This window comes from Grampus griseus, assembly GCF_964374135.1.
Source record: "Grampus griseus genome assembly, chromosome: 7".
NCBI lineage: Eukaryota > Metazoa > Chordata > Mammalia > Artiodactyla > Delphinidae > Grampus > Grampus griseus.
Window position 1 is genome coordinate 89,713,742 of NC_139001.1, and position 144,179 is coordinate 89,857,920.

The window sequence follows — 144,179 nt, forward strand, 5'->3', positions numbered from 1 at the left end:
AAAAGCTTTTAAGTTTCATTAGGTCCCATTTGTTTATTTTTTACTTTATTTCCATTACTCTAGGAGGTGGATCAAAAAAGATCTTCCTGTTATTTATGTCAAAGAGTATTCTTCCTATGTTTTCCTCTAAGAGTTTTATAGTTTCTGGTCTTACATTTAAGTATCTAATCCATTTTGAGTTTATTTTTGTGTATGGTGTTAGGGAGTGTTCTAATTTCATTCTTTTACATGTAGCTGTCCAGTTTTCCCAACACCACTTATTGCATAGACTGTCTTTTCTCCATTGTATATCCTTGCCTCCTTTGTCATAGACTAGTTGACCATAGGTGTGTGGGTTTATCTCTGGGCTTTCTATCTTGTTCCATTGATCTATATTTCTCTTCTTCTGCCAGTACCATATTGTCTTGATGACTGTAGCTTTGTAATGTAGTCTGAAGTCAGGGAGTCTGATTCCTCCAGCTCCGCTTTTTTCCCCTCAAGGCTGCTTTGGCTATTTGGGGTCTTTTGTGTCTCCATACAAATTTTAAGATTTTTTGTTCTAGTTTTGTAAAAAATGCCATCAGTAATTTGATAGGGATTGTATTGAATCTGTAGATTGCTTTCGGTAGTGTAGTCATTTTCACAATATTGATTCTTCCAATCCAAGAACTTGATATATTTCTTCATCTGTTGGTGTGATCTTTAATTTCTTTCATCAGTGTCTTACAGTTTTCTGCATACAGGTCTTTTGTCTCCCTAGGTAGGTTTATTCCTAGGTATTTTATTCTTTTCATTGCAATGGTAAATGGGAGTGTTTCTTTCATTTCTCTTTCAGATTTTTCATCATTAGTGTATAGGAATGCAAGAGATATCTGTACATTAATTTTGTATCCTGCAACTTCACCAAATTCATTGATTAGCTCTAGTAGTTTTGTGGTGGCATCTTTAGGATTCTCTGTAGTATCATGTCATCTGCAAACAGTGACAGTTTTACTTCTTCTTTTCCAATGTGTATTCCTTTTATTTCTTTTTCTTCTCTAATTGCCGTGGCTAGGACATCCAAAACTATGTTGAATAATAGTGGCGAGAATGGACATTCTTGTCTTTTTCCTGATCTTAGAGGAAATGCTTTCAGTTTTTCACCATTGAGAATGATGTTTGCTGTGGGTTTGTCATATATGGCCTTTATTATGTTGAGGTAGGTTCCCTCTATGTCCACTTTCTGGAGAGTTTTTATCATAAATGTGTGTTGAATTTTGTCAGAAGGTTTTTCTGCATCTATTGAGATGATCATATGGTTTTTATTCTTCAATTTGTTAATATGGTGTATCACATTGATTGATTTGCGTATATGGAAGAATCGTTGCATTGCTGGGTTAAATTCCACTTGATCATGGTGTATGTTTCTTTTAATATGTGGTTAGATTCTGTTTGCTAGTATTTTGTTGAGGATTTTTGCATCTCTGTTCATCAGTGATATTGGTCTGTAATTTTCTTTTTTTGTAATATCTTTGTCTGGTCTTGTTATCAGGGTGATGGTGACCTCATAGAATGAGTTTGGGAGTGTTCCTTCCTCTGCAATTTTTTGGAAGACTTTTAGAAGGATGGGTGTTAGCTCTTCTCTAAATGTTTGATAGAATTCACCTGTGAAGCCATCTGGTCCTGGACTTTTGTTTGTTGGAAGATTTTTAATCACAGTTTCAATTTCATTACTTGTGAATGGTCTATTCATGTTTTCTATTTCTTCCTGGTTCAGTCTTGGAAGGTTATACCTTTCTAAGAATTTGTCCATTTCTTCCAGGTTGTCCATTTTGTTGGCAAAGAGGTGCTTGTACTAGTCTCTTAGGATGCTTTGTATTTCTGCGGTGTCTGTTGTAACTTCTCCTTTTTCGTTTTTAATTTTATTGATTTGAGTCCTCTCCCTCTTTTTCTTGATGCGTCTGGCTAATGGTTTATCAATTTTGTTTACCTTCTCAAAGAACCGGCTTTTAGTTTTATTGATATTTGCTATTGTTTTCTTTGTTTCTATTTCATTTATTTCTGCTCTGATCTTTTTTATTTCTTTCCTTCTGCTAACTTTGGGGTTTTTTTGTTCTTCTTCCTCTAGTTCCTTTAGGTGTAAGGTTAGATTGTTTATTTGAGATTTTTCTGTTTCTTGAGGTAGGCTTGTATAGCTATAAACTTCCCTCTGAGAACTGCTTTTGCTGCATCTCATAGGTTTTGGATCATCATGTTTTCATTGTCATTTGTCTCCAGGTATGTTTTGATTTCCTCTTTGATTTCTTCAGTGATTTCTTGGTTATTTAGTAACATATTGTTCAGCCTCCATGTGTTTGGAGTTTTTACACTTTTTTCCCTGTAACTCATTTCTAACCTCATAGCGTTGTGGTCAGAAAAGATGCTTGATATGATTTCAGTTTTCTTAAATTTACTGAGGCTTGATTTGTGACCCAAGATATGATCTATCCTGGAGAATGTTCCATGCGCACTTGAGAAGAAAGTGTAATCTGCTGTTTTTGCATGGAATGTCCTATAAATATCAATTAAATTTATCTGGTCTATTGTGTCATTTAAAGCTACTGTTTCCTTATTAATTTTCTGTTTGGATGATCTGTCGATTGGTGTAAGTGAGGTGTTAACGTCCCCCACTATTATTGTGTTACTGTTGATTTCCTCTTTTACAGCTGTTAGCAGTCACCTTATATATTGAGGTACTCCTATGTTGGGTGCATATATATTTATAATTGTTATATCTTCTTCTTTGATTGATCCCTTGATCGCTATGTAGTATCCTTCCTTGTCTCTTGTAACATTCTTAATTTTAAAGTCTATTTTATCTAATATGAGTATTGCTATTCCTGCTTTCTTTTGATTTCCATTTGCATGGAATATCTATTTCCATACCCTCACTTTTAGTCTGTATGTGTCCCTAGGTCTGAAGTGGGTCTCTTGTAGACAGCATATATACGGGTCTCGTTTTTATATCCATTCAGCAAGCCTGTGTCTTTTGCTTGGAGCATTTAATCCATTCATGTTTAAGGTAATTATTGATACATATGTTCGTATTACCATTTCCTTAATTGTTCTTGGTTTGTTTTTGTAGGTCCTTTTCTTCTCTTGTGTTTTGCACTTAGAGAAGTTCCTTTAGCATTTGTTGTAGAGCTGGTTTGATGGTGCTGAATTCTCTAAGCTTTTGCTTGTCTGTAAAGCTTTTGATTTCTCCATCGAATCTGAATAAGATCCTTGCCAGGTAGATTAATCTTGGTTGTAGGTTCTTCCCTTTCATCGCTTTAAGTATATCATTCCACTCCCTTCTGGCTTGTAGAGTTTCTGCTGAAAAATCAGCTGTTAACCTTATGGGAGTTCCCTTATATACTATTTGTCATTTTTCCCTTGCTGCTTTCAGTAATTTTTCTTTGTCTTTAATTTTTGCCAATTTGATTACTATGTGTCTTCACATGTTTCTCCTTGGGTTTATCCTGTTTGGGACTCTCTGCACTTTCTGGACTTGGGTGGCTATTTCCATTCCCATGTTAGGGAAGTTTTCGACTGTAATCTCTTCAAGTATTTTCTCGGGTCCTTTCTCTCTCTCTTCTCCTTCTGGGACCCCTGTAATGCGAATATTGTTGAGTTTAATGTTGTCCCAGAGGTCTCTTAGGCTGTCTTCATTTCTTTTCATTTTTTTTTTTTTATTCTGTTCCGCAGCAGTGAATTCCACCATTCTGTTTTCCAGGCCACTTATCCGTTCTTCTGCCTCAGTTATTCTGCTATTGATTCCTTCTAGTGTATTTTTCATTTCAGTTATTGTATTGTTCATCTCCGTTTGTTTGTTCTTTAATTCTTCTAGGTGTTTGTTCTTTAATTCTTCTAGGTCTTTATTAAACATGTCTTGCATCTTCTCGATCTTTGCCTCCATTCTTTTTCTGAGGTCCTGGATCAACTTCACTATCATTATTCTGAATTCTTTTTCTGGAAGGTTGCCTATCTCCACTTCATTTAGTTGTTTTTCCTGGGTTTTATTTAGTTCCTTCATCTGGTACATAGCCCTCTGCCGTTTCATTTTGTCTGTCTTTCTGTGAATGTGGTTTTTGTTCCACAGGCTGCAGGATTTTAGTTCTTCTTGCTTCTGCGTTTTGCCCTCTGGTGGATGAGGCTATTTAGGAAGTTTGTGCAAGTTTCCTGATGGGAGGGACTGGTGGTGGGTAGAGCTGGCTTTTGCTCTGTTGGGCGGAGCTCAGTAAAACTTTAATCCACTTGACTGCTGATGGGTGAGGCTTGGTACCCTGAGGCGACCCAATACTGGAGCCCACCCAGGCTCTTTGATGGGGCTAATGGGTGACTCTGGGAGGGCTTACGCCAAGGAGTACTTCCCAGAACTTCTGCTGCCAGTGTCCTTGTCCTCATGGTGAGACAGAGCCACCTCCCTCCTCTGCAGGAGACCCTCCCACACTAGCAGGTAGGTCTGGTTCAGTCTCCTGTGGGGTCACTGCTCCTTCCCCTGTCCCTATGAGCACACTACTTTGTGTGTGCCCTCCAAGAGTGGAGTCTCTGTTTCCCCCAGTCCTGTAGAAGTCCTGCTAGCCTTCAAAGTCTGATTCTCTTGGAATTCCTCCTTCCGTTGCCGGACCCCCAGGTTGGGAAGCCTGACGTGGGGCTCAGAACCTTCACTCCAGTGGGTGGACTTCTGTGGTAAAAGTGTTCTCCAGTTTGAGTCACCCACCCAGCAGTTATGGGATTTGATTTTACTGTGATTGCACCCCTCCTACTGTCTCATTGTGGCTTCTCCTTTGTCTTTGGATGTGGTGTATCTTTATTGGTGAGTTCCAGTGTCTTCCTGTCGATGATTGTTCAGCAGTTAGTTGTGTTTCCGGTATTCTCGCAGGAGGGAGTGAGAGCAAGTCCTTCTACTCCTCTGTCTTGAACCAATCTGCCTATAACATTTCATATAATCTTATTTAATCCTGGTAGCAATCATATGATATGTATTATCATCCTCATTTTTACAGTTGAGAAACTAAGCCTTGAAGAGGCTTAAGAACTTTCACAGAGGAGAATGGTAAAGTGAAAATTTCCTCCATAACACAGAAGGAAAATGACTTTCTGTCTTTTTCTCTTTCTGCCTTCTACAGTAATGACTGGGAATCTTCCTATCTAAAAGTATCTTTGTCAAACTAGATACATTGTATGAACTTATTATTCATACAGGTAGTATGTAGCATTCCAGGCAGCGTATGTAAAGGCATGTAGGTGTGTGATGGTTGGGTATTTTGAGAAAACTACATAACATTCTATTTCTAGAGTGGAGGGTTCAAAATGAGGAGTAATTACTGATGACACCAGAGAGGTAAGGAAGGACTTAGTTCTTGAAGTTCCTTTTATGGGATTCTAATGTTCCTAGAGTTTCCTGTAGGTGAGTGATAAAATTGACTCAAGAATTTAAACAAAGGAGTAGAGAAATCACCATTAAAAGAATGAGTGTGTTGTTTCTGAGCCACAAAAACCACATAAAACATGATTATACACACATGTGGAGAGAGAAACAGACAAACAAACCGTGCCTTGGAATTTTGAGACAAGACAAAAGGAAGGTAAAATGATGCAAAACTGTCTCTACCCAGTGTACTTTATTTTGATACACACAGACTTTGGGGTATAAGCCTACACCTGTGTGATAACACTGCAGTCTTCACAAGTGAATCCAGGCCTTTTTCTCTGGATACATGTTTTCTATAATTCCAGTACATTTCTTAGCACGTTTACAAAATGAAGCTGCTTATAGAACAAGGGTCCACTTGATGAGCACGTATGAAAATGTCTTGCTCCCAAGAGCAAGTAAGCTTGCAGGTAACCTGTGCATTCAATTGGCATTTAGTCTGCAAGCTGATTCCTTGGAGTCTGCATCTGTAGACGCTTGCTGGTATGTAGATGGATGGTTTTAATTTCAGATGGGGAAATCTAGTAATGCTGCTCTGAACCCTATAAACAAGGTCAGACATTTGTAAGAGCTGTAGTCCTCCAGAAAAACGTGTGCCTGTTTATTCTGTCTGGTGTGTTCTTTTGTATTCTTTCCAGAGATTTCTTTTAAAAAATGTGTATGTATCAAGGAATATGACAAATATTCCCATGTCTAAATTTTCTATGATTCCCAACAACTGAAATAACAGAAGGATTCCTTGGTTTGATTAGAGAGTAGGCTGTCATCAGGCTAGAAAGCATCAGCTGTCTGGAGTAGAGCTGAAATCAATATACTTTCAGGACCATTGGTCAGAGTGGAGTTTTAGGCTCTTTGAGAAGATCCCATTCCAATAAAAATTGTGAAATGGATGACACATCTTTGAACACCTCCTAATTCTTTACCCTCCTCCTTGCCTTGTGTTGATTCTCTCCCTCATGCGTTTATCCTCTTGTGTAACTGAAAGTTTGACCTCGGCACTATCATCATCTAATCAAAATCAAACGATATTTCTTAAGCAGCAATTACGCACAAAATGGTTCTAGTTATTGTGGGCATATAAGGTCACTGCCCTTAAAGTGCTTTTAATTTAGATGAGGAGGCAAGACATTTACAAAAAGAAAAAAAAAGGCATAATAATAACAGAAGGTAAAAAGCTACTATTGTGTAGCTGTTTTGTACTTTGTTTCCTACTCGCGGTTTGTAAGACATCCAATGGGAGATGCCAATGTAGAGCAATCAAAATTTATAACCAGCATTGTCTGCCCTAATCCACTGTCACCAACATGGAAACTGACAGAAGATTCAGAAATGACTCCAAGGTATTGAGCTTGGATGACAGAGTCAGTTATTGCATTCTTCACAAAGATGGGAAGTAAGCAGAACTATTCTTGATGGAAAATGAATCTCTAAAAGAACTGCTCAGATGATGTTTCTCACTCACCTATCCAAAAAAGGCCTGTGGCGTCCTGCTGCCAACTTGTTGAGTTTGGTAGAGTAAAACTGTCACCTGTACCAGCCAGCATGCTAGGGAGCAGAGACACAAGATTTCATAAATCATACTCTCTACTCTGGATCTTGGCATAAGTGTAGAAGAAAGTCGTGAGTGGATGGATTCCTGGAGGAAAAGAATGTTATGGATCAAGCAAAGGTGAATTATCAGGAAGCAAACACACCAGCCTTCTGGATCAGCATCAATGGAGAACATTCATCAAAATGAGAGCAGTGGCAGGTCTGCAGGCTTCCATGGCTCTTTGCATTCTGTGACAGCACACAAAAGTCTGGACATTAGACTCCTGGAGAGCATCCCTGGTTGTAGGTCTGGAGGGCTTCTAAGCTCCTTGACTGGGGAAGTGCCAGCCTTCCCATGGCATAATCAGGGACTGAGGCCCAATGATAGCATGATATGGAAGAACCTTAGCTCCAAGCTTAATCCAGAATTGAAACACTCACTGATTGAGAGAACACCGTCCCCTGGGGTGATCAGGAAACGGAGGTCCAAGCTTTGAAAATACAGCTGCAAAACTAGTAGAAGTCTGTTCCAGCACTCCACTATTCATGGCTGTGGGAGTCTTAGTTCCTTCACTGGTATGATCAGGGACTGGGGTTCAAGCCACTGAGCATGTAATGTGGTTACAGCTCTTCACTTTGGCAGAACCATTGCTCTGACCTGATGTTGCAGCCCTCTGCCAGGATTGCTTGCCTTTAAGCATTCAGCGGAGCCAGTTTCTTTGAAGCTTTGTAGCAGCCAGTCTAAAGAGAGTAAGTCTGTAAAAGTTAACCCTAACCTTCAAATGTTAAAGGAACAGAAATCTGGTTTGGAAGATGCTAAATTTAGGAGGTAGGAGAATGCAGAACTACCCAAAGAGACAGAAAGATTATCCAGAGAAGTATAAGGTGAATGAGAGGATTCAGGGCCAGAGAGGCAAAGAGAGAGATGAATTTCAAGTAAAAAGGGATATTTAAAATGCTAAATACTACTGAACCTATAGGAAGAATGAAATATAAGCAAAAGATGTAAGAGTTAAAAAGAGGGGGATATTAGTGTCTATATTTCAATAGAGTTATGCAGTCAGAAATCAGATTAAAAGTTGTTGAGAAATAAAGAAGTGGTAAGAAGAAGTAGAGTAGAAAAAAGCAGAGGTGTGATAGGGCAATAGCTTGAGATAAGAAGAGACTGCAGCAAAGATTTTTCATTTCTAATGCAGATACCTGAGCACATGTGAAAGGAGCTTCTGAGGATGGAGGAAGATGGTTAGAAAGAATTTTTGTTCTCTGCCAGATGATTTCTAGTTCTACTGATGAGTTACAGTATGTTGAAATTAAAGGGCATCATGACTTACGTCAGATAAGTGCTATCATTTGATTAAGGCTAATTTTATGACTGTACTCTAACTCTTGGGAATATCTCTAATGGTGGCCTATCAGTCATCAAGCCAAGCTAAGAAAATCATATTTTTCTATCACCCTTCACATTTCAGACAGTTTTATCTGTATAAAACAGCATCCACATACATCTTTTCTTTCTCCCCCAAGCTTCAGTCGGAACAATTGTGGCCAAAATCAGTGGTAGGCAAACTGAGTGGGGATTTTCCTCTCTTCCTAGGAAACCATGTATCTAATTTCGATTAGCTACAAAGGAAAGAACCAGGAAAAAGTGAATTGACACTTTTTTTTTTACTTTCCAGAGGCTCAGCACATTACAAATGTAATTTTACATTTGTAACACTCTTTGAAGTGTAATACTCAGGTACTGAATGAGGAAACAGGTACAGAAAGTTTAAGAACATCTCAAAATCAGAAGAAATGTGAATGACTATACCAACATTGAACAATCAGATGTTTCTCATCCTTTTTTAGTGCTCTCAGCTTCTCTGTTGATATCATGCAGTTGAAAGTGGCTCCTTTCCAGGTTGCAAAACCATCACATCCCAGAATTTGTACATTCTATCTTTGGTGGATGTTTTTCCATTCTGGATATTTCTGTTTTGAGACTTGATGGCCTTCTTAAAGATATGCGTAGGCAATGGGAAAACAATAGCCCAGGTAGTTGAGTGCCAATGTCAGTTAAAATAATAGCCTGGTATCATGTAGGGACTTTAACCAGCTGAATGACTGTTTTTTTTTCCCCCTTCACTTTTCAACTCGTCATTCAAAAAAACCACACATCCCAGCAGATCATTTCACATATGAAATATTTATTAAGCTGCATCATATTAAGCAGAAAGAATTAAGGTTGTTTCCTGTTTCCTGATTCAGGTCCTTGGTTACACCATTAGAAAGGTTCTCAGCACATAACAAGGCTATCGATCTTCATTAGTTTGTATCTGGGACTCAGGAACGTTAACTAGAGCCAGTGATAATTGTATTCAGAGAACAAGTCTAATTCACACCATCTTTTTTTTTTCTCAAGATTGAAAGATGCTGGGTTTTTTAAATACATGACCATTCATCCTATGGTAACCTGCCTTCCAATTTGAAGGTCACAGGCTTAAGAGTTGAGTGACAGATATTCTTTACCACTTTTCTTTCATCCCCTTCCTTCTTTCTGCTGGTTGCAGTACAAATCTGATGTCTCTCTTTTTTTTGCTTCTGTCACAAAATTTATTCTTCTTTCAAAATGCAGATCTGATATCTTGAACTGAAACAGCTATTGAGGACCATGAGGTAAAACTCATTTGTAAGGGTGGTGAAGCAATTAAGTTGAAGGAGACCAGATTCCTGGTCTACAAAGAAACAAACCATGTCTCATTATGAGAGAAAAATAAACTTGTACCTTGTTCAGACCACTGTTATTTTGGGGTTTCAGTTACAACTGAATTAGTCTTTATGGATGGAAATGTCACATAAAACATAGCTTATTTGGAGTGACATGTCATATCAAATTTGCGAAGATTTTTTCCCCCTGGGATTTTTTGATACTCTCTCATAGTCACATTTAATTTCATAGCTGAAGCTGCAAACAAGAGGTTCAACAATACATAAGTTCAGCAATAGGTTCAGCAGTAGCATAGAGATATATTTTTGGCTAATAAAATTTTAAATAGAAGATTTATTTTGCCAACATTAAAATTTAAGAATTTTACATAAACTCTGGCAATTTGGAGTCCAAATTCATGGTAATAAATGATAGTTAGAACTGAGTGTAGGTGGGGCTAATGTTCCACAATTTGTCAGAAGCTTCCCTTCCCATCCCTATCAATCATGATACCTGGCCTATTTTCAGTTATATTATTTGCCTGACCTCTGTAGGCATTTGAATTTGTAACGGCCAGTTTAGGACAAAAATGTATTGGATGTATTACAGAAAACTCCACACACAGGATGCTCCATTTGTTCTTTCTTATAGTCTGCTAATATTTTTGAGCTACTACCCTTCTAAATACAGTAAGTCCCCTACATACAAACCTTCAAGTTGCGAACTTTCAGAGATGCGAATGTGTGTTCGCATGCCCAATCACGTAAGTTAGTTCACGTGTCTGGCATACATTGTCACGTGTGTGCATCCTCTACAAGTGGTTGTGCTTTTGTATTCTTTACTGTGGAGTACTATATAGAGCTCAGCAGTAGAGTATCTTTATTTCAAGCCCAGGAAGCAAGCATAAAAGCAGTGGTGATGTAGCTGTTACTTTTCAAGGTACTGGATTAAAAATGTTTTCTTTATTTTTGTGCTTGTTTGTTTTTTATATATTATTTGTGTGAAAAGTATTATAAACCTATTACAGTACAGTACTATATAGCTGATTGTGTTAGTTGGGTACCCAGGCTAACTTTGTTGGACTCATGAACAAATTGGATTTACGAACACACTCTCAGAACAGAACTCATTCGTATGTAGGGGACTTACTCTAATGGGAATGTGATGGTGACAGGGACCACCAAAGTCCTTACATTTTCAAGGAGAAGACAGACAATCAGCAACTAGATACATTCTGATACATCTAAGTGTTACGACCAGAATAAAGGAAGTTTGAAGAGACAGAGAAAGAGAGTGATTGGTATTAGGGAGCCCAGTGCTGTAGATTAGATTATCAGCATAACCTATCTGAGGAAAGGCCATTTGAACTGGGACCTGAATGGCAACCAGGAGTCAGCTATTTAAGATCCGTGGAAGATTATTTCAGGTAGAGGGAATGGCAAGGATAAATAACCTGCAGTAAAAATGAGTGAGAACTGCTTGAGGAACAGAAACATGATTGGCATGGCAGGAACATAGCCAGGAGAAGAGTGATATCAGAACAGGTTAGAGAAGTAGTTAGGGTTCTTGTTGTCCAAGACTCTGGGGGCCTTAGCTACCTAAGAATTCCCCCAACCTTCCTGGAATTATAAAAATGTCAAAAAGAAATCTTCCTTTTTCTCTATTTTCATGAAATTTCAATTTCTAAAAAAAAACTGTTGGCTTGTGAAAATAGATCTTCAATAATTTCATAGACTGATCAGTTATCTTAGGTTAACTAATGGAGGGAAACAGTAACCATCAAATGTTAACTGTATGGACATAGCAGACTGTTAGGTATACATACGCTTCCATTCCCAGTCTTCCAGGTTGTTTTCTTCAAGCTATTGTTTCTGAATCTCAGGAAATAGATAGGAGAGTGTTCATCTCTTAATCATGCACCCCAAGCAAACATGTAAAGCATATATTCCCTTTAAGTGTCAGAGTGAAACCTGAAAGACAAAATAAATTCAATGATGCAGTGACAGCTCTGAGAGAAGAACTGAGCAGTTTATCATTGTCACACAACCACAAACACATTCAGAAACACACATGATATACATTTTCTTAAAAAACTAAAGTCAGCTTATATTGGTGGAAGAGCTTCTTTCTTAAATAGCAGCTTAAAATTAAGTACTAGCATTTTTTCCAACACATCAGCAAGTTGATCTTGATTTTTGCTGTTGAAAAAAAGGTGAGCTAAAAAAATTAAATCTTGGCATGTACGTTGTGTGGGAAGGAGACATGCAGAACAGCCATTCTTAATTAAGGAGACACCATGTCACAAACAATCAGAACTGAGCCCTTTGAAATGTTCCCTCACATGCCAGCAGAATATAAAACCACCATCAAATTTCCTGCATTCTGCATAATGTTCTGGTAATTAAACTTATAAACTTATTTTCTGAGCAACTCTCATAGTTGATAAATGCAGTTAAGGGCAAAATCCAACAAGGTTATTGAATAACAATCAGTGCATCCAGAATGAAAAATAACCCACCTTCTTCTGAAGTAAGATATGAATAGACTTTACTCTTGTAATTAATGTTGCTGCATTTTGCATGAAGATGGGATATTTTTCATTTAAAGCCCATGTGTTAATTTTCCTTCATAGGTAAGCCAAAAACCTTGACTCTTGTCATCAGACCTTCGGCACCTCCTTCTGTTTCAGTCTTGGGTCTCTGGCAATGCACAGCTATTCTGTATTTGGACTTCCATGCTGGCGTTAGGGCACAAATATTCACCAGAAACATTCATTTTGTTTTCAATCATACTGAGATTAAAAGAAGCCACGTGAAAACCAAATGCTACTTCTACTAACAGCGCATATGACAACGATGAATCTTAAAGGCAAGGAACCTTAAAAACCTGAATTAATGAAAGCTAAAGACGAGCTATTGTAGGCAAATGATGGTTGGGATCAAGCAGTACCAAGCATCAATATTTTGCAACAATCTTGCCAAGTCACAATGATTTTGAATCTTCAAATAATTCTGGACAGTTAATTAGAAGACCTGTGTTCTAGTCCAGCTCTGCATCTGGTCCTTGGTAAGAGTTTAAGAACCTCATTTAGCTTCTTAGAAACATAAATTCTTTATCTGCACAAAATGGAGATCGGCCTTAAAACCTCCTATGGTCCTTTCCAAAACTAAAATTGGTAAAACTTTGAGAAGATTCAGTTGTTTTTCTCTTTTAGAAATATGAAGTAAATAACTTATCTGCTAAGGTGAAAAGTAGTGTGTGGGAGGGGTGTGTGTGTGTTTGAGTGTTTTTACCTCAATTTCTAGACTTTATCTGTGTCTCAGTGGCTTGCCATTATCCACATCACAAGATCTTAGCTTGGGTTGCAAGATCCTGTAGAATCTGACCATATCTGCATTCCAGACTCATCTCCTACCTCCTGCTGTGAATCTGCATCTTGCATACTAGGATACTGAATGACATATAGTTTCTTGAATGTGCTATTCTATTTTCCTCTGTGGTCAATAACCTTTTTCACCACCTTCATTTACCTGAAAAAATTTCTATTTGTCATCAAAAGCCTAGTTCAAGCAAGAACTCTTCTGAAAGACTGTCTTGTATCAAGAACCGTCAATCACTCTCTCCTCCATACCAGCCCTTTGCCTCATATCTCTATTCTGTATTTATCACAGTTACCATATTTGATTCTCCATGAAACAAGCCTTATATTATTTACATTACTCAACACTACGCCTTTTACGTAAATAAGGAAATACTCACGAAGTATGAGTGAAATTTAAATCCTTAAACTTTGTGATTTTTGAATGAGCATACTTGAAATGTGCTAATTTTTGTTCTAACTTAATAAACAAGTTTGAGAATGTACATAGGATTTGTGATGTCAGTTTAGTAAAATAATCTAAAATAATCTATACTCTTTGTTAAGTGTCAGCCATTAGAATCAAAATTACAACACTAGTAACTTTTTGTACTGTATTAGGAAGTGAAGACATCATATATTTCCTCAGTAATCTTAAAATATAAATAAATATCTAAAATTCTTAATCCATAGCCAAATATTTGCAAAAACAATCAAACTTTGTAATGGAACAATTAAAACAAATTTTGTAAGCTACCCTTCTAAATGTCAGATCAGTGGTTTTAGATCCCATAATTCATGGAAATCCAGTATTGGCTCATGACCAGTGTGTCCAGTTAAATTTCTAAGTTCTTTTCTTATCTCTTAATCATTGAGCACAAAATTTAGTCTCTCAAAAAAACAAACATTGTTCCTTCATATTTTAAAAAATAAGTTCTCTTTTTATGGACAGATAAAGTTATATATATATATATATGTCTATGGCATTTATATGTTTCAAAGGTTAAAACTCAATTGTTAAACATAGATGTTTCATTTATTGGTGAAAGCACTATTAAACATTTTTAAGCTCTTCTTGATCTGTGTAATAATACATATACTGTAGTTGTTTCAAAATTGACGTAATAAGAGTATGAACCTAAAAAGCTGTAGATTTGTAATGATGGTTTCTTCCAGTAGTTTAAAATTTAACATGAAAAATTCAGTCTAATAAATAATAATCTAGAACATATTCTAAAAATAGAAAGGGCCACGTTCAAAGCTATTGATGCATAATTTTTAGTCACAAAATTCAGTGATTAAATTATGTCTTATATCAATACATGTTCGTGTTCAACATATACTTTTTAAATGAGGAAATATTTCCAAAATTACAGCTATTGTAGTGTGACTTTTAAAATTTTGCCTACTTTTATTCATTTCATTTTTACTCATTTGCATGTTTTCCCATAGTCAAAATATACTCAGGATCAATTCATATCCTCTCATAACTAAAGGCATAATTTCAGAGAAAGTGAAAGAAATTGATGATATTGGGAGAGTTACAAATACTTGTTTCCTCTTTTTTGTTCTACAGGGTAAACTAAGTAGAATCGCTCACTCTTTCCTTTGTGACCCTACTGAATACCACACATTTTTCTATTTTTATGCTTGTAATACATGATTGTGTTTATATGTTTCACGTATCTGCCTCCCTTCTAAAGAAAGGTTGTAGGAAATAATTGTCTCTTTATTACTGCCAGCTAGCGCAAAGCTAGATATACAGAGATATTTAATAAGTACTGGTTCAGTGAATGGATAAATGGATGGATGGGTGGATGGATAAATCTATTATTGGATGAATAATGACAGAAATGAATGACTGCTTACATGACTAAGGCACAGGAGTCATTTAAGGGGTAGCTGACTAGCTGGTAATGTATATAGCATCCCAGAGTCTCTGTGTTCACAATATTTCAGGTTTCATTTTTTGTTTTTCAGTCTTTCCCAGATGGTCTCAGGCCAGCCAAGCTCACACAAGCTAATGCAAAACTGAATGCTAATTTAGTAACATGCAAAAAGAAATATAGCTGCTAAGCAGACAAGATTTATAGTTTCCTTGACCGACTTATATTCTTTGTAGGAAATCACATGGGAAGCCAAAATGTAAAGACAAGTTTGCTTACTACATATAAAGAATTAGTATAAAGAATGTAAAGTGAACGATTATAATGTCAAATCATGTCATAGCCAATGAATAGTTCAGAGTTAGCACTGCCAAATTTGCTTTCTGTTAAAAACTCACTTTCCAGGCTAACCAGTGTGATTCTGATCAACTCACTTTCCAGTTCTGCTAGTGTCAAATATCATTTAAGCATTCATTTTCTTTAATATGTTGCTCAGAAATTTATTACTTGTTATCTTTTTGTCTAACAATAGCAGGCCATCACAAGAAATATTGAAAAATATGATAACTTATTTGAATGTTAAGAAAACAACAAAATATCTGCATACCCAAGATAGGATTTATCTTCAAAATGTCCAAAGAAATACTCAGTTTAATTGGTAGAGGAGAATATCAATAAAATTAACTGTTTGATATACAGTGATTTCATCAGTGCTTTGAGAAGAAGAATCTATAACAATAAGTATGATAAGTTCTTGCTAATTTTTATTTTCCAGACTCATGAAAAAATAGTGAAAATTATATTCAAGGAAAACAGTTGAAGATGTTATCTTTAAAACTGTTATGTAGAATTGTTCTGGCAACATGGCTGCTTTGATGTCATGAAAAACTATGCACTATTAAACTTCTAGAAATGCTGAATACATTTTTACAAACATATCTTTAAATGCCTAAGAGATTTCTCAATAGGTTAAGGTAAAAATCCAAATAAAGCAAAAATGAAAATAAGTTGAAACTAAAGTGATAAACAAGAAAGGAAGCCACAGCTGTCTTAGAGGCATGTGCTGATACCAGGACCCAAAAACTGTGGGTATTGATCATCACTTGTTAAAAGGAGAAAAGGTCTTGCAACATCAGAATTGAGATCCTCACATGCATTAATAATCCTTAAGCCACTATATCTTCAGTGAAAAAGCATACTAGAAAAATATCTGCCAGTAAGACAAACAAACAGCAAAGTAAGATTATAAGGATTTTTTTCTCTGCTTTAAATAAGACCGTTGGGGGAAAGTATATGCAATTATTTGTCTAAGTTAGGAGGAGTTGTGATTTTAATTAAAAACACTTACATAATCTAGCAAACCACAAATTTAGAAATACCATATCTATCTATCTATATATATATATAGATAGATATATGTATATGTACACACACACACATATACACATACAGAGAGAGAGAGGAGCCAATGTGGTGAAATATTAATATTTTAATACTTAGAAAATTTTGGTGAAAAGCAAATAAAATTCTCTGTGCTATCTTTGCAAGTTTTCTCTAAGTCTCAAACAATTTGGAAAAAGAAAAAGGTCAATGCAAGGAACCTTGCAGAAGGAAAAGGAAATCAGCTCTAGAGTTATATACCCCCAGCTCAGACTTCTCAGAATTTTTTAATATCATAAAATCAGGGGCTAAAAAATGTAAAAAGTACAAAATAATTTGGGTCTCAGCTGGATTAGACCCTTTAAAGTCTTCAGATATGTGAATTATCAGATATGCTGCAAAATAAATATTTCTATTTTTTTCTTGATTTAAACATGTGATTTTTGTTTCTGTTTTTATTTTAAATTAAACTTAAAATCCATTAGACTAGGCTTGGGTTCTCTGGTTGTTTCACAAGTGCTATTGTCTAGTTCAAAGATTTAAGTTATCTGCTTGGCCTCTTCTAGGCATTTAAATTCCCTTTAAATGTTTCTCATTTGTTATAACAATTAAATAATTCATGATTTATTCATAAGTAAGATAAAACATTGTTACAAGTGATATTGAAGGACACTTTTATAATGTAGAAGCATGTTCTTCATATATAATTTAGTGAAAAAATATCATATGCTGCCTGATCTTATAAAAATATTTAATTAATAACATGTGACGAAAAAATTCTGGGAGAAACTTTACCAAAGGTTAGTAGTAGTTATCTCTAGGAGAAGAATATAAATATACCAATTATTTTTTTGGCTTATGTGAATTTTCTTATTTTTTATAATGAAAATATATTACTAACATAATTAACTATTGGAAAAGTTAGAGGAAGAAGGAGATAGCCATCTTTTCTTTCTCAAGTGAACTCTGAAACATATTCATTTTTATTTAATTACTTTCTATTTTTTTGTTAAGAATGACATACTGATAATTAAAACAGCCAATTTAAAAAGAACTTCAAATTAAAATACAATACCATTTTTATTGTGGATGACTAATACATTGAATGACTCAAGTTTTCTTTTCCAACTGATATCAAATGAAGAATATTTGAGTGTCATAAGACCTAATCTATCTAGCTTCTGTTTCTCTAGATTTAAAAAAAAAAAAAAATTATAATTCTGTGTGATAGATGAAAGCAGTTTTAAAAGGATTTCAATGATATAGATATATATTGCATTTTTAATTTAGTTTTTAAAATATATTTTCACATTTCCAAAGGTTGGAGACCACATTTCTATATTTCTGCTCTCCTACACATTTTGTACATATTAACATATGGGTAATTTTTACCCGTACAATATACATTATATTGATATAGCATGTGGGTAGCTGTCCGGAGTAAGACCTAAATTTCCTTACCCTTTCATTATTTGTATACATAAAATATGCATATTCAATAAAGCAGAACAATTTTAACCATATGAACATTTACTTACCACCTCCCTAGCTCTATCCTCCTGGCTTTTTCTTTCCTTCTTCAGTTTAAAAACCTCATACTCCTTGCAAGTCATCAGTATTTTGAGTCACACTCTTGGAAACAGCCATATTCATTATTTGTACAACCTGATTATTGGAATTCACGTATATCCAGTCATTAATGATTAAACTGAATCGCTTCTGTGGCATAATAAGAAATATGTATAGTATTTAGTCTCTATCTCTGGTTCCTGGCACTGAACTCCTAAAACCCTTGGAATTTCCTGAGTGATAGGGGTGAGAGGAACGTCTTTTGTTATTTATAGTAAGCCCCTTTTGACCAAACCTGAGTTTGTGCTAATGAGGTTATCTTGGAGGATGGGGGCTGGTTGCCAGGGGAAACAACATAGTGATTAGAGGGTTAGAACTTTCAGCCCCACTCCCTGACCACTGGGGAGGGGAGAAGAACTGGGGTGAGTTAATCAGCAATGGTCAGTAATCTACTCAGTCACGCCTATTTAATGGAACCTCTATAAAAACCTTAAGCAAGGGGATTCAGAGAACTTCAGGTTTGGTGAGCATGTCTCGGTGCTAGGAGAATGGCATCCCTGGAGAGGGCATGGAAGCACCACATTCCTTCCCACATATCTTGTCCTATCTTGCCTCTCTTCCACATGAATGTTTCTGAGTTATATCCTTTAAAATAAATTAGTAATAGTAAGTAAAGTGCTTTCCTGAGTTCTGTGAGCCATTCTAGCCAATTATTGAATCTTAGGAGGGGGTTGTGATCACCCCTGATATATAACCGGCTGGCCAGAAGTGTAGGAGGTCCAGACTTCGAGATTAGCATCTGAAGTGGGGAGGGTCCTCTGGGACTGAGCCCTTAACCTGTGGGGTCTGTGCTAACTCTAGGTAGTTAGTGTCAGGCGTGTGAGTACAGAGAAAGAGTTTTTCCCTTTCACCTCTCATAGCTGGAGAGAAAGAACAGTCCTAATATACAGTTCTTAAAATTTCACCTGTCCTTTTGCACTAATTTGATTCATGCTGGGTTTGACCTTCTTTGATTTGTTCATAGCTTGAGCATTTCATTGTCCAAAAAGCTAAACTGTAAGTTCCTGTTATATGCTTGACAAATTGTTTGTTTGATTAAAGGAAAGATGCCTTAAACAAAAACCTTGAAATAACTGATATCCTACAAAGTCTTCTATTCTTCATCTACCGCACTACGTTAGAACTAGAACCAAGAAAAGATGAACTATCAACATGTTTTCCCAAATAAATAAAACTACATAATAGTTTTAATGGTAGTAATTACAAAGAGGAATTGGAATTTAGTAGCATATTATGGTTTGAACTTTTATGGACTTTCTCCCAACATGAAGCAGCAGAGATTTTTCTTCGTAATGTTCAAATGTGCTTTTTTAAAAAAAATATTGTTTTACTCTGAACGCTGATTGTGGTATTACAGACAACATGTTGGTAGTGTTTATGTGATTTGAACTATTTTAGCTTTAATAAATAAATCTGTAATCTGTCACTCTTCCTATATAAAACCTGAAAGAATTTCACTCTGATTTGAAAAACCTAGAAGCCTTATGTCTTATTTATACAGTATTGACAAAGGTCATTCCCTTCCTGGAACCATGGGCATCTATAAATTATCGTAAGCACAGGGTGTGTAATGAGTTATGTTGAGAATGGGAAGGTTTAATAGCAAACTGAGAAGATTTCACTGAGAAAGCCAGGTTGAGCATTTATATTAAAAGAAGCAATAAACACTTCTTTAAAGCTATATATATAATTAATATATTTTCTTTTGACTTCTCACTTTCTCTGCTTTATTTATTGCATTTTGTGTTTTGTAATCAAATGACAAAATTTTCAGCACCTTCTCTTTTCCTTTTGCTTTAAAAACTCTGTTATAAATGTAAGCAGTCAAGAAAGACCAGAATTTTACAATCTCATTTTTAATCCCTGCTAAGCCATATACTTGCAGTGTTGTTTTGGTAGAATTTCTTAATATTTCTTAAACTTAAGATTCCTCATCGGCAAAATAGAGTTTACAGTCACTCCAAGAAGGGTTAAAAAGATAGTGTTGAGAAAATATCAGGCGTAGTGTAAATGCTCGCTATGATTCAAATACTTAATTGACTTCCTCTAGATGGATTTATTTCAGGTTAATTAAGTTTTTTTGAGGACATTGGAAAGATGGATTTCTGCATTATCAATCATACAAATCAGTTGTCCATTCATCAGCACTGGGGAGTCTTATTCCCTGAAGCCCACCACTCCCTGCCTGACTTACTTGAACCAATTTTTTAGTTCAACCAGAGAGTAAGCTTTGCCCTTCAAATGTTGAAGTCTGCAAGGCTAGCAACTGTGTCTTTCTTGTTCGCTACTGCTACTCTGAGGTCCATCAGTAGAGTCTGACAAAGCTGATACTCTAAACAATCTTTATTGAATGAAATCACTAAATGGTTTATGGTTATTTCCCAAAGCCATTCTCCATCTCTCTGTCTCTCTCTCTCTCTCTGTCTCTTTCTCATTCACTGTCTCCTCCCTGCCTCCCTCCCACCTTCCCCATTCAAATTAGGTGTTCATCATAAGTACTTTGGTAGTGGCACATACCACGTCTCTATCAGTTTACAATCTCAGAGCAGCAATTGAACTTTTTAGGTTATGCTGTGTTGAGACCATTTGCAGTGTTGAGCACATACATGGTAGACTTTCAAAACATAGCTGTGGAGTGAATGAGAAAGTAAATTAAAGAATGACCCACTTGTTACTAGAATTTTGGAATTCAAGGAAGCTTAGACACTAAAGAACCATGTAACAAATTTGGCAATAACTTGGAGATAGAGGGAATGATTTTTCCTGCTATCCATCCATCATCCATCCATCCATCCACCAGCAAGCAGTTATTATGAATCTGTTTATGACGTTAGCACTGGGCTTTGGAAGATAGAAATGAAATGTATGAACTACGTGAGAAGTAGTTCCTTACCTCAAATTTTTCACAGTACAAACAGATATAAATAATATTGCATCACTTATCTAGAATTTTGAGGATTGAAGGCCATTCTTAAGTAAGTAATAAGGTGTCACATCTGATTTGTACTTCACACCATGCGTTTCACTGTAATGAAATGCTCCTGATTGTAGCTATTTGAAATGATAACAGAACCGTCTGTGAACTAAGATTAGATTTAGCACCAGTGAGAATTCCAGTAGTCATTGCTTATAAAAAGTTAAGATATTTAGGAATGAGTAATATAACTAAGTAAATGTGATTTGAGATAAATAATTTACCAAATGTACTGTATTAATAAATAACTACTACCCATTTGCTTCAGAGATGTCATCCTTCAGAAATGTGCCAGGTCAGTTCTGACTCCTATCCCAGCTGTCACTCTGCTGTCAGAATATGACAGTCACCAGTGTTAGATGTTCCTTCCAAGAACAAATTAGTTCCGGCAATAAAAGCCCATCTGTTTATCTAATTTGTGGATGTGCTCTGCCTACATTATCATTTGCCCAACTAGCCTTGAAATAATCTCTCTCATATGACAAAACATTAGAGACACTGCGTGACTCCATTTCTCTACATAGCCATTGGAAGAGACCAATATCTCCAGCTCGGTCAGTGAACTAGCTTTCTAAACTGACAAACAAGTCATGCTACAAATTAGGTGCCAACTCCTTCTAAAATACTATGTTAGGTAACCAGGGGGATTTTATGGTGCAAGAAACAGCCTGAACCTTATGAAGAGTGCAGCTTCCTGGGAATTAACATCATCTACTGTAGTACATTTATTCAGTCAATTGATTTTTTTTTTAAAGACACTATCTTTGAAAGAAAATAAATGAAATTGAAGGCTTGAGGTAACAAAATAGCAAATAGTAAATCTCTCCAGTAATATATACCTAAGAAGTAAGTCCCATGGGGATTAAAAAGTTCTAAATTCAACAAAGGTTTATGTTCATTATACATAATAATAAAAAACTAAAAATACATCAAATGATTAATAAGTGGTAAGTCCATATAGTGGAACCTTTTGAACTCATGTCTATAAAGGCTGTGGTATCACAGAAAAATGTGATGTTTGTAGATTAATAAAAGTAAATATATATATATATATAAAATCTCAAAAAAACTTCAAAATATAACCAATGAAATGGAGATTGAAAAAATAATACCCACTCTTTAAGTGATAGGTCTATGGATCTATGAATTATTTCTGTGTTCTCTGAACTTTCTAAAGTGTTTTGTATGATGGCAAATCAAAATACCATGCCTCACATGAATTTAGGCTTGATCTGTCTATACTGAATTTTCTATTACCAAGAACCAAATGTCTCCACACTAGTAGAAATGTATGGAAACAAAATGATTAAAATGATCAGAGATGGAAATTTTGTCTCAGGGATATCTCAAACAAAAACAGTATTATAGAGCACTTTATATTTTGCCACACACCTTCAGAAGTATTATGTCATTATTTTATTTTCACACAAGCTTCCTGGACAATAGGCCTTATTCTCGTTTTACAAGTAGGAAATTCTGACTTGGAGAGTTTAAATGACTTGCCCCAAACCAAAGATTTAGTAAATGTCAGAACTAAGCCTCAAATCCCTACTTTATATCTCTGGGTCCAGGATGTTTTTTCTTCACATACTGTCTTTCCCAATAAGAATAGCCTCTGACTTCACTTGTATGTTGGGATAAGTCATTTGGAAAAAGAAAATATTTTTAAAATTAGTTTGCAAGCAAGCTTTTCACCCCTAGTTATATGCAAACAATTTGCTTTGCCTTTAAATAAAAAATGTTTAGCTGCTTTCCTTAAAGTAATGCATCTAATCCTCAACATAAACTAAAATATATCTGGGTGGATATTTCCAGGTTACAAATGTCTCCTGTCTTCCCTTCCAAGTTTATAACTCTTAATGCTTTTCTCTGTCACCCTACCAAAAACAACACAGATATGAGAAAGAGGCTAAAAGACAAACATAAGGGTGAGTGAGTGTTTTCATGACTAAGTCCAGTCTTTTTTTTTCTCACAATACAAACTTTTTTTTAATGACTTATTTTAAACATTTTATCAAGAAGGCACTTTTTTTTTTTATACAGCAGGTTCTTATTAGTCATCCATTTTATACATATCAGTGTATACATGTCAATCCCAGTCGCCCAATTCATCACATCACCACCCCCACCGCCTGCCGCTTTCCCCCCTTGGTGTCCATACGTTTGTTCTCTACATCTGTGTCTCAACTTCTGCCCCGCAAACCGGTTCATCTGTACCATTTTTCTAGGTTCCACATATATGCGTTAATATACGATACTTGTTTTTCTCTTTCTGACTTACTTCACTCCGTATGACAGTCTCTAGATCCATCCACGTCTCTACAAATGACCCAATTTCGTTCCTTTTTATGGCTGAGTAATATTCCATTGTACATATGTGCCACATCTTCTTTATCCATTCATCCAAAAATGGACACTTAGGTTGTTTCCATCTCCAGGCTATTATAAATAGAGCTGCAATGAACATTTTGGTACATGACTCTTTTTGAATTATGGTTTTCTCAGGGTATATGCCCAGTAGTGGGATTGCTGGGTCACATGGTAGTTCTATTTGTAGTTTTTTAAGGAACCTCCATACTGTTCTCCATAGTGGCTGTACCAATTCACATTCCCACCAGCAGTGCAAGGGTGTTTCCTTTTCTCCACACCCTCTCCAGCATTTATTGTTTCTAGATTTTTTGATGATGTCCATTCTGACTGGTGTGAGGTGATACCACATTGTAGTTTTTGATTTGCATTTCTCTAATGATTAGTGATGTTGAGCATTCTTTCATGTGTTTGTTGGCAATCTGTATATCTTCTTTGGAGAAATGTCTATTTAGGTCTTCTGCCCATTTTTGGATTGGGTTGTTTGTTTTCTTCATGTTGAGCTGCATGAGCTGCTTATATAAGGTATATATAACAACCACATCTACTCACTTATGACTCAAAAGAGAAATGGTCTTCCAATAAATTCATTTAAGGCATTCACTTTAGAAGCTGCCAATTACTTCTGTATCTATATCACCTTATGATTGTTTTATACCACAGAGAATAAAAACAACCAATCAATTCTGCATTATCTAAATAGGATAACTTTGAACAAGGGTAGTTGCTCATGGACCAATATGTAGCTAATTTTCTAACTGATTTCTTCTTTAGACCAATGGTTAGCAAACTCTTTTCCAGAATAAAGATTTGAAAGTCATATATAGCTATAGAAATAAGAAATTACAGTATTAATAAGATCACTTGTTCAAGTTTTTATAAAAATGTTAATGATAGTACTGAGGGAAGAAATTGCACAACAGCTGACAGGCACCACTGCATGTTTGTGATCTCCATCCAGTGTGTGTCTTTCTAGGCCACAGTCAAGCCCTTTTGTTGTCTTTGGCCACACACTCTCCAATATCTCTTCCTCCCTATTCTTATCCTCTATTTTCCTACCCTCCTTATACTCAGCAGAGAGAAAATCAAAGCAGTCAGGAATCATCTTTCTCACACAAGCACACATTGGCTTACATCTTTTCTCTTCATAATACTTTTCTCTATTCTCAGGAGACACAGTCCCCCTCCTATTCAAAGGCAATCCACCTTTTTCTTCCCAGTGCACCTGACTCTACTTCCTACATCTTGCTTTGGAGGTCCCTCCCTCCCTCCCTCCCTCCCTCCCTCTCTCTCTCTCTCTCTCTCTCTCTCTCTCTCTCTCTCTCTCTCATTTGTAAACATCCTACAAAATTGTCCCTCTCTGAGCCTAAGTGCTCCTCCAGTAACCAAATCTCTCTCCTCTGCTCTTCATCTACACTTGTCAAAAAACTGGTCGGTTATTGTCCCCACTTTCTCACTTCACATTCTCTCTTTAATCCACTGAACTCCAGCTTCTGCCCCATGACTCTACTAAAGTTATCTCTCATTAAAATCAAAGAACCATCACATTTTCAAATCCAGTGGGCATTTCTGAGTCTTTATCATACTCAATCCTGCTATTAAATTTGACTTTATTAAGTATTTTTTCCATTTAATATGTCATATCTCCTTACTTCTGTGACATCATACCCTCCTTGCTTTCTTCGCACTCCTCTGGGTATTATTTCTCTGTCAGAGTGTGAATAACATTATAATTTTGAAAAACTAGTTTACTAGGAGCATCTAATCAGTATCACTAAATCAAGATATCTATGTAACCAGACAGTCTACAAGTCTTCTAGGAGTTTAAAATGGAAACATGATACAAACCAGTTGATGGAAAACTGCAATAGTTATTTTACAACAAATTTTAGTTTTTGACTTTGTGTTTATGTAAGAGCAGACAAATAATATGATAGGTTGTATTTTGATTGTTTTCTTTTTCAGCTAATTTAAAAAATTAATTGGTTGACTATATTTCTTTTTCTACTTTGAGTTTTGCAACCTTGGTTTTAATTCCAATATTTCCTCTAGCCTTGGGGCAATTATATAAATGTCCTATACCATTCTATAGATTCATAAGTAAAATAAAATACTATCCATGCTGATGTAGATAATCAGTAAAGAAATGAATTACCAAGGAGCAAGGACACTAGTATTGGTAAAGTAGAGGCTGGAAATTGGGCTGATTTCCAGTTCTAATCGTTTTGAAGGACTTGAGTATGCTCTGCCCTCTTCCTGGGAAGTTTTTCTTCTTTTTTTCTAGCTTGCTTACTGTTTGTGCAACCCATTTGTCATTTATTACCTTGGAGTGTTAGTAAGCTTTAAATCTATATAGGTTCTTTTTTATTTTTTTCCTAACTATTAGATTGTAACCTCCTTGGGAACAGAACAATATTCTATTCTTATTTGTGTTTCTCAGGTTGCTTTTCAAAAAAAATCTAAAACCTCAAAATTGTTTTCTGACTACTTTATTACATAATTGATTTATTAAAATGCAGTGTTTTAGATCTCTACTCCTGAAGTGTAAATTTTTTCTCATTTGGCATCTACTGTGAAGAAAATTACTGCCTAACCATTCTTTCTAAGATATGGAGGTAGGGAGGAAATAGCTATAAGAAGGCATTTGTAAATGAGAAGGTATGTCTTCAACCACAGAAAATAATGTATCTTTAAATGCCCTGGAGAAAGACCCTTACAAATAAAAATCTTTGGGAAATGAAAGTTTGCGGTGGGTGTGTTTGCATTAGTTTTCTGTTGCTGCATAACAAACTACTTTCAAACTTAGTGGCTTAACCAAAAAGTTAGTAACATTTTTTATCTCACAGGTTTTTTTTGTTGTTTTGCTTTTTGGTTTTTTCGTTTCATTCGGGAATCTGTTTCAGTATCTATGAACCAGCAGCTCTCACAAGATAGAATCAAGGTGTTGGCAGAAGCTGCAGTCATCTTAAGGCTCAACTTGGGTTGAGTGCACTCCAAGCTCCATCAAGGATTGTTGCCATACATATATCTGGAGAAAACCATAATTCAAAAAGATACATGGACCCCAATGTTCATTGCAGCACTATTTACAAGAGCCAGGACATGGAAGCAACCTAAATGTCCATCAGCAGAGGAATGGACAAAGAGGATGTGGTACATATATACAATGGAATATTACTCAGCCATAAAAAAGAACAAAATAATGCCATTTGCAGCAACATGGATAGACCTAGAGATTGTCACACTGAGTGAAGTAAGTCAGACAGAAAGACAGATAACACATGATATCGCTTATATGTGGAATCTAAAAAAAAAGGGTAGAAATGAACTTATCTACAAAACAGAAATAGAGTTACAGATGTAGAAAACAAACTTATGGTTACCAGGGGTTAAGGGTGGAGAGGGATAAATTGGGAGATTGGGACTGACATATACACACTACTATATATAAAATAGATAACTAATAAGGACCTACCGTATAGCACGGGAACTCTACTGAATACTCTGTAATGGCCTATATGGGAAAACAATCTAAAAAAGAGTGGATATATGTATATGTATAACTGATTCACTTTGCTGTACACCTGAAACTAACACAACATTGTAAATCAACTATACTCAAAAACAAACAAACAAAAAAAAGGATTGTTGCCATGAGCAAGCCAGGAGGAAGGGAAAAGTAGGGAAAAATGAGTTCAAGTCTTTTGTGGCCTAATCTAGAAAGTGACAACTCATAGCTTTTACATATTCAATGAATTAGAAACCAGTCACTAGGTCCTGTTCCATTCAAAATGAGAGGATTATACTGGAGACTAAATACTGAGAGGCAAGAATCATTGCGAGCCATCTTAAAAGTGTTCCTACCACAGAATTATTTTATTATCCCCTTCCAATACATTATATGAGAGAGACACCATTTGGGAAGGATGACACAGGGAGGGCATGAATTAGAAGACACTCTTTCCTTATGCAGAAAATTGAAATGGGGGGATAAAGAAGAAGAAAAACAGTTACTTAAATAAAACATAATAGGAATAATAACTATCATCTACAAATTTACAGTTATATCTAGATTTTGTGCTAAACTTTGTATATGTTGCTTCTAACCCTTTAAAATTCTTTGAAAGTGAGATGGTATTATTCATGTTTTATAGGTGAAAAAATCATAGCTTATGAAAGAAAAATGGCTTCTTAAATCCTCATAGCTACTAAGTGGCAGTGGCACTACCAATATTAGAATAATCTTGAGCAATTTTTCTGGTCTTCAAAAATCACAAATTAAAAATGAATAGAATGTTCAAGAAAACTAATTTAAACTTAGAGTATTCCATTTTTATTGTAATGTGAAAAGTCCCTGTTACCCAAAGATCAACTGAATCTTCTTTCCTTTCTTTCCTATTTGTTAAATTATAATTCAGATTCTTTAAAAAGTGTAATTTTTCTAGAAAACACATTAATCGGCCATTTGGTTCTTGCCACTTTACTTTAAATGAGTTTTCAATTCCATATTAAAAGCCAAGTTTGTTTAAGAAAGAGACCACTGAGATGCTGCTTACGTATCTGTCTGGGTTGTGTGTGTGTGTGTGTGTGTGTCGGTTACCAGATCCTGATTCCTAAAATGGGAAGAAATAGTACAAAAATAGAATTCATGGTTCTAAATCACTCACTTCACTATAATTCTGGCACTGTTGATCTCCCTCTGCAGGGAAGATATATCTCTATCTCTATTTATATCTCTATCTTTATATATCATATATCTATCTGTCTAACCAGCCTCATCTCACGCTTAACTGTTACCTAATAACCTGTTATTTCATTAATCTTAACTGTCATAAAATGTTGACCCTAAGCGCAAAAGAATGCATTCTATTCTAGGCTCAATTTTATTTCCAGGAAGGGAATAATTTGCGTACTATACTATTACTTGTGAATATAATTAGACATGTCTGGAAAAGTGTACTGTGCAAGCTACTGCATTCATAATTGCCTAATTGTGCTTGCATGTATCCAATTATCAGCCTGGTTGGCCACTTACTCCATCAACAGCCAAAGTGGTTACCTGCATGTGCAATTACCTGTATGCTTCATTCATAATTCTCAGGTGTCCCTTCATTCATGTTTCTTGAAACTGTGGCTTCAAATGAGGAAACAGAACAAACTGCTAGAAACAGGTCAATAGAAAGCATATAAAAAGAAATCTGGAATTTAGTTGCTTAATTGGCTCTGGTCATAATATGATTAGCTAAAATTGCTCTAATAATTTGTATTATACTAATAATATTCTTTGTATGATAGATTCTTTAGATCAATCTTCCTCATATAAGCTCAAGAAGGATTAGTAAGGAAAATTTACAAATACAAAAATAGATTTTTATTGGCAACTAATGATAAGAAATTAAGTTACTGTATTATTTACCATGTAAATTGTGGTATGGTTTCAGAAACCTTCATGGACCAGGGTAGAAAATAGCCTAGTAAATACAATAAACTAAAGAAAGTTGAAGATACAAATAGCTAAAATTAGACTTAATCCTGTGTTGGGATAGACATGAGTAGGAAAGATACAATAGTGGGAAGAATTTTATATCTGTAGTGTAAACAGGCATGGGATTAATGAAGAATAGTTGAAGTGTTTTTTTAAATTGAGGTTAATTACACATAACATAAAATTTACCATTTTAACCATTTTTAAGTAATGTTGTATCAAGTACATTCACATTGTTGTGCAACCATTATGATCATACATCTCCAGAACTTTTTCATCTTCCTGAACCGATACCTGTTAAACACTCATTTCTCATACCCTCTTTCCTAGCCCCTGGTAACCACTAATTTACTTTGTCTCTATGAATTTGACTACTTCAGGTACCTCATGTAAGTGGAAGCTATTAGTATCTGTCCTTTTGTGACTGATTTATTTTATTTAATATGATATCTTCAAGGTTAAATCATGTTGTAGAATGTGTCAGACATTTCTTTTTAAGGCCAAATAATATTCCATTGTATGTATATACAACATTTTGTTTATCCATTATCTGACAATGGATGCTTGGATTGCTTCTATCTTTTGACTGTTGTGAATAATGTTACTATGAACATGGGTGTACAAACATCTGTTTGAGTCTCTACTTTCTGTCCTTTTGGGTATATACCCAGAAGTGGAATTGCTAGATCTCATGATAATTTTATGTTTAATATTTTGAAGAACTGCCACACCATTTTCACAGCAACTGCATCATTTTACGTTCTCACCAGCAATACACAAGGGTTCCAATTTCTCCACACCCTTGCAACACTCATTTTCTATGTGTGTGGTTATTTTTTTATCATTATAATAGACATACTAACGAGTATGAATTGTAGGTCATTGTGGTTTTACTTTACATTTTACTCATGATGAGTGATGATGAAAATCTTGCATGTGCTTATTGGCCATCGTGTGTCTTCTTTGGAGAAATTTTTATTCAAATACTTTTTGCTCATTTTTTCATTTGTATTTTTTAATTTGTTTCTGATATCTAATTGCAGATAGGTTTTACTCAATCCAGACCAATCAAACTAGTCTCTATATAGGGTTAAACAGATCAAGCTTCCCATCAGGAATAGTTAGAAGAACCAGATTAAAAAATGTTTGATGGCTTAAGCGAGCTGCCACGGCAACCAGAACTGGAAAACCAAAGCCAAGGAGAGAAGCAGCACAGAGAAGTGAGCCAATATTTTGTCAGCCACTTTCTCTCTAGGGGCATTTGATGTTTCTTGGCCATGGTGCTAAAGATAAGAGCCCTGGTGGGGGCAAGAAAGGCAGCACTTTTGCCAATTGCATGGCATTTCTTTGTAGTCAAAAAATAAAGATTATGTCTGCCATGGGAGCCAAGAAATGAGCAGCAAAGCCATTGATGAGAAGAGAGAAGCAGAGAGTGAGCAACATTTGGTGGTTTTTCCCTGTGACATCTACTGGCAGATAAATGAGCTAGGAAGTTCAATGAAAAACTGCTGAAACAATAGCTTTTTCTTTATCACGTTGTCAAGGAGACAAAATATAGGGTTCAGGATCTACAAAAGAAAAAATACCTTAAGCTCTCTGTTGAGACCCTTGAAGGAACATTTTAAGAGCAGGGCAAACCAGAGGTAAGTTGGAGACTTGCAAAAATGACAACTTAATTTGAGATATTTTAGATTCGTTTTATAATAGAAAATTAAGCAGTATGATTTATCATATTAACGTAAAGTAGAAAATCACATGATTATCTTAATAGGCAAAGAATACTTTTTTTTTTAAATTTATTTTATTTATTTATTTTTGGCTGTGTTGGGTTTTTGTTGCTGCGCTCGGGCTTTCTCTAGTTGCGGTGAGCGGGGGCTACTCTTCGTTGCATTGTACGGGCTTCTCATTGCGGTGGCTTCTCTTGTTGCGGAGCACGGGCTCTAGGCGCGTGGGCTCAGTAGTTGTGGCACACAGACTCAGTAGTTGTGGCACGTGGGCTCTAGAGTGCAGGCTCAATAGCTGTGGCGCATGGGCTTAGCTGTTCCACGGCATGTGGGATCTTTCCGGACCAGGGCTCAAACTCATGTCCCCTGCATTGGCAGGCTGATTCTTAGCCACTGTGCCACCAGGGAAGCCCAAAGAATACTTTTTGACACATTTAAATACCCAGTCATAATAACTCTTATCAAATTAAATTTAAAAGGAAATTATTTAATCTGTTTAACATTACCTACAAAAAATCAACAGCAAACTTCAAACTTAAAGGTTGAGATATCAAAAACTTTTCCCTGAAATGTGGAAAAAGTCAAGGACACCTGCTATCAACATTTTTATTCACCTGAATTTGAGAGCCTACACCAGTAAAATAAGGGAAGATAAAAAATAGAATATAAGACAAGTAATAATTGGAATGTGAAATATAAAACTATAATTATTTTATAAATAAATGATAGGGCATATAGAAAACCCAAAGAAATTAGTATGAGAATAGCGCAAGGTTATTAGACACATTATTAAAATAGAGTTGTTGTAGTGCTGTGTATCAGTCATAAACAGAAAATTTCATTTAAAATATACAGTATCACTTATAATATCATAAAAACCACTGATTTTCCAGTGAAAAGTCTGAGGCATCTACCCTGAAACTAACCACAAAACAACAAAAATATAACTAAAAATGTTACTGAGAAAAAAAAAACTTAAATACATGAAGGGAATGCCATGTTCACAGGTCAGAAGTCTCAATATTATACAGTTGCTAATGACCCACAGTTATATCTGTAAATGTGCAAAGCATGAACAAGGGTATTTTAAAACATACATGGTGATATAAAGAGCTAAGAACATCCAAGACAAACTTGTAGAGAAACAAGGCTGGAGCACTTAAGGCTCCCAGAAATCAAGATATATCATAAAGCTGTATGGTAATTAAGACAGTATGATATTGCTATATAAAAAACTAGTAGATCAAGAAACAGGAACCCAGAAACAACCCAAATCCATACAGATATAGTTATTTGCTTTATAACAAAGTGGCTTGCTTTATAACACTGATTATATATAGACAAGGATGGCCTTTCAGTGAATGATGCTTGGGCATCAGAATTTCCATATGAAAAAAAAGTGAATTCTTACCCCTACCGCACACCATAGATAAAAATCTATTCCAGATAGACTGTAGATCTAAATGTAACTGGTAAAGCAGTTAGCTATTTAGACAGAAACAGGATAATATCATGTTTTTGGAGAGAGCAAATATTTCTTAAATGGCACTCAAAAAGAATTAACTATGTTGGGTAACATTGATCAAGTGAACTTTACTAAAACTAAGAACTTAGATTCATAAAAGAAAACATTAAGAATATGGAAATGCAAGCCACAGAGTGGGAGTGGTTGTTTTCAATACGTATATGCCACAATAGACTCATATCAAGTATATTTAAAGAACTTTTACAAATCTATAAACTTGTACAGGCTGTTAAAATTACAGATTGTTAAAAGAGAAACTGGCAAAAACTTTAACAGGTACTTTTCAAAAGAAGATATTCTTTTGAATAGAAGACTATTAAATACATGAAAATGTGTTCAACCTTAGATATGAGAAAAATATAAATTAAAACCAGAGTGCGATACCTATCAGAATTGCTAAACATTAAAGAGACAGATATTATTAAGTGTTACTGAGGCTGTAGAGCAACTGAGATTGCTGTGTGCTGATGAAGTGATGTAATTTGTAAAGCATCTTTTAAACTGTTTAGTAATATCTCCTAAAGCTGATCAGAGACACAAGTTATAAACTGACCTTCCCACTCATAAGAATATCTAACAGAAATACACACATACATTCACAAAAAAACACCTGAAAGAATGTTTATAACTAGCACTAATTGTAATAACCACCCATTGTTAGTCAACAGTAGAACTGACGGATAGTTGTGGTGAATTCTCACGATATAATGCTATAGATTAACCAGAAAACAAAAACTTCGGAAGCAACGATGAATACATCTCTCAAACATAATACTGAGAAAAACAAAGTAGACACAGAGGAACATACTCTATGATTGCATTTATATAAGTTTCAAAAGCAGGCAAAATTCATCTATGGTGTTAAAATGCAGAATAATGGTTATCTTGAGGGGGAATAATGATGGAAAGGAACAAGAGGGGGACTTCTAGAGTGCTGACAACGTCCAGATTATCTGCATGATGGTTACAAGGTTATCTTTGCTTTGTGTGAATTTGTTAACCTGGATGTTATGATTTGAACTTGTTTATCTATTATGCAATATTTCAATAAACTGTAAATTAAAAAGGGAGAAGGTACATTTTTCTTCTCCCTCTTTCTCCTCTCTGCTACTTGCAATGTGAAGGTGGTTGGAAGCAGCTGTTTTAAGCTAGCAGCCTTGAGAGGACATTCTCAGGAGGGCAGAGGGAGTGAAGGAGGAGCCTGGGTCCCAGGTGACATGGGACTGCTACACCAGCCCTAAACTGACAACAACTGGGCCTCTCTTAACTGAGCAATGTCTTTTACCTTCTTGCCAAGTAAGAAATGGTTATTTCCTGAGCCCTGAACAATATGATGAAATCACTGTCCATCCTGCCAGAGAGTTTAGACTGGATACTTCAATTTCATGACAGAAACAAATAACAGGAATTTAAGAGTTAACCATTCTGCAGAATCACTCTTGAATTTCTCCACCATTTCCACTGGAGATAAAATCTCACAAACAGATTAATGGAAAAGATATAGATTTAATTATTTTCTCATGCACGTTAACAAAAGCAGTAAAATGTGCTTTATTTCTTGGGGCTGTTCTATACCATCACAATTCTTTGGAGGACTTTTCCTCATCAGCATTCTTTGCCTGAGAAGAGTGATGACTTTTCTACTGAAGTTAAGGTAATTCCACAGCTCAGCTTTAGTGAACACCTCTTAGCACATTAATGAATAATATTTGTGCATTAGCAAACACGCTCCAGAGACAAAATCAAATCAAATGGGCTTGGATGTTCATAAATTCCAACACTTCTAAGCTCTCAGTGAGAAACTGCTTTATAATGAATTGGATGGGTTACATGAATTCCACCAGGAGACTTAAGGCTTTACTGGGCTTGAATAAAGTGAAATTTAGTTAAGGATAAACAGCCACAATAATGAAGAATTTTCACAAATCTGTAAGGATTTTAATTAAAATATGACTCTCTAATCATCAACTGTGTACATTCAGTGCTTATTCAAGCCACCTAAACTTTGGCAGTGTTCTGCTAATGTACTGTGGTATAGACATTGACCATGTAGTTTTTTAAAAGTCTCAGAGCCACTTCCTAGCATTATTTGAGTGCTGGGATAATGATAGAAGAGTCTCCACAAGGGTAGCTTTGAGATTAAGTGAATCTCACAATGAGTAGATTGCAATGGTTACTGCTTCTTAAGAGGAGCAGATGAAAATTTTTAAAAATTAAAAAAAAAAAAAAGAAACCCACCAATAACTGAATACAGGTCTTGGTACATCTGCTGTCTTGATTTCTTTGTGTAAATGGCCCCTCCCATTAACGTTGATCTCATCTTTTCAAAGCCTTCTGTTAATACCCTGTCCTGCTCGTGTCTTAACGTCTTCCCTTTCCATCCAAACTTCTTGCATGAGATGTTTATACTTCTTGCATGAGATGTTTATACTTGCCATCTACTTTTTCACACCTGCCATTCACATCCGAATTACAATCTGGCCTTCTTCCCTGCCAGTGGCTAAGAACTAAACTTCCTAGAGTCTTTCCTAACCTCCTAAGCGTAATAAACACTTTGCAGTCTGTTATACTGGTACCCTTAAACATTTGACAATATGAATATTCTTAGTAGAAACCATAGTTTCTTGGCCTCCTTATGGTCTTGACTTGCTACGGTTTCAGTGGACTGTCTTTCATTGGCTCTGTGTCAGTTCATCTTCACCAGATCTCTCTTTAACTTTTTTGTTAGTTAAAAGATTCCCTACTGTGCTCTTTTGTGACTGCGTTTTGTTAAAGTCCCTGGGAGGGGCTCATCCGCTTTCATGGCTTCAGCTATTTTCATGCCAGTAAATCCAAATTTAAGTTCTTCACTATTACTATGATCTTTGAAAATATATCTGCTTACCTTAATAAACCGTAAGTTTCTTGAATTTCTTATATTTCCAGAGCCTAGCATAATGCCAGAGGGACAGTGGGTGCTCAATAAGGGTTTTTCACTAAATAATATATAAATGGATCATTTCACAACAATTTTTTTTGCTAAAATCTTATTATCCCAAGCCCTATCTACTGGTCACTTCCTCAAGCTAAAAACTTGTAATCCCTGGAGTTTTAGAAGAAGTGTTAGAAATGGTCCTCGCAGAATCAATTTATAATGGATTTATCACAACCACAGCACTCCTGGTAGGAACCCTGAGTGTGAGGATGAATACCACCCAATTAAATAACACCGACGCCTTTAAAAACTGAGTCCAACTTAATTGGACTCAGTGCTAGAAAGAAAATCTTAGACTCTTTCCTGAGAGCCGTTAGCTGATGGAGAAGTCATATGTATATCATTTGCATTGTTGAAATGGTGTCTCTTATAGCATTGAATGGACACAACTTTATAACTTCCAGACACTTTTTTATTGTTTTCCCCACAGGAAACATTATACATATCAAAATAAATACCCTGCCTTCTACATCTGAAAAGTGTAGATTTACAATAATTGTCTAATTAATTGTTTCTTAATTAGTTACCTGCTTTGTGTGATTTAGTTTGAGCTTACGTTTACTTGAGAAATAACGTTCTATGCAATTTCTCTTTGGCTTTCTGAAAACAACAAACAAAACAGGAGGCTAGGTAAATTGAAAAATGTTTTGTAGGTGATGGGTTCCACATGACTGGTAAACATTTACTGGTGCTTCTTAGGTCTGCAAGACACAGGATTCAGTTTGTACAATAAAAAAATAAGTACAATTCTTTTTCCTAATATATATCTGGAATCTACTTGCTTTTCTCTGTCTCTGCCGCCACCTACTCTGCCCAGGCCAATTTAATTTCTTGCTTGTACATCTGCCGTAACTTGCTAACTGGTCTCACCAATTCCTGCTCTCCTGCAATTCATTATCTAATAATCACAGTGTCCTCCTTCAGACACTCTAATGCTTCTTAAGATAAAGGGCACCGTTCTCCTCCTGAACTCTGAGACCTTGTAGTATCTGGCGCCTGCCTTGCGCTCTAGTCTCATTTGCTAGTGCCGCCTTGCTTCCTCTGCCAGGATTTCTGCCACATTGGCCTTTTTTTCAGATCAACGTCTTTTCCAAGTCCTTTCCGACTTCAGGGCTTATACCTTTGATCTTCTCTTTGCTTAGAACCTTCTCCTCGGTCCACTCCTACTAGCTTGGCCAATTCCTGGTTATTTTTCAAGTTTCAGCTTAACTACAGTTGTTCAGTGAGCCCTTTCCTACCTCCACACAAAAGGCAAGTCCACCCTGGTGTTTGCTTTAATAACAGGTCCTGTAACAATCCAGATAACTAGAGAGAAGTTAGTTAAGAAAACAACATGGATTTAAACATTAATATGAGGCTCACTCAATACAAAGCCCTTTTAAAAATCTCCAACCTCTGGAAATTAGTCGAAACAACACATAAGCAAAAATTTTTAAGCACCTGAAACTCACTCATTGACATAATACCACTTTTATTCTCATAATTTGAGATGGAGTGTTTTCTAAACTAAATTATACTTCCGCGTCTTTTGAAATAAATCATATTGAACAAAATGAGTTGCCTCAGTAGCTTGGTGCTACACTATGAACTGCTATATGAAATCATAAAATTTGGTAGGATTTCTTAGGGAGCCTCCAAAAACCATACCCTTCTTCCCTGACAAGGTCCTAAAAAACTGAGTAAGAAAGCAGAAACATGACAGATGTCAACAACAAAATATCAACCTTATGACTGATCATTGCTAAAGTGTTTGATATCACATTGTGTGAGAGCCAGTTGGACCTGCTACCTGAACCCCAGGGCCAGGCACACATATTAGCTCTCCTGACTCGTGTTTTCTCTAGAGCTTCAATGCTCCCAGGGAAAAAGCCACTGACTGAGGAAAATGGCAGAGCTGAGCCCAACATGAGAAATTATTCATCCCCAATTTACCAAGAGCTAACTGTTTTTTAGACAGTTCTCCATGGATTTTTCATGCCCCTGCATGGTCAGGGCCTTCTCAGCAAAGGACGTGTCTGAACAGTAAACAGCCTTGGAAGTTAGGGATAATGTATTCCTCCAGAGGGCTTTGAAGACATACTTTTACAGGAACATTCCAGGGTAATAATTACAATGCCCTCTCTTCTCCTTCCCAGAGATGTTGCTTCTGTTCCAGGATGATGAGTACTCTCTCTCCAGAGCCAAGCAGGGTAGATGTGTTGGCAGTCCATATAAGTTCAGAGTCTCCTAATGTTAGGATTCTTCTCCTGGGATACACAGGTCTCGCTGCCCTTTGGGAACTGGGCTGTGCGGAGCTAAGGCCAGATGCTGCTCTGGCTGTCCTTCTTCTGTAATGAGTGATCTGTCTCTCTGATCCAGGGAGCTTGTATCAGTTTATCACAGTTTCCGGCTTAAGAATAAGTTATTACAATTTCCCAAAGGTGGAGAGTTAAAAAGAGAGACATACAGTGTACTCTGGGACAACTTCTCTTTCTGGAAATTAGGAACAGGGAAAAGGTGTTTCTTCTCGAACAATGAGGATGATGGTGATACAGTTAATAATAAGGACATCAGCAAGAGCACAGAACTCACCCTTTATTAAATGCTTGCTATGATCTCCGTACAAAGAACTTTACTGTTGTTACCTCTTTAACCCTTTAGCAATTTCATAGCAGAAGAACTTTCATTATCCCCATCATATAGAGGAGGAAATTAAAATTTGGAAAGCTTAAGAAACTTGCCCCAAGTCATGATAATATGTAGAAAACAGAATGAAGGTCCAGGTCTGCCTGACAGATAATCCTTGTCCTTTTCTACTCAATAACAATGAAAGCTCCATGAGGAGTGAGACTGTGTCAGTCTTGCTTACCACTAAATTACCATAGTCCCAGAGCCTCAGAGTGTACTGGGGAGAAATATGTAACTATATACCTATATATAAATATATATTCCACTGTTAAGCTGTCACATCTCTATGATTTCAAAGTCATAATATTTTTATTTTTTTATTTGATGGCAATTGACCCACAGAAAAGCTACATATATTGTTATTGAGTGTGTGAGTGTGTACATATATATATAAAATAAACTTGTGATAGTGATCTAAATGAAATTAAACCATAAATTTTTCCTAGTTGAAGATCTTAACTTGGTCTTACACTGTAACATGGAAGTTGCAGTGTGATTTTATTTCAAACACTTCGTTTTTTATAGTGCATATTTTATAATGAATGCTGGCATATATTTAGGAACAGTTTATTATTTGTTTTGATCTTTATTTTTATTTTTTGTACTCAGTTGTGAAGCTGTCCTTTATCCAACAGAAATAACAAAAGTGAAATAAAACAAATACATAAAAAGTACTCTTAGTGGGAGAACTGTATTTTAGTTTAGTTGTTCAAGTTTACTTTTTCATTTGCTTGCTTGCTTGCTTTTAAATGAGAGCACATACCTTATGCAATCTGAAAACAGATATTTGGGAATCCATCTGTTCTGAATTTGAATAAATTACCAAAAGCTAGAGGTGTACCCTAAAAAACCTGAAATTTTTGGGAAAAGTTCTAAATTGACATGGACCTCCAGTCTATGTGCAATAAAGGAAAAAAATCTATCAATCAGCTTGAGTCTCTAATCATGAGACTAGAGCAAAATTCATCACGAGGCAAGAGGCTTGGAGATGGTCTTTGGAGTCAGGTTGGTTCCACAGTAGCTAACGTCTCTTTGCAAAGGAAAACAAGATAAAATTCAGAATTGTTCAGTAAGTTTGGGGCACCTAAATGGCTATGTAACCAATTATTTCTCTTTTATTTTTCAATGATTTCTGGGCTGTTCTGTAGACAGAGAATACTTCTAAAATATTTAAAATTTAATTAGTCAATCAACTGTCTTTCCTTTGAGTGTCAACAACTTTAATAGGAAGTGAGGTTTCATGTCCATCTTAATTGCCTTTATTATCAGAGGGCTAACCCGATAATTCAGATAAAATGCTGACAACATTATATTAAAGAAGGATAAGAATTTTTCAATATACTTATTCTATATAAACCAACCACGTATTCTATACAATTTATTATGCTTGGCATTGGGAAAAGAAAGATAAATATCCACTCTTAAGAATCTCACAATCCAACTGGGGAAAGAAGTATACACATATAACTCTACTACAAGCAAACCTTTATTTTTCTGGAAAAAGCCACGCAGAAAGATTTTACTTCCACCGATTTCAAATTCAGACACATAAAAAATATGAGTTAGAAATACTTTTGGTCTTGAGCAATTTTTCATTAAAATTATGTGATTCATATTTGGTGATTTTAACTGATTTTATCTGTTTTACATATTGGATTTAAACATACAAGTAGAGGAAATATATGAGAGAAGACAAGAAACTATATTTGCTTCCATAATCAAGGGGAGTTGTAGCAATTGTCTTGAGGTAGAAAGCTCTTATTTCAGAAGATGTCTTAATAATCTGCTTTGTTTGATAGAGTAAGGGTCTTTCAGCCTGATCTAAATGAGAGAACTTTATACCAAATATGCAAATTGCACCACATCAAAATACAAGAAACATGCTCAGTTCCTCCTGCTATGCCTGAGAAACAGAATGTGGGCAATATGGTGGTGGAGTGACTCTGGATTGCATGGAATAGAAAAGAGGATTACAGGAGGGGAATTTACACTGCAACATGGTACCAAGGGGAATCTAAAAAGATGGCCAATAAGAATTTCTTTGTGGTGAAGATGCTCAGTGAATTTTAGAAATCATTTAAATTATAAATTGTTTCTTAATCATTTTTTGCTAACATTATCCAACATCACCTCCATAATCTGCAAAACTTCAATAATAGCTTGATATTAATAGCCATGTTTATGTTAGAGGGAAAGTAAAAAAAAAAGCCGACCCAACTGGCATCAGTATGAGGGAATAGATAGCATGTTTCAGAGATGCTGACACAAACACTTATGTGCCAGGCAGTCACAGAAAAGCGGACTGCAGACCCTCAGGAGGCAGACTTCAGCAAAGCCCATTTTCCCCTGGAATAGAGAGAAGGAAAATAATCGATAGGTGTTAAGGTGGGGAATAATCCTACTATTATGGAGGCAAGGTTTAAGCCTTTCTTTCTTTTGACTTTTCTTTCCCTGTTTCTACTTTTTAGGCAACAGAATTTGGATTATAAATGTGAGGGACTGAATATACAAATGGAAAATGGCCAGATTATATATAAAAATAGAACTCTGACCCACAACCTGCATCAACCTGGAGAAAACCAACCTCCTTATCTATAATAAACAACTCAGGAAGGTAGCCTGCTATAACTTAGAATTATAGGAAGCCCGATTACTATCTCTAGTGACAATCCAGGAAGCTAAACAATAACTTCTGTAACAACTGGCTCAAAATGGCAAAGATTTGATTACTAACTGACAGCTCCTCTAATTTTTTTCTCAGCTCCCAACTTAGGATCGACCAGAAAAAGCCAAATATGCATACCTAACCCACCACATAGGATTTCCCACTTATAGTTATCCCACCTACATCTTCCTCAGGACAACAGTCTCTAATCAGAGCATGCTTGAAGCCTTCCCTTTTTCCACTATAGCGCTTTCCCACTCCTCTGCCTACCTTTGAGTCTCTGCCAAAACACAGGTGAGATGGCTGCCTCCCTTGCTATATAGCAAGCTCTGAATAGCCTTTGCTTTTCTCATTTGGTTGGTCTTCATTTATTTCCACAAGTGTAAGATTTTGTTTAAAGAATGAATTGAGATTTGAGCCCTCTCCCCACCAAAAATATCGGAAACCATGATGTCATCTAGTAGTTTTGTTACGTAGATGGGAAACTTGATCTTGAAAAATATAATTAACTTGCCTTAGATCAGTTATTCTCAACCTCTTATACATTAGAGAATCAACTGGGAATTTTGGAAACGTCTTATCCCTAGGCCCTACACTTAGAGAAATTGAGGTGAAGCCAGGCAAAAAGATGTATTTTGAAAACGTCCTGGAAAATTCTAATGGGCCATAAGAGTCTGGAATCTCTGTCTTAGAAAGTGGTAAAATTCAGATCCAAATGCAGGACACCGAACTCTTTCCCTTTTTCCACTATCTTGTGGCATTTAAACCCTTTCATCTCAACGTGAAATAAGAAGGGCAATCCAAAGAAAGATAGTAACATCCCTCCTGGCTAGAATTCAAACACCAAGTAGCTTCACTTGTCTAACAAAGATGACAAAGGAAAGCAAAAATGACCTGTGGGTAGTCAAGATAGTGTCGCTGGGTCAAAGAGGATTCCCTCAAGCCTTCACTCAGAAAGTAGGTATTCTTATTTTACACACACTTCTGACAGGTTTGGAAATCTGGTTTTCAGATTTACAACCTCGATGAAAGAGGCGATGCTTCATGCAGGTTGTTTGATTGCCCTGAGAAATGGCACCCAAGAGCAATGGAGGATTTGGAAACCTACGAAAGTCACAAATCCCAGGACCTGCAAAATTGCTATGCTACACATCACAGTTGGTCCTGGGATCACAAAACAACCAGAGAGCCTATATTTGGAAAAATGAAAAAATCCCAACTTAAGTAATTGCAGTACATATCTGTTATAGTTTGGCTAAAGACATCAATTCCCAATTATTCTGACAATTGGATATCTCAAATGGCACATTCCTTAAGATTTTTGCCCAGCAGAGATCTTTCAAAATTTACCAATACTGTGTTCAGTTTAGACTAAAAGAAATGAGAAAGACAGTTTCAGCTTTTGCTCCAAAAAAATGCTTGCCCACTGAGGTATATTTTGCAAAGACCAATATATCAGTTAAAGCTATGAACTTTGCTCTCTCTGAATATATCTTAGCAAAAGTCTTTTTTTTTTTTTTTTTTTTTTTTGCGGTACGAAGGCCTCTCACTGTTGTGGCCTCTCCCATTGCGGAGCACAGGCTCCAGACGCGCAGGCTCAGCGGCCATGGCTCACGGGCCCAACTGCTCCGCGGCATGTGGGATCCTCCCAGACCGGGGCACGAACCCGTGTCCCCTGCATCGGCAGGTGGACTCTCAACCACTGCGCCACCAGGGAAGCCCAGCAAAAGCCATTTTTCACAATGTTATTCCCTTAGAATTTTTTTAAGATGCGTTCTGGTGATCCACAGCAAGTGAAGGAGTCCTTGGTTACAATATTCTCAGGAAATCCTCAGAGATAAACCACAACTGAAGTCACTACTTTATATGGACAAAGTGTCCTCTACAGAGCCTTGGCTTTCTGTCAGTTCTAATCTTTACAATTTGTAGCCTAAACTAATAAACCATTGCCCCTGACTATCTGCTTGAAGGCTGCTTCATCTGAATAACACAAAGGCAAATGGCAAACAATATATTCACTTAATATTTAATATTCCTTTCTTGCATTCACTTTAGTGAACACCTAGCATATTGCCTATAATGGTGCTTGAAGTGAGGTGGCATCTTCGGTAAAAAATAAATGTAATAAAAATATTCATTATAATGGAGATCACAGTAAATTTGAAACATTTTAAACAATGCTTACAAGATTCCTCAAATCCACATACAGAAAACAGTTGTATGTTAGATGTCACTTTTCATTCAAATATTTGTCACCATAAGATACCTCTGCAAAGACTGCAATTTATAGCTCCCCAAAGATAAGCATCAAATGCCACCCTTCGAAGTCCATAGACTATTCCCCGTCTAAGCCAGTTGGAATAAAATTAAAAGGTATTAGTTATTTACATTAGTTACTTTAAGTGATTGTCAAAGGGATAATTTAAAGTAGCACCTACTATCTGAGGAGTCTGGTTCCTGATTAAAAACCTGTATGTGAGTTTTTAAGCCTGACATAGGCGATTACAAAGGTTGAACCTGGAAGGCCTCACTGGGAAAGCTTCACTTTCCACACAGACACGGTGCTCCGCCAGTGCCTCACAGCCTCTGATGGGAGGTGCAGTCAAGGACACAGGCCCACCGGCCCAGTCAGGCTGTTACACATGTTCGCACTGCCAACCCAGGCACCTTCATTCCTAGGTCTTTTTTTTTGAGGTCTTGGGCAGAGGTCTTGGTCAGGTGTCTCTGCTGAGACCTCCTTAAGGAAAACTTGAAGACAGTTTTCCCCACTCTGACTCAGTACCCAGTACTCTTCCACTCCTGGCCCTCGCCCCCCCCCCCCCCCCCCCCCCCGCCTTTCTCCAAATCCAGAGTCCATAACACTGCTTGATGAGTCTTTGTTAGGGATCCTTCAACAGGGAGAGAACCTCCACCAGTGTGCCATTCCCTGGGGGAAAATGGAAAAGGAGGGGTCGGCATTTTCTCTGATTTTACACTCCTACTTACACCATCTCAGTAAGTAATGAAAGTGATGAACTCTTTCATCTTTGGCTTGTTGCTTTAATCAGCTGAGTTCCTGATACTATACACATTGGTTTCAATCCATATTTTCATTCAGTCCCCAAAGAAGGCTCATAACAAAACATTTCTGCACTATTGATAAGCTTTGAGAAGTTCGCATGAGTGTACTTCATTTCTGCAATTTTAGGGGAGTATGTTGTATTAAAACCCATCATGCTGCACGTGTGACTAACTGAATTTGACCTTTCTCCATCCTCCACTGGATGACCTTATCTTTCTGTTCTATTAATTCCTCTACCACATACTGAGTATTCCAGTGTCATCCCTTAGCAAACCAAGGCCCTCCACTCTCATACTCCACCATCCTTGGCATCACCCAAGCCCAATCTCTTCTTTACATGTTTCAATTCTGACCAAAACATTCCTCTTTGATCTGTGGTCTTCTCTCACTACACACCTGTTGTTACTACAGCTTAATCGTAATGAGCCACACAGTCTAGACTGGTGGAGGGTTTTATTTCAGGAGCCATTCAGCAACGCTTATAACCTGTTTTTGTAGGCAAATACACTTCATCTTCCTATAAGTTCTCTAATTGAATCCATACCTTCCTGGGAAAGCCTCCAGCATGATTTATACATAATGCCTCTTCCAGATTGACAAGAAGCTGTTGGATGCCAGGCAGCTCATTCCCAGGGCTCTCAGTCCATACTAGGGACTCTAATCCGCACAATTAGGAATCGGAAATTGATTATATGGAAAAGCAAATATGAAATACTGAGATGCTGTTGATGATGTGATGGGTGTTGGCAGTCGGGAGTGTTCGTGGTATTGGAGGTTGAGACCTGACTTTAAGAGTTCTTTGCATCAACAATTTCTTCTGATACGTTTATTTAAAAAGCACGAAAACAGATTCACCAAGGCTCTATAATAAAAGAAAACATCTTCGTGCTATAAAAAAGCAGCATACTTGCTTAAGTTGAGATTTTCCCAGAACAAAAGATGACTGAGCAAAGGCTCTGAAGCTTCTTGGCTCTGATTGCTTTCCTCCAGCCCTGAGAAAACATAGAAGGGGCATTGCCAGACCAGGATTGAGCCCTTTTTCCTGGGTCAGTGAGCCAAGTAATGGATGTGGTATAGCAGGATCTTTTGAGAAAGTAACGAAGGTTTTGTTTCTTGTTGTTCTCAACACTCCACCCCCTGGCATTTATTGCCTCAAGGAGGATTGTAGATCCGCCTAAAACAAAGAGGACATTGTAATTTCTAAACAGATAGTTTTGGACGCATAGAGAAGGAAAAAATAAAAGTCACAAAGCAGTTTTTATTAGCAAGAGCCCAGTTTGAATAGAGTAACAGATTTTGGGAATTCTCAAAATGTGGCTTTGCATATTATGAGGAAATCCTAAAGGAGTTCGAAGTTTGAACTGACGCCATAAACCAGAGTGAGGAATAAATTGTGATGAGCAGTTTTCCCACCTCAAGGAAGACAATGAGAGTTTAAGAACCTCTTCGGAATTCTGAAAGGAGAGGATTGGGAGGGAAGAGCTAGAGAATTTAGAAACTAATTGGGGGGTTATATCAATACCCCATATGTATTCTCTGTGGTTGAAACTCTGTTGGAAGTTTAATAAAAAATGAAAAATGAGAATGTGAAGACAAAATTAAGTTATCTGTCCTTGGTATAAATGCTGCCTCATAGGTTAGTTTGAATTCAATTATAGCAACACAAACTAAGTTCCCAAAATACACCTGACTCCGTGACTATACATTTATTTATACTTAACATATAATTAATTACATGTTTGTATAACATTGTATCAATTTATGAAGTACAGAATACTAAGTATAAATATATAAAATAGACATAAGTATAAATATATAAAATAGGATATAAATATAAAATAATGTATAAACTATAATTAGTTATGTATTATTATATAATATATATTGATATGTATTTAACCCTCTATTAGATATTATACTTTCATTCTGGGTGACAGAAACAAAGGAGCGATTCAGCAAAACTTCTGTCTAATGCCCAGATGATAAATTTTGCAAAAGCTTTCCAAGGATAGCTCCATGTATTGGTTTTCTACTGCTGCTGTAACAAATTACCACAAACTGAGTGCTTTAAAGCAACACAGACTTCTTATCTTACAGGTCTGGAGGTCAGAAGCCCTAAAGTTAAGGTGCCAGCAGGGCCTCACTCCTTCTGGAGGCTCCAGGAGATAATCTGTCTCCTTACTTTTTCCACTGGTAGAGGCTGCCTGCAATCCGTGGCTCAGGATCCTTTCTTTCGTCTTCAAAGCCACTAGCTTAGCAGCTTCAAATCCTCTGTCACTCTCTGAGCTCTGCTTCCATTGTCACATCTCCTTTGAATCTGATTTTCCTCCCTCCCTCTTATAAGGAACTTCGTGATTATATTGGGCTCACCCACATAATCCATGATTATCTCCCTATCTCAAAATTATCAAAGTCTGAAAAACCCCTTGTGCCCTGTGAAGCAGCATTCCTATTCTGGGGATTACAGCATACACAGTTTTCGGGGTGCCATTATTTTGTCTACCACAGAACACTTCAGAGCCTGACATATAACCCTCATTAAATCAGAATCAAAGGTCTAGATTTAACGTTTTACAACAAAGGTTAATGTCCTCTTGGAGAACGTGAGCTTTCTTGGAAGTCCAATTAATCATTTCTAAGCCACTTCTTATACCGATTTCTGGTTTTATTTTTCTCAAACAGGAATGCAAGAAAAATTAGCTAATTGGCTAACATCGGCAGTCATTGGAAAACTATGTTCTGTCATAACAAACATATTGTCCTCAGTAGATTTAATTAATGTAAAAGAAACTTCGAAGTACAGAGCAATTTTATGACAGCATCACGCCACTGATAACACTAGTCATTCATCACTCACCCCATGTGAAAGAAAAAAAGGCAAAGTGATCTCCAAATTTCATTACGTATTTTTCACTAAAATTAAATCATACTTAATACATCTTCATGCTTTTCTGACATAAATTGTTACTTTAAAAAACATATATTACAGACAAGTCATTAGATAGAATGATTTATGCTTTTTATTGAGGTATAGTTGATTCACAATATTATATTAGTTTCAGGTGTACAACAGAGTGATTCAAAAATTTTTATATATTATATTCCATTTAAAGTTAATATAGGACTTCCCTGGTGGTGCAGTGGTTGAGAGTCCGCCTGCCGATGCAGGGGATGCGGGTTCGTGCCCCGGTCTGGGAGGATCCCACATGCCGCGGAGCGGCTGGGCCCGTGAGCCGTGGCTGCTGGGCCTGCGGGTCCAGAGCCTGTGCTCCGCAACGGGAGAGGCTACAGCAGTGAGAGTCCCACGTACTGCAAAAAATAAATAAAATAAAATAAAGTTAATATAAAATAGTGGCTATATTCCCAGACCTGTACAATATATTATTGTAGCTTATTTATTTTACACATAGTAGTTTGTACCTTTTAATCCCCTACCCTTCTTTGCCCCTTCCCCTTTTCTCTCTCTGCTGGTAACCACTAGTTTGTTTTCTATATCTGTGAGTCTGTTTCTGTTTTGTTTTTGTCATTCATTTGTTTTATTTTTTAGATTCCACATATAAGTGATAACATACATTATTTGTCTTTCTCTGTCTGACATATTCACTTAGCACGATACCCTCCAGGTCCATCCATGTTGTTTGAAATGGCAAAATTTCATTCTTTTGTATGTCTGAGTAGTATTCCATTGTGTATATATCTATATCTATATATCTACCTATATCTACCTGTCTATCTGTATCACAAATTCTTCATTCATTCATCTGTTGATGGACACTTAGGTTGTTTCTATGTCTTGCCCATTATGAATAATGCTGCTGAACACTGGAGTACAGACATATCTTTGAGATAGTGATATCATTTTCTTCAAATATATACCCAGGAGTAGAATTGCTGTATCATATGATAGTTCTATTTTTAGTTTTCTGAGAAACCTCAAAATGTTTTCCACAGGGGCTGAACCAATTTACATTCCCACCAACAGTGTACAAGAGTTCTCTTTTCTCCACATCCTAGCCAACACTTGTCTGTGGTCTTTTTGATGGTAGCCATTCTGACAGGCATGAGGTGATATCTCAGTGTGGTTTTGATTTGCATTTTCTCATGATTAGCGATGTTGAACATATTTTCATGTGCCTGTAGCCACCTGTACATCTTCTTCGGAAAAATGTCTATTCAGGTCTTCTGCCCATTTTTTAATCAGGTTACTTGTTTTTTTTATATTGAGTTGTACGAGCTGTTTATATATTTTGGGTATTAACCGCTGGTCCTGGTGGTTGCCAGGCCCTGACTCTTGCAGGGGCTGCCGGCCACTGGTCGGTGGGGCGAGGTCACGAGGCAGCTGGCTGTGGGAAACTTGGGGATCCCAGGGCTAGTGCTGGTTCACTGGTGGGAAGAGCTGGGCTCTGGGGTTTCCAGATCTAATGCTGGCCCGCTGCTGGCTGGGGCCACTTCCTAACACAGCTGGTTGTGGGTCCCAAGGTGTCCCAAAGCTGGTGTTGGCCTACTGGTGACTGGGGCTGGATCTTGGGGTGGCTGGCTGATGAATCGGAAGTATTGCAGAGCTGGTGTTGGCCTGCCAATGGGTAGGGCCCAGGCCCAGTGTGTCCTGGAACTAGTACCTACCCACTGGTGGGTAAGGCTGGTCCCAAGGCTGGAGCCAGCTGGCTTGTGGGTGAGGCCAGGGCCTAGGGTGTTCTGGAGCTGGTGCCTGCCTCCTAGTGAATGGATGTGGGTCTCAGGGTTTCTGGCTGCAAGGCTCTGGGGGTCCTGGGTCTACTGCTTGCACACTGGTGTGTGGGGCTGTGTTCTGGATACTCTGGTGGGCTGGGCCATGTCCAGTGGTGACTGTGGGCTCAGAGGGTCTTAAGGCAGCCTGCATGCTGGTCCCACCCAGTTGGTTGCTTGGCCTGAAGTGTCCCAGTACTGGTGCATACAGGATCTTGGGCTGGGGTAGGGCTAGGTCCGAAGGTTAGTAAGCTAGAGGGAGGATTCCAAAATGGTGCTTGCCAGCAAGTGTCCATGTGGTAGAAGGAGCTCCCCAAAATGGCTGCCACCAGTGTCTGTGTCCCCAGGTTGAGCTCCAGTTGCCTCCTGCCTCTCTGGGAGGCTGTCCAAGTTCAGCAGGTGGGTCTAACCCAGGCTCCTTTCAAATTACTGCTTCTGCCCTTGGACCTGGCGCCTGTGAGATTTTGTGTGCACCCTTTAAGAGTGGAATCTTTATTTCTCACAGCCTTCTGAGTCTCCTGAAAGTAAGCCCTACTGGCCTTCAAAGCCAAAGTTCTGGGGGCTTGTCTCCCCAGTGCAGGACTCCCAGGCTGGGGAGACTGATGTGGGGCTCAGATCCCTCATTCCTTGGGAAGAACCACTACAATTGTAACTATTCTCCTATTTGTGGGTCACCCAACCCGGCTACGTGTCTTGACTGTATTGTGTGACTCCACCCCTTATACCCATCTCGTTGTGGTTTCTTCTTTATATCTTTCATTGCAGATGATATTTTCTGGTAGATTTGGCCTTTCTCATCAATAGTAGTTCTGTAACAGTTGTATAATTTTGGTGTGCCCATGATAGGAGGTGAGCTCAGGGTCTTCCTACTCTGCCATCTTGCCCTTTTCCTAGAATGATTTATGTTATTTATAGACTTATTAAAACTTTTGATAGCCAGTATTTTTCTAAGAGGGATTAAAGTAGACCATATGTTCAAGTTAGGACACAATCGTCCTAACCATTAACAGTGTCACCTTTAACTCTCAGAGTGGTTTGATGATAAATCACGTGATCACCCCACCATGAATTTCTCCTGTATTAACACACAAATGGAAGATGGTTCAATGGGTTATTTCCCTTCTCCCAATCAATATATGTAGAGGGAAATTGTTCAGATTCCTGGAGGTAAAAAGGAGATGTCTTGGAGCAATAGAGGTTAAGGACACATAAGAGACTGCAGGCAGTGAGATTTATAGAGGAATAGAATGGTAACCTGGGACTCTTGCTGAAAACTGGGAGCAGACTTGAAGATATAAACAGCAGCCCACAGTACTGTAGGATTTCTTAACTGTAAACATTAATAAAGAAAAGAACTATTAGACATCCAAGAAACACCAGGGCCCAAAGAAATTACAAACAAAAGAAGACTTTATATTCGAGGAAACAGATGACAGAGCAGCCAGAGCAGGAGTCAAACTAAATAAAACTAATGATTTCAGAAAGATGAGAGGAGGTATTTGATAGTTGGAACATCAGCAGGAGGTGTTAGCAGTAAATTAAAAAAATCAACAAACTTCCTGGAGACCTTGAGCATAAAAAATATACTTTAATTAAAAAAGTAGTCAATATTTGTGCTGAATAGTAGACAAAGCCAAATTTGGATTAAGGTAATTTTTTCTCAGTGTATCAGAAAGAAATTGTGAAATGAAAAGTATAATATAGAACTTGGAACAAAGAAGAGAAAGTAGAATTTGAAGGTATAAAGGAAAACTTTAATAGTAATTATTGATAAAAGCATTAATACTTTTTATATATTGATCTTGTATTCAGATACGCTGGTAAACTTTTTAAAAAATAACCCTTATTTATTTAAATTTACTAATTTATTATTTTGGATTTTCTACGTAGATAATAATAACACCTGCAAATAACAAAAATATCTTCACTTCTTATTCTTTTACTTTGACTTTCACATAAATATATGAAGATATTCATAATAGTTCGTAATAGCAAAAAAAATGGAAAAAGCCTCATTCCATCAGTGAAGGAATAAATTAATAAAAGGTATGATGAAATGCTATATAACACTTAGAAACAGTAAACTGACTTGTAAATAGCAGCATAGATGGATTTAAAAAAAATAATATTGAGGAAAAACTGTTGCCAAAGAAGACCTGTGGTGGGATACACTTTAATATAATATCTTAGAGCAAGCATTCAATATTATTCATGGTGTGTGGATTTTACACATACTAGTAACAGCAAGGAAATAGATTAGAAACATTCACCTTACATATGTTATAACGAATATTTGTTGGAAAAGGAAACAGAACTGGGAATGGAGGATAAAGTGTATAAAAATAAAAAATAAAAAGTGGGTTATTACTTGGACCAGTGAAGAAATTATGCTACCAACTAAGGAATATTGATTCAAACAATGCAATTCTTCACACCTAAAGTTTGGGGCAACAATGAAAAACTAAAAAGAAAAGAAAAAGAAAAACCAGTATTATCACATTGACTCTGCCCTTTCTGGAAGACACTGCTGAGAAAGTGAGATGTGTGCTTTTACTTACTTTTATTATTTAAAAAATAGTGACAGTGGGCCCTCCTCAGGTTAAACTCTAAGAAATGTCCTTGCGTGCTTTGTGGGGTCATACTGTGGGTATAAATGGACAATTTCTCATTAACAACTTCAACACTTAAAGAAGTGGAATTCATAGTGCTGATTCTCACAGTGCTGTCTGATAATAAAGTCTTGACCATGAAGCACAATTCGGTGATGGCCATTATGTGAGCAACAGCGTGAAAGGTGCCAAGTTTCCTTGCTGTGGCTTGCTGAATATTACCTGTTTGTACCAACTCGAAAAGAATGATATGCAAGAAATATATATAAATTCAGAAGAAAAAGGCACCATCTCATGGAATTGTCTAAAACTAACAAAAGTAGTAGAGCAGCCAAAACTTACGTCTAAGTAAAGTAAGACTTATCTCCATGAATTGGAAGGAGGGGTTTCTAAACTGAAGTCTTGCATAGAATAAGCTTTATTTCAGACCTGCGGTACATGACTTTTAGAACAGGAATTTCATTGTATTTGTGGATTTTGTCTTGTTAACTTTCTGACTCTAAGGGAAAAATATAGTCATGACAAGGAAGGTCTGGGCACACCACTTGTGTTCAGTATCAGGGGTACCAATGTTCTACCGCCTACGGAGTTGTTTGCAACCAGTTTAACTTCTGTCTGTCAAATAGTGTTTGTAGTCATTGGCTGGTATGATATATTCTGGGGATTTTGGATGCCAGGATTAAGTTACTGCCAAAGCTCTACTCATAAACAATCTGGCCTGGGACTGTTGTTTCCCCAAGGGCTGCTCCTTGTGAATCCAGGAGGAAAACAACAGGTCTTGTTGATCAGTAGATGGAATCAAATACAGCTGAAGGGCAGCCTCTGGGACACATGGACATTTTGCTTAGATAACTCTAACTAGCTGCCTCTTCTGTACAAACTCCACTTGTCAAAATCTCTGACCTGGATAAAATCTCCTTTATGCTCAAAATTAGGGAAGGAAGATTGAAAGACCAGTGTTATGGACTGTGATCCTTAAAGTTCAGTCTGCAGACTACCTACTTTAGATTCACAGAGACATGCTGATTAAATATTCAAATTCTTGGGCCTTACTTAAGACCAACTAAATTCTCTGAAGTAGGTACCCAAAACACATTTTAACAAGTTCTTCACAAGCTCGAGTTCTAACCTAGAGGATTTTAACAATAATTCAGTTTTCTTAATAATTCTTTATTATTTCTCATTAGGAGGAGTTCTAGTAGAGGATTCAAAAGTCATTGATTTTTAAAATTATAAATACAATATGGGCCTTCATGTTATAAGGATCCTTCCTGAATGGAAATCAGCCTTTGAATCCTTGTCCCATTGTGCAGTGATCTGTTTCCATGTGTTAAAGAATAATGAGTAAATTCCATAGGGTAGAAACTATGGATTTCAAATACCATGTGTAAAATGAGTAAATGTTTTTAATATGTGAGAATTCAGAAACTTTTTAAACAAATGTCATAGGGTGATATTTTGATTGAGCCTACTGTTGGTTCAGAAAGAATTCTGGCCAGGGTATGCTGTTGCATTTCCAAACTTAGTTATTCAGGAGTTAGTGGCTTAGCTTTGGAGGACCACTCCATGAAACTAGGAGGATCCTAAAAAGATCATTAGAGGAAGATAAAATAGACCAGTCTTCTAATGTAAGGCATGTCTTACCTCTTAGAGCTAAACTGAGCATGCCCAGGTGTTCTACTTCCCTTATTATTTAACAAAAATAAAGCAATACTAATAAGAAAAATTAAATCAAAATAGACAGTGTATTCAATAAAAAGAAAATGAATTAAAATGAAATTTTATAGATGTAAAAAGTTACTTAGCTAAGAGAATTTCATAATGCTAGGAGAAAGATAATACAGTGTGAAAAAATCTAAAATGGAGAAGAATAAAATAGAGCAATAAGATAAAAAAGAAAACTACCTGTGAAAACCAAAAATAAACTCAAATAGAGTTTTTAAGAAAGACTAGAAATTTAAATAATAACATAACAAGATAAAAATATAGGAACAGGAATCACTTATAAGGATATAGGCTAAAAGAAAAATCTGAAGAAAATCTTCTTGGTCTTCTTCTTCTTCATGAGCCCTCCCATGGTTTAGGGCTCCCCAGGAATATTCCCCTGAGCTCCAGACTTGAATGGCAGAGAAAGAACCTTAAAAATTTTATCTCAGGTGGGGGACAGAGCAGGTTGATATTGTGTCCCACACCCTCTAAACACACCAACGTAAGTCTTTTTCATCTGCTCTGCCCCCAGGACTCTTACGTTCCTGCAAAAAATTATCTCCAACAATAGACCCACAATGAAAACTTTTGAAGAATCTTTTGCAGATATTATTGGTATAGTAGCTATTTTTTTTAGAATTGTCTGAAATAGTCTTTGATTTTATTACTTATTGAACTACAACTACATATGGAGCAGCTATAAAACCAAGATTTTCTAGCATAGCCACCATTTCAAAGGTTATACCATTTGGCAGATAGAGTCAGACCATGTGCTCCAAATTGGGGTTATAAGATATGAACACCTTAACCCCATACTGAAAAATAAAAAACAAAAAAGGTCAGCAATTTGACCTGAATAGCAAAATTTATTTGCTATTTACTTTATTTAAATACATTAAGACTAAACCTCAAAACAAATCTACAAGGTACATATTATTAGTTCCCATATATATTAGAAAATGAAGATATAAAGAAGTTAACTAAAATGTCTATGATAACATACCTAGAACACGCTGGCAATCACATTTGGTTTTAGGTCTCCACGACCCCAAACCAATGTTCTTTTCTCAAAGATACACACTTCTGCATGCTTTCTGGTTTTCTAATGAAGGCAGCCCCTGCTACCAAGCATTTACAATTTCATTCTCCACAGAACATTTCTTAAATCCCCTTCTCTCAGGCTACATAAGGAATGTGATCTAATAAAATTGAGAATAGTGAATATAGGAATACAGATTAAATGTGACATATCAAAAACTGCACTTATATTAGGGTATTTTAAATTTTCCTACTAGACAAAAGTAAAGTTGCTTTATAGGTGAATTTAAATGTCATGCTTTATTCAAACTGGATTTTAGAATGTGTACATAATAATGTTGGGTTTTAAATTAAAGTAAACTTTGTTTTACTGAAACTGTATGAACATAGACAGATACTTGTTAAATAATAAGGAAATCTCCACAGTCCATTTTTTACTAAGCCTTACACATATGTGGGAGTTGTTTTCTGTTCTGCAGTATTACATGGTTTGTTTATTAAAACACATTGCTAAAATACCACATTTATTACCGTAATTCTAGCTAATTTTAAATTAATGTGTCTACTTTTGATAGACTTAATTTACATCAGACAAATGAAATTATTGCCATGTTTTCATATAAATTCTCAGGCATTATTTCAGTTTGTTTATTGGTGCCTGATACCTGAACTGGTAATTTTTTTTTTTTTTTTGCTTCTAAGAAATATTCATATTGCTCTGCCTCTTTCTGCACTTGCACTTTTTATTGTATATTTTAAAAACACTAGTTGTAAACTACATGGCAAGTTAATTAATCAAGCTTTGTACAGTAAAATATAAAGTCACAGTTTTGGATGTTTACTAGTTACAAAAACATGCTAATGGTACATAATTGCATTTCACATCTTATAGCACACTTCAGGCTCTTAAATGAGGAAGTATCACCCTCCATACTCCAGAGGGGCCATTTCTTCTTAAAAGGAAGTTTGATGTACAAGTTTTCTTCCAAAAAGATTTCAGCAGAAAATATAGTATACTGAAAGGGGCAAAATACAGCTTTTTGCTCTCTCTAAATATACATCATTAATGTCAGCTGTTTAAAAATGGATGTCTCTGAGCCAGTTTGCAGCATGTTTTATGGCTGCAAAAGTGTTTAGTGTGGATATGTCAGAATATGATTTGTCTTTGACACCAGATGCTGCCTGTGACGTTTTGTGGCGAGAGAATAATGAAGGGAAGCTGCTGCATAGATTCTGTTCATTAGGCTTTTCATTTTAATCAGGTCACAGTTGCAGACGTTCTGACAAGGCTAGTGCCACTCCTGTACTGATCCAAGGATTATCATGTTTGATGGACAGTAAGCATTCCACCTCAACATCATTTGGGCTGATGACTTCAGTTTATGGTTTGCTCATGCAGCATTTGTTTTTTGGTTGTTTGTTTTTTTTTAACATCTTTATTGGAGTATAATTGCTTTACAGTGGTGTGTTAGTTTCTGCTGTATAACAAAGTGAATCAGCTATATGTATACATATATCCCCATATCTCTTCCCTCTTGCATCTCTCTCCCACCCTCCCTATCCCACCCCTCTAGGTGGTCACAAAGCACCGAGCTGATCTCCCTGTGCTATATGGCTGCTTCCCACTAGCTATCGATTTTACATTTGGTAGCATATATATGTCTCTCACTTCGTCCCAGCTTACCCTTCCCCATCCCCGTGTCCTCAAGTCCATTCTCTACGTCTGCATCTTTATTCCTGTCCTGCCCCTAGGTTTTTCAGAACCTTTTTTTTTTTTAGATTCCGTATATATTCCATATATATGTGTTAGCATATGGTATTTGTTTTTCTCTCTCTGTCTGTCATACAGAGTGAAGTAAGGCATCATTTGTTTTTATATTAGAATATGAGAGGGGTGGAAGAGTTCACTGAGTAATTTGCTTTTGGAGATTAATTCAATACAAGGAGAACACTCACATTTTCCCGTCACTTGTCAACTCGTCTGTTAACAAGAGGGGAGAACTGATACATTTGAAAGTAAATACGTTCAACTTCTTAAGTTTGAAGATGGTTATTTAAATAGCTTCTAAAAGACCAGGACATTTCTAATTTGAAAGCTGGTGTAATATGATGAAAAGGGAAGAGTTGAGATCAACTGCTAAAACTAGTAGGGATTAAGGATAGCAATACCTCATAGCTAGAAATTTGCATACAGCTAAGAAATAATTACTTCTTCTTAACACATTGCAGTCAAATCTGAACATTCTACTCAACACCTTTTGACTTATCTGCGTTATGAGGTAGCTTAATCTTCATTACCTGGAAACACTGATCTTTCCCCTCTACTTCACTCTTCCTAAGTAGGAAAATCCAACTATTCTAATGGTTTGAGACTCATTTTCTCCACTCAGTTATAAGCTTTGCACTGTCACCTTTCATTACTAGCTTACCAAAATGTATTTATTATGTATGTATGCCTACGCTTTCTCTATTTTTTCTTTATTTCTGTTATTATTTTCTGTTAGATTATTTAATGTTGTCACAAACTTATTCTCTACTTCTCTCTTAGTGAACTTGATTCAAAAAGGTACTGGCCACAAAAATTACAACAAATTAATTGTAGGTATAAATATCAGAGCTACAACTATATAATGCTTAGGAGAAAATATAGGAGTAAATCTTTGTCACTTTGTGTTAGGTGATCCTTTCTTAGGTATGACACCAAAAGCACAAATGACAGAAGAAAAACATAGATGGCATTTTATCAAAATGAAAAACTTTTGTGCTACAATTAATACCATTAAAAAGTGAAAAGGCAGCCCACGGATGGGAGAAAATATTTGCAAATTATCTATCTGATGAGGGACTTTTATTCAGAATATGTAAACAATTCATAACTCGGTAATAAAAAGACAAATGACCCACTTACAAATGGGCTACACATCTGAATAACTATTTCTCCAGGGATGTACAAATGGCCAATAAGCACATGAAAATATGTGAAAACACGTTTAGCATAATTAGTCATTAAGAAAATGCAAATCAAAATCACAGTGATATACAATTTTGCACCCACTGCACCCACTATAATAAAAGAGACCAACAATAATACATGTTGGCAAAAATGTGGAAAAACTGAAACCCTCATACATTGCTGATGAGACTGTAAAAGGTGCAGCCACTTTGGAAAACAGTCTGGCAGTTTCTCAACATGTTAAACAGATAGTTACTATATGAGTCAGTGATTCCACTCTTAGGTATATACCCAAGAGAAATAACATGTGAATGCATGTGCGCACACACTCATGCACACACACACACAATGTACATGATTGTTGAAGCATTATTCATAGTAACCCCAAATTGAAAATCACCCAATTGTCCATCAACTGATGAATGCGTAAATAAAATGTGATATATCTATACAAATGGGATATAACTTAGAAAATGAAACTCATGAAACACAGATACTTGTTAAAATTTGAAAATGTTACTCTACATTTTAAAAAGAGCCAGTTATAAAAATATTGTTTAATACCATTTATATGTAATGTCCAGGAGAGACCAATTATAGAGACAGAAACTAAATTAGTGGTTATCCAGGCTTGGCACGAGGAAAGATGGTTGGACGGGGAGTGACTCTTAATGGGTACAGGATTTCCTTTGGGGATGATAAAATGTTACAAAATTAAATTGTGGTGATGGGTGCACAACTCAGAGAATATGCTAAAAACTATTGAATTGTGCATTTTAAATGAGTAAGTTTTGTGGTATCAATCATACTATTTAAAAAGGGGTGCTAGCAACAAAAGAGGATATTGACTTTTAACTGCTGCTTAAAAATAACTGGAAGTGTATGAGCCACTCTACATTGCTTGGTTGTAAGTCATTGTTGGGTCACAACATCATGGTAGTTAAGTCCACTAGCATCTTTTTAAGCATGAAAAATAGAATAAATTGAAATGGAATGGAATAGAATAGAATAGGAATAGGAATAGAGTGGAACAGACTAGAACAGGAAAGGGAAGGGAAAGGAAGGGAAGGACAAGAAAGGGAAGGAAAGGAGTGAAATAGAAAGGAAACAAACTGAATAGATTATATTAGTGGGTTTATGTACAATAAGTTATATTTTACTGTGGCTGGTAATCAAAAATGTATGAAAAATGCTGATCTCTATATTTAGTACTAATCTTGTGCCACTTCCCCTCCCAGATTAGGCAAGTAGATGAAACTATTTCATTTTCAGGGAAAATACAGGCTGAGCTTAAATGACCATTTACCCACTCCATTTGCTCTTTGACATCAGTGAACAGGAGTCCAACTTTCTAAAAACTGGAGGACTTTGGGGGAGAGAGTACTACACAGGACTGTTCCCAGAGAAAATAACCTGGATTTTAGCCAATATGTGTATTAATGACAACCGTGGCTTAAATTTTACCTTTTGCAGAAAACTTAATTGTTCTTATTTTTGTTTGTCTGCTGGTTTCCTTGGCTTTGGTGTTCCTAACTTTTTTAACCAAAATGGTACAGGTTCATATTTGGCTGTGTCATTATTGCCTACTGCACGCACATGTGAAATTGTTAAACAGCTGTCTGCTATATCCAAGGTTTGTTTTATTCTAATACGGAAGTATCTTCTGTCAAAAGAGAGAGAATAAAATGATCATCTTTGCCCCAGTGTTCCAGGGAGCACACAGCCAGCAAAGGACACAAAATATAATTCAAAGAGATTACTCAAGTTAGAGACAGAGGTAACCAGAATTGCAGCCCTACACAGCTATGTTTATTAATTCATATAACCGGCAGCGTTTTATAGAGTATACTTGAAGGGGGAAATATTCCCCATAAATCTGTTAATGATAAGGTCTTACATAAGATTAGACTTTGCACAAGGGCATAAGCAAAGCTTAAAATCTCTCTGGGACTGATTGTAAAGCTCTCGAATACAGCCTGCACACTTCATTAGCTACAGGTGGTGTGAAGGAGGAGTTCGCCTGGGGACACATACTATATAAGGAACCTGAGATCCATTAGGTGAAACTAAGACAAGCAAGACACACACAGACTGTGTCTCACCTTTATCACTCCAAACCACCACTGTTTCATAAGAAGAAAAAGTAGACTCATATCACAGTCCAAAGCAGATCTATGGTTCCTTTTGCGTTCATTTCATCTTATTTACTTTATTTTTTAAATAATTTACTTTATTTTTAAAATTTAGACTAACAAATTTCAGCTACTCTCAAGACATTTCTTTCTGTATTAGAAAGCCCTAAACTGAAAAACAAAAATTCCCCTCTGGTAATGTTATATAAGGATCCCTCGGTCACATGACTCTTCAGAGCATCACTCTGAATGTAAAAATCAAAAGTCAAGTAATTTGCCCCTCTTTCAAAACGCTGTCTTCATAAGGTTTATTTCTTCTTAGATGTCCTACAAAAAATGGCAGTCTCTTGAGGTAAAGAACATTTTCTGGGCTTTCCAGGAAGGCAGTTCATATAACCCCATTCCTCCCACGATCAGAACAGAACAACCCCAATTAAATCTTAGTTGTGACACAGTAAAATGAAATCGTTTTACTCAACAGCCTGATGCTTTCCATTAGCCTGTCTCTGTTGTTTCATGTACCTGTGAAGTGGTAGATGAAAGCATGGGAGTCAGACAGATCTGAGTTCAAATTCTATCTTTTCTATTCATCACTCATATAACCTCAGGCAAATCACTTAAATTCCCTTTTCCCTCATCTCATGGGGGAATAATACCAACTCATAGGCTCTGCAGAATCAACATAAAATCACAATATTTAATAAATCTGAATTGAATTTATTACTTGGGGGTAATCATCTATGTCTCTGCATCTTATTGATCTTTTTCTCCTTTTCCCTTTCAGATCTTATTGTGATTTTTACCCAAACCACTGGCAGAAAAGTACACTTGCTTTTCTTTCTGATATGCCAGAAAAAGTGCAGAAACTTAATTGAAACCAAACACAAAATCAGCTTTTGTAACTAAGATATACAGAAAGAGAAAAAATGTGAATATATTCTTCTCTAAAACTCTAAAACTCTGGTTATTGTATAAGACTAAGCTAGAGTTTCTGAACTTTGGCATGCTATTGACATTTTGGGTTGGATGATTTATTCTTGTGGGGGACTGTTCTGTGTATTACAGAATGTTTAGCAGCATTCCTGGCTCCTATCCATTAGATGCAAGTACACTTACCCTCTCCCCTGATATGACAACCAGCTTACTTACTGCCCCAGTTTACAGCCTTGAAAGTCTCCAGTCTGCAGGGCAAGGAGGGGACCAAAGGCAGAACTCACCGGATTTCATGAGTTGGGAAGATGGAGCTGAGATTTGGGGGAGACCAAGGCATTTAGAGTTTGCTGAACAGAACACCTGAGAAGACAGACCAGCACAGAGCAGGAGAATACATGGAACCCAAGACTTAATCAATCAGTGAGCTCAACAGATTAGAGTTCTGAGGAAAATCCATGGAGTAACCAAGCAGATAGAGGAAGAGTGAACAGAATGGACCACAAGTTACTTGAAAGCAAATCAAAGATGTAGGTCAAAAACCCATCAAAGAAAGGGCTAGAAATTTACAGAATGGGAACGTAGAGTAAGTCAAGGAAGCCAGCATTTAGGCAAGTAGCTGTAGCAGGAGCCTTGAGACGCAAACTGCAGGGTACTATGATCACTAGATTGCCATTTGAAACTCAGAAATAGTCAGATGTTCTTCCCATTATTCGACAAGTGATGTGAGAGCCTGTAGTAGGACTAAATGAAAAAGTTGACGGGACAGTAAGCATCTGAAGCATGTGGTAGACCTTTACACTTCACCAATCACTGAGATGTAGAATTAGTGGATGATCGATCCGGATACATGCTATTTCTATATGGCACATAGTGGAGTGACATATATTAAAGGGGTCAAGCCAGCTCTTAGATCCTTCTCTCATTAGCATGCATGAAACTCAATCTTTTTTGTGAATCCCCGGAATTCTTTCTTTCTTGTAGACCTGGCACTTTACTTTGCTGCCCTGTTTGGTTATGTAAGTGTTCCTGTCAATAGGTCTTGCCTCCTTAGCTAAATTCTATGTCCCTTAAGGTCAGGAATTTTATCTTCTTTGCATTTCCCATGCTGTCTTGAAAATGCTAAGTATTTAGAAGATGCTCTGCTAACCTGCCTAGAATGAATAATAAATACCACTGCTCCCCAAGTGTGACCAACTGTTTTAAGAAATGACATGAGAGAATAGAGGGGCTTGGGAACACATTTTATGTCATTGTGGGTATGGGGGGGGGTCACTGTTATGGCACTAGAAATGATATTAAGTTGGTCGCCCGGGTCTAATTTATTATGTAAAACTTAATGAATATAAAATGATATTAAATTAAACAAGGAATTTAAATGAGATTTAATGAGAAATTTCCATCTGCATATTTCATCTGGGCCACTGTTTCCGAAACTCTGTATTAGGATACTAAAGTGTGCTGATAAGATAGGTGAACTATAACATACTGGACTTTCCCAAGCAACTTAGTATTTTTAAGATGACAGAAAAGAATGAGTGAGAGTCAGTCACACAAAAAAAGAAAGGTGGAAGATGTGTGTGAGGGGAGGGAGAGCAAGGGGTATGTGGCTGCACATGTGTGTGCAAAAATGTGAAGACCTTGATGATTTCACATATATTTAGGAAATATACCTATTTCTCTAGTAATTCACCAAGAAGTGCCCGAGAATAATACATACATGTTCCCTTAGGACACAAAACATGTACTCAAGTCTACCTTATATAAGTTGTAATTGGGTAGGACCTATGTTGAAAGTGGGTGGGAAAAATGACTTTGGACTAAGATTTTAAAACTTTCATGGGAAGAGAGTGCAAGTGATATGAAGGCCAAACAGCGTTATTCTCACTAGTCAGTCATTGTTCTCTGCCAAACCAGGCAAAACCAATTATAACCATAAAATAGAGCCAACAATTAGATTAAAGGTGTTTCACTGAGTAAAACTTTTTTTTCTTAACATCTTTATTGGAGTATAATTGCTTTACAATGGTGTGTTAGTTTCAGCTTTATAACAAAGTGAATCAGTTATACATATACATATGTTTCCATATCTCTTCCCTCTTGCGTCTCCCTCCCTCCCACACTCCCTGTCCCACCCTCCCTATCCCACCCCTCCAGGCGGTCACAAAGCACCAAGCTGATCTCCCTGTGCTATGCGGCTGCTTCCCACTAGCAATCTACCTTACATTTGGTAGTGTATATATGTCCATGCCTCTCTCTCGCTTTGTCACAGCTTACCGTTCCCCCTCCCCATATCCTCAAATCCATTCTCTAGTAGGTCTGTGTCTTTACTCCTGTCTTACCCCTAGGTTCTTCATGACATTTTTTTTTTCTTAAATTCCATATATATGTGTTAGCATATGATATTTGTCTTCCTCTTTCTGACTTACTTCACTCTGTATGACACACTCTAGGTCTATCCACCTCATTACAAATAGCTCACTTTCGTTTCTTTTTATGGCTCAGTAATATTCCTTTGTATATATGTGCTACATCTTCTTTATCCATTCATCCGATGATGGGCACTTAGGTTGTCTCCATCTCCGGGCTATTGTAAATAGAGCTGCAATGAACATTTTGGTACATGACTCTTTTTGAATTATGGTTTTCTCAGGGTATATGCCCAGTAGTGGGATTGCTGGGTCATATGGTAGTTCTATTTGTAGTTTTGTAAGGAACCCCCATACTGTTCTCCATAGTGGCTGTACCAATTTACATTCCCACCAGCACTGCAAGCGTGTTCCCATTTCTCCACACCCTCTCCAACATTTATTGTTTCTACATTCTTTGATGATGGCCATTCTGACTGGTGTGAGATGATACCTCATTGTAATTTTGACTTGCATTTCACTAATGATTAATGAAGTTGAGCATTCTTTCATGTGTTTGTTGGCAGTCTGTATAACTTCTTTGGAGAAATGTCTATTTAGGTCTTCTGCCCATTTTTGGATTGGGTTGTTTGTTTTTTTGTTATTGAGCTGCATGAGGTGCTTGTAAATTTTGGAGATTAATCCTTTGTCAGTTGCTTCATTTGCAAATATTTTCTCTCATTCTGAGGGTTGTCTTTTGGTCTTGTTTATGGTTTCCTTTGCTGTGCAAAAGCTTTGAAGTTTCATTAGGTCCCATTTGTTTATTTTTGCTTTTATTTCCATTTCTCTAGGAGGTAGGTCAAAAAGCATCCTTCTGTGATTTATGTCATAGAGGGTGCTGCCTATGTTTTCCTCTAAGAGTTTGATAGTTTCTGGCCTTATATTTAGGTCTTTAATCCATTTTGAGCTTATTTTTGTGTATGGTGTTAGGGAGTGATCTAATCTCATACTTTTACGTGTACCTGTCCAGTTTTCCCAGCACCACTTATTGAAGAGGCTGTCCTTTCTCCACTGTACATTCCTGCCTCCTTTATCAAAGACAACGTGACCATATGTGCGTGGTTTTATCTCTGGGCTTTCTATCCTGTTCCATTGATCTGTTTCTGTTTATGTGCCAGTGCCATACTGTCTTGATTACTGTAGCTTTGTAGTATAGTCTGAAGTCAGGGAGCCTGATTCCTCCAGCTCCGTTTTTCATTCTCAAGATTGCTTTGGCTATTCGGGGTCTTTTGTGTTTCCATACAAATTGTGAAATTTTTTGTTCTATTTCTGTGAAAAATGCCAGTGGTAGTTTGATAGGGATTGTATTGAATCTGTAGATTGCTTTGGGTAGTTGAGTCATTTTCACAATGTTGATTCTTCCAATCCAAGAACGTGGTATAGCTCTCCATCTATTTGTATCATCTTTAATTTCTTTCATCAGTGTCTTATAATTTTCTGCATACAGGTCTTTTGTCTCCTTAGGTAGGTTTATTCCTAGATATTCTATTCTTTTTCTTGCAATGGTAAATGGGAGTGCTCTCCTGATTTCACTTTCAGATTTTTCAACATTAGTGTATAGGAATGCCAGAGATTTCTGTGCATTAATTTTGTATCCTGCTACTTTACCAAATTCATTGATTAGCTCTAGTAGTTTTCTGGTAGCATCCTTAGGATTTTCTATGTATAGTATCATGTCATCTGCAAACAGTGACAGCTTTACTTCTTCCTTTCCGATTTGGATTCCTTTTATTTCCTTTTCATCTCTGATTCCTGTGGCAAAAACTTCAAAAACTATGTTGAATAAGAGTGGTGAGAGTCGGCAACCTTATCTTGTTCCTGATCTTAGTGGAAATGCTATCAGTTTTTCACCATTGAGGATGATGTTGGCAGTGGGTTTCTCATATATGGCATTTATTATATTGAGGAAAGTTCCCTCTTTGCCTACTTTCTGCAGAGTTTTTATCATAAATGGGTGTTGAATTTTTCTTTTAACATATTTATTGTGATATAATTGCTTTACAATGGTGTGTTAGTTTCTGCTTTATAACAAAGTAAATCAGTTATACATATATTCCATATTCCCATATCTCTTCCCTCTTGCGTCTCCCTCCCTCCCACACTCCCTGTCCCACCCCTCCAGGTGGTCACAAAGCACCAAGCTGATCTCCCTGTGCTATGTGGCTGCTTCCCACTAGCTGTCTACCTTACGTTTGGTAGTGTATATATGTCCATGCCTCTCTCGCTTTGTCACAGCTCACCCTTCACCCTTCCCATATCCTCAAGTCCATTCTCTAGTAGGTCTGTGTCTTTATTACTGTCTTACCCCTAGGTTCTTCATGACATTATTTTTTCTTAAATTCCATATATATGTGTTAGCATACGGTATTTGTCTTTCTCTTTCTGACTTACTTCACTCTGTATGACAGACTCTAGGTCTATCCACCTCATTACAAATAGCTCACTTTCGTTTCTTTTTATGGCTCAGTAATATTCCTTTGTATATATATGCCACATCTTCTTTATTCATTCATCCGAAGATGGGCACTTAGGTTGTTTCCATCTCCGGGCTATTGTAAATAGAGCTGCAATGAACATTTTGGTACATGACTCTTTTTGAATTATGGTTTTCTCAGGGTATATGCCCAGTACTGGGATTGCTGGGTCATATGGTAGTTCTATTTGTAGTTTTTTAAGGAACCTCCATACTGTTCTCCATGGTGCCTGTACCAATTCACATTCCCACCTGAAGTGCAAGAGTGTTCCCTCTTCTCCACACCCTCTCCAGCATTTATTGTTTCTAGATTCTTTGATGATGGCCATTCTGACTGGTGTGAGGTGATATCTCATTATAGTTTTGATTTGCATTTCTCTAATGATTAATGAAGTTGAGCATTCTTTCATGTGTTTGTTGGCAGTCTGTATATCTTCTTTCGAGAAATGTCTCTTTAGGTCTTCTTTTTTTTTTTTGCATTTTAACATCTTTATTGGAGTATAATTGCCTTACAATGGTATGTTAGTTTCAGCTTCACAACAAAATAAATCAGTTATATATATATACATATGTTCCCATATCTCTTCCCGCTTGCGGTCTCCCTCCCTCCCACCCTCCCTGTCCCACGCCTCCAGGCCGTCACAAAGCACCGAGCTGATCTCCCTGTGCTATGCGGCTGCTTCCCACTAGCTATATACCTTACGTTTGGTAGTGTATATATGTCCATGCCTCTCTCTCGCTTTGTAAAAGTTTACCCTTCCCCGTCCCCATAGCCTCAAGTCCATTCTCTAGTAAGTCTGTGTCTTTATTCCTGTTTCACGCCTACGTTTTTCATGACATTTTTTTTCTTAAATTCCATATATATGTGTTAGCATACGGTATTTGTCTCTCTCTTTCTGACTTACTTCACTCTGTATGACAGACTCTAGGTCTATCCACCTCATTGCAAATAGCTCAATTTCATTTCTTTTTATGGTTGAGTAATATTCCATTATATATATGTGCCACATCTTCTTTATCCATTCATCCGATGATGGACACTTAGGTTGTTTCCATCTCTGGGCTACTGTAAATGGAGCTGCAGTGAATATTTTGGTACATGACTCTTTTTGAATTATGGTTTTCTCAGGGTATATGCCCAGTACTGGGATTGCTGGGTCATATGGTAGTTCTATTTGTAGTTTTTTAAGGAACCCCCATACTTTTCTCCACAGTGGCTGCATCAATTTACATTCCCACCAACAGTGTAAGAGGGTTCCCTTTTCTCCACACCCTCTCCAGCATGTATTGTTTCTAGATTTTTTGATGATGGCCATTCTGACTGGTGTGAGATGATATCTCATTGTAGTTTTGATTTACATTTCTCTAATGATTAGTGATGTTGAGCATTCTTTCATGTGTTTGTTGGCACTCTGTATAACTTCTTTGGAGAAATGTCTATTTAGGTCTTCTGCCCATTTTTGGATTGGGTTGTTTGTTTTTTTGTTATTAAGCTGCATGAGCTGCTTATAAATTTTGGAGATTAATCCTTCGTCAGTTGCTTCATTTGCAAATATTTTCTCCCATTCTGAGGGTTGTCTTTTGGTCTTCTTTATGGTTTCCTTTGCTGCGCAAAAGCTTTTAAATTTCATTAGGTCCCATTTGTTTACTTTCGTTTTTATTTCCATTTCTCTAGGAGGTGGGTCAAAAAGGACCTTGCTGTGATTTATGTCATAGAGTGTTCTGCCTATGTTTTCCTCTAAGAGTTTGATAGTTTCTGGCCTTACATTTAGGTCTTTAATCCATTTTGAGCTTATTTTTGTGTATGGTGTTAGGAAGTGATCTAATCTCATACTTTTATGAGTACCTGTCCAGTTTTCCCAGCACCACTTATTGAAGAGGCTGTCCTTTCTCCACTGTACATTCCTGCCTCCTTTACCAAATATAAGGTGACCATATGTGCGTGGGTTTATCTCTGGGCTTTCTATCCTGTTCCATTGATCTATATTTCTGTTTTTGTGCCAGTACCATACTGGCTTAATTACTGTAGCTTTTTAGTATAGTCTGAAGTCAGGGAGCCTGATTCCTCCAGCTCCGTTTTTCGTTCTCAAGATTGCTTTGGCTATTCGGGGTCTTTTGTGTTTCCATACAAATTGTGAAATTTTTTGTTCTAGTTCTGTGAAAAATGCCTGTGGTAGTTTGATACGGATTGCACTGAATCTATAGATTGCTTTGGGTAGTTGAGTCATTTTCACAATGTTGATTCTTCCAATCCAAGAACGTGGTATATCTCTCCATCTATTTGTATCATCTTTAATTTCTTTCATCAGTGTCTTATAATTTTCTGCATACAGGTCTTTTGTCTCCTTAGGTAGGTTTATTCCTAGATATTCTATTCTTTTTCCTGCAGTGGTAAATGGGAGTGTTGATTTCACTTTCAGATGTTTCATCATTAGTGTATAGGAATGCCAGAGATTTCTGTGCATTAATTTTGTATCCTGCTACTTTAACAAATTCATTGATTAGCTCTAGTAGTTTTCTGGTAGTATCTTTAGGATTCTCTATGAATAGTATCAGGTCATCTGCAAATAGTGACAGCTTTACTTCTTCTTTTCTGATTTGGATTCCTTTTATTTCCTTTTCTTCTCTGATTGCTGTGGCTAAAACTTCCAAAACTATGTTGAATAAGAGCGGTGAGAGTGGGCAACCTTGTCTTGTTCCTCATCTTAGTGGAAATGCTTTCAGTTTTTCACCATTGAGGATGATGTTGGCTGTGGACTTGTCATATATGGCCTCTATTATGTTGAGGAGACTTACCTCTATGCCTACTTTCTGCAGGGTTTTTATCATAAATGGGTGTTGAATTTTGTCAAAAGCTTTCTCTGCATTTATTGATATGATCATATGGTTTTTCTCCTTCAATTTGTTAATATGGTTTATCACATTGATTGATTTGCATATATTGAAGAATCCTTGCATTCCTGGAATAAACCCCACTTGATCATGGTGTATGATCCTTTCAATTTACTGTTGGATTCTGTTTGCTAGCATTTTGTTGAGGATTTTTGCATCTATGTTCATCAGTGATATTGGCCTGTAGTTTTCTTTCTTTGTGACATCCTTGTCTGGTTTTGGTATTAGGGTGATGGTGGCCTCGTAGAATGAGTTGGGGAGTGTTCCTCCCTCTGCTATATTTTGGAAGAGTTTGAGAAGGACAGGTGATAGCTCTTCTCTAAATGTTTGATAGAATTCGCCTGTGAAGCCATCTGGTCCTGGGCTTTTGCTTGTTGGAAGATTTTTAATCACAGTTTCAATTTCAGTGCTTGTGATTGGTCTGTTCATATTTTCTATTTCTTCCTGATTCAGTCTTGGCAGGTTGTGCCTTTTTAAGAATTTGTCCATTTCTTATAGGTTGTCCATTTTATTGGCATAGAGTTGCTTGTAGTAATCTCTCATGATCTTTTGTATTTCTGCAGTGTCAGTTGTTACTTCTCCTTTTTCATTTCTAATTCTATTGACTTCAGTCTTCTCCCTTTTTTTCTTGATGAGTCTGGCTAATGGTTTATCCATTTTGTTTATCCTTTCAAAGAACCAGCTTTTAGTTTTATTGATCTTTGCTATTGTTTCCTTCATTTCTTTTTCATTTATTTCTGATCTGATTTTTATGATTTCTTTCCTTCTGCTAACTTTGGGGTTTTTTTGTTCTTCTTTCTCTACTTGCTTTAAGTGCAAGGTTAGGTTGTTTATTCGAGATGTTTCCTGTTTCTTAAGGTGGGCTTCTATTGCTATAAACTTCCCTCTTAGAACTGCTTTTACTGCATCCCATAGGTTTTGGGTCGTCGTGTCTCCACTGTCATTTGTTTCTAGGTATTTTTTGATTTCCTGTTTGATTTCCTCAGTGATCACTTCGTTATTAAGTAGTGTATTGTTTAGCCTCCATGTGTTTGTATTTTTTACAGATCTTTTCCTGTAATTGATATCTAGTCTCATAGCGTTGTGGTCAGAAAAGATACTTGATACAATTTCAATTTTCTTAAATTTACCAAGGCTTGATTGGTGACCCAAGATATGATCTATCATGGAGATCGTTCCATGAGCACTTGTGAAAAATGTGTATTCTGTTGTTTATGGATGGAATGTCCTATAACTATCAATTAAGTCCATCTTGTTTAATATATCATTTAAAGCTTGTTTTTCCTTATTTATTTTCATTTTGGATGATCTGTCCATTGGTGAAAGTGGGGTGTTAAAGTCCCCTACTATGAATGTGTTACTGTTGATTTCCCCATTTATGGCTGTTAGTATTTGCCTTATGTATTGAGGTGCTCCTATGTTGGTTGCATAAATATTTACAATTGTTATATCTTCTTCTTGGATCGATCCCTTGATCATTAGTGTTCTTCTTTGTCTCTTCTAATAGTCTTTATTTTAAAGTCTATTTTGTCTGATATGAGAATTGCTACTCCAGCTTTCTTTTGGTTTCCATTTGCATGAAATACCTTTTTCCATCCCCTTACTTTCAGTCTGTATGTGTCTCTAGGTCTGAAGTGGGTCTCTTGTAGACAGCAAATATATGCATCTTGTTTTTGTATCCATTCAGCCAATCTGTGTCTTTTGGTGGGAGCATTTAATCCATTTACATTTAAGGTAATTATCGATATGTATGTTCCCATTCCCATTTTCTTAATTGTTTTGGGTTCAATATTATAGGTCTTTTCCTTCTTTTGTGTTTCTTGCCTAGAGAAGTTCCTTTAGCAGTTGTTGTAGAGCTGGTTTGGTGGTGCTGAACCTCTCTCAGCTTTTGCTTGTCTGTAAAGTTTTTAATTTCTCCAACAAATCTGAATGAGATCCCTGCTGGGTAGAGTAATCTTGGTTACAGGTTTTTCTCCTTCATCACTTTAAATATGTCCTGCCACCTCCTTCTGGGTTGCAGAGTTTCTGCTGAAAGATCAGCTGTTAACCTTATGGGGATTCCCTTGTGTGTTATTTGTTGTTTTTCCCTTGCTGCTTTTAATATGCTTTCTTTGTATTTAATTGTTGACAGTTTGATTAATACGTGTCTTGCCGTAATTGGATTTATCCTGTATGGGAGTCTCTTTAGTTCCTGGACTTGATTTACTATTTCCTTTCCCATATTAGGGAAGTTTTCAACTATAATCTCTTCAAATATTTTCTCAGTCCCTTTCTTTTTCTCTTCTTCTTCTGGAACCCCTATAATTCGAATGTTGGTGCGTTTGATGTTGTCCCAGAGGTCTCTGAGACTGTCCTCAGTTCTTTTCATTCTTTTTGCTTTATTCTGCTCTGCATTAGTTATTTCCACTATTTTATCTTCCAGGTCACTTATCCGTTCTTCTGCCTCAGTTATTCTGCTATTGATCCCATCTAGAGTATTCTTCATTTCATTCATTGTGTTGTTCATCATTGTTTGTTTCATCTTTACTTCTTCTAGGTCCTTGTTAACTGTTTCTTGCATTTTGTCTATTCTATTTCCAAGATTTTGGATCATGGCTTTACTATCATTATTCTGAATTCTTTTTCAGGTAGACTGCCTGTTTCCTCTTCATTTGTTAGGTCTGGTAGGTTTTTATCTTGCTCCTTCATCTGCTGTGTGTTTTCCTGTCTTCTCATTTTGCTTATCTTACTGTGTTTGGGGTCTCCTTTTTGCAGGCTGCAGGTTTGTAGTTCCCGTTGTTTTTGGTGTCTGTCCCCAGTGGCTAAGGTTGGTTCAGTGGGTTGTGTAGGCTTCCTGGTGGAGGGGACTAGTGCTTGTGTTCTGGTGGATGAGGCTGGATCTTGTCTTTCTGCTGGGCAAGTCCACGTCTGGTGGTGTGTTTTGGGGTGTCTGTAGTCTTATTATGATTTTGGGCCGCGTCTCTGCTAATGGGTGGGGTTGTGTTCCTGTCTTGCTAGTTGTTTGGCATAGGATGTCCAGCACTGTAGCTTGCTGGTTGTTGAGTGAAGCTGGGTGCTGCTGTTGAGATGGAGATCTCTGGGAGATTTTCGCCGTTTGATATTATGTGCAGCTGGGAGGCTTCTTGTGGACCAGTGTCCTGAAGTTGGCTCTCCCACCTCACAGGCACAGCACTAACTCCTGGCTGCAGCACCAAGAGCCTTTCATCCACACGGCTCCTTAATTTGGGATGATTCGTTGTCTGTTCATGTATTCCACAGATGCAGGGTACATCAAGTTGATTGTGGAGCTTTAATCCGCTGCTTCTGAGGCTGCTGGGAGAGATTTCCCTTTTTCTTCTTTGTTCTCACAACTCCCAGGGTCTCAGCTTTGGATTTGGCCCCGCCTCTGCGTGTAGGTCGCTGGAGGGCGTCTGTTCTTTGCTCAGATGGCACGGGGTTAAAGGAGCCGCTGGCTCGGAGGCTCTGGCTCACTCAGGCCACGGGGGTAGGGAGGGTCACGGAGTGCGAGGCGGGCCTGTGGTGGCAGAGGCCGCCATGACGTTGCCAGCCTGAGGCACGCCGTGCGTTCTCCCGGGGGAGTTGTCCCTGGATCCCGGGACCCTGGCAGTGATGGGCTGCACAGGCTCCCCGAAAGCAGGGTGTGGATAGTGACCTGTGCTTGTACACAGGCTTCTTGGTGGCGGTAGCACCGGCCTTAGCACCTCATGTCTGTCTCTGGGGTCCTCACTTTTAGCTGCGGCTCGTGCCCCTCTCTGGAGCTCCTTTAAGCAGCGTTCTTAATCCCCTCTTCTCACGCACCAGGAAACAAAGAGGGAAGAAAAAGTCTCTTGCCTCTTTGGCAGCCCCAGACCTTTTCCCAGAGTCCGTCCCGGCTAGCTGTGGTGCACTAACTCCTGCAGGCTCTGTTCACGCCGCCAACCCCAGTCCTCTTCCGGCGCTCCGACTGAAGCCGGAGCCTCAGCTCCCAGCCCCGCCCGCCGTGGCGGGTGAGCAGACAAGCCTCTCAGCCGGTGAGTGCCGGTCGGCCCTTATCCTCTGCGCTGGAATCTCTCTGCTTTGCCCTCCGCACTCCTGTTGCTGTGCTCTCCTCCGCGGCTGTGAAGCTCCCCCACTCCGCCACCCGCAGTCTCCGCCCGCGAAGGGGCTTCCTAGTGTGTGGACACTTTTCCTCCTTCACAGCTCCCTCCCACTGGTGCAGGACCCGTCCCTATCCTTTTGTCTCTGTTTATTTTTTTCTTTTGCCCTAACCAGGTACATGGGGGGCTTCTTGCCTTTTGGGAGGTCTGAGGTCTTCTGCCAGCATTCAGTAGATATTCTGTAGGAGTTGTTCCACGTGTAGATGTATTTCTGGTGTATCTGTGGGGAGGAAGGTGATCTCCGCATCTTACTCTTCCACCATCTAGGTCTTCTGCCCATTTTTGGATTGGGTTGTTTGTTTTTTTGTTATTGAGCTGCATGAGCTGCTTCTTAATTTTAAAGACTAACCCTTTGTTAGTTGCTTCATTTGCAAATATTTTCTCCCATTCTGAGGGTTGTCTTTTGGTCTTGATTATGGTTTCCTTTGCTGCGCAAAAGCTTTGAAGTGTCATTAGGTCGCATTTATTTTTGTTTTTATTTCCATTTCTCTAGAAGGTGGGTAAAAATGGATCTTATGATTTATGTCATACAGTGTTCTACCTATGTTTTCCTCTAAGAGTTTTATAGTGTCTGGCCTTACATTTAGGTCTTTAATCCATTTTGAGCTTATATTTGTGTATGGTGTTAGGAAGTGATCTAATCTCATACTTTTACATGTACCTGTCCAGTTTTCCCAGTACCACTTATTGAAGAGGCTGTCCTTTCTCCACTGTACATTCTTGCCTCCTTTATCAAATATAAGGTGACCATATGTGTGTGGGTTTATCTCTGGGCTTTCTATCCTGTTCCATTGATCTATCTTTCTGTTTTTGTGCCAGTACCATGGTGTCTTGATTACTGTAGCTTTGTAGTATAGTCTGAAGTCAGGGAGCCTGATTCCTCCAGCTTCGTTTTTCGTTCTCAAGATTGCTTTGGCTATTCTGGCTCTTTTGTGATTCCATACAAATTGTGAAATTTTTTATTCTAGTTCTGTGAAAAATGCCAGTGGTAGTTTGATAGGCATTGCAGTGACTCTGTAGATTGCTTTTGGTAGTAGAGTCATTTTCACAATGTTGATTCTTCCAATCCAAGGACATGGTATATCTCTCCATCTCTTTGTATCATCTTCAGTTTCTTTCATCAGTGTCTTATAGTTTTCTGCATACAGGTCTTTTGTCTCCTTAGGTAGGTTTATTCCTAGGTATTTTATTCTTTTTGTTGCAATGGTAAATAGGAGTGTTTTCTTGATTTCACTTTCAGATTTTTCATCATTAGTGTATAGGAATGCCAGAGATTTCTGTGCATTAATTTTGTATCCTGCTACTTTAACAAATTCATTGATAAGCTCTAGTAGTTTTCTGGTAGCATCTTTAGGATTCTCTATGAATAGTATCATGTCATCTGCAAATAGTGACAGCTTTACTTCTTTTCTGATTTGGATTCCTTTTATTTCCTTTCCTTCTCTGATTTCTGTGGCTAAAACTTCCAAAACTATGTTGAATAAGAGCGGTGAGAGTTGGCAACCTTGACTTGTTCCAGATCTTAGTGGAAGTGCTTTCAGTTTTTCACCATTGAGGATGATGTTGGCTGTGGACTTGTCATATATGGCCTGTATTATGTTGACGAGAGTTCCCTCTATGCCTACTTTCTGCAGGGTTTTTATCATAAATGGGTGTTGAATTTTGTCAAAAGCTTTCTCTGCATTTATTGAGATGATCATATGGTTTTTCTCCTTCAATTTGTTAATATGGTTTTATCACATTGATTGATTTGCATATATTGAAGAATCCTTGCATTCCTGGAATAAACCCCACTTGATCATGGTGTATGATCCTTTAATGTACTGTTGGATTCTGTTTGCTAGCATTTTGTTGAGGATTTTTGCATCTATGTTCATCAGTGATATTGGCCTGTAGTTTTCTTTCTTTGTGACATCCTTGTCTGGTTTTGGTATCAGGGTGATGGTGGCCTCGTAGAGTGAGTTTGGGAGTGTTCCTCCCTCTGCTATATTTTGGAAGAGTTTGAGAAGGACAGGTGATAGCTCTTCTCTAAATGTTTGATAGAATTCGCCTGTGAAGCCATCTGGTCCTGGACTTTTGCTTGTTGGAAGATTTTTAATCACAGTTTCAATTTCAGTGCTTGTGATTGGTCTGTTCATATTTTCTATTTCTTCCTGATTCAGTCTTGGAAGGTTATACCTTTCTAAGAATTTGTCCATTTCTTCCAGGTTGTCCATTTTATTGGCATAGAGTTGCTTGTAGTAATCTCTCATGATCTTTTGTATTTCTGCAGTGTCAGTTGTTACTTCTCCTTTTTCATTTCTAATTCTATTGACTTCAGTCTTCTCCCTTTTTTTCTTGACGAGTCTGGCTAATGGTTTATCCATTTTGTTTATCCTTTCAAAGAACCAGCTTTTAGTTTTATTGATCTTTGCTATTGTTTCCTTCATTTCTTTTTCATTTATTTCTGATCTGATTTTTATGATTTCTTTCCTTCTGCTAACTTTGGGGTTTTTTTGTTCTTCTTTCTCTACTTGCTTTAAGTGCAAGGTTAGGTTGTTTATTCGAGATGTTTCCTGTTTCTTAAGGTGGGCTTCTATTGCTATAAACTTCCCTCTTAGAACTGCTTTTACTGCATCCCATAGGTTTTGGGTCGTCGTGTCTCCATTGTCATTTGTTTCTAGGTATTTTTTGATTTCCTCTTTGAATTCTTCAGTGATCACTCGTTATTAAGTAGTGTATTGTTTAGCCTCCATGTGTTTCTATTCTTTACAGATCTTTTCCTGTAATTGATATCTAGTCTCATAGCGTTGTGGTCGTAAAAGATACTTGATACAATTTCATTTTTCTTAAATTTACCAAGACTTGATTTGTGACCCAAGATATGATCTATCCTGGAGAATGTTCCATGAGCACTTGAGAAAAATGTGTATTCTGTTGTTTTTGGATGGAGTGTCCTATAAATATGAATTAAGTCCATCTTGTTTAATGTATCATTTAAAGCTTGTGTTTCCTTATTTATTTTCATTTTGGATGATCTGTCCATTGGTGAAAGTGGAGTGTTTAAGTCCCCTACTATGAATGTGTTACTGTTGATTTCCCCATTTATGGCTGTTAGTATTTGCCTTATGTATTGAGGTGCTCCTATGTTGGTTGCATAAATATTTACAATTGTTATATCTTCTTTTTGGTTCGATCCCTTGATCATTATGTAGTGTCCTTCTTTGTCTCTTCTAATAGTCTTTATTTTAAAGTCTATATTTTCTGATATGAGAATTACTACTCCAGCTCTCTTTAGGTTTCCATTTGCATGAAATATCATTTTTCATCTCCTTACTTTCAGTCTGTATGTGTCTCTAGGTCTGAAGTGTGTCTCTTGTAGACAGCAAATATATGCGTCTTGTTTTTGTATCCATTCAGCCAATCTGTGTCTTTTGGTGGGAGCATTTAGTCCATTTACATATAAGGTAATTATCGATATGTATGTTCCTATTCCCATTTTCTTAATTGTTTAGGGTTCGTTACTGTAGGTGTTTTCCTTCTCTTGTGTTTCTTGCCTAGAGAAGTTCCTTTAGCATTTGTTGTAAAGCTGGTTTGGTGGTGCTGAACTCTACCAGGTTTTGCTTGTCTGTAAAGGTTTTAATTTCTCCATCAAATCTGAATGAGATCCTTGCTGGGTAGAGTAATCTTGGTTGTAGGTTTTTCTCCTTCATCACTTTAAATATGTCCTGCCACTCCCTTCTGGGTTGCAGAGTTTCTGCTGAAAGATCAGCTGTTAACCTTATGGGGATTCCCTTTTGTGTTATTTGTTGTTTTTTCCTTGCTGCTTTTAATATGCTTTCTTTGTATTTAATTGTTGACAGTTTGATTAATATGTGTATTTCTCCTTGGATTTATCCTGTATGGAACTCTCTGTGCTTCCTGGACTTGATTTACTATTTCCTTTCCCATATTAGGGAAGTTTTCAACTATAATCTCTTCAAATATTATCTCAGTCCCTTTCTTTTTCTCTTCTTCTTCTGGAACCCCTATAATTCGAATGTTGGTGCGTTTAATGTTGTCCCAGTGGTCTCTGAGACTATCCTCAGTTATTTTCATTCTTTTTGCTTTAATCTGCTCTGCAGTAGTTATTTCCACTATTTTATCTTCCAGGTCACTTATCCGTTCTTCTGCCTCAGGTATTTTGCTATTGATCCCAACTAGAGTATTTTTCATTTAATTCATTGTGTTGTTCATCATTGCTTGTTTCATGTTTAGTTCTTCTAGGACCTTGTTAAATATTTCTTGCATTTTGTCTATTCTATTTCCAAGATTTTGGATCATCTTTACTATCATTATTCTGAATTCCTTTTCAGGTAGACTGCCTATTTCCTCTTCATTTGTTAGGTCTGGTGGGTTTTTATCTTGCTCCTTCATCTGCTGTGTGTTTTTCTGTCTTCTCATTTTGCTTATCTTACTGTGTTTGGGGTCTCCTTTTTGCAGGCTGTAGGTTCATAGTTCCCGTTGTTTTTGGTGTCTGTCCCCAGTGGCTAAGGTTGGTTCAATGGGTTGTGTAGGCTTCCTGGTGGAGGGGACTAGTGCCTGTGTTCTGGTGGATGAGGCTGGATCTTGTCTTTCTGCTGGGCAGGTCCACGTCTGGTGGTGTGTTTTGGGGTGTCTGTGGACTTATTATGATTTTAGACAGCCTCTCTGCTAATCGGTGGGGTTGTGTTCCTGTCTTGCTAGTTGATTGGCATAGGATGTCCAGCACTGTAGCTTGCTGGTCGTTGAGTGAAGCTGGGTGCTGGTGTTGAGATGGAGATCTCTGGGAGATTTTTACCATTTGATATTATGTAGAGCTGGGAGTTCTCTGGTGGACCAGTGTACTGAAGTTGGCTCTGCCACCTCAGAGGCACAACACTGACTCCTGGCTGCAGCACCAAGAGGCTTTCATCCACATGGCTCAGAATGAAATGGAGAGAAAGTGGAAAGAAAGAGTTAGTAGAAAGAAAGAAAAAGAAAGAAAGAAAGGAAGGGAAAGAAGGAAGGAAAGAAAGGAGGGAAGGAAGGGAAAAAGAAAGAAAGAAAATAAAGTAAAATAAATTAAAGTAAGATAAAATATAATAAAGTTATTAAAATAAAAAAATAATTATTAAGGAAAAAGAAAAAGAGATGGATAGAACCCTAGGACAAAAGGTGGAAGCAAAGCTATACAGCATAAATCTTGCTCTCAACGTCCACCTCCTGAATTTGGGATGATTTGTTCTCTATTCATGTATTCCACAGACATCAAGTTGATTGTGGAGATTTAATCCGCTGCTTCTGAGGCTGCTGGGAGAGATTTCCCATTCTCTTCTTCTTTATTCTCACAGCTCCCAGGGGCTCAGCTTTGGATTTGGCCCCGCCTCTGCGTGTAGGTCACCGGAGGGCGTCTGTTCTTCGCTCAGAAGGGACGGGGTTAAAGGAACCGCTGATTCGGTGGCTCTGGCTCACTCAGGCCGGGGGCAGGGAGTGGTACGGAATGGGGGGTGAGCCTACGGCGGCAGAGGCCAGTGTGACGTTGCACCAGCCTGAGGCACGCCATGCGTTCTCCTGGGGAAGTTTTCTGTGTATCCTGGGACCCTGGCAGTGGTGGGCCACACAGGCTCCCTTGGAAGCGGGGTGTGGATAGTGACCTGTGCTCGCACACAGGCTTCTTGGTGGCGGCAGCAGAAGCCTTAGCGTCTCATGCCCATCTCTGGGGTCCGACCTTTTAGCCCCGGCTCGCGCCCGTCTCTGGAGCTCCTTTATGCAGCGCTCTTAATCCCCTCTCCTCGCGCACCAGGAAACAAAGAGGGAAGAAAAAGTCTCTTGCCTCTTCGGCAGGTCCAGAGTTTTCCCTGGACTCCCTCCGGGCTAGCCATGGTGCACTAACCCCCTGCAGGCTGTGTCCACACCGCCAACCCCAGTCCTTTCCCGGCGCTCTGACGGAAGCCCGAGCCTCAGCTCGCAGCCCCGCCCGCCCCGGCGGGTGAGCAGACAAGCCTCTCGGGCTGGTGAGTGCCGGTCGGCCCTGATCCTCTGTGTGGGAATCTCTCCACACCCCTGTTGCTGTGCTCTCCTCCATGGCTCCGAAGCTCCCCCCCTCTGCCACCCGCAGTCTCCACCCTTGAAGGGGCTTCCTAGTGTGTGGAAACCTTTCCTCCTTCACGGCTCCCTCCCACTGGTGCAGGTCCTGGCCCTATCCTTTTGTCTCTGTTTATTCTTTTTTCTTTTGCCCTACCCAGGTACATGTTGGGGGGGGGTGGTTCTTGCCTTTTGGGAGGTCTGAGGTCTTCTGCCAGCATTCAGTTGGTGTTCTGTAGGAGTTGTTCCACGTGTAGATGTATTTCTGGTGTATCTGTGGGGAGGAAGGTGATCGCATCTTACTCTTCTGCTATCTTCCCAGAAGCCCTATTTTTAAACAACAATATACCCCACAAGTTTTCCTATAATTTAGCCTTTTTTTCTTCTCCTAAAAACATTGCTTTTGGGCTTTCCTGGTGGCTCAGTGGTTGAGAGTCCCCCGGCCGATGCAGGGGACACAGGTTCATGCCCCGGTCCGGGAAGATCCAGAACGGCTAGGCCCGTGAGCCATGACTGCTGGGCCTGCACTGTGCGTCCGGAGCCTGTGCTCTACAATGGGAGAGGCCACAACAGTGAGAGGCCCACCTACCACAAAAAACAAAAAGAATGAAACGTGCAATGAACCACAATGTTCATTGCAGCTCTATTTACAATAGCCATGTCATGGAAGCAACCTAAGTGTCCATCAAAAGATGAATGGATAAAGAAGATGCGGCACATATATACAATGGAATATTACTCAGCCATAAAAAAATCGAAATTGAGTTATTTGTAGTGAGGTGGATAGACCTAGAGTCTGTCATACAGAGTGAAGTAAGTCAGAAGGAGAAAAACAAATACTGTGTGCTAACACATATATAAGGAATCTAAAAAAACAAAAAAAATGGTACCGATGAACCTAGTGGCAAGGCAGGAATAAAGATGTAGACATAGAGAATGGATCTGAGGACACAGGTGGTGGGAGGGGGAAGCTGGGGCAAAGTGAGAGTAGCATCAACATATATACACTACCGAATGTAAAATAGACAGCTAGTGGGAAGTAGCAGCATAGCAAGGAGAGATCAGCCGGTGCTTTACGATGACCTAGATGGGTGGATAGGGAGGGTGGGAGGGAGGCTCAAGAGGGAGCGGATATAGGGATATACGTATGCATATGGCGGATTCACTTTGTTGTACAACAGAAAGTAACACAGCATTGTGAAGTAATTATACTCCAATAAAGATGTATTAAAAAAAAACACATAAAATTTTAACCATTTTTAAAATACTTAAGCCACTTGTTAAAATTAATGTTGGATAAATATCTAAACTGAAAGTATAAGTAATGAAGAAAAAGGGAAAAAATCTCAGATATATAGGGATTTACTCTAGTTAACCATTATGTATTTTAATGCCAGTGTCCACCATTTTTCTTCTGAGAGTCTAAAGTAGAATTTCTTGACTGAGTCCCAGGCATCTTTCTTTGAATAACATCCAGGTTGTCCCAGGACCACAGATTGAGAAAGATCAGCTAATCTGTATGCAGAGAAATACTGATAGTTTTACAGTCTTTATTTTTTTAAATTACAAAAATATATTATGTATTCAGGTTAAAACATTTGATAAAAGACACACAGAATGAAATCAAAGAGAATGTATAACAGGATAAGGTAAAGATGAAAGCAAAAGTTGAGAAAATAAGATTAAAAGCATCAAAATTAGTAACTAATTTTACTCTAATACAAATTATACTCTAATACTCTGAAGGATTAATAAAACATATAGCTGGCAAATTCATCTAGGGAAAAAGAGAAAATGAATATATGACAGCATTTGGAATGAAGGACAATGAATGAGGTTAAGTAATCATATAATGGATATGTGATACAATTTTACAATGATTAATCTGAAAACTTAGTTAAATTTTAAAATACACATCATCATAATTTACTAAAAAGCAAATCTGACAACCATAATATACACAGAAAATCCCATCAAAAATCAATAAATAGGGCTTACCTGGTGGCGCAGTGGTTGAGAGTCTGCCTGCCGATGCAGGGGACACGGGTTCATGCCCCGGTCCGGGAAGATCCCACATGCCGCGGAGCGGCTGGGCCCGTGAGCCATGGCCGCTGAGCCTGCACATCCAGAGCCTGTGCTCCGCGACTGGAGGGGCCACAAGAGTGAGAGGCCCGCTTACCACAAAAAAAAAAAAAAAAAAGTCAATATATTAGGAGTCAAATAATTTTATAGGCAAGTTCTTCCTTTCCTTTCTACGTTATCTAACTACTCCAAAATACTTTAAAAAGTTTTGCAATACTAATATATTAAAATTTATGAACTAATATATTATCTAATATCTATAGAGTGCTTGCTATGTCCCCTGCTCTTTATTTGGGTTATTTTATTTAATTCTCATTAAAATCGTGTGATGTAGATAGCATTTTTATGCCCATATTAGAGATAGGAGGGCTGAAATTTTAAAAGATTAAATGTCTTGCTCAGAATATACATTAAGAAAGTTAGAAGTGAATATATGCACTCTGATTACAGAACCTATATTCCTAATCTCTATGCAATGTTGCCTTTAAGTGAAAAGGCATGACAATTCACCCCAAGAAGAAAAAAGAAAAGAAAAAAGGAATGAGAGGAAAGGGAAAAGGAGAAAGGAAGGAGAGGTGAGAAAAAGAAAAGGAAGAGAAAACACACTTACTCTCACTTAAGAATATACTTATGTTTCAGAGGAATGCAAAAACATTATTTTACTTCAAATTGCCTCTTTATGAAAAAACCTTTTGATAATTATGTTTCTTTCTGGTATTGTGTTTGAGAAAGGAAAGAAAGATAAATTTGAGTGGAACCAGATTATCACGTTTATTTTGACCAGCTATAAGATTTCCAGAATCCCTGCAGCCCCAAGAATAAGCAGTGAAAACACAAAGGACAGGTATCTTGGTAATGGTTTCTTCCCAGGGAACAATAAGACACTTTCAACAATGAATTTAGGGTTGAACTTGGAGAAGAGAAAAGTAGTTTCCTGTGAGAAAAGGCTAGGCCTCCAGTATACTCTTAAAATGTCTCATTCCTCTTTGGGTAAAATTTTCTACAGTAAGATGATAGATTCAAGAGATAGAATTGAAGCCAAACAGAAAAGCCTGATCATGTTTGGTGTTACCTCAGTGCTAAGGTGTTCAAGGTCGACATGTAGAAAGCAATTGATCTAAGGGGACAATAGATGAGGTCAATTCACTAGCATCGCCAGATCACTATCAAGAGATGCTTCAGAATAACCATGCTCCTGGTCCAGCATCACACTTCAGTGGGTCCTCCTATTTCACGATTCATCTTGTGACTGCAGTCAACCTTCTGCTCTGAGAGCACATCAAGATAAGACAGGCCTTGAAACCCATTTTAATGGCTTCAAAATTCCCTCTATTCATGACCTACTGTTGGAGTCTAGTCATTACTGCCTGTGCTCACACTTGTCAGAATCAGCTTACTAAAGCAGAAGTGATTTTATAAAGAAGGATGAGCAGGCAGGGTGGAGGATGAGAACATGAAGTTTTCGTTCCTTCGAAAGAACTCATTTGGGAAAGAAGTATCACCAAAGTCTTACTGAAGTAAGTAGAACCTGCAACCCTAACATCATCTTAAAGAAACATGTCTTTAATCCCTTTTATAGGAATAGCCCAAGGAAAGAGCCAAATTTTTAGGATGTTTATCTTATTTTTTTTTAAGCTGCATGTTTCCAACTAAAATTTCATACTTTGTACAATTTTAAGAGAGTCATATTCTGACAAAATTCATTCATTAGTTTATTTCCTTTTATAACCGCAGTGGTTAAAGATAGATAGACAGATAGATAGATACACACACATATATACATATATATATATATATACACAAACATGTACAAATATATAGATACATTTATATATATAGAATTTGCAACTATTTCATTTCAATTGTGGAGTTACATAAATTTTGGTATTATCCTGAAAAAATTTTGTATATTTTATAGGTACCCCATAAAAGAAAACTTGTGTTTAAAATTATAATCAAATACAGAATCTAAATTTGTAACAGATGTTTCCGTCTCCATTAGAAATGCACGTGACCAAATACATTCAATTCTAATAATTCAAGGATAGGTTACTACGAGAAAACAAATAAGCATTTATCATCATAAGAACACTCAGTAGGAAAAGTCTCTTCAATAAATGGTGTTGGAAAACTGGATAACCACATGCAGAAGAATGAAATAGGACCCCTATTTTATAGCACTCACCAGAATTAACTCACTATGGATTAAAGAATTAAACATAAGACCTGAAACTGTAAAACATGGAAAGTTTTATATCCATGTCAAACAACAAAAGCAAAAATAAACAAGTGGGGCAACATCAAACTTAAAAGCTTCAGCAAAGCGAATGAAACAATTAAAAGATGAAAAAGCTACCTATGGAATGGGAGAAAATAGTTGCAAATCATATATCTGATAAGAGGCTAATATCCAAAATATATAAAGAGCTCATATAACTCAATAGAAAAAAAAAGAAAAGAAAAAGCCCGAAAACCTGATTTAAAAAGGGGCAGAGGAACTGAATAGACAGTTTTCTAAAGAAGACATACAAATGGCCAAGAGGTACATTAAAAGGTGCTTGACATCAGAAATCATCAGGGAAATGAAAATTAAAATCACAATGAGATAACTCCTTACACTTGTTAGAATGGCTATTATCAAAAAGACAAAAGTTAACAAGCATCTGCAAGGATGTAGAGAAAAGAGAACCCTTGTGCACTGTTGGTGGGAATGTAAATTGGTGCAGTCACTACAGAAGACAGTATGGAGGTCTTGCAAAAAATTAAAAATACAACTACCATATGATCCAGCAGTCTCACTTCTGGGTATATATCTGAAGAAAATGAAATCACTATCTCAAAGAGATACCTGCACCCCAATGTTCACAGGAGCACTATTCACAATAGGCAAGACGTACAGACAACCTAAGTGTCCACTGATGGCTAAAGAAAATGTGGTGTATATATTAAAGGAAATGTTATCCAGCCATGACAAAGAAGGAAATCCCATCATTTGTGACAAGTTGGATAAACCTTGAAGGCATTATACTAAGTATTGTAAATCAGAGAAAGACAAGCACTGTATGATCTCACTTACATGTGGAATTTTAAAAAGCTGAACTCAGAGAAACAGTAATGTGGTGGTTACTTATAGCAGGGGAAATGGAGAGATATTGGTCAAAAGTATAAACTTCCAGTTGTAAGAGTCAAAAGTTCTGGGGATCTAATGTGCATGATGGTGACTATAACTTATGATACAAATTATATACTTGAAAATTTCTAAAATAGTAGATCTTAAATGTTCTCATCACAAAAAAAAATAGTAATTATGTGATAGGATGGAGGTGTTAGCTAATGCTATGGTGGTAATCATTTTATAATATGTAAATGTATCAAATCAGCATATTGCACAGTAAAGTCACACAATGTTATATGTCAATTATAGCTCAATAAAGGTGGGGAAAAAAGACAGCAAATAAACATTTATCATCATGTTAGTAAGTAAAAGGAAGAAACTGAGTATGTAATAGACTTTGAAAAAAAGCATTTTACAAAAATATAGCAAATATTCTTGATAAAACTGCCAAGAAAACTTGGAGTAAACAGAATATTTCTGAACATGATAAAACATATTTATTGAAAATAAATATCAAATATAATTTTGTTATTCAAGTGTAAAGATGCTTCCATTAAGTCAAGAACAAGACAGTGCTATCTGCTTCAATAATATTAGAGATTCTACCCAGTCTAAGCAAATAGATAAATAAAAGCAGAATCATGCATTTATGATCCTTTAATATGATAAAGGTGACTCAATAATCAGCCTGGAACCCATCAGAATTTCTCAATAAAGAGTATTGATGCAATCGAGGACGAGGGGAAGATGGTGGAAGAGTAAGACGCGGAGATCACCTTCTTCCCCACAGATACACCAGAAATACATCTACACGTGGAACAACTCCTACAGAACACCTACTGAATGCTGGCAGAAGACCTCAGACCTCCCAAAAGGCAAGAAACTCCCCACATACCTGGGTAGGGCAAAAAAAAAAAGAAAAAACAGAGACAAAGAATAGGGACGGGACCTGCACCAGTGGGAGGGAGCTGTGAAGGAGGAAAGGCTTCCACACACTAGGAAGCCCCTTCGCGGGCGGAGACTGCGGGTGGCGGAGCAGGGGAGCTTCGGAGCTGTGGAGGAGAGCACAGCCACAGTGGTGCGGAGGGCAAAGCGGAGAGATTCCCGCACAGAGGATCGGTGCCAAGCGGAACTCACCAGCCTGAGAGGCTTGTCTGCTCACCTGCCGGGGCAGGCAAGGCTGCAAGCTGAGTCTCGGGCTTTGGTCGGAGCGCAGGGAGAGGACTGGGGTTGGCGGCGTGACCACAGACTGAAGGGGTTAGTGCACCATGGCTAGCCGGGAGGGAGTCTGGGAAAAGGTCTGGAGCTGCCGAAGAGGCAAGAGACTTTTTCTTCCCTCTCTGTTTCCTGGTGCGTGAGGAGAGGGGATTAAGAGCGCTGCTTAAAGGAGCTCCAGAGACGGGTGTGTGCTGCGGCTAAAAGCACGGACCCCAGAGACGGGCAGGAGACACAAAGGCTGCTGCTGCCGCCGCCAAGAAGCCTGTGTGCGAGCACAGGTCACTATCCACACCTCCCTTCCGGGGAGCCTGTGCAGCCCGCCACTGCTGGGTTCCCGGGATCCAGGGACAACTCCCTCGGGAGAATGCATGGTGGGCCTCAGGCTGGTGCAACGTTACGCCGGCCTCTGCCGCCACAGGCTCGCCCCGCACTGCATGCCCCTCCGTCCCCCTCTGTCCCCCCGGCCTGAGTGAGCCAGAGCCCCCAAATCAGTGGCTCCTTTAACCCCGTCCTGTCTGAGCGAAAAACAGACGCCCTCCGGCAATCTACACACAGAGGCGGGGCCTGAGCCCCTGGGAGCTGTGAGATCAAAGAAGAGAAAGGGAAATCTCTCCCAGCAGCCTCAGAAGCAGTGGATTAAAGCTCCACAATCAACTTGATGTACCCTGCATCTGTGGAATACATGAATAGACAACGAATCACCCCAAATTGAGTAAGTGGACTTTGAGAGCAAGATTTATGATTTTTTCCCCTTTTCCTCTTTTTGTGAGTGTGTATGTGTATGCTTCTGTGTGAGATTTTGTCTGTATAGCTTTGCTTCCACCATTTGTCCTAGGGTTCTATCCATCCGTTTTTTTTCTTATTAATTTTTTAATTAAATAACTTTATTATATTTTACTCTTTTTTATTTTACTTTATCTTCTTTCTTTTTTCCTTCCTTCCCTCCATTCTTCCTTCCTTTCTTCCTTCCACTGTCCCTCCCTCCCTCCCTTTCTTTCTCTCTTTCCTTTTCTTTTCTTCCTTCTTTCCTTCCCACCTTTCTTTCTTTCTTCCTACTTCTACTAATTCTTTCTCTCTACTTTTTCTCCCTTTTATTCTGAGCTGTGTGGAGGAAAGGCTCTTGGTGCCGCAGCCAGGAGTCAGTGCTGTGCCTCTGAGGTGGCAGAGCCAACTTCATGACACTGGTCCACCAGAGAACTCCCAGCTCCACTTAATATCAAACGGCGAAAATCTCCCAGAGATCTCCATCTCAATGCCAGCACCCAAATTCAATCAACGACCAGCAAGCTACATGCTGGACACCCTATGCCAAACAACTGGCAAAACAGGAACACAGCCCCATCCATTAGCAGAGAGGCTGCCTAAAATCATAAACAGTCCACAGACACCCCAAAACACACCACCAGACGTGGACCTGCCCACCAGAGAGACAAGATCCAGCCTCATCCACCAGAACACAAGCACTAGTCCCCTCCACCAGGAAGCCTACACAACCCACTGAACCAACCTTAGCCACTGGGGACAGACACCAAAAACAACGGGAACTACGAACCTGCAGCCTGCAAAAAGGAGACCCCAAACACAGTAAGATAAGCAAAATGAGAAGACAGAAAAACACAGCAGATGAAGGAACAAGATAAAAACCCACCAGACCTAACAAATGAAGAGAAAATAGGCAGTCTACCTGAAAAAGAATTCAGAATAATGATAGTAAAGATGATCCAAAATCTTGGAAATAGAATAGACAAAATGCAAGAAACATTTAACAAGGACCTAGAAGAACTAAAGATGAAACAAGCAATGATGAACAGCACAATAAATGAAATGAAAAATACTCTAGATGGGATCAATAGCAGAATAACTGAGACAGAAGAACGGATAAGTGACCTGGAAGATAAAATAGTGGAAATAACTACTGCGGAGCAGAATAAAGAAAAAAGAATGAAAAGAACTGAGGACAGTCTCAGAGACCTCTGGGACAACATCAAACGCACCAACATTCGAATTATAGGGGTTCCAGAAGAAGAAGAGAAAAAGAAAGGGACTGAGATAATATTTGAAGAGATTATAGTTGAAAACTTCCCTAATATGGGAAAGGAAATAGTTAATCAAGTCCAGGAAGCACAGAGACTCCCATACAGGATAAATCCAAGGAGAAATACGGCAAGACACATATTAATCAAACTGTCAACAATTAAATACAAAGAAAGCATATTAAAAGCAGCAAGGGAAAAACAATAAATAACACACAAGGGAATCCCCATAAGGTTAACAGCTGATCCTTCAGCAAAAACTCTGCAAGCCAGAAGGGACTGGCAGGACATATTTAAAGAGATGAAGGAGAAAAACTGCAACCAACATTACTCTACCCAGCAAGGATCTCATTCAGATTTGATGGAGAAATTAAAACCTTTACAGACAAGCAAAACCTGAGAGAGTTCAGCACCACCAAACCAGATTTACAACAAATGCTAAAGGAACTTCTCTAGGCAAGAAACACAAGAGAAGGAAAAGACCTACTATAACGAATCCAAAACAATTTAGAAAATGGGAATAGGAACATACATATCGATAATTACCTTAAATGTAAATGGATTAAATGCTCCCACCAAAAGACACAGATTGGCTGAATGGATACAAAAACAAGACGCATATATTTGCTGTCTACAAGAGACCCACTTCAGACCTAGAGACACATACAGACTGAAAGTAAGGGGATGGAAAAAGATATTCCATGCAAATGGAAACCAAAAGAAAGCTGGAGTAGCAATTCTCATATCAGACAAAACAGACTTTAAAATAAAGACTATTAGAAGAGACAAAGAACAACACTACACAATGATCAAGGGATCGATCCAAGAAGAAGATATAACAACTGTAAATATTTATGCACCCAACATAGGAGCATCTCAATACATAAGGCTAATACTAACAGCCATAAAAGGGGAAATTGACAATAACACATTCATAGTAGGAGACTTTTAACACCCCACTTTCACCCATGGACAGATCATCCAAAATGAAAATAAATAAGGAAACACAAGCTTTAAATAATACATTAAACAAGATGGACTTAATTGATATATATAGGACATTCCATCCAAAAACAACAGAATACACATTTTTCACAAGTGCTCATGGAATGTTGTCCAGGATAGATCATATCTTGGGTCACAAATCAAGTCCTGTTAAATTTAAGAAAATTGAAATTGTATCAAGTACCTTTTCCGACCGCAACGCTATGAGACTAGATATCAATTACATGAAAAGATCTGGAAGAAATACAAACACATGGAGGCTAAACAATACAGTACTTAATAACGAAGTGATCACTGAAGAAATCAAAGAGGAAAAAAAAAATACCTAGAAATAAATGACAATGGAGACATGACGACCCAAAACCTATGGGATGCAGCAAAAGCAATTCTAAGAGGGAAGTTTAGAGCAATACAAGCCCACCTTAAGAAACAGGAAACATCTCGAATAAACCACCTAACCTTGCACCTAAAGCAATTAGACAAAGAAGAACCAAAAAAACTCCAAAGTTAGCAGAAGGAAAGAAATCATAAAAATCAGATCAGAAATAAATGAAAAAGAAATGAAGGAAACAATAGCAAAGATCAATAAAACTAAAAGCTGGTTCTTTGAGAAGATAAACAAAATTGATAAACCATTTGCCAGACTCATCAAGAAAAAACGGGAGAAGACTCAAATCGATAGAATTAGAAATGAAAAAGGAGAAGTAACAACTGACACTGCAGAAATACAAAAGATCATGAGAGATTACTACAAGCAACTCTATGCCAATAAAATGGACAACCTGGAAGAAATGGACAAATTCTTAGAAATGCACAACCTGCCAAGACTGAATCAGGAAGAAATAGAAAATATGAACAGACCAATCACAAGCACTGAAATTGAAACTGTGATTAAAAATCTTCCAACAAACAAAAAGCCCAGGACCAGATGGCTTCACAGGCGAATTCTATCAAGCATTTAGAGAAGAGCTAAGACCTATCCTTCTCAAACTCTTCCAAAATATACCAGAGGGAGGAACACTCCCAAACTCATTCTATGAGGCCACCGTCACCTTGATACCAAAACCAGACAAGGATGTCACAAAGAAAGAAAACTACAGGCCAATATCATTGGTGAACATAGATGCAAAAATCCTAAACAAAATACTAGCAAACAGAATCCAACAGCACATTAAAAAGATCATACACCATGATCAAGTGGGGTTTATTCCAGGAATGCAAGGATTCTTCAATATATGCAAATCAATCAATGTGATAACCCATATTAACAAATTGAAGGAGAAAAACCATATGATCATATCAATAGATGCAGAGAAAGCTTTCAACAAAATTCAACACCCATTTATGATAAAAACCCTTCAGAAAGTAGGCATAGAGGGAACTTTCCTCAACATAGTAAAGGCCATATATGACAAACTCACAGCCAACATCATCCTCAGTGGTCAAAAACTGAAAGCATTTCCACTAAGATCAGGAACAAGACAAGGTTGCCCACTCTCACCGCTCTTATTCAACATAGTTTTGGAAGTTTTAGCCACAGCAATCAGAGATGAAAAAGAAATAAAAGGAATCCAAACCGGAAAAGAAGAAGTAAAGCTGTCACTATTTGCAGATGACAGGATACTATACATAGAAAATCCTAAAGGTGCTACCAGAAAACTACTAGAGCTAATCAATGAATGTGGTAAAGTAGCAGGATACAAAATTAATGCACAGAAATCTCTGGCATTCCTATACACTAATGATGAAAAATCTGAAAGTGAAATCAGGAGAGCACTCCCATTTACCACTGCAACAAAAAGAATAAAATATCTAGGAATAAACCTACCTAAGGAGACAAAAGACCTGTATGCAGAAAATTATAAGACACTGATGAAAGAAATTAAAGATGATGCAAATAGATGGAGAGATATACCATGTTCTTGGATTGGAAGAATCAACATTGTGAAAATGACTCTACTACCCAAAGCAATCTGCAGGTTCAGTGCAATCCCTATCAAACTACCACTGGCATTTTTCACAGAACTAGAACAAAAAATTTCACAATTTGTATGGAAACACAAAAGACCCCAAATAGCCAAAGCAATCTTGAGAACGAAAAACGGAGCTGGAGGAATCAGGCTCCCTGACTTCAGACTATACTACAGTGCTACAGTAATCAAGACAGTACGGTAGTGGCACAAAAACAGAAAGATCAATGGAACAGGATAGAAAGCCCAGAGATAAACCCACACACATATCATCACCTTATCTTTTATAAAGGAGGCAGAAATGTGCAGTGGAGACAGGACAGCTTCTTCAATAAGTTGTGCTGGGAAAACTGGACAGGTACACGTAAAAGTATGAGATTAGATCACTCCCTAACACCATACATAAAAATAAGCTCAAAATGGATTAAAGACCTAAATGTAAGGCCAGAAACTATCAAACTCTTAGAGGAAAACAGGCAGAACACTCTATGACATAAATCACAGCAAGATCCTTTTTGACCGACCTCCTAGAGAAATGGAAATAAAAGCAAAAATAAACAAATGGGACCTAATGAAACTTCAAAGCTTTTGCACAGCAAAGGAAACCATAAACAAGAGCAAAAGACAACCTCAGAATGGGAGAAAATATTTGCAAATGAAGCAACTGACGAAGGATTAATTTCCAAAATTTACAAGCAGCTTATGCAGCTCAATAACAAAAAAAACAAACAACGGAATCCAAAAATGGGCAGAAGACCTAAATACACATTTCTCCAAAGAAGATATACAGACTGCCAACAAACACATGAAAGAATGCTCAACATCACTAATCATTAGAGAAATGCAAATCAAAACTACAATGAGATATCATCTCACACCAGTCAGAATGGCCATCATCAAAAAATCTAGAAACAATAAATGCTGGAGAGGGTGTGGAGAAATGGGAACACTCTTGCAGTGCTGGTGGGAATGTGAATTGGTACAGGCACTATGGAGAACAGTATGGAGGGTCCTTAAAAAACTACAAATAGAACTACCATGTGACCCAGCAATCCCACTACTGGGCATATACCCTGAGAAAACCATAATTCAAAAAGAGTCATGTACCAAAATGTTCATTGCAGCTCTATTTATAATAGCCTGGAGATGGAAACAACCTAAGTGTCCATTTTCGGATGAATGGATAAAGAAGATGTGGCACATATGTACAATGGAATATTACTCAGCCATAAAAAGAAATGAAATTGAGCTATTTGTAATGAGGTGGATAGACCTAGAGGCTGTGATACAGAGTGAAGTAAGTCAGAAAGAGAAAGTCCAATACCATATGCTAACACATATATATGGAACTTAAGAAAAAAAAATCATGAAGAACCTAGGGGTAAGACAGGAATAAAGACACAGACCTACTAGAGAATGGACTTGAAGATATGGGGAGGGGGAAGGGTGAGCTGTGACAAAGCAAGAGAGAGGCATGGACATATATACACTACCAAATGTAAGGTAGATAGCTAGTGGGAAGCAGCCGCATAGCACAGGGAGATCAGCTCGGTGCTTTGTGACCGCCTTGAGGGGTGGGATAGGGAGGGTGGGAGGGAGGGAGATGTAAGAGGGAATAGATATGGGAACATATGTATATGTATATCTGATTCAGTTTTTTATAAAGCAGAAACTAACACACCAGTGTAAAGCAATTATACCCCAATAAAGATGTTTAAAAAAGAAAAAAAAAGTGTTGATGCAATCGATTATTTGATTATATGTTAATGTGTGTTGTATAGCTAGAGCCTTTTCCTAGGCTCATATATGAACATGTATTCCAAATGGATTTAATATGTAAATATTAAATATAAAAAACATATTAATCAGAGGAAAATGTCTTTAAAATATCTTTACAATGAGGATACCAAACCTGAGCAAGACTCAAAATCAGGGAGAGATTAAAAAACTGACTGCATATTTTTAATAATCTGTATGACAAAAATTGTCTATACACAATGTTCACAAACTATAGACAGGGAAGAAATATTTGAAACACACGTGACAGAAAATCTCCTTGATCCACAGTTATGTAAGCACTTAGAAGTCACTTAGAAAAGGTAGCAAAGGCTACATACAAAAATTGCATAGGAAAAGAATTTCAAGTGACAAACACATGAAACTCACCAGTTGTTAAATAAATATACATTAAACATTTGGGGGAAATAAGTTTTTACTGCTCAGGTTTGCAAAAATGGGAAAAAAATGATATGTAGTGTACAGACACTTGGGAAAATGGTCTCACTCTCCTGCACTATTACACAAATGGTAAATTGATATAAACTTCTTAGAGGTTAACCTGGCGGTGTCCTCTAAAATGTGCACATGCTGTCAGCTCATAATCCAAAATAAAGGAGGGGTAAATCTGGAGTTCAAAGAGTATTACAGAAATAAGTAGACTTGTCCATCAGAGGAATAGACACATATCAAAAACCGAACCACAAATACAAAGATCCAGAAAACACATATAGATCAATTTAATACCAACTGAAAAATAAAACTGCTGATCTTTTATAAATTTTGGCCCAAGTACAGGTAGTATTGTTTCCACAGCTTTAACGGGAAAAACCTCCCCATTAGCTGCATAACCAAGAAAGGACTGCACAGGAGCCAAGCAAGGAAACCTAGGACACCAAGCTACAAGAGCATGATAATGTAAAGGGAATATAACATTTTAATTTACAAATGGATGTGGGTGACAATGTAGAATCCCTCAAAGGGTATATACCAGTTGGAAATCAGGATAGAATCAGAAAAGGCAATGATAACAATAACAACAACAAAAAAGAGGAGTTTAGTACGATATATACCCTCATATGTGCGCTTAAGAACATCTGGATAATTACAGGCCAATCTCCCCCACCCCCAGTCTCGTCACTGTTCAATGTAAATTGATCCACAATAGTAGATTCCTGTTGCTTTGGTTGCTCTAACCACTGGCATCTTTGCTAGGACTGCTTTGAGGTCTGAGAGACAGGAGAAGTTTCTCATTTGTTGCAAAAAGAGGTGAATCGAGATAACTGCCTCCCAAAAATGGCAATATTTCCCAAGAGTTGACAGCCCAGTCTTCAGACAGTCAGCTAGCTGGGGACATGTGAAGTAGATCCTGAAGTGTTTTCAGGTTAACGTTTGCTTTCTGGTTTTGAACATGCATATTTTAAAAGCTCAGCAAGGATATATTATGGATCAGAAAAAAAAAAATCTGCTGGGTTTGTGTAGGAAAACATGAGACATCAAATGCCTTTAAAGTTTTTGACATTCTGCTTCATGCAATACCCCAGACCTGTTTGGAACAACTGCACCCCCATATCTTTCTGCTTCTAGGAATATTTTGGTGGGCTGGTGTGAAAACATCAAATGAGATGGCTGCTCATAATGTGGGAAACGTTGTAGTGCTTTACATATATTGATGATTACCTTTTCAATTAGAGAACTCGGAAGTGTGCCACCGATTCCATTTCACCCCTACATACTTTCTCTATTCGGCTTTCTTGAAACATCATAACATCAGCAATTACTTCTTAAAGAACTCACAATGACTTTTCTCCACTTGTACTAATTCTGAAGGCCTCTGACTCCCCCGATCCACCATAAATCGCCTCTCCGCTGCTCTCCGGCACAGGCCACTTGCTTGCTTCAAACCCAACTCCTCGTGCACATGTAACTAATTCCTGGTGCTAGAGCTTTCCCGCAGTGCCGATCTGCTGCTCATCTCCCTTCTTGCATCTCCAGATAAGTCTGATCTGTTCTTTAAGGTCCAATTCAAATCACCTCTCTCTGTAAGATGCCTTCACCAACCACATCACAAAATTAGACTGTACTTTGAAGCAATAACATCCCCAATAAGCACAAATTTAATCTTCAGTTATTTATCTTCATTTGTGTTATAATTCTTGCTTTGACTAAATTGACTAAGGTAAGCCCCGTGGTTATAACTTCTTTCGACTATCAGTCACTCCATGTTACACTCAATTAGCTTTCAATATACCCCCACGTAATGCTTACCAAAATCTTTATGATTGAATAGTCGATCTTCTAGCCAAATGTGCACTTTAAAAGCAACAATATTTACAGTGGGAATTTCACTCTGTCAGAGATGTTTTAATAATGTTTCTCTGTAGTGATCGTTATCTTCCATTTTTTTTTCACACCAGTCAATGAAAAAAAATGCAATGCTTGAAAAGAAAACAACCGCCACAAACTTCAAACAACAGATGTTAACCAGGTGGCCTGATAGTGCATGGGATGGCCGACTGGATTTGAGACTTTTCACCTCATAATAATCAGTCTGGATTTGGCCCATGGTTGAGAGGTCACCCTACAGCTGTGAAAGGGATGTCAGGTGTGTTAAGCTCATTACCAACACTGTGAGCAGGTGTTTACATCACAGCGAGCACCCCTGTGGTGACTTTCAGGGACAGCAGAGGCTCTGGTTCCTGGAAGGTGCAGCTACCTGTCAAGAGCAATGTGGGCTACTATGCATAATGGCTGCAGTGTTCCCAAATTGTAGCAGAAATGCTATAGAGTGGCCAGTGGCACCTCACTGTGACTTACTAAGATGTGATAAATGGCACATTTGGAAATAATCTGGTGCACTTTGAAATACCAAAATCAACTCCAATTTAAGCCCATTATTCCCTCTAAATGAAATTGCTTTTTTAGAAGACTAATTTTGAATTTGTATAGGCATTTACTTAATAATATTTAAGATGTGCTATTTAATTTTCCTGGTATTTCCTGCTGTTTAATTTTCCTGTAATCTTCTTTACAAATGAGGGGCTCTGTTTTATGGAGTATCATTTGGGAACATTCTGTAAACCTGAAACCACAAAACAGGCAGAGCCGATGTGGTAAACCCCTGCATTAACCACTGAGAAATCTGAGTAAAGCCTCTTAAAATTCAGTCTCTTGCCAAGAGAAGCCACCTAATAAATGTCCACTAAATTAATGCATGAATACATTTGATTTCTTTTTTACATAAGGGGACTGGACTTGATGTCTAATATACTTTTCTGTTCTCAAATGCTATGTACAAATTGTAAAAAGGAAGCTTCCTACAGTGTATAACCAAGGATAGACACAGTGACTCATGCTGCTCCTAAAGTGACAAGTTTCCCAAAGAAGGAAGATAGTAATAGGTTTTGTCTCCTGTCCCCAGAACTCTTTTCTGCCCCTGCATCCTTCATAGTCCTCTGAAATCCCAGTGCCTCAATGTAAGGCTCCTGAGTGTGGCTCTTTCTGTTACAATTCTCTCCTTAACTAATGAAATTTAAATGAAGATGAGGGCTACCCATACACTAAGTGATAGGAGGAGTTGGGGTATGTTGATAGCATATCAAGAAAGAGGATACTTCCATTTGCCTGGCAATGAACATCTATGTTTCCAATATAAAGACAAAGAAGCATTAAGTAACCATATTCTCTGTAGAGAACTTGCAAGGACCTGCTGGTGATTTCCCCAATGCTTTATAAAAAGCTGTTTAATGAGTTCGATTATCCTCAACCATCACTGCATCCTCTTGTCCCCAGATCGGTACATACAATCTAACTTAGCATAGAGAGGAGAATCAAGAAGAAATTGTTGATCTGTACACCCTAAACCTCAAAAGGGGCCACCAAAGATAGGGAAACCAGTATTCAGTAGTCAGAGGTGGGGAGACCAAGTATCTCACTTTGTGGCTGGATATTGGCAAGATGAGGAAAGCCCCAGGTTCTCCAAACTTTGGATGCCAAAAGAGTGCACAGGGAGAGAATCTCCATGTGAACCCAATATGTGTCTCCTGGAGTTGGGTTCACATACACATAGAATCTTATGTCTGCTTCCCTCTAGAGAGTACTGAGAAAGCTTGTTGGAATGGGTCACACCCGTTTTGTAGCATATGTTTGGGAAGAAAACGTCAACCCAACGACCCAAGACTCCTGGTGCTCTTCAAGCACAGAAGAGAAGCTCAACAGTTCAATGACTTCACTCTCAGAAAATGCACCCAACAGAGACACGCAAGACAAGACATTCCTTCACATGACCAAAAGGTAGCTATGATAGAGGGCCATGCTGCCTGATTTCTCATCCTAGTTTCCAATGCCAGAGGAGCTAGAATTAGAAGATGATAAGTTCAATGGAATTCATTCTACTCTACGTTGGACATAGGCTACAGGTCAAGTATGAGCCAGGAGGGAAGAGGAAGGGCAATGAAACATTAAGTGGTTCTGACCCAGTCACTTTAATAGCTGAGATGTTGGCCTCTTCCAACAAGCTTCCTCAGTACTCTCTAGGAGGGAAGCAGACATAAACCTCCGTGTATGTGAACCCAACTCCAGGAGACACGTGTCAGGTTCACACAGAGATTCTCTCCCTGTGCACTATTTTACATTAAAACCTTGGAGAAAGCTACAGGATCTATCCGGAAGGTCATTATAGATCCAGAAAGAAGAGATGCATGCTTGTACGAAGGCAGCAGTTATTAAAAAAAAAAATTGTTTTTATATTTGTAGCTTGCTGGATTCCAATTGTTCAGTCAACCAGCTGCACATGTATAGAATAGGGAGAGAGTGACGTGGGATAGAAAGCTAATAATGGGGGTAAAAGGGCAAAAAAGAAAAGGAAAAAGATCTCAGAATTATGTAGACATCCATTAGAACCTCCCTACTCAAAACTATGGTATATGAACAAGCAGCATCAACATGACCTGGGAACTTGTTAGAAATGTAGAATTTTGGATTCCACACACCTACAAGACAGTTTTTCAAAATTCAGTGTGTAGAATTATCACGTGGAGAGTTTGAAAAAACAGATTCCTGGCTCTTTCGGATCAGGAGGTTGAGACGGACTCCGAGATTGTCTTTCTAATAAGCTCCCAGGTGAGGCTAATGCTACTCATCCCTGGGCCCCATTTTGAGTTAGTAAGGCAGGAAGAAGCTAAAAAATGATACTACCTACTTGATTGATTTTCCTAAGAATTAACAGTGATCTGAACAGGAAGGAGGTAGAGAGAGGTATTTCTCTTTACCTCCTTCCAAACATTATAACCACTTTAGTGTGCAGCAAAAAGCTGCTTTCCTCCTTTACTTTGTAGAAGTGTTCAAGAGCTCAGGAATGGATAGCTAGCTAAATGTGAAAACAAAATACAAACAAAAACAGATTCTAACAAAAGGCATATCCATTCTTATTTCATTCTTCTATTCTCCTGTTAGAGTCGGTGCGTGTACAGTGCATTTTCCCTAGCCTTTCTTGTTGCCAGCTCCCATTATTTTGTTGTCTTAATAAGGGTCTGAGTATATTCTCTTAACACCTCTCTTTTCTCCTTCATGGCATCTAAAGGGAAAAGAAATGTAACAAAAATATCTAATAGAACTGAAAAAAACATTACAGAAAAATTAGCTACATAATTTGCAAAAACCCCAGCTCTGTTTATTTTATGAACACGTAAAACTTGCAAAATTTTTTCCGTCAGGCTAGCGAGTGAAAACAGACAAAAAATCATACCATGCCTGTGTTATGAAAATCTAGCACCCACAAAGAAGCAACTGCCATTTCTTTACTGTGTGAGGAAATTTTCAAAGAGACAATTTGATGAGAAGTTGAGTAGGGTATCTGAGAGAAAAGATAAGATAGAAGAGCTTCAACTTCCTCTCACCCCAAGAATCTTATATGAGATTCTCCCTGGGCATCAGCTAATGCTTTGTCTGCTCTTGGCAGGGAAGCTGCAGGAGAAGCTGAGGGCTGGCGAGGCATTGGAAAAGGGAGTCTCAGCAGCTTCTTCTCCCCACAGCAGTCATTATCATTAACAATAGCTGACAGTTTCACTACTCCACAGTCTGAACTCTTTGAAATAAAGTTCACAGATAAACATCGTAATTGACTGCATAAACCTATAATGAGATGGTGATTCCAAACAGCACATACTTACTGCATACTGGATGGAAATCAGAAGAACAAAACTGAGGGGAAAATGTCAGTCCTCCAACATCTATTTTTTATGTGGTGCTTTAGCACCATATGACCACCTGGATTTCTGACATAGGAGAATCCCGGCTTTCTTTATAATTTCAAAATTAAGACATTATTTCCCTTAGAGTGAATATTTGTATTTCCCTGTGACCCTATTCTTGTGCTTAGAACCAGTGAGTGTTCCATAAGTGGTCCACAAGTGTGCCGACTTGGTATCTTTTGATATCCTTTTGTATCCAAATAAAAAACTGTCCAGGCAGGTCTCCAATCATAGCAATTTCTACCCTATTAAACTACCAAACTAAATGCTAAGCTAAAGCCAAAATTCAGACCTCTCAGGATCAAGCTCCAATGAGTTCTCAACCAAGAGAGTGATGGAGTCAAGCATCCATGAGGAAAACTTATAGATATTTTTATAGCACAGGGGGATAGCTTTTACTTGTCTCACTAAACCAAAGCTTCCAGAACAATTTTCCTCTGTGTCTCATTATGTATTACCTTTAAAATGAACTTTATCTCTTAATAATAGGTTTACATTTCCTGGCTCCTATTTTATTTTAGCCAGAGTCCTACTCAAGAATCCTATGAATAGTAAAGCAACTTTGCTTTCAGTTAGATACTTATTGCTATTGTGCAGTCAGGGCCCTGACGCTTTTTAAACAGGGCATACATTGACTTGACTCTCCTTTGAGGTCATAAAGAAATAAAGAGAGCAGCTCTTAGACACATGCTCAAGTTGGGGACTAGGGGAAGATCACAGCTTACCTCTCCCACCACTCTAACTTCGGCTAAAGCCACTATTACCTTTTGGTTATTCTACTGTAACAATATGATCTCCTTATTCTTTACTGTTAACGTATAATCCATTCTTCACAAAGCAGCTAGAATAATTTGTTAAAAATATAAATTAGATCATATCACTTATGTTTTCAATGCCCCAGTGACTTCATATAATGCTTATTAAAACCTAAATATCTTATCATGGCCAATATAATGTAGCCCTTGCCTACTTCTATGGTCTCTACCACTGTGCCCTTAATTTGCTCTGCCTCAATCCCACTGTCTTTCAAGTTAGTTTTTTGAACATGCCAATCACAGTCTATCCTGAAGGCCTGGTTCCATGTTCCTGGAATACTTCTTCCCAGTTATTTGCATTTCTTTTTTCTCCCAGCCAGACCACTGCTGTATTTAAATACCATCTCTTCAGAGAGGACTTCTTTGACTATAGCAGCTCATCACTTTGTAGTCCCTTACTCTATTTTATTCTTTCTCACATTGCCTACCTGATATAACATGTATTTACTAGTTTAATATTTTTTGTGTGTCTCAGTATGGTATATAGTCTAGTGTATATTCTGGATTCGCTCAATCACACCAGTTAATCCACAGCCTCTGGAACAGTAACTGGCACATAGCAAGCACACAATAAGTGCCAGCTGGATGAATGAACGGGAGAGAGGAAGCAAGAAAGCGTAAGTATCTTAAACAATTTCTAGAGAGTATTCTCAGGGCTCAAAAACTACATAAAGGTATTAAACTTAACGATGGCATTGGTCCACTCATAGACATCCATATTTTCACTTGTGAACTAACTTATCATACCCTAATAAACTGACTTCCTAACCTCATCTGAGAAATGGTACTGAATCACTAATATTCATTATTTTCTAAAGAACTCTCACAGCCAAAATGCCTAAACAGATATTTGAGAGAGGTGCCACATTGTACTGGATGTCAGGGGTATTACATGTTTGAAAAAGATAAAGCAAATAGGGCATAAGATGTATCCATACATTTGATTGTCTAATGCAGTCCAACTAATCAAAAAACAAAAACCCTTTCCCCTTCCCATAATGAATAGCTTGTAAAGCTTGTATTATTCTAAACTTTCTGCTAAAAACAATTATAAATTCAAGATAATATATGCAAAGGAAGAGTTATAAGGCTCTGGACAGCAAGAAAAAATAGGCAGAACTGGAGACACTATGACCCTTGAACAAAGAAACCATACTAGGTGAGATCACCTAAAGAAAATTCTCTGGTCCACAAGGTATACATAGGATGGAGCTCGGGCAGAAAGCTGCAGTCCTATTGGACTGGGTAGTCAAATGTTGAAGTTTAGGACAGATTTAGCAGCTGAAATTTGAGGAAAGAAATCCTGGAAAAGAGGAATCCATAAAGTGTAAGCATAAACTTACTTACACATAAATTTGTGGCTGACATCTAAATTGTTTGCACACAAGATAAGACTTCATACAGTTTAGGAGAAACAACAGTTCTAAAGGAAGAAATACATGACCAGAGATTTCAGTTGCTACTAGATACTGGGGAGACAGAGGTTTATGTTCCATTCATGCCAAACTAGAGGGCCTTGGTAATCATCTCCTATGTTCCACTGAATTACCAGAAGGGCCATGTCTTATAATTTAAACCTATATCCAAGAACTAAGGGACTCTCCCTAAGAGTAACAGAAAACAAAAACAAAAACAAAAAAACAACAGACTGACCTATATAAAGTATAACTTAAATTCACACCTCAATAAAATCAAAATAACTCACTAGTAACAGCCTACTAAAACAGAACTCAACACAATTTAGAGGGAAATAACAAAATTCAGTTTCTTCAACATATCACTTAAAATATCCAATATAAATCAAATAACTGCTAGACATGAAATTACACAGGAAATGTAATAACACACAGTGTAGAGGAAAATAGTCAATAGATGCAGAGAAATGACCTAGATTTTGGAATTAGAACATGAGAGTTTAACATAATTATATTAATTCTGTTCCTGATCATGGTGTACTAACTGGAGGAATAGTCATACCCTATTGCTGTACATCCAAAAAACACTAAATATTTAGACAACTGTTTTCAAACATTAGAAAACAGTCACTGCAAAACTGTGATCCCTGAGAGGAAGGGAAAGACTGAGTGAGATCTACAATCACCCTAGCTTTTTGTCTGAAGGCATATTTCAGAGCACAGTGCAGGGTAACACAAGTAAAGTGTGGGAATTTCACTAAGTTTAGGCGTGAGAGACCAGAGTTCAGGCAGGGTAACACAAGTAAAGTATGGGAATTTCACTAAGTTTAGGCGTGAGAGACCAGAGTTCAGGTTTAAATTTCAGAGTAATAAAGATGAGGAGGCTAAACAGAAAAAAAGAGGTCTGAAAACTGGTCAAGATTCTGATTGCTGATTTCTATATCATTTATGTGTAGGTTGAAACTCCATGAGACCAAGAAAAAGAATGACTATAAAGCAATAAGCTACACAATTTCCACAGGGTTGTGAGAAACTGGGTTCTAATCCATCAGAAGGACATTTCTTGTTTAATTATGGAGAATGCTCAGTAAAAAGTCCAGAAAAATCATGCCTTGGTAGTAATGCTAACCTAGCCCTGTTTAAAAAGCTTTGCTAACTCATCATAACAACAACAACAAAAAAAACTTAAAAGAATCAAGCTGATTGATGTACAACTTAATATCCTGTCAGAACAATGTCAGTCTAATATTTTTTAAAGATGATATTAAAATTCATAACTCAACAATGTAATATTCACAATATGCAATGTCAAATCAAAAATTCCAGGTAATGATGAGGAAAATGTGACCCATAACCAGGAAACAAGTCAGTCAACAGAGACAGATGCAGACATGACAGATATATAATTAATACTTTTAAAAGAATTGCTAAAAACAGTATCCAAGGACTAAAGAATGGAGATAAATGGAAGCTAAAAAATAAAGCATAAAAATATAATAATCCAAAAATACAATATTTAAAATGAAAAATTAGATGGGTTAATAGAAGATTTCAAATAAAAATCAACACTTAAAAATATATTAATAGAAATAGAAAAACTGAAACACATAAAGAAAAAAAGGCCAATATAAAGTGAACAGAGCCTTAATGACCCATGTAATAATATCAAGAGGTCCAACATATGTATAATCAGAATCCTTAAAAGAGAGAAGCAAGGATGCAAAACAATATTAGAAGAAATAATACCCCCAAATTCCAAATTCAATGGAAAATATAAACCTACTAATTCAAAACTCTTAATGAACTCCAAATAGAACAAAAACAAAGAAAACCACATAAAGTCATGTCACAATCAAATTTCTGAAAACAAGTAATAAAGGGAAAATTTTAAAAGCATCTTGTAACACATCATACAGAAAACTGTCAAGTGAGAATTCTACATTCAGAAAAGAAAAAAACCTTAAGAATACAAGGGAAATATTTTTTTTAGACAAAGCTGAGAGAATTCATTCCAACCCAACCTATGCTACATCAAATGATTAAAAAAAGAATTCTAAGACTTAGGAAAAACTATGCCAAATAAAATTTTGGACTTACACAAAGGAATAAAGAGAACCAGATTGTGTAATTTTGTGTAAAATATAAATTTTATTTAAATGTATGATCTAAAAGATAACTGAGAAATTTTCGGTGCAGTTCTGACAAGTAAATGTCTTGGAAGTTTGGAAGTTGTCATTCCTGACCTTACAACAAGAAAAAGTTGGACAGCTGAAAACTAAACTCTTTTCATGTACTCATCAGAGGACTGAAGTCATGGGGAAAATATCCCATTAAACCTAGATAGGTCATTCAGAGGGATATAGCAACCAAGATCTTCTTACCTGGAGCAACAGCTGCTGATACCTAAAGTTGGAAGAACACTTAACCAGTATTTTTGACAAATTACGGGAGGGTGAGTGTAGATTAGTGTAAGAAGGAGAAACTCATGGGAATTGCAGTCTTATGGAGAGCATACACCCTTACTACAGGCCTTTCCTTCAGGAACTTCACCAGGTTCTCACAGTGAGGATACGGAAAGGTCTCCACATCATCCGGAAGCCAAATAGAAGGAAACAGTAAATATTCTGCAGCCTGACAGCAATAATACAAGGGTGAAATTGCAAATAATCTGGAGACTTCAATGCCCCTCTGTCTGTAATTGATAACTCAAACCAGCAAAAAATCAGTAACCAAAATAGCAGTAATTGCTCTAATTGACATTTATAGATACTCCAGCTAGCAACATTAATGAAAGAAAATACACTCACATAAAAATTATCAATATCAAAAAAGAAAGAGATATATTAAAGAGCAATAAAGATCATACAAACATTAAAGAGGATAAGAATACATTATAAAAAAGTTTATGCCTATACATTCAATGACTTGGATGAAATAGAAATATCCTTGAACAATACAATTCACCAAACACACACACACACATACACACACACACAAAGACTGAATAGTTTTATACCTATTTTAAAAAACTGAATTTCATCAATATTAAAATTTTCCTCTCATCAAAATACATCATTAAGAAAATGAAAATATAAGAGACACATACAGACTGAAAGTAAGGGGATGGAAAAAGATATTTCATGCAAATGGAAACCAAAAGAAAGCTGGAGTAGCAATTCTCATATCAGACAAAATAGACTTTAAAATAAAGACTATGAGAAGAGACAAGAAGGACACTACATAATGATCAAGGGATCGATCCAAGAAGATATAACAATTGCAAATATTTATGCACCCAACATAGGAGCACCTCAATACATAAGGCAAATACTAACAGCAATAAAAGGGGAAATCGACAGAAACACATTCATAGTAGGGGACTTTAACACCCCACTTTCACCAATGGACAGATCATCCAAAATGAAAATAAATACGGAAACACAAGCTTTAAATAATACATTAAACAAGATGGACTTAATTGATATTTATAGGACATTCCATCCAAAAACAACAGAATACACATTTTTCTCTAGTGCTCATGGATCATTCTCCAGGATAGATCATATCTTGGGTCACAAATCAAACCTTGGTAAATTTAAGAAAATTGAAATTGTATCAAGTATCTTTTCGGACCACAACCCTATGAGACTAGATATCAATTACAGGAAAAGATCTGTAAAAAATACAAACACATGGAGGCTAAACAATACACTACTTAATAACAAAGTGATCACTGAAGAAATCAAAGAGGAAATCAAAAAATACCTAGAAACAAATGACAATGGAGACAGACACGACAACTCAAAATCTATGGGATGCAGCCAAAGCAGTTCTAAGAGGGAAGTTTATAGCAATACAATCCTACCTTAAGAAACAGGAAACATCTCAAATAAACAACCTAACCTTGCACCTAAAGCAATTAGAGAAAGAAGAACAAAAAAACCCCAAAGTTAGCAGAAGGAAAGAAATCATAAAAATCAGATCAGAAATAAATGAAAAAGAAATGAAGGAAATGATAGCAAAGATCAATAAAACTAAAAGCTGGTTCTTTGAGAAGATAAACAAAATGGATAAACCATTAGCCAGACTCATCAGGAAAGGGAGAAGACTGAAATCAATAGAATTAGAAATGAAAAAGGAGAAGTAACAACTGACACTGCAGAAATACAAAAGATCATGAGAGATTACTACAAGCAACTCTATGCCAATAAAATGGACAATCTGGAAGAAATGGACACATTCTTAGAAATGCACAACCTGCCAAGACTGAATCAGGAAGAAATAGAAAATATGAACAGACCAATCACAAGCACTGAAATTGAAACTGTGATTAAAAATCTTCCAACAAACAAAAAGCCCAGGACCAGATGGCTTCGCAGGCGAATTCTATCAAACAGTTAGAGAAGAGCTAACACCTATCCTTCTCAAACTCTTCCAAAATATACCAGAGGGAGGAACACTCCCAAACTCATTCTGTGAGGTCACCGTCACCTTGATACCAAAACCAGACAAGGATGTCACAAAGAAAGAAAACTACAGGCCAATATCACTGATGAACATACATGCAAAAATCCTCAACAAAATACTAGCAAACAGAATCCAACAGCACATTAAAAGGATCATACACTATGATCAAGTGGGGTTTATTCCAGAAATGCAAGGATTCTTCAATATACACAAATCAATCAACGTGATACACCATATTAACAAATTGAAGGAGAAAAACCGTATGATCATCTCAATAGATGCAGAGAAAGCTTTCAACAAAATTCAACACCCATTTATGATAAAAACCCTTCAGAAAGTAGGCATAGAGGGAACTTTCCTCAACATAATAAAGGCCATATATGACAAACCCACAGCCAACATCGTCCTCAATGGTGAGAAACTGAAAGCATTTCCACTAAGATCAGGAACAAGACAAGGTTGCCCACTCTCATCCCTCTTATTCAACATAGTTTTGGAAGTTTTAGCCATAGCAATCAGAGAAGAAAAGGAAATAAAAGGAATCCAAATCGGAAAAGAAGAAGTAAAGCTGTCACTGTTTGCAGATGGCATGATACTATACATAGAGAATCCTAAAGATGCTAGCAGAAAACTACTAGAGCTAATCAATGAATTTGGTAAAGTAGCAGGATACAAAATTAATGCACAGAAATCTCTGGCATTCCTATACACTAATGATGAAAAATCTGAAAGCGAAATCAAGAAAACACTCCCATTTACCATTGCAACAAAAAGAATAAAATATCTAGGAATAAACCTACCTAAGGAGACAAAAGACCTGTATGCAGAAAATTATAAGACACTGATGAAAGAAATTAAAGATGATACAAATAGATGGAGAGATATACCATGTTCTTGGATTGGAAGAATCAACACTGTGAAAATAACTCTACTACCCAAAGCAATCTACGGATTAAATGCAATCCCTATCAAACTACCACTGGCATTTTTCACAGAACTAGAACCAAAAATTTCACAATTTGTATGGAAACACAAAAGACTCCGAATAGCCAAAGCAATCTTGAGAACAAAAAAAGAAGCTGGAGGAATCAGGCTCCCTGACTTCAGACTATACTACAAAGCTACAGTAATCAAGACAGTATGGTACTGGCACAAAAACAGAAATATAGATCAATGGAACAGGATAGAAAGCCCAGAGATAAACCCACACACGGTCACCTTACCTTTGAAAAAGGAGGCAGGAATATACAGTGAGGAAAGGGCAGCCTCTTCAATAAGTGGTGCTGGAAAAACTGGACAGGTACACGTAAAAGTATGAGATTAGATCACTCCCTAACACCATACATAAAAAGAAGCTCAAAATGGATTAAAGACCTAAATGTAAGGCCAGAAACTATCAAACTCTGAGAGGAAAACATAGGCAGGACACTCTATGACATAAATCACAGCAAGATCGTTTTTGACCCACCTCCTAGAGAAATGGAAATAAAAACAAAAATAAACAAATGGGACCTAATGAAACGTCAAAGCTTTTGAACAGCAAAGGAAACCATAAACTAGACCAAAAGACAACCCTCAGAATGGGAGAAAATATTTGCAAATGAAGCAACTGACAAAGGATTAATCTCCAAAATTTATAAGCAGCTCATGCAGCTTAATACCAAAAAAACAAACAACCCAATCCAAAAATGGGCAGAAGACCTAAATACACATTTTTCCAAAGAAGATATACAGACTGCCAGCAAACACATGAAAGAATGCTCAACATCACTAATCATTAGAGAAATGCAAATCCAAACTACAATGAGATCATCTCACACCAGTCAGAATGGCCATCATCAAAAAATCTAGAAACAGTAAATGCTGGAGAGGGTGTGGAGAAAGGGGAATACTCTTGCACTGTTGGTGGGAATGTAAATTGATACAGCCACTGTGGAGAACAGTATAGAGGTTCCTTAAAAAACTAAAAATAGAACTACCATATGACCCAGCAATCCCACTACCGGGCATATACCCTGAGAAAACCATAATTCAAAAAGAGTCATGTACCAAAATGTTCATTGCAGCTGTATTTACAATAGCCCAGAGATGGAAACAACCTAAGTGTCCATCATCGGATGAATGGATAAAGAAGATGTGGCACATATATACAATGGAATATTACTCAGCCATAAAAAGAAACAAAATTGAGCTATTTGTAATGAGGTGGATAGACCTAGAGTCTGTCATACAGAGTGAAGTAAGTCAGAAAGAGAGAGACAAATACCGTATGCTCACACATATATATGGAATTTAAGAAAAAAGAAATGTCATGAAGAACCTAGGGGTAAGACAGGAATAAAGACACAGACCTACTGGAGAATGGACTTGAGGATATGGGGAGGGGGAAGGGTAAGCTGTGACAAAGCAAGAGAGAGGCATGGACATATATACACTACCAAACGTAAGGTAGATAGATAGTGGGAAGCAGCTGCATAGCACAGGGAGATCAGCTCGGTGCTTTGTGACCACCTGGAGGGTTGGAATAGGGAGGGTGGGAGGGAGGGAGATGCAAGAGGGAAGAGATATGGGAATATATGTATATATATAACTGATTCATTTTGTTGTAAAGCAGAAATACACCATTGTAAAGCAATTATACTCCAATAAAGATGTTAAAAAACAAAAAAAAGAAAATGAAAATATAAGCCACAAATTAGAGAAAATATGTGTAATCCATATATCATTAAAAACTATTATCTTGAATACATAAGGGACTCTTTCAACTGAATAATAAAATGCAAACAACGTAAGAAAAATAATGGTTAAAACTCATCGAACATTTTATAAGAGAAAATTTGTGAATTTTCACAGACTACTGAGAAGATACTCAAATTTAACAATCATTAGGGAAATTCAAATTGCGAATTAACCTCATTGTGAGATACAGCTACATACCCAATAGTATGGCTAAAATTTGATAGTGAGGCAATTTCAAATTTTGATGAGATGTGATTCGACTATCATACATTATTGATGATAGTATTAGTTTACTCTTGCTTCTCTGAAAAAATACCACTAGGCATAAAACAGCACACATTTATTCTGTTACGGTCCTGGAGGTCAGAAGTCTAAAATCAAGGTCGTGGCAGGGCTGTACTCCTTCTGGAAGCTTCAGAAGAGAATCTGTTTCTTTGCCTCTCCTAGTATTTAAAGGCAGCCTGCATTCTCTGGCTCATGGTCCTTTCCTTCCTCTATCTTCAAAGTCTCTTCTCTCATCATCATGTTTCCTCTCTCTGATTTTGACTGTCTTGCTTTCCTCTTATGAGGGATTATTTGTAATCATATTGGGTCCACCAGAATAATCCTTGATAATCTCCCCTTCTCAAAATCCTTAACCTAACCACATCTGCAAAATCCTTTTGTCATGTAAGGTAACGTATTTACAAGTTCTGGGGATTAGGTCACAGACATCTTTGGAGGGCCCCCCCTTTGGAGGGCCACTATGGTAGACATACTCATGTCTACCATAGAGTATAAAATGTTAATTTATTTTAGAGATTTTCATTAAGTTAAGCACATATCTATCCTGTGATTCAGCAATCCCGTTCCTAAGTATTTGCTCAAGAGAAATAAAAGCATATTTTTATAAAGAATTTTGTTTTAAAATGTTCATAAAATTATTATGTATTATAGGCTCAAACTGTAAACAACACAAATGTCCATCAATAGCTGAGTGTAAAAAAAATTGTGCTTAGTTCATAACAGAATTCACTAAGAAAGTAGAATGAACTATTGATAAATAAACAACATGAATGAATCTTTAAAAACAAAAAGAAAAATATTATTCTGAGTGAAAGAAGGCTTAACATGAAACAGCACATTGTGGATGATTTCATTTACTTGAGTTTCTAGAAGTGGCAAACTAATGCATTGTGATAGAAATCTGACAGCAGAGGTTGTCTCACAATGGGAGAAAGGCAGAGACAGGAGGAGATCACCTGAAAAGGGGCACAAGGAAACTTTCTGGTTTATGAATATGTTCTCTATCTTGTTTAGCATGGTGGTTATATGGATATAATACATTTGTCAAAACTCATCAAACTTAGCACTTAATATTGTTACCCTTCATTGCGTGAAAATTAAAGTGAAATAAACTGTCCATTTCCCAGCCAAATGCCTAGAGTCCTCAAGAGAAAATATATTTCAATGGTGTTTGAAGAAAGGAAAAAATCCATTTATAAAAATTCTGAACCATTCTATGCGTTTTCATTGCCAAAGCCGATCATAAAGGAACGTGATTATGATACAAAAGGACCAAATAAAGGGACCAGGGATATTGCAGAGGTACTAAAAGTTTATTTTCTATCAATTTTTATGTGCCTGACTATTACTTTTAAACTTTTGGGGAGGTTTTAGGGCACTGTGAAGGAAGGCTACTGTACCTCTCAGCCAGCTGCCCGAGGAGGATGCCGAGGGTGGTGAGTGCCTTGCCCAGGTGAGAAGAGAAAGCTTTTCTGGCTCTAAGTCTGAAGCAGCCTGCTCAGCCAGGCCCTCAGCCAGTTTTACTAGGCACTAGGCACTCCCAGACTGCTTTTAGGTATTACTGTGATGTCCTCATAAGTCAAGATAGGTGCTTTCAAATGGTCAAGAGACCAAAGTCCCCTCTGACCCCAAACTCTTACTTTCTACCCCACCATGATAGAAACTTGTTTTTCATTAATCCAAATTTTGCCTCATTATATCTTTTTAATTTTATAATCTTATTCTGTTTTCTCAGGTTACTAGTTTCTCTACCTTTCCTGAACCCCATATTTAGATAATTTAATAATGCACTCACTGACATCTTAGAAATTATTTTCTCAATATTCTACCCAGCGAGAATGGCAATCTGCATACTCAGAGTATATTTTTTTCTGCTCCCAAACTAATGACTTAACTGATCCTCTTCTGATTTAGATCTTACACATCACTCTTTTTACCTTCACGCTACATCTTCCCCGATAAACAGACAAAATATTTTTATTCTTTTTTTTTAAATTTTCTATTTGTGGATATTCCTTCAAACACTCACTGCATTTAACCTTAATACCCACTGATAAGCAAATGTCCTTACTTTTCAGTTTATTTACATCAAGATAATTTGACTTGGGTTTCTTCAATTGTTTGCTGTTCTGAAAACGAAAAACAATTTTTTTGCTTAACTGTCAGCTTAATCTTTCCTTTGTTTCAATGTTGCTTCTTATTTGCATTAACTATTGACTTTTTTGGGGCACAGGATATTTTTCAGTTTTAAATTATAAAAATAATGCATTTTTATTATAAAAGTTATAAATTTAGATAGTCAAAATGATTTATTGATGTACAACATATTACTATGTACTATGTGCCAAGTATTTTTCTGCATGATAAAAAATAGCCCTTGACCAGACATATAATGGGCTAACTCTAATGGGACTTACCTTCTGTTTCTTTTCTATCTGAAATGTATGTATTCTCTGAATATGATTAGTACCCTCTTCCTTCCTGGATGCCTTTAACTTCCATCTCTATCTGCTGCTGTTGAGTTTTCAAGACCAAACTCTAACTAGACATTTTATGAGTTTTCCCAAGTTCCCTCCATTAAATTTCAAGTACTCTGCCCTTGTACTCTGGTTGGTATCTACAACTTCTGTCCTACTTATCAAATCAATATTGCATTTAAAAGTTATTCATCATTATGTCAGTCATTCCCTCTAAACTTTGAACCCTGGAAAGCAAAGGGCATGTCTTATTTATTTTGTACACTGCATGATACATAAAATAGTGTAGAAATTCCATAAGAACTTACTGAGTTGGGTCATATCCTTGGCCTTTACTCTTTTTTTATCCCTCATTTTAAAAAAATGTCTCCCCATTGCCAACATAATATGTTAAAATGTATCAGCCAAACCTTCCTGATCTGCTCCAACTACAATTTTCTAATTATTTTTCCTATTTCCCATTATGTGCATAATCCACAATGGGATATTTGCAGGTCCCAAAACTCACAGAATTTTCATAATCTCCTCTCAGTTATTACCTGCTAAGTGGTAATATTGTTAAAAAACTCTCAGAAAGCAATTTGACAAGTTCCAGGACTGTGAAGTTTCATTCTTTAGGGCCCAGAATTTCTTCTTTAGTAATCTAGCAAAGAAAAATAACCTCACTTGTAGTAGGATGAAAGGAAAATCTCTAGGCCAAATAAACAAAAGATTCATAAATTAATTAAATTTCCATTTCAGCTTTATTTATAATAACATAATTCACAAAAACTGAGAAAAATCAATATAAATCTCAAATGCTTATTGTTATGCAGTTTAGATAGGCTTTAAATTTGGTAAAACTTATTCTTTAAAATTAATTTATTTTTTATAGAGCAGGTTCTTATTAGTTATCTATTTTATACATTTTTAATCACAGTTTCAATATCATTACTTGTGATTGGTCTGTTCATATTTTCTATTTCTTCCTGGTTCAGTCTTGGAAGGTTATACCTTTCTAAGAATTGTCTATTTCTTCCAGGTTGTCCATTTTATTGGCATAGAGTCGCTTGTAGTAGTCTCCTATGATGCTTTGTATTTCTGCAGTGTCCATTGTAACTTCTCATTTTTCATTTCTAATTTTATTGATTTGAGTCCTCTCCCTCTTTTTCTTGATGAGTCTGGCTAAAGGTTTATCAATTTTGTTTATCTTCTCAAAGAACCATATTTTAGTTTTATTGATCTTTGCTATTGTTTTCTTTGTTTCATTTATTTCTGCTCTGATCTTTATGATTTCTTTCCTTCCACTAACTTTGAGTTTTGTTTGTTCTTCTTTCTCTAGTTCCTTTAGGTGTAAGGTTAGATTGGGTAAAACTTATTTTTAACTTATTTACTTTTATCAATTTTCTTCTCTAAAAAGAACTTCAACTTATCATTCTACTGTCCCCTTTGTTTTGGAACTTTGAGCTGTCCATGAGATCCTTTAAATTGGTAATTGCAACTGCATTACTTACCATCACTCGCTTTTCTATGTGGAATATACTAGACCATCTTGAGCTCATTCTCTCCCTCTCTGGCTCCTGCTTTCCCATATGAAAGCATTAGATACAAATTATTTTTAAAAAATCAAAAAGCTCTGAAAGGATTTTTTTCAAAAACAATTGTCCTTCCTCTCCTTCCCACTATCCAGGTACAACCACATTCTATTCTTTGAGTATTTTTTTCAGATATTCACATCCATATTTCTAAGTAATAAATATATATGGTTATGAGATTGTCAGAACAGAATCATGGTATATTTTATTGAGAAATGCTAGCACAATTAGAAGATGGTAATTTTTTGGTGGAAATTTATGAAGACAATCTCACAAAGCAGGAGTCATAGCAGGATACTCCCAGATGAAGGCATGACTCCATAGTCTTTAGGACATAGAGTTGCCTGTGATGTTACCCTTGGCAAGTGAAGAGTCCACCAAGAGGCTCAGGGACACTTTGATCTCCTTCTGGAAGTGTACTGTCCATTAATATGCAAGAAAGGAGTCACTATAAAAAGCTGGGGTTGAAATCTCTGTGATCTGGTGGTGCTTATACAGGGAGCAGGAGCGTTTCACTAGAGAGCAGGTTGATGGTCAGCTGCTTTTTGACCAGTGGCCTTCAAATGCCAATTTCAGTAAGACGTAAGAAAAGGAACTCCTATCCCTCTTCCTGATATTTATCAACCTCACTATCGGTTTTCAAGAGTTGTGTGGGGAAAATGTACTAAGAAGATCTACTAATCAAAAGGCAGAATTTTACTCAGAGCTTCAGTTTCCAACAGCAGCCCTCAAATTTCGTTCCTCTAATGCATAATATCCCAAGACAGAAGTAGCCCCCCAGTTCAGTTTCATAAAGAAAAATAATATCAAGTCTAGAAAGAGAGGGAACAGAGACTGGAAACCCAACAACTCCTTTACACAACTGTTCAAACTATTGTTTAGTTTTTGACCCATGCCTCATTCCTACCCCTCTGCAGTACCAGCAATCCCCGAGTCTTTAATACCTAACTCTTCAGTGGATTCCGGAGGAGAAATCAATGATCTCCTCATTGGTGCTTTCTTTGTAAGCTCTTGTGTTAGATTCTCTGCTAAGGCATTTACCCCTCTTCCATTTGCTTTCTATGTATAGTGCAAATTACAGACGCTACTTGTTTTCATCAATGGTGAAATTTCTGTTTCTCATATTTGTATAATGCATAGGAGAGTGATTCTGGGGAAGAGAGGTGTGGCATAGTATGATAACAGATTTGTAAGAAATATATTATTTTGTCTTTGTCTCCATTTCTGGCACTGAGCTCCTAAAACCCTTGAAATTTCCTTGATGAGAGCATAAAGGTGTCTTTTGTGATGTGAATGAGATGACTCCTGGAAAACACCTAAGGATGAGGGCTGGTTGCCAGCAGAACTAAGCCTGTGATTAGACAGTTGGAACTTTCAGTCTCATTGCCCCTGATCTCCAGGGAAGGAAGAGGGGCTGGAGATTGAATCAATCACCAATAGCCAGTGATATAATCAATCACATATGTAATAAGCATGTTTCTTAGTTACATTGCCCAGGGTGCCAAGCAGAGTGTTTAGCACAGAGTGGTTACTCATACACATGCACAGGTGAGTGAGTAAACTGACTTTCCAGGCTCTGCAGTCTGTCTTCCTGGTAAGTTGCTGGACACTCTATGAGCACCTTGCCCCTCTGATTTTTTCTCTTCCAAAACATCATGCTATGAAAGCTTCCATTTCTGAAACTCACCATATTTATTACAACTTGAAGGTAGGGATTTTTCCCCATTTGCTTTTATCAAATGTTTATTTTTTTTTAAATCCATGTCTGTTGCCATAGTAGCGGCTGTTAGAGGTGAGCAAATCATCGTAAGAACTCTTACACACAGGGGCTGGTTACTCAGTGGTGGCAGTTTGCTTACGGTGCCAGATGAGTGTCTTCACATATCCTGGACTGCCCTTTTCTTCAAGGCCAGATGCCTTACTGCCTTCATAAAGATGCTTGTGTTCTAAACCTGTAAACGTACAGTTAAGTAGGAAGATGCACGTAGCACCTGCTAAATTCCTGAGTGCAACATAATAGACAACATAGAAACCATAGTTTTTGATTTTTCATTAACTGCGCAAGTTCTTTCCTTTATTTAAACCCTGTGCATGTGAAAGGTAGCTGGCGCTATGCTTCCTAAGAGGAAAATGGTCACGTAGTAGCATAACAGTCAAAGTCCTCTGGACCGACCTCTCATGCCTCCTAAAAGGACTGTACTCTTTATAACCAGATCTATACCCATCGTTTCCCTTCAGTTTTCCTAAGAAAGCAGTACTGCAGCCTTCCTAATATGTTAGCTCTGTGATATTTTCCTAATGTCTTTCACTTTGTATTTTTCTTTCTTTTTCAGTCTATTGAAAATGGGAGATTTTAGGAGTTAAGAGTCAAGGATCATAGAATGTTCCATAATAGAAAGGACCTCAGGAATGTCTATTGCAACATTTTCATTTTATTCGTGTGGAAATTGTGGCATAGAGAGGGAAAGTTAGCTTTCAAAGACCACACAGTGAGTTAAAAGTGTACTGTGTTTTCACTTGAGTGATCTGGTTTTTAATCCAGAGTTTATTCTATTCACTCCTTATGAACTGACATCAGCATGAGGTTCAAGCAAAGAAACTGGGTCTGCTTTAAATAAAAACAACAACAACAAAACCTTCAGTATTAAGGAGATCTGGGAGCTTGTCATGAGAGAGGTAGGGTGGGTGGGGTCTTGGGAAAAATTATACCAAATTCCCCACAGTTCTAAAAGGCTCCATAGTCTTTTGTGTATTTTGGCATTTCCTGGGATGTCCCTTTCCTTTTGTACTACCATTTACTGTCCCTTGTAATTTAAAAGTCAACTTAAAGTTCAGTATTCCCTTGTCAGATGCTTTTGTTGTGCCCTCCATACCCATCTGGGTACCTTTTCGTATACATTTCTCTATTGTAGTACTTAATCATCACCCCATCTTATTCATTCATATTTTCATACATTCATTGTGTCAAATATTTATTGAGAACTTACTATATCCTCCCCAGAGTTGTAGGTGCTATAGATTCTATGATATCATGATGAATAAAAAGAAAAAAATCATTGTACTCAAAGAAACATCTGTTTAGTTGGAAAGTTCATAACACATATTTATAAGTTTCTGACATTGGACTGTGAGATTTTTGAGGCCAAGCGTTGAGCTTTATGTATTATGATATTCCCAAATTATAGTACAGTGCTTGGAATTCAGTAGCTATTTATTGAAAGAACCAGTGAATGAATAAACTAGATATAGAATGTAAGTACCACAAAACTCAGAGAAATTTTATCAATATAAAGTATTTTTAGATAAATGTATTGTCCGTTTGAGACTATAGTTTGGCATTAAAAGCACAGGGAGTATTGGAAAGGAAATGAAGGGGGAAGGAAGAATTCAAGGCAAAGGAAAAAGCAAGAAAAGGCCACAAAATGGAGGTGATATTCAGGGATACAGAAAACAGCACGGAGTCGCATAAACACATTTGAGAAGAAATTGTAATATTTACTTTAGTAGTATTTTTACATCAATTGCTTTATGTGCAATAACAAAGTGCCTTGTTTAGGGACTGTTAGGTAAAGATAAAACGTATTTTTAAAAAACAGTATTTTAAGATGTGCCTTATGAAGAGGTGATATGTTTGGTCTTTCTATTCACACATTCAAACTGGGGAACAATCTACTGACAGATTATTCATTCAAAGGGCAGGTATTACATGTGAATTGTTTTTTCAGAATTTTGGACATTTTGGTGCTGATCATCTCTTTGCTCTTTCTCCAAATTCATTTTTACTAGTAGTTACAGTTTAGGAGGGAATTGTAGACATAGTCCATGGCCAAAAGAACATGAAATCAATTGACCACCCAGGGAAAGAAACTAGACTAAATATCTGACGAATGGATAGATATAAGAAGAATGATATAAAAGCATAAAAAATTAAGAAAAACTCAACAGTTTTGTGTTAGGCAGAAAGATGCTTATTTTTATTGTTTTTCTACTCATCTTTTTTTTTCCTTTCTAATTTACAGAATGAATATAAAAGAGGAACCTCACTATGGCACAAAATTCCTCGGATCCTCATAAAACCAAGGGCCATAAACATAGTTAAGATCTTGTAACATTTCCTCCGTACACTTCTCATTATATATCCATTCGTTCTTTTCCTTCAGCAATGTCTAGGAATTTACGTGATTGAATATTTGAAACAAGAGAGGATTGCGTTATTTTACACTGTCTTCACAGAATCCTTCTAATATGAATGAATTATTATCACAACTTAAGTTTAAAAATCACACACACACACACACACAAACTTAAAGCAGCCAGCACTAGCAACTCAAGAGATGATGCTTTCATACCTCATCATGTAACATTTAAAAGCGATTGAATTATAGTCATTTAATGTATGTTTCCAGGGAGAAGTACCTTTGAGATAGCACACTGGAACAACACATAATGTATAAATAATTGGACTGACCCCAAACACTCATTTTTGAGAAAAATGCTTCAAATGTCTAGGAAAAAGTTAACTTACTAAAGTTGTGTATCTTTATTAAAAACCCTCAAACTTCAATGCAAATATCTGAGAGTGAAAAAGTAGAATAATTTTCCTTCTCAAAAAGGTAACTTTAAACAAAAAATTATTCACATAAGACTAATAATTTTAGAAGAAAACCCTAGCTTAATATAGCTTCAATTATGGGAAGGATACCAAATAGCTTTGCTTAGGGTTTCACTTTTTACATTTTTCCTTTCAAGAGCAAAACAGATTGAAGCAGATTCTTTTTCTTTTTTTTTCTTTTTTTTTTTTTTTGCGGTACGCGGGCCTCTCACTGCTGTGGTCTCTCCCGTTGTGGAGCACAGGCTCCGGACGCGCAGGCTCAGCGGCCATGGCTCACGGGCCCAGCCGCTCCCCGGCATGTGGGATCCTCCCGGATTGGGGATCGGCAGGTGGACTCTCAACCACTGCACCACCAGGGAAGCCCCTGAAGCAGATTCTTAACCCTAGTGAGAATCAATCCCAATAAACTGGACTTAACAATGAATTTAACATGTTGTTTTAATTCTCAGCAATTCTTTTTTAGTGAATGTTACATGGAAATAAATTACTGAAACACAATTGGAGTGAAATCTTGGTTATTCAGGGTGAGTTTCCTACTTTATTATTTATTTGTGGAAAATTATTAATCTTTTGAGCTACGCCTTCCTTAGGTAGTGATGGCTTTGAAAATAAAAATTAATTTTAGTCTAAGCTCAATATAATTTGAAAAGTTATCTAAATCTAAAGAAGTCATGTTATAATCTTTAACTATTCCCCCCACACCCACACACACACACCCACACACACACACAAAGTTCTGCATATTATGGAATGAAGAAGGAACAGCAGTTGCATCCTCTGTAAAAGCTTTCTCCTAACACTGATGGTATGCCTGTGAACCATGCTGATCACTGCAGAGTAGGCAAAGAATTGGAGGTGATGGATTTGGGGGGAAAATGCTAAAGTAAGGAGAATGGGGAAAATTGAGTTAAGGGGAAGATAAAATAGATGATGTAGAAAAGCAGAATATAAAATCTAGGGATAAATAAATACAACTAATCTGGTAATTCTCGCCTCATGAAATTGAAGAGTCAAATAATAGCTTTGATACAAGAGACAGTAATATGACTCTCCTTCTGTCTTTTTAAAAAAATCTGCTCCCCCATTCTCTTAATCTCTCTCTTACCTGCCAAAATCATAGATATTTGGAATTTACCTTCTTTTATGGCACAGAAATGAATTTTTAAAACAAAGACACTGTAGGTGACATTTCACAAATGAATATGCTGCCTCCTGGGCTGTGGGGCAATTTCATTCTTAAGGATATAGCACAGCACTGGTAAAGCTCAAGATTATAGCTGCCCCCCTAGATAGGGAAACAGGCAGCAGGGATTCATTTATTTATTACTATTGTCTTTTTTTGTCCCAGACATTATTCTAGTTGCTGAGTGAAATAAGAAACAAAAATAAAATAGTATTTAAGGTCTCTTCTTTCATTGGGACAGGCTAGGTATTTTCTACAGTAATCCTAATATCTCAAAGGCCTAATGCAACACAAGTTTATTTCTCACACACACTTCATGTCCCGTAAGAGCAGGTAGGGAATCTGCTCCACCCACTCACTCAAGGATCCAGGTTTATGAAGTCTCCCCTATCTTATAGTCAAGTGATCTGGAACAGTGGCTTTCCTGGGCCCTGCATTAGGGGAAGACAAACTTGAAAATTGCAAATAAACCTTTTGTTGCTTTGTCCTAGTGGTGACGTGTAACACTCTCACTCACTCTTCATTGACTAGAACTAATCATTTAGCCCCATGAACATGCAAAAGGCCTGAGAGTGTCAGTCTTCTACGTGCTTGGGAATGAGGAAAAGACAGGTACTGGTAAGCACCACATTCATGAAAACTACATTTTAGTGTGAAAAACATAAACACTACACATACTGTTTGTTTCCTATACATACATACTTATGATCATGTTTAATTTATAACTTAGACACAGTAAGAGAATATGTGACTTGTCAGCATCACTACTCTTGTGCTTTGGCACCATTACGAAGTAAAATAAGGGTTCCTTGAACACAAGCCCTGGGATACCACGACAGTAGATCTGATAACAGAGATGGCTGCTAAGTGACTGACAGGCAGAATATGCTGGACAAAGGCATGATTCACTTCCTGGGCAGGATGGAGAGGAATGGTGCAAGGTTCCATCATGCTACTCAGAACAGTGTGCAATTTAAAACTTATGAACTCTTTATTTCTGGGATTTTCCATTTAACATTTTGGACCTCAGTTGACCATGGGTAACTGAAACGGAAGAAAGGGGGATAAGGGGGGATGACTGTAATACACAAGTAAGCAAATAAAATACTTTCAGTAATAATAAATATTCTGAAGACCTAGAACAGGATAATATTATAGAAAATAATACCATGGAAGTGAAGTCAATTTTAGATAGGGTAGTCAAAGAAGATCCCTCTGAGGGAGTGCCATTTGGTATGAGATTTGAATGACGAGATGCACGAAACCATACAAAAACCGGTAATCAGTTTGCAGGGAGAGGTAGAATAGCAGGCAGAGGGAAATGTAAGCGCAAAGGCCTGAGATGAAAATACTTTTATGTTTGAGACACAGAAGGAAGCAGGGGTATGCATGGAAAACAGTAAAAGAGCGGGAAGAGATGAGGTTAGACTGGTCATTAGGGCAAGATAATGGAGGACGGTAATGGATAGAAAAAGCAATTTAGATGTCATTATAAGTATAACTAAAAGACATTTGAAAAATGTTGGGACTCCGCTGGTGGCGCAGTGGTTAAGAATCCACCTGCCAATGCAGGGGACGCGGGTTCGAGCCTTGGTCCGGGAAGATCCCTCATGCCTTGGAGCAGCTAAGCCCGCGAGTCACAACTACTGAGCCCACGTGCCACAACTACTGAAGCCTGAGCGCCTAAAGCCCGTGCTCTGCAACAAGAGAAGCCACTGCAATGAGAAGCCCGTGCACCACAACGAAGAGTAGCCCCCACTCGCCGCAACTAGGGAACGCCTGCACGCAGCAACAAGACCCAACGCAGCCAAATAAATAAATAAAAATTAAAAGTGGGTGTGGAGCCCAAACTAATAAAAAAAAATTCTCTAATCTACATTATTAGAGAATCATAATATTATAATAATAGGGCTTCCCTGGTGGCGCAGTGGTTGGGGGTCCGCCTGCCGATGCGGGAGACGCGGGTTCGTGACCCGGTCGGGGAGGATTCCGCGTGCCACAGAGCAGCTGGGCCCGTGGGCCATGGTCACTGGGCCTGTGCGTCCGGAGCCTGTGCTCTGCCCGCAGTGGTGAGGGGCCCGCGTATCGCAAAATAATAATAATAATAATATTATTATTATTATTGGTGTGCAATATTCTCTAATCTACATTCTAAGAGAATCATCCTGTTTGCCCTTCGGATATTGAATTGCAGGCAGGCAAGAGTGAAAGCAGAGGAGGCAACCGCGTGATTGTTGCAGCCCTCCAAGGGGGAGATGACAGCTTTCTGAACAAGGAAGAAAGCACTCAAGTTGGAGGAAAGACTAGGAAAGCTGCTGTTTTCAAGATTTATATGGAGTTATATTTGATAGGATTTATTGATACATTGAATGTGGAAAGTGATAAATAAAAAAGAGAAATAAAGGATCATCTCAATATTTTGCTCCGTGCAACTGAATAAATGTCACTTATTGCAATAGGGTGGAGGAAGATGAGGGGTAGAAATCAAGAATTGTCCTTGAGGGATGATAACTTTTGAGAAATCTGTTAGACCTCCAGGTGGTGATATCTAGAGTTTGGTTGCATATAGAGATCAGCATCTGAGGCGGAAGTCAGGCTCAATTTGGTATTAAACAGTTCATCAATGAAGGATAGTTTTAAAGCCAAAGATCTGGCTGAGGTCACCTAAGAAGAGAAGTAGATGGTGATGATGGACCAGGATCAGAATTGGGGTACTGTTTTGCATTAATGGGTCAGGGACTAGACCCCTACAGCAACCAACCTTATCACAGATGATTGCTACAGATAACACAAAACAAAAAATAACAACAAAAAGCAGAGAGCATATGAATCATAGAACAATTATGTCACTCTGCCAGTAGACTAAAAATGCCATCTGTGTATCCCAAGGGCAGAATTCATATCAACATTTTTAAAAAAACCCAAAAAACACTGATTAAAATCAACAACAACCGAAACAAACAAACAAATTAAAATCGTAAGATTACATCCTAACAATTGATGATTTCCTCTTTGTTTGGAGGAAAAGAAAGATGACCTTTTCAGTTCTGTCACAGTGAGCATTACTAACGTGCATTTCATTTGTAATGCACATTCCTTGAGGCTAGTCATTAAGGGTATAAATGGAAATAACCCACAGAACTCAAGCAAGCAAGCATGAGGATGATCATAAAAAAAAACATATTGCATTCCGAAAAGAGGCGCACTTACAAGACAATGGGAATCTGATTTAATAGGCGAATATTCCTTAAGTCACTGATAAATTGCTCATTAATCCAAAAGTTTGTGTCATTGCATCGGAATTTAGTAAGTCATAGTTCTCTTAAAAGGATGCTGAAATGAAGTACATTATATCATTAAAATATATCCCTTATCTGGGGCACCTTTGCAAAAGAGAGGATATGGAAAATGCTAGAATGTCAGAGGAATTGGCCTAAGTGTTCCATAACAATAATTCTGAAGAATGTTCTCCATGAAACTTACAGGTGAACTGACCCCAGTTTCCTTATATGTTATTGGCAGTCTAGTGTGCACCAAAGGGATTAAAAAGGCAAACTTGAGTTTAAATCACAGTTCTTTCAGCAAGTTACTCAACGTCTCTGAACTTTGGGCCCAGACTCTGCAAATATTAGGATTGGGTTTGAACAGTGGCTAAATGTATTACCCTGAATCAGTTACATAGTATGTTACCCCTTAAAAGGAGAATGCGTGGTGATGCTATGACACTTTAGTGTTTGTTTCCTTAATGTCATTCCCTGATGCCTATCAACTTTAGATTTAGGTATTTAATGTATTTATAAATCATACAATAAGTGGTATTCTTCATGTAAAAATGACTTTCATGCAGAAAATAACAAATAATAATAGAACTTATTCTTTTGGAAATGATGCTTGGAGCTGTTGCAGCCATTTTGACTATAAATGCACGAGCATGAAAATGAATTCAAACATTCTGAGAACAGTAAATTATAAATGGAACCTAGATCTTTAATGAAATCAATCAACTCCAGCTGTCTACCACAAAATCTCATTTAAACCATTGTTAGTGTGCTACTAGCAACTGAACTCATCCTAACTGATTCCAAGAGGAAGGCTATTTTTTACTTAATGTAAAGAACATCCCAAAGTAGTAGGCTTCTTTCTTTGGAAATGTTCAAGCAAAGATTGGTGGACCATATCTTTAAGATGTTTTAGAAGGGATTAATGTATTTGGGAGGATATTGACAAGAGCAGCTCTAAGATTCGTGGACTCAAACGGAAGCAGGTTTTGTCATTGTTGTTATTTAGCTTTTTTTTTCTTTTGAGATGATGGATGTAAATATAATCAATATCTAGGTAAATAAACTGTACTTAACCCTTCAATGTGGCATTCTGGCAAGTATCGCTGATAATATAAAAAAGAATTATTTCATTTTTATAATGAAATTGTTGTTTTTTAATCAAATTAAAATGACCATTTCTTTAAAGTCGTTGACCTATATGAAGTCTACCTTATCCAAACAGAATAGATGAGTCTGTTCTAATTAATTAATTTCAAAACCTCAGCACCTAGCCTAGGCCTGGGTATATAGTAGATACTCAATGAGTGTTTATTGAAGTGAATTTTGTTTCTTTTCTAATTCTCCTTCAAGTACTCTGACAAGTATTCAATTATTTTTGCTTCTCCCTTTCAAATATCCAATTTTACTTAAATAATGCTCACAATATTAACATAATATAACATAAATATAGTCAAATTTTGAGTATTACTTCTAGCTTTTTCCAAAGGCCATACCAGTAACTGGCATATGAAATCAATTACTATCTCATATGTTGTAAAGATGTCGCTGAAGACATTGCTGGTTGCATTTCTTTCATGAAATAGAAATATTAAGATACCTAGATCAAAATCACATGTGCTTTCCATGACTTTCCTGCATAAAATAAACTCTCAGTGATGTACTAAAAAACCCTCATTCTGATATTCTAAAGACAATACTAGGGCCTGTTACCATCCAATAATTAGCAATGCTTTCTGCTGCGTCATGTATAAATGCACACCAGACAGTTGGTTCCACAGTACTCAAGGGTTCACGCTCAAGTTTTGTCCTCAGAAGCTTCCAACTCCCTCTTAAAAAAAAAAAAAAAAACTGGAATACTCATCCATTTTGGAAAAAGTCCGTAATTGACAGGTTGAAGAAATGTCGTTCAGTTCCCTCTTTCTGACATTCTTTCGTACTAATTGCACTCCCTGAATATTAAATAGAGATTTCCTCCATATGAGAGCAATTACAGAACTTGTTAAAAACACGCAAGTGGCTCGTAAAAGCAATGCTCACATTAAAGACAACTTCCTAAAAGGACTTTTGGAAAGGTCTTTGGAAAACTTCAGGAGATGAGCAGGTCATGAAAATGCATGACATCTTTGACAATAACACTGTTTGCTGGAGAATGGTATGAAACCGAAGGCAGAACAATGTCAGAGAGAACATTAGTTACTGAAGTCTGAAAACAACTGCACTGTCACTATGAGGAAGTTGTTACACTTTCAGGTCCCATAACACAGCATGACCAGAGGACCTTAGAGTATTGAAGGAATAAAAAATGAAGCAGAGTAATTAACAAACATGCTTACCTGATGAGAAATTTTGTATTGCTGTTGCAAAAATTAAATTCATATCTACATATCTTTATATCTACATACTAAAATATATTTTATCAAGAGGCAGAATTGGCTACTTCATTCATTCCTTTATTCAACACATACTGCCTACACTGTGGTCATTTTACTCTATAGATTGGGATTACATCCATTGTTGAAAAAATAATAAATGTACTTTAAATTCAGACAGATCTGCCTTCTGCCTTAGCAGTTCCACTTACTAACAGCTGATCTTGGGCACATGGAGAAGACTGAATTATTGGCCCTAATACTTCATCTGTCTCCGTATCTACACCCTGTGCCAAGTTATATTTTCCCCCACTAGAGGGAGAATATATCACTCTGTCCCACTGCTGCCAGGCTACGGCATATATCTTGCTTTTACCAATAAGATGTTGGCAGCTATGATGTAAGCAGAGATTTGACATGTGTTTGCATGGTTGGGCTTGCCCTCTTGTACTTCTGTCATATTTGTGAGAAGAACATGCTTCTGCTAGCCCACTGGCCAAAGGCAGACACCATGGAACAGAACTGGGCTCATCCTACAACTCTGTCAAGCCCAGCCTAATCTAATCTACTCCCAGGTAATCCCCCAGGGAATTGGCAGATGCGTGAGAGAAAATAAAGAAGTGTTTTAAGCCATTAGAAACGAATTTTTTGTTATGCAGCAGTAGCAACTGACACAGCATTTAACTCATTCTTGCACTCAGTTTTCACATCTGTAAAATGATACAATAGAAGTGTGTAATATTGTACATAGGATTGCTGCTAGGATCGTTCATGTTTTAAACACCTAAGTATAACATTTAAAAGTCAATTGCATTTCCATACACTAACAATGAATGTGTGGAACTGAAACTAAAAATTTGAAAAATTTACAATTACCAAAAAAAAAAAAAAAAGAGAAAAGAAAAAAAAATACATTTAGGTGTAAATTTACCAAACATGTGTAGGACTTGTATGCTGAAAACTACACAATACTGATGACCGAAATCAAAGATCTAAATAAACAGCGAGACATACTGTATTCACTGAAAGTCTAAACATACACAGTAAAGATGTCAAGTCTCTCCAAATTGATACAGAGATTTAACACATTTCTCATCAACTTCCCAGCAATATTTTTTGGAGATATAGACAAGATTGTTCTAAAATATATATGGAAATATAAAAAATAAAAAAATCTTTAAAAATTTTGAAAAAGAAGAATAAAACAGGAGGACTCAAACAACTTAATTTCAAGATATATTATATGGCTATAGCATTAAGACTGTGTGGTATTTGTACAGAGATAAATATACAGATGAACAAAACAGAGAAACCAAAAATAGAGCAACACAAATGTACTCAACACAAATATGACAAAAATGCAAGCACAATTCAATAGCGGAAAGATGGGGGAAAAAAGAACCTTTACCTCACTCTCATGACTCATACAAAAATTAACTCAAAATGAACCACAGACTTAACTATGATGTAAAACTACAAAACTTTTTTTAAGATAGGAGAAAATTTTCAGATCTAAGGCTAGGAAAAGAATTATTAGACTTGACACCAAAAGCACAATCCATATGAGGAAAAACTGATAAATTGGACTTTATCAAAATTAAAATCTTTTGCTCTGAAAAAATTTAAGAAGATGAAAAGACAACCCATAGAGGAGGAAAAAGTATTTCCAAACCACATATCTGTTAAAACCAAAATGAGATATCTCTATGCACCTATCATTAATGGCTAAAATATAAAATTATGTCAACTTCAAATGCTAGCAAGGATGCAGCGAAACGATTGCTCACACATTGCTGCTGGGAATGTAAAATAATACAGCCACTCTGGAAAATAGTTTGGAAGCTTCTTTAAAAAAAAAACCAAAAAACAACTAAACATGCACTTAACATAAGAACCAGCAATTTCAGTCTTAGTCATTTATTTCGGAGAAATAAAGACGTGTGTTCACGCAAAAATCTGTACAAAAATGTTTATAGCAATTTTATTCTGATTAAACAGGAACTGGAAAGAACCCAGATGTCCTTCCACAGGTGAACAAGTAAACAAATTGGCATATCCATACCGTTAACTACTACTCAGCAATTAAAACGGAAGAACTATTGATACATGCAATGCCCTGGAGGAATCTCCAGAGAACTAGGCTAAGTGAAAAAAAAGACAGTCCCTAAAGGTCACTTACTGTATGATTCCATCTCTATAACGTTTTTGAAACCACAAAATCCCATGAATGGAGAACAGATTAGTGATCAAGGATGGCGATGCTCAGAGAAGGAAGTTTGAGTGCTGATAAAAGAGCAACATGAGTGATCTATGGTGATGGCATGTTCTGTATCTTCACTGTAACCATGACAATATCCCGGTTTTGATACTGTAAGACACTTTTGTAAGATGTTACCGTTGGGAGAAACTGAGTAAAGCATACACAGGATCTCACTGTATTAATTCTTATAACCACATGTGAGTCTATGATTATCTCAAAATGAAAAGTTGAATTCAAATATTTATTTAAAACTTGAAAGTAAATAATACATTTTAAGTTTTCTAAAAACCTTAGTAAAAGCAACAACTATTTTTCCTCAAAATTTTTTTTATTTTTTAACTTTAAATGGTTTGTCCAGGTGCTGAGAATTTGGATTCTTTTTTCTATTTTAGCCAAAGAGAGATGCATCAGCTCAGCTGTTAGACTAGCAGACTCAGTGTGCTGAAATCAAATGGGTAGCCCCCTGCAAATCCAGTGTTCCCAGTCTCCAAAGTGCCACCCTGGGCTCATTCACTGTAGATGCATGGCTTCTTTGAGCTCATTTCCAATCTAGAGGGTCACAATTCCACTTTCCTTCTGGTATTGCCAAAAAGACTCTAATACATTTAGGGCTTGCTAAAGTTGTCATTTAAGGCATATTAGTGATTTTTTTTCTACCCCTGAAGTAATTGGAATTTAGATATAGAAAGAACCTTTTTGTGTACGTGTGAGGTATATTAAAGGGTGGAAATCTCTAGTCAGCATATAGTAAGCACTCAAGAGTTGCTAGATTTCTTAACGAATGGGATATTCTCTGGAAGTCCTTAAAATGAACACATATCCCCAAGTGGCCTGAGATGATTTATGATGTCAGATTCATCATCAAAATGAACTAACAGTATTCCTGCTAGCATGCTCACATTAAGATAAAATAAACTACTTCATTTTAGACTTTTTCATTGCCCTTGAAAGAGTCGTGAGCCAGGAATCTACATAATTGACCACATAGTTACAAATAAGTCCACAAAGTTTTCCCTCTTCCTTTTTTAAAGTATATTGTTTTCATCATTTTCCTTTAGGACGAATGCCAGGGGTTTTGCTTTACCATGCTCTAATCTGGTTGGTCTTTGACTATTGAAAAACACAAGTACAAGGTGGTCTAAATCCCTACTATCAGAAGACAGAGCCCCAAATTTGGTCCCTGTCGAGTCTATAGGATAGGTCAGCTTTCTCTAATTTTTCTAATGTGAGAACTCGAGCAAGCCATTTACTTCTATGGGCCTCGTTTTTCTAAAGTATAAAAAATGAATGTTGGTGAATATGCCAGACATATTTTATATACCATTTCACGCTCTGTTTTTCTGATCTGTCTCTTATTTCACCTACCTGCTCTGTGTGAACCCTGATTAATTTCATGCAGGTGTACCAGACCGTGCCTGGTCTCATACCCATGATGCTAAATGTGCCGTTTCATTATGCAGCTTCCAATTGTGGCTGATCCTGCTCAGGGACCATACGTGTGTAATATGGAAGAGGCAGGGAGCGAATACCCCCGGGGAAAATTTTAACCAATGGGAAATGGTGTACTGTGGTTAAATTCTTCCTTCCTTCTCCGCTCGGGCAGACAGTCCTGAGATGCACTTTATATCATTTCCCGAAAAACTATCACAATGGATTGGAGAATCAGTTGCACTCCGTGGTATCCGGCCTGATCATGCAGCTCATACTGTCTCTTCCTATGGCCCTAATTTATTTCATTTCTCTCACTTTCTTGGGGTTGTACTTCCTAAAAAAGTAGTAACATATAAGCTTTTGAGTCAGGCTCTGACTTCTGGGGAACCCAGGCTAAAACAGTTGGTGAGAAAAGCACCGGTAATAAGTCTCAGGATGCGATTCTGGAGAAAGACTACTTGCCAGTAGGATTGCAAATGTCTCCACCGCTGGTGGCATCACAATTACTGAAGCTTTCACCTGAGATGAATGGAAAGTGTGATATAGGGATGTGGAAAAGTGTGATACTGGGATGTGGCATGAGAACTATATGGGAGCTATGATAAGTTTAAGGATTTTAGAGTAGGCTTTTTTAATGTCAGTTTTTTTTAACTGCCTTGAAAGCCTCAATTTTAAAAAACCTCCAGAAATCATCTACCAGCTAAAGGCAAATAATGGAAGACAGAAAGTCTTTGACAGCAACTTACGAAGTACAATTGTTCTCCTTAAAATTTTCACATGCTGCCCTTATTGCTTTCAGGCTAGCCTGCAGAGTCAGTCTCAGCAAATCCCAAGTAGGCAAGCACAATTCTTTTAACAAAAGAAATTGCACACCCTGAAGGAATTACAGACACTGCCTATATGTACTGCCAGGGCCCAGAAGTATATTTAAGAGTGGATCTTGTGGGTTAGGAAACAGGGTTAGACTACACATGGGCTATGGAGTAATTTATTGCCTAAGCCACTCACGCATGCCTTGGGCTTCAGTGTTCGGGCAAGGACATGTTAAGTTTTTTTGTAATGTCTCCTTGAAGCACAAATTCTGAAGATGGTAAATCGTAATAAAAGCCTTCCTGGAAAGAATACTGAGAAATCAGTCAGTAGGCTCAGGAAAGGTGGCAATGTTATGATAAATTTACTATATTAGACTTGAGAACCCACCACCTGGCAGTGTTCCTTGGTAGGTCTAGGATACTCTCATTACTAAGATAATAGAATATATTTTAGCATCTTTGAAACCCTCAGTAGTGTCTGTCCTTTGTGGCACAATAATAAGAAATGCTGCCTTGGAACTGGGCTCCCTGCTAACAGTGAAGGTAATGGCTTCTGGAACAGTGGAGATCTAGTGGCTGTAATTAACTGTCAGTGGACGCAATTACCCTAATGGGCAGCAAAGCTGAGTGGCAATGAGGGCTCCTTCCCACAAGGACCCATGCAGTTCTAAAAACAGGAGTGAACTACATGAAGTGGTTCAGAATTCCATGTTGCCTATCATTACTACACTACTGCCCCTCTTCAATTTATTGTTGTAAACTTACTGGGGGCTAATGAGAGCCAGCTGTTGGAGGAAGAAATAACTCAGCCTGGTCATTGATGTTGGATCAGGCCCAAATGGACTGCTAGTACACTTGAGTCCCACTCATGGGAGACCGTAGGAGTGTGGTGAAGAGAAATCCTCTCAGTGGACAGAGCTGTGAGGAAAACACTTAGTCATCTGTTTTATATAGAGAGATAAGTGGTCTGAATTACATATACACAAGAGCTCTTGGGAAGTAGCAAACAATTTGGCTGGTTACTCAGGGGTCTGGAAGGTATAAGATTCAGAGATTAGAGACAAGGCTGCATGGAAAAGAGGTATGAGGACTGATCCATGGCAGGGAGCATAAACTGTGTAGATTTTTGTATGTCAAGGTAATATCCATAAGAGAATGCTTAGTGTGGAGGAATTTCCTAACAACAAGAAGATGAGGTGATTCATCTTGTGGAAATTAGGAAGTCTTCCTTTTTGGCCATCTCTGTGGTGATGCAGTGGCCCCATGAACAGAGTAACTAACTACTTTGGTGTGGTTGGAGGCTATACACAGACCCAATATCATGGTCTCCCTCTTGCTAAGACTGTTGTAATTCCAGCCACCGCTGAATATCCAACCTTCCAGCAGCAGAGACCAACAGTGAGCTCTCTCTATATCACCATTATTCAGTGAGACCAGCAAGCCACTTGGTATTAGGGTGAACATACTGGACTCCTACTACTCTGAAAAAAAAAAAAGCAGTTATTTTTTATACCAAAACTGACATCTACTCTGATTATGGTATTTTATCCTATGGAAGGAGTGCTTGCATAAGAACAAACTTCAGAGGTCTTACAAAACATCTGATCTGTTGGCGTGATACCATATGTAATATTGCCTCAGGCCAACAGACACATTTTATAACAAAGGAATTGTGACAGAAGATATGTGACCAAAGGATTCTGTGGTCTTGCCTGTGGATCCCACCCCACCATAATCCATAAAGAGTTGGCTTGTTCAAAACATGGAATGGTCTGTAAAAGGCTCAGCTACAGCACTATTTCAGGGACAATAGCCTACAGCATTAGGATGCTGGCCAAGTGATGTACTAAACGTACCACTGATAAAGGGTGCTGGAATAAATGGATTCAGAAACCAAAGGTGGAAATAAAATTCAAACCTCTCAACTAACCAATGATCTGATTTTGCTTTTTGGCTCTGAAACCTTTGGATCTGGCAAGTTAAAGGTTTATTTCCTGTGTTAAGGGCTACATCTTCACTATATATTAGAGAACATCTTTATGTTGAACTTTAAGTTGTACCTCGTTTCAGGTCTCTTTGGGTTCTACATTCCATTAGAGCAATAAAGTAAGGAGTGACAGAACTGGCAGAGGTAATTTGCCTTGACTACCATGTGGAGCTAGGTTTGCTGCTATACAACGTGGCAGGGAGGATTAAGAGTAGAACCCAAGGGCTTCCCTGGTGGCGCAGGGGTTGAGAGTCCGCCTGCCGATGCAGGGGACGCGGGTTCGTGCCCTGGTCTGGGAAGATCCCACATGCCGCGGAGTGGCTGGGCCCGTAAGCCATGGCCGCTGAGCCTGCACGTCCGGAGCCTGTGCTCCGCAACGGGAGAGGCCACAACAGTGAGAGGACCACGTACCGCAAAAAAAAAAAAAAAAAAAAAAAAAGAAAGAGTAGAACCCAAGATTCCACATATAAGCAGTATCATATGATATCTGTCTTTCTCCATCTGACTTAGTTCACTTAGTATGATAATCTCCAGGTACCTCCATATTGCTACAGATGGCATTATTTCATTCTTTTTAATGACAAATATTTTATTATATATATATATATATATATATATATATATACATACACCATATCTTCTTTACCCATTCATCTGACATGTACACACTGCTATATTTAAAGTAGATAACCAACAAGGACCTACTGCATAGCAGAGGGAACTCTGCTCAATACTCTGTAATAACCTAAATGGGAAAAGAATTTGAAAGAGAATAGATCCATGTATATGTATAACTGAATCACTTTGCTGTACACCTGAAACTAACACAACATTGTTAATCAACTCTACTCCAATATAAAACAAAATAAAAAAAAAAGAGTAGAACCCAAGAAATCACCAAAATCACTTAGTTCTTCCTTCACTAAGAGAGAGAGAATAACAGTGCATGGGTGATAGCAGCAACCATGGCTCTCATGGACATGGACAAAGTAACTAAGGGCTCAGACCCACTGGGGAGGAAACTCTAAATCATCTCACTTGGACCAGCTGCAGTGCTGACTGAGGGTAGGAAAACTCAGACTGGAGGTTGTTCTGGAATATTATAAATATCATTATGCCTTGTGATTAGTTACAGCAGAGTGGACTATAGCTTGTTTTGCTAACCTCATCTTAAATCTTTTTATAGAGTTATGTTGAAGGAAATTCTAGCTGATTGTGCTTGGATCTCCCCTTTCAGGGAAGATGTGAGGACATCTTATTCTCCCACAAAAGGAGTCTTATGTTGAACTATGGAAAATGGATATAAAGAAAGACATGAGGGCTTCCCTGGTGCCTCAGTGGTTGAGAGTCCGCCTGCCAATGCAGGGGACACGGGTTCGTGCCCTGGTCCGGGAAGATCCCACATGCCGCGGAGCGGCTGGGCCCGTGAGCCATGGCCGCTGAGCCTGCGCGTCCAGAGCCTGTGCTCCACGACGGGAGAGGCCACAACAGTGAGAGGTGCGCGTACCGCAAAAAAAAAATAAAAATAGAAAGACATGAGCATATCCAACTGGTGCAAAAGGAGTCTGCAGAGAAACCTGTTGGACATCATTTCAGACTTTCTCACCCTCATCTGTCTCTACTTTGTTTGCTACTGAGCTCTGTAAGGATGCTAACTGACTTCATGCAGACCCACCTGTTAGGTTCTCACCTCTCCTTCCCATCTTCCCTGTGGCCTCAAGATACGACAAATCCAAGAAGCCCACTTCACCATTCACACATAACAACAATGGAACATAAGGGAGTTAGCATCCTTTGGGGTGAACCGTAAAGCAAATGGGGTCTAGATAGGATCCTGAGGTTAAATTTCCTCCTTGCCTCCCTCTAGACAGATGGTTCTGAGGTTCAATTTCAATCACTTCTTCAAGAATGGCCTTAGAGAATTGAGCAGTCAGTGTGTGAGACTTTCTGTTATGAGCTTTCCCCTCCTCCCTGCCTCACTGCCTCTGACCTTCATTCTCGACCCTGGGATTGGACTCCCTAAAAAGTATTCATGAAAACACCAGTTTCTAGGACAACAAGGCCAAGACAGTGGATCAGATCAGTGGTTTTAACATTTTTTCTCCGAACATCCTAAAAGAAGTTGTAAATTATTTATCCTTTGCACATTTTTAACCTGACATCTAAATAGTTTCATAATAGTTGAAAAGATGTAATTTCTGGTATAGTGCCCCCCCAATTTTGCCGTAACATAAAATATCTTTATCCTTTAGAGCCTTTTATTGATTACCCTATTACATTTATATCTCTATCTATCTGTCTATGGATGTGTATGTTTATATAGATTCAAATACACACCCACACTGAAATTTTAAATTTTATCTCATTTCCTATGACCAAAGGGTCTGAGTGCTATTTTTTTCTAATTTATCATTACATTCATTCGTTTATAATTAATAAAAATAATATGATCAAATTATAAATTATGATAAGTCATGAGAAATACCAGTAATATTTCATTGATAATGACAAAATTTCAATTCTAATGAGATAAATTATGATCAAGCATTTCCTATACATGTAAGATAAAATAAATAAATATAAATGCTGTTAAAATCTAATTGTCATAAGAACTAACATTTTTAATAGGAGGTAAAATATTAAACATTGTATTGAAAGTCAACTACAGTTAAAAATATTAAACATTGTAAATAATAAAATAAAATAATGAAAATAATAAAATAAAATAAAATTACAGTATTCCTGTAATTAGAATAAAGATTTAATAAAAGAAATTTTAACCATTTTAATGAATCAAACGCAAGAAATCTGAAAAAAAAAAATCAGAGGAAAGTTTTCTCCATGGGTTTTTGTCCAGGGTATCTTGAAATGTTCATTATCCTAGAAAATAGTCCAGTAATATTTAAAAGATTCTGTGTTGCTGATCCATTCAGCAATTCAAAGGCGCGTTTCTTTCTAACAAGTGATTCTTTCTAATGCTTCTTATTAAGGATAGTTGATAATAATTTGTTACATTTATATGTGAAAAAAATTAGTGGATATTATTTTCTACCAATATGCCTTTGTTTTCATAAGGTTATCCCTTCACAGCAATTCATTCTTTAATAAAGATCAGGAGATGAAACAGGCAAAGTTTGTAAAGGAAATGATCATTTCCATCCTGAATTAGTTTTCTATTGCTGTTGTAACAAATACCACAAACGTAGTAGCTAAAAACAATACCCATTTGGGAATTCCCTGGCCGTCCAGTGGTTAAGACTGTGCTTTCACTGCCATGGCCTGTGTTTGATCCCTGGTTGGGGAACTAAGATCCCACAAGCTGCATGGCAAAAAAAAAAAAAAAAAAAAAAAACATTTATTATTTCTCAGTGTCTGTAGGTCAGACATCCCGCAGGCTCTGCTGGGTCTGGTTGGAATCTCTCAAGGCTGAAATCAAGGTTTTAGCAGAGCTAAGTTTTCTGGATACTCTAGGGAGCGTCCATTTCCTTGCTCATTCAGGTTGTTAGCAGAACTTATTGTCAAGCAGTTGTAGGACTGAGGTCTGGTTTCTTTGCTGACTGTCAGCTGGGGGTCATTCTCAGCTTCCAGAGGTCACCTGCATTCACTGGTTTGTGATTTCCTTCATCTCAGAACCAGGAATGACAGGCTGAATCTCTGTCACTCTCTGAAACTCTCCTACCTCTTCAGTCATTGCATCTCTCTGACTCTTCTGCCTTGAACAAGCAATTGAGGGAAGGAACCTGATTATGGTCCAAGAAGAGCATTCAGTGTTCTTCCACTTTTAAGGGCACTTGAGATTACATTGGGCCCACCCAGATAATCCAGGGTAATCTTCCTATCTTGAGGTCCTTAACCAAAATTCCACTTGCAAAGTCCCTTTTGCCATATGCTGTAACATACAGGTACCTAGCAGCAGGGGGGGCTAAAATTCTGTCTACCACATGCACCCAAGTCATTTCATCATCAAAATTCTAGTACCTTGTTTCATCCTTAAAAGAAGTATACACTCTAAAACAGAAAAATAGAAGAAGCCCTATGAGATTATAGGATCCTGATTTCTCATGAAATGAGGATTCCCCTGTTGAGCACCCTGGGTATTTTCTGTAGTAAACCGTGCACCATAGTAAGATGAACAATCAGTATATAATATCTGTCTTTTGTAAGAAAAAAAAAAGTTAAAACATTCAAACAATTTATCAGATAAATTTATCTTGAGTTGGATATACCTGTTATCGAGGATTTAAAAATTGAATTTCTTAAAACTGTGCCCTGGAAAATCTTGGACTCTTCCAGTATTTGAGCACTCCCTGTGCAGCCCCACTCCACATATGGAAGACCACTGAATGGTAACATCTTTAGAAACCATTCTACTTCTAAGTATTATAGGAGTTTGCAATTCTGTCCCTGAATAGATGAAGCAGTATTATGTTTCAAGGCAATTATTCAAACCAGGAAGGGAATAACCTGTCAAGCCAAATATTTTGAAGTGGGTAGATCTAAAGCCCTCATTATATGGGAATCTTGTAGCTATAAACCATAACTGAAAAGGCTATCAGATAAAAACTATTGGTTGAATTCTCTGGTTAGGTAATGAAATAACTAATGTGACTGAAAGTGTTATCACTAAGTAGATAGCTTAATTGAACTGATTAAAATTGAATTGGATTAAATTAATCCACTGGTGGGTTTTACACTTGATGTTATAACTCATTGTATTACATGTAGGCAAAGCCCATTTGAGCTTTCAAGATATAGCAAGATATTTTTCCAGACAATCAAGTTAGCTAAAAGAATTAGCTCTGAAGGCACTATTTGTTCCTGTTCTCTCTAACCTAACCACATGGTCAAGCAAATAGAAAATTCATAATATCAAGCATTATATGACTAGTAAGCTATTTATTTGTTGAGCCCATTGTAAAACAAGGATGTGGCATTAACTATTTTCCCAGATCATAATGGTTAATGGTTGGTTTATTTATTATTAGAGTAGATACAGCCAGCACTGGATGTTCTTCTTGAACCATAATTGGACTCCTTTCTTCAGTTGCCTATTCAATGGAGGAAGCTATGGCATCTTGACCTGCACTGTCCAGTACAGCAGCCACTAGACCCACATGCTCCTAAGCGCTCGAATTATGGTTACTCTGAACCGAGATGTGCTGTAAGTTTAAAATACACACTGGATTTCAAAAACTTAGCTCAAATAAAATCATTGAAAATATTTCATTAAAAACTTGTTTTACTGATTATATATTAGATAATAATTTTATCTATATAATTAAAATCAAAAGTCTCTCCACATATTTTAATATGGCTTCTAGAACATTAAAAATTACATATGACTCTCACATTATGTTTCTATTAGATGGTGCTAATCTGGGCCATATCAAGTCTCAGAAAGTCATTCAGTTGTGCTGCACCCATGCCTGGCAGTCTCATTTTATGACAAGTGCTCAGTCTTCCTGAAAGTCTCCCTCCTCGACTGTCCAACAGAAGCAGAACCACGATGGTTCATCACCCTCCATCCCAAGACTCGTAGCTCAGAAGAGACTGCTGGTCTTTCATTCTCTTCCTTTTGTCCAAGACTCACTTAGAGAATCAGGGGCTCAAATATTATTGGTGCAAAGTTGTCTTAGGGTGATAAGTAAAGTTTAGCTACACAAGAAATCAAAATATTCCTGAGATCAGATCTTCCTGACGAGTATGAGGTTTTTAATATGGATTTTTCATCCCAGTACTTCCTCTTCCTAAACAAGCTGACATTTGCTGTCCTTTCTTCATTTCCCAAGGCAACTCCAAGCAGAACTTTCTTTTTCTTTATGAGGACAAGTTAGATGTGATTGAAAAAGAGTAATTAGTACAGAACTGTCTATACTGTCAGCACTAAGTAGAGGTGAATTCCATCTTTGATTAACATCTACAGCTTCTGAATAACTGCTTCTTAGATAGGAGGTCAGGCTGATGGACAGCAGCTACTAGGCTGCTATGTATACAGGCTATGCTGCAGGCTGCTATCCTATACAGGGTACACTGTACGCAATTGTGACCGCTGGGCTACTGAGATTTGTCAAGTAAAGGGGGTGGGGTGGGGAATTGCAGCCAAAAATATCACCAGGCTTGTTTCACTAATCTTCTTGGGAACCTGTCAAAATTAGTCTGTAAAGAGGAAATAAGTAGCAAGGCAATATCAGATTAAAAGGACTTGAACCCAAGTCAGGAGCTTCTGCATATAGTAGTAGGGTACATTGAAGAGCCATGATATGTATAGGAGTACAGGAATGTTAATAATGTCAAAAATATCATGAATTCAAGAAAAAAGCCAGAAAAAAATATATAGTGGAACAAGGCACCTTTAGTGATATTGGAGTCTGTTGAACATATAACTTTGAGCTACACACACAGATCAAAGATCAAAGCAAGGCTAGAGTCCAAACCAGGCAAGCTGGAGGCAGGCACATGAAAAGAAGAGGAAGCAGAGTGATTATTTGTCAGAAAATAAGTGGACAGGTTAAATAGATGGAATGAAACAAATAGTGGGGAAAACAAAAAGGTGACAACATTCAGAACAAAACAGTAAACAATCAAACAAACAAACACAATGAAGTTATACAGAAGCTGATGTGACAATTAAGACTGGAATATTGCATTTAAAATTCCAAAGAAATTTTCAAGTAACTAAAACTAAAGGTGATGATAAAGCCAAGTGCCAAATAGATATGAGGCACCATTATGAAGGAAGAATCTTAATAATAAGTCCTATAAAGACAGAGGGAAGTAGAGTCAGTCTGAAGAGAGAGATGGAAGAAATATAACAAGCGGCAGGTGGGGACTAAGATGGGCAGATCCTGACACTTAGAGCTCTCCAAGTAGGGGACCTGGTTGACCCGTCACCTACAGTCATTTCTCAGTACCTACAACTTGGCAGTGGTTGTATATTTCACTGGATCGTGAAAGCTTTTAAGATTTGGGGGTGGCGTGGGTGACAGGTAATATCCTGGCTTGCATTTTTTTTCTCCTTTAGCTCAAAATACTGCAGGAGTTGATGCACATTCTGACATCATTCCCTGTGGGGATTCAAATCAGGAGAAAGCCCTGTCTAGGACTCTGTGGTCCTTGGTCTTATTCTGCTGCTCAGTGATCAGTGATGGTCATGGAGAAAATCAACAAGTGGAAAGAAATCAGGTGCATCCAATATGAAGCCAGAATGGACAGCAGGACCACAGTTTACAGATTAATCACTGTTCCATCATAGACCCTTAGCTTAGGCTGTACAAAAAGGAGTAAAGTAGTTTATTTTACAAATTTGTCACATCATTGCTTAAGGAAGCAGTGATGTCAATGAAGAGCATAAAAACTGAGCCATACAAATGGCATTTCGTGCTATAACCAAATGTATCATTATGTGATAAATTTGGATGATACTTTAACAATCATCTCTGATGTAGCAAAGGAATAGCTCAGATAGCTTAAGAAAATAGGCTAGTTAGTTCTTTGCAAACATTACTGTGCATTCACCTGGAAGCCTTCTTAAAACAGATTGCTGGGCTCACCCTCAGAAGTTCTGATTCGGCAGTTCAGTGGTGGCACCTAAGAACACACCTTCCTAACAAGTTCCAGATGAAGCCAATGGTATTGGTTCAGGGACCTGACTTTAAGAATTACTGATATAGTCAGCAGGCCAGTCAAGACTATGATCATGGCCCTGTCTAAATTCATATATTTATGTATTCTAAGGAGACCTTTTTCATTTTTCCAGACTTGAGAAACAAAGATTACTTAATAGTTCAGACAAGTTTGTTTCATCAGGGGCCTTTCTGGGTGAGTTAATTTGACAAGACTCAAGACTCCCACGTCAAAAGGCACACTAAGAAGAAAACTGCCTGTCAGTGTCACTCAGACTGCCTGCTGCCTCTCCTCTCCGTGATATAACACTTATATTGCTCCTCTCCCGCTATTTCAGGTGCGCCATTAGGATAACGTGGATTATACTTCGTCAAGCCCCTATCTAGATATTACATCCAAATATGTCACTAACAGGAAATGGAATCTGCTATAAGAAATGATGCGGCACGCTAGCCAGACTTATGAAAATAGGTATCTGCCTTAGCCAGACACAGAGAAAGATAACCCTGAATGTAGGTTAAGTCTGCAGTACACACACATTCTTGATTGTGTCAGGTTCATTAGAGACAGTAAATCCAGCGAGATTTGAAGGAGAACTGATTATGAACGTTGGCCTTCTATTGAATTCCATGGTGCCTGTGAATATTTACCCTTTGCCCCTATGTCAAAGCTTCAGGCAGAGAACCTGGAAACTATTCTCCTGAATGTTACTTGGGAGTATACCGTCAAAGTTTCCCAGCACAAGGTCTAGGTGTCTTTATTATCACTGTCATTAAAAATGTATGTGTCTGTTTTCATGTGGCAAGACGACAGGTATACACAAAACAAGATGCATCCATACTCCATGTCCTTGAGGATCTCTAATACAAGGACAAAGGCAAGCACTGACTTGCAGACAATAACCTAATAAAGCGGGTTAAAATTAAATTTGGGGGTACAGAATATAAGTGAAGAATAGACGTTTTTTGTGAAGCAATGAGCTGCAGGGATCGTTTTCTCTATTGGGCAGAATTTTTTGATAGATTCGTGATTAATGTATAATACACAGGTACTGTCTACCCTCCCACTGCTTCTTCCAGTTTGCCTGCACAGGTTCCTTGTCCTGGGAAGAAGGAGTCAACAAAAGAAGGGAAATGCTCAGCAAAGTTTCAAGTATATACACATGAATTATTTTCAGTTCTACTATTGGTACTATTATTCTAAATGTGGTCTAAAAACTGGTTTGGCCAGGAAATGATTTGGCATTTCCTGAGATTTTACTGGAAAGAAAGCCTGACCAGGAGAGAATAAATTGTATTAGAACTCCATGGGGTTTGAGACGGAGAAGGCATTATGAATATTAGTATTTGCTGAACTCCAAATTCAACCCAGTTGCCCCCAACTCACATCCAGCCACCTGCTGGCATCCTCACAGATCCTGATACCATAGGACTGCACTGACCAACAGTCTCATCTAACTAAAACTGACTTAGCAGGAAAGCTTAACTGCTTTAGGCCTAAAGCCAGGGTATTCAGAGCACCTGACAGGCATCAGCACTTAGATATAGGCATGAGTCTGCAAACTCTCAACTCTCTGTTGCAGTCCAACATGAGAAATAATTTATGTTGGGTCTCTTTTGAAGACTAAAAAACTCAGTGGAGTCAGCTCTATATAAATGGTTAGTTCCTCTGACCCTTCTTATACATTAGACCTTGCACTAACGCCACAGTCCATGTTATAAAGGATCCTGTGTCCTTTCCTGCCAAGAATTACTCCAGCCATAGGCCTTCATTAATGATTTCAAAATCTACTTAGAATAAGACAGGAGATTTGCATCTTCTCATTTTACTCCACCTGAGCTTGTGATTTTCCATACTTTCTAGAAGTCAGGAGGGACCACACACACCAGTACCACCACTGCTACTACTGATACTACCACTTCCCCTAGGTCTTCTCCCTTCTTCTCCTATTCCTTCTTGGTACCTTTCTTAAAAGTCTGTACTTACCATTTACTCTCATATAGATTTTTCACAAATTGATTAGGCAGCTATAATTTGTGGTATACCTTAGGGTAGAGTACGCCCACATCAGTGTATATAGGTCAAGCTACATAGGATTAATACTTGTGACCCAGTGTTGTCCTATGTCATGATGCTTCAGTCTCTGGTGTATTAGCATAATCCACAGAAACAGAACCAGTAGAATATAGGATGTGTATATATATATATGCACACAAACATAATAGAATATTCTCTATATATAACATAAGTCTCTCAATAGATAGAGAGAGAGAGAGAGAGAGGAGGCTGAGAAGTCCCACGATCGCTTTCTGCAACCGAGAGACCCAAGAAAGCCAATGGTACAATCCCAGTTCAAGTCCAAAGGCCTGAGAACCAGGAGAGCCTGATAGTGTAAATCCCAGTCCAAGGGCAGAAGATCAATGTCCCAGCCCAAACAGGTAGGCAGAAAGCAAATAAGGATGAATCTCTCCTTCCTCCATCTTTTTGTTCTATTCAGGCCATCAATAGATTGGATGATGCCCACACAAATTATGGAGGGCCATATGCTTTCCTAAGTCCACTGATTCAAATGCTGATCTCATCCAGCTGCACCCTCACAGACGCACCCAGAAATAATGTTTAATCTGGGCACCACTTGGCCCAGTCAAGCTGACACACAAAATTAACCATCACATCTATTTAAGTCTTCCCTCAGTCTTCCATGTGAAATGGTAGACTCTACCCTGAAACGTATGCTAACTTCTCTTTGGAAGTCATTTCTTGTGCTTTATTTTTTAATACTTATTTTATATAAGAGTATAGTTGATTAACACTGTTGTGTTAGTTTCCAGTGGACAGCAGAGTGATTCAGTTATACATATGCATGTATCTATTCTTTTTCAAATTCTTTCCCATGGAAGTCATTTCTATACTAGAATAACTACCACAGTTTTCTTGTTATATGCATGGAGCAGAACTGTTATAAAATAGTTCTAAATAAATTTAGAGAGGGAAATGTAAACTTTAGAACTAAAGGAGTTTATCAGTTTTGAAGGCCTCATTTTACAAGGCCAGAGAAAGGAAGTCTCATGGCCAAAGTTATTCACTGAGAAAATAGTCAGTGAAGATGTGATAATAGATTTCCAGACACCCCCCCCCCCGACCCCAGCCAATTTTGCTTTCCATTTTAGGAGCCAGATCAATCATGTCTAATCTATATCATAAGGTATAAATTGAGTGACTTCTATTTCTAAGACAAAGATAATCAAGACACCTTAGAATACTCAATCTTATTCATAATTAGAATTTGTAATGGTTTGTCCTCTAAACCAGCAGATGTAACTGACATAAAAGATAATCAGCTAAAGCTACTACAGTCAAAAATTTTCAGGTTTCTTATTAAGAATATTCAAAGAATTTATTAATGATGCAAGTGTTTTTCAGACCAGTGAAGGTATTCCTTACACCAGTAGAAAATTCTGTCTGTTCCATCGCTGCCTTTTTTCTTGAAGAATTAGAGTTATTAAGTACAACATCTGCACAGAACAGGTTATTTGCTTTTCAAATAACTTCAGCACAAAGAGATATTTGATGAATTAGTAATGTGTTTGACCTTGAGAAACTGATCAAAATATCTGGTTCTTTTGTCCTTTACTTTGATGCCTCAGTAACTTTTGAAAGCTGGATTTTACAAGCCCCTTAGCAATTGGTTTTGCAACTGTGTTTTTCCTTGTATATAATACATTACTTCACTGCCAACAAAACTGCTGGAAAAAAAAAATGTAAGTCTGAGTAACCAGTAGCCTCTGCAATCATTATAGATGCCCAATGGGTATTTCAGGGTCCTTTAATTGAAAACTAATTATATAAATCTATTTATATGTGATGAAAATTAACAACAATAACTCTAAAGAATGAAGAACCAGACACATCAGCACAGTTGAAAGTTAACTTCTAAGACTTTAAAAGATGTTCCTACATCTGTAACTTCTTGTTCTTTGTCCAGAAAATTTATTTTCTAGACAATTACCTCTATGGGGAACACCCAGGGCTGGAGGGAACAATTTTACAGAGCCTTGCTGTTATAGAGTCAGCACTGCTAGCTATTAAATAACAGGTGGCAGGCTGTGATTTATATGTGGAAGTCACACTATGCAGTCATCCTATGGAGGCCCTGGCCCTCAGGAAAGAAAGGCAAAGATGGTGCATCAGTTACTATAAAACTAAAGCATCTTGCTTCTTTTCTTAGTCCAAATGTGCTTACCTGTTAAGCTATAAAAAAATATAATCCGTGAGCCAAGACACGAAATCACAAGTGTACACTCACTCCACATACACATAACATTCTTCAGTTCTTTCATCACCTTTTACTTGTTCATTGCACATTAAAACAGAAAACGACAGCCTATGCTGCTTTTTTCTGCAAGAGGCACTTGGCATTTCTAAGTGATGTTTGTGGCCGTGAGCCACAAGGAACTTGGACCAAATGTTTTCATTGAATGGACAAGTTCCAAAAGTTTATTCAAACAATGAGTATGACTTTTTTGAGATTTGGGGGAAGTTGTTCTTATTTGTATTAATTTGCATTTGGTATTTGGTGTTTTTAAAAAAATTTTCAAAGAATACTGGTTATGTTCAATGTTTTATGTAATTCATGTAGCTCATCAGTTCTTTGGGGATTATAAACATATGCTGGGTAGACTAATTTCCTAGCTAGTCTGATACTCCCCCCAACCAGGGAACATTTGGAATCATGTAGGAGTGTTTGGGGTTTTGGGAGATGACACTGGAATTTGTGGAGAGAAGGTCAGGAACATAATACATAAGGCAGTTCTGCACAGTGAAGTGTTGTTCCCCCACGAATGTCTAGAATGCCACTCTTGAGAAATAATACCTAAGGAACCTCATCTCTGAGGAAAAATAAAAAACAATTTACTTCTGGCCGTCATCTCCTTAATGGGCCCCTTTCCACTGTTAACGGCATGAGCATCCATTCTATCCTGTAGCTGGGAACCCGTGGTTCTGGAGCAAAGTACAATGAAACAAAGCCATTTAGCAGATCCCTGTGAGATCTGATTGGCCACCAGATACACTCCAGCCAAAACTGAGAATTTTCTAAAACTTATGGAAGGTGCAAATGCATAACTTCCTACAACTCCTTCCTTCAGTTTCATGCTACATCTGCCAATATGACTTGATAACAGTGAGGAAGGATGAGGAAACAGTATGAGAAAATTGTCACAATTCTGGGAGAAATGCATCTCAAAAGTTTTCAGTTACAACTTTCTCAGCAAGTAGTAAACTCACGTTAAAATATATCTTTTATATAAGAATCCTGCTTCTTGTTTGATACTAATAGTGATGATGAACTCAGTACCATCTAGACACTTCTTCAGTACTCTTCTCTTTTTATTATTACTTTTAATTGAAATATAGTTGATGTATGATATTATGTTAGTTTCAGGTGTATTACATAATGATTTAACATTTGCATACATTATGAAATTATCATTATCACAAGTCTAGTAACCATCCGTCCCCATACAAAGTAATTATAATATTTTGACCATATCCCTTATGTTGTATATTACAGCCCTATAACTTATTACTTAACTGGAAGTTTATACCTCTTAATTTCCTTCGTCATTTTTACCTACCCCCTCACAGCCCTCCCTTCTAGCAATCAGCCGTTTGTTCTCTGTATCTGTGAGTCTGTTTTCATTTTTTTGCTTGTTTATTTGTTTTGTGTTTTAGATTCCACTTATAAGTGGTATCGTGCAGTGTTTACCTTTGCCTGACTCATTTCACTTAGCATAATACCCTCTAGATCTACCCATTTTGTTGCAAATGGCAAGACTTCATTTCTTATGACTAATATTCCATTGTGTGTGTGAGTGTGTGTGTGTGTGTGTGTGTGTGTATAAAAACTATCTCCTTTATCCATTTGTCTATCAGTGGACACATAGGTTGCTTCCATATCTTGGCTACTGTAAATAATGCTGAAATGAACATAGGAATGCATATATCTTTCCTAATTAGTATTTTTGTTTTCTTTGGATAAATACCCAAACATGAGATTGCTGGATCATATGGCAGTTCTTTTTTTAATTTTTTGAGAAATCTCACTCTTCTTGATGTCATACCATGGACCCTCATGGTAGAAACAGAAACCCTCTGGTTTCTGTTTCTGCCAAGTCCTATTGTCCACAGTGAGGACAATTATATATATATATATATATATATATATATATATATATATATATATATATATATATATATATATGTATATGTATATATATATATATGTTCATTAACTTAAACAGTATGAGTTTTCAGTATATTAGCACAATCACAGAGTAAATGTTAAGTTCCTACATCATTCGGGGTTCACTTTTTCATTAGTTCCCATTTATGGGCCTGGAGGAATAAGAGAGTATATTTAGAATTCTATTCAAGACATTATGATAACTAGAAAAAATCATTCCTTCTTTTCAGATTCTCTTTATGCTTTTCTAGGAATTGTTTCTGTCCCAAACTCTTTATAATTCTTCTCTGTGATCCCATGGTTAGCAGTGCCTTCCTGATCTCTCCCACCCTCACTTCCAAACTCAACTGGTGGTAGTTTCCTTGTAATTTTTTACGTTCTCCACAGTTCAGTGCATCTCCCAGGCTCAATGCTATCTTCCCTGTTATCCAAGTTGTCTCCTCTCAGCTATTTCAACATAACTCAACAGAACACCGCTTCTTTTCTGTGCTAAATACGGCTTGTCTGAGGAAAAAGAAACTAATTGTTACAACTCCTGCACAGAAGCTGCAAAAACTGTGAGAAGCTGCTTTCTACTGCTCCAGGCTACAAGCACTGCAGTAGGTCTCTGTTTGACAACCTAACGGCAGGAATCGCTGTGGGGAAAGGAGGAAAGTGAAATAACAAGGAGATTGGAGTCAAATTCCTTTTTTTGTTTTATACCAGATCCCCTAATAAGAGTATCACCTTACAGAAAGTCACTTTCATATCCTGGGCAGGGCCCTCAGCAATCACCTGTGGATTATCGCACAGCCTTTTTGCTAGCTTCCTAGTGCCAGGCTGCCCCTCATCCAGTGCTTAAACACCTGGGACAGAGTAACTATGGAATGTCAGTTTTCATATTGGAGACGGGAAATAATTAGAGGTAGATTTTATACCCAACTCAAAAGCCTTTTGTGTTGAGTCTGGGCTGTTAAGTTAGCAATGATTTTCGTGAAGCGGGGCCAGAAGCAGAAATTTGCAGACACCCAGAGCGCATTCCCCCATATCCAGGCTTTTGTGAGAACAAGCTAATTGAGGGGGGAGTTCATGCTGAGGGTGAAGAAAGCAGAGCTGGCTCAATAGTGAAGCAGATATGGCTTGTTCCTGCAAGATGGTGGAGGGTCAGAGTTGGAACTGTGTCCCACTCCTACATGGCGCCCCAAATGACAAAGGGACCCATGATAGCACGACCGAGGTGACAGAACACAAAAAGGCCATGATGTTGGAGGCATGGGGAAAGCGCAGGTCTTCATACTTGGAACGCAGTGAGTGAGGCAGGCTACTACGGTGAAAAGACCATGCGAGCTTTATAATTCTGGGAGCATACTGGGAATAGCCACAATGAACTAAAGACCAGAAGCCTCCTTCCTGCCTTGCAGTTTTTACATGAATCTCGGGGAGGCTCCCCTCTACCAAAAATGGCTGAAATAGTATTTCTTGACACCTCTGGTAGACAGAGGTCAAGTCCGATTTATTTGATTTAGAAAGTAAAATTAGGGAATGTCTTCCTCATTTGGATAATGGACTCTAAATTCATAGCTACTATATCCTATTCTCAGCATTATACTCTCTTATTCAGAAACCTTCACAGGCTCAGAGAACTTGCTGTGTTAAATCTTAGCCCTGTAGGTAAGTGTTCAGAGACCTCTATAGTTGATTCCTACCCTAATTATCAGAATTTATTTTCTCCTTCTTCCCAACTGTCATTCTCTGCTCTAGTCTGCTCACCCTTTACTTTAGCCCC